Raw genomic sequence first — 144,179 nt, forward strand, 5'->3', positions numbered from 1 at the left:
GGGAAAGGCGGATAACTTACTGCATGTTCAAGAACCAAGAGGGAAAAATAAGACTGGACGACCACGAACAAAGTGCACGGACTGAAAAAGGTGTAAGACAGGGATATAGTCGTTCGCCCCTGCTGTTCAATATAAACATCGAAAAAGCTGTGGCGGACATAATAGAAAGGTTCAAGATAAGGTTAAAATTCAAGATGAAAGGTAGCAATGACGAGATTCGATGATGACATACTATGATCAGTGAAAGTGAAGAACAAGATATGTTGAATGGAATGAACAGTCTAACGAGGACGGAATATGGGTTGAGAATAAATCGAAGAAAAAAGGAAGTAATGAGAAGGAGCAGAAATAGGACCAGCTAGCAACTAATAAGAATTAGGGATCACTAAGAAAACGAAGCTAGAATGCACCTTTGGAGCACAGCACTGTAAGTGAAATACTGACTGGGGAAATCGGGACAGTAGGGAGCCAAAGCATTTAAGATGTGGTGCTTCAGACGAATGTCGAAGTATAGGTGGATTGAAAAGGTAAGGCAATGAGGAGGTTCTGCGGAGAATCGTCAAAGAAAGAAATACTGGACGTCCGGAAGTAAGGACGATTTTGAATTTTGCGCCATTTTGTCGTATGACGGTTGGCAGCCATGGATTTTTCATTATTATCTGCAATCCTCCCCGTTAGTAGCCTGATAGCTTTTGAGTGGTGAGCATTGTTGATTGATTTTTATTTTCGTCATCGAGCAGATGACAACTCAGCAACGTACAAGAGGAATATAATTTATTACAAAAGCAGTGAAAGTCCCACGGCAACAGTTCGTGAATTCCGTGTGACACTCGCACGTAATGCTGTTCAAACCGGATCATCTGTTCGGAAGTTGATCCAGAAGTCTGAGACCAAGAGTTCTGTTTCAAACGTTAAGAAAACAGGACGACCGCGTTCTGCTCGAACACAAGAAAACATTGCTGTCGTGCGCAACGATGTGACCGTAAACCCCAGAAAATCGGTTCGCCGACAAGCTGAACAACTGAATTTATCACCAAACTTGGTGATAAAATCCTTTCAAAAGACGTGAAAATACATGCGTGGAAGATTCAAATAACACAAGAGTTGAAGACTGCACATCAGGAAAAGAGACATCGATTTGCTCAATGGGTCTTGGCTCGCCAAGCGGAAAACGAGAACTTCACAAAAAGAATACTTTTCTCAGATGAGGCGCATTCCGTCTTGGTGTGTACGTCAATAAGCAGAACTGCAGAATTTCGGGTAACGAAAATCCGCTTGTGGCATGGGCTATGGCAGGAGAAGTGATCGGCCGGTACTCTTTTTTAAAAATAATGAGGGAGCTGCCGTCACTATGAAAGGCGACCGTTACCGAAACATACTTTCTGATTGCTTTTCCCCTATTTTTGATGAAAATGATGACCTTTGGTTTCAACAAGACGGTGCGACATGTCACACATCCCGTGAAACGATTGCCCTCTAAATGGAAAGTTTCCTCAGAAAGTTATCTGTTAGCTTGGCAACCAGGAATGGACTGCTAGATCAGGTGGTCTTACGTCTTGTGACTTCTTTTTGTGGGGATTTTAAAACCAAAAGTGTTCGTGAACAAACCACAAACAGTACACCATCTAATGCACGAAATTAAAAGGGTTATTGACGGCATGCCACCGGATCTTTGAGGACATGTCATCGAAAACTTCAGTGAACGCATTGCTCGTTGCCGCGCGTCCTTGGGTGGTCATATAGAGGATATAATTTTTCATGCATAAATGGGGGAAATTACTTAATGTGCTTGTAAAAAACGTTACATTTTCAATAATTGTTTTAATGTTCTACAGCACTTTAATATATGTACCTACTTCCCGAGCACCATCTATATGGAAAATATTGACAAGAAGAAGGGACGGAATGATACGACATCTATTAAGACACCGGGAATTAACTTCCATGGTACTGGAGGGAGCTGTGCAGAGTCCCAGCAAATAATTGAGTGCCTAGGTTGAATTTGATATCCTGATATGAAAAGGTTGGCGCACAGAGAGATTCATGGTGGGCAGCATCAAACAAGTCAGAAGACTATAACTCAGAAAAAGGAGAGAAAGAATGTCACGGATATGATAAACGAGTTGGTGTCGCAATCGTTAAATAGAAGGTGTTCTTCGTTCTGGCGAAATTTTTTCACGGTATTTCAATCACCAGCTTACTCCTGCGAACGAGAAAATATTTTTTTGACTCCCGGCTGCATAGAGAGAATCGATCATCGTTATAAATTTGGAGACGTCATAACTCGCACAGAAAGATTCGCATGGTGTCCCCACGTCCTGTTCGAGAGTGAAACTTTCAATAAATAGTGTGAGAGTAGTTTATGAACCCTCTACCAAGCAATGAAGTGTGAATTTCAGACTAGAAATATAGATCAAAAAGCAGTCCCATGTACCATCTATTGCACTTGCCTGTGAGTTAATTTAACATCTTAAACTGTCGGTGGCCTCTGTACTTTTACTTTGCTCCTTGTCGTTTGTTACTTGGAATTCGAACTTCCTCTTCTTCGCTAATAATTATCAATTTCTGGCCGTGGTCAAGGTTTAAATTTCAGGATATTCTTCATGAATGTTGAACCAACGACGTATGCATATGATACCGTCCAGTGTCTCCATGCCTTCATGTCTTCTATTTCGTTTTTAAAAATTGCCTTTCTTGTAGGTATCAGAAATCAGTTACGGAACAAACTATTTTCTCGTCTTTCATTCCTCCTCTTTACTCCGTTTTCTGTAAAAAATTTGCTATTTCCCACACTTCTTATTAAACTCCAGTTCCCCATTACTGTCAGTTTTCATCCCCTTTCATATATTACTATCATTTATTCATTTTGTCCGCATGTATTCTCTATTTATTCTCATTATATTACGCTGCTGACAAGTAATCCGATACAATGATGCAGTTTCCTACCAAACAGGATAACTCTCCTCCGTAACCAAGGAAGATAACACACTTGTATACAGCGACTTTCGATTCGGAAGCAGTAGATTCGAACACGTGTGGTGGAAAAAATTTTCATCGGTAATATTTCGACTTTTCGGACCGGAGAGGTGGCGTAAAATTTTTGATAGTTGGGCTTTGCGACAATGTTCTGGACAACACTGCCAGCCACGGTGTATCATGGAGGGTATTTGACACGTCAATTTGTGCGATTCAAGATGCGCAGGCAAAGCACGATCACAAGGATCAAGAACGGATCAAGCTTCACTATGGTTCTACGGCCATAGACGCCTTACATGGCGTCTCACAACACGATATCTCTAGATTTGCTTTCTTTGCTTCTCTTCTACGTGCAGCCCTCTGAGACACCCACTATTCACGCCACTGTTCCCAGAATACATTGGATTAACTGATGCGGCAGACAGCATTCATACCAAAATCAGAGAGTGGGCCCTGTTCTATTTGTTCTTCGCTACTGGACTGACTGAGACATCTCTTATTACTTCATTTTTGATGTTATAGACTCCCAATATCCGAATCCAGTCCATTCATCTCTCGGTTTCTTTTTTTATATCGATGTTTCAGGAAAAAATGTCAAAATAACTATCATGATGACGGGAGACAGGAGATGCCGCTGAAGTTTGTTTCTTGCGTATTGCTCTCTTTCTTCAAAAGTGGAAGATAATTTTTCTCGTCACAGCACTATGTACATTGTTGATACCAGTCGTAGTAAGGCAGTGGGAAAGCACTTCCTAAAACCGTTTTACATGGAGAGGGCGTAGGTTCCTGAGTTTGCAACAGCACTGGCCTTAAGCCTCTTTTACACGAGTGACTATCTTGTCTCAGTCTACTATTCGTCGCAAGTGAGTGTGCTGTAGCGCCTCTTGCCGTTTTATCCAGGTAGAGTGAGCCGTCAGTCAGGAATGGTCGTTTTTGTTTACTCTTCGAGGTCAAACTTGCTTGTGTTCTAAGTACCATTTGCTGTGCAGTTTTGCCGCTAGAAACAAATTCAGGTTATGATGGATTGTCCTTCTAACAAAAACTCTAAATATATTTACGGAATTAACCCTAGGATGCATATACAGGGCCTCTGAGGCCCTTGTATGTCTTCATTTTTAAAAAAATAGCTGTAATTTTTTGTTTGATTTCAAACTGCTTTCCAGTACTCTTTCACTGTGACATTTCTCCTATCAAGTCTGAACGAGATACCTTTCTAAGTTTCTTGTATACTTCAATACCTATACCCATACACAGTGAATGCATAAGCAGGGCTTCACAAGCCCTCACACATTTATAAATGTTCCTTAGCACGCAAAGCAAGAGAGTCAATACGTGGAAATGCAGCTAATTTTCAAAGTGTTGTGGCTCAGTGGTTTGAAGAAGATGATTCTTGCGAGGAAGGAAATATTTTTGAAGATGCAAGTAGTGAAGAATCAGCCAATGAACCTGCAGATGTGAATATTGAGGCAGATGACAGTCCTTCCGATAACATTACTTCAACAGGGTCTGAAAATGAAGAACCATCACAATAAGATATAGAATATCACACATACATTAGTCGGAATGGAACGATTTGGAAATTAGATCCTCCTGCAACTTTTCGTACCCCTGTCCATAATATCATAAAAAAGGCACCTGGTCCAGTCCATGGTTTGAAAACCTGTAAACCTAAGGATGCCTGGGACTATTTCATCTCCAAGGAAATACTAGAGGAAATCATCAACTGCACAAATATTGAAGGCAGAAGAGTGGCTGCTTTACGTAGTAAAACGTGGAAAAACGTTTCCTTGCTAAAATGGAGGGTTTTCTTGGTATTTTACTACTTTCTGGTGTTGAGAAGAGTTGGGATGACCCTCTTAGAGAATTATTCTTGGATGAAAAGGCAAATCCTACATATAAGGCCACCATGTCAGTAAATAGATTCGAGGCTATAAGGAGAATGATTAGATTTGCTGACAGGTGTACCCGTGAAGCTCGATCTGCAGATGACAAACTTGTAGCCCTTCGCTATGTATGGGAACTATTTCTTGACAAGTGTAGAAATAGAATGATTCCCAATGATTCGCATCCCAGTTGACGAACAGTAGATACCCTCTCAACCAGCCAAGTAAGGCATAAAAATATTTTGGTTATGTGATGCTACATTTGCATATGCTTTAGACGGAATTGTTTACACGGGAAGGAAGCCCCATGAACCTATTCAGAAAAATCTTGGATTGAATGTGGTGAAAGGTCTTGCTAAAAGCATTGAAATATCATCAAGAAATATTACTGTTGACAACTTCTTTACTAGTGTGCAGCTGGCAGAAGAGATGCTTCAGAAGCAAATTACAGTGGTGGGAACAATCAAACAAAATAAACCAGACTTTCCTAATGAGATGAAACGATCTGCCTCAAGAGCGATTCATTCCTCTTCGTTTGCATTTAGAGGTGACATTACAATGGTGAGTTATGTTCGCAAAAAGAAAAAGTCTGTAGTTCTCATTAGCACAATGCATTACGACAGAAGCATTGATGAAACTCATGCAAAAAAAGAAACCAGGTATAATAAAGTTCTATAACTCTAGGAAGGATGGAGTAGGTCAAATGCACCAGAAAATTCGTTATTACACTTGCAAGAGACAAACAAGAAGATGGCGATTTGCATTATGGATGAATATGATGGACGTCGCAGCAATGAACAGTAAATTTTTATTTTCCTCCCAACATCCGACATACCATAGTGGATGAAGTGACAAAAGGCGTTTGTTCCTAAGAGATTTAGCAGTGGAAATGTTAAGACCACTAACGTAACTTCGTATTCACATCCCTAATCTTCCAAAGAAAATCGTTGATGCCATACAAAGATGTGGTGTTCAAAAAGATGTCATATTGCCGAACCAACTACCCGTTGCACGAAAAAGAAGAAGATGCAATTATTGTCCATATAATAAACACAGCAAAAGTGCTATGAGATGCATTAAGTGTAAAACCAACATTTGTAAGGATCATAGAGGCGTTCTTTGTGCTTCTTGTTTGTCACATGTTGAAAACTAAGAAAAATGCAATTTTATGTGAACAATGAATAATAACTTTTTGTCAAAATATTGCCTATATACATAATATTGTGAATAATGAGTATGTTTTAATTGAAGAAATTGGTTGTAATAAATGTTATAAAATGTAAACTGCAACTTATAAGTGAATTAATAAAATTATTTGTGAATGTTGTATATAAATGAATGTAACTAATTAAAAATTCACTTTTAGAGTTTTTTTTAAATTAATAAAACTTTAATCAGGCCCACCAGATCCTGTTACTGTGTGTTAGGAATCTTTCAATATGACAATAAATTTGACAGAAATAAATTTAACTCTAAAGAATGATTATATGAAAAGAGGAGAATTTTACATTAGGGTGGGGCCTTGGAGGCCCTTCATATGCATTCATGTGTGTTTTCGGCACCCTGCATCCTAGGGTTAAGGAACAAGCAACTGTAATGAAGTTTATTGATGAGACAATGAAATATTGTTAGTTCGTCACACTTCTGAGAACTGAAAGAATAGAAAATATCGTGTCGAAACAATTCAGGACATCAACATATACTTTCTCGAGAAAATATACGGTCCAGCCGCATTAATGTGACCACCGCCATCGTGCAATAACCACTCACAGACGGCAGGTGGCACACTAGCAGTGCAGGGTATATAAGGCGTGTACGGGAACGCGGAAAACAATGCCTTCGTTCATGTAATACGGAAACAGCCATGTATATTATGTCTAAAAGGGCATGATCATTGGCCTTAATTTCCGAAATCGCTTATTTTGTAAACTGTTCATCTGTCTTAGTGATTAAAGTATACGATTCACGCCAAAAAGGCACTATCCAAAACTGGCGCTGAGGCAGCTGTGGTGCACCACGGACCACAGATGACAGCGGTGAAAACCACAGATGACAGCGGTGAACAAAGGCTTCGGAGATTCGTACAGGCGTACTGTTAGAGCAACTGACCGCCCAGATGAACCATGAGGCCACCAACAGTGTCTCCTCAGTGACCGTTAAGAGGACGTCGATGTGTATCGGTCTCTGCAGCAGGTGCCTCATTCGTGCACCCACGCTAACTGCTGTTCATCGGAGAAAAAGACTGGAATTTTCACTCATTGGCGATACGTGGCGTTTTCAGACGAATCACGTTTCGTTCTTTATCGGGGCGTAACGTCTGGAAACAAACACACTGCAACAATCGTTGTAAGGGACCAGGCAGGAGGGGGCAGAGTTAAGATGTGGAGAATGTTTTCGTGGAATTCCCTGGGTGATGTCGTCATTTTGCAGTGTAGTGGTATATGTTGCTATAAAGCATAACAAAACACACCTCACTTTCCTTTTACTAGACTGGTGAAACGTGTGAGCGTGAAAAACGTGACCGGGTGTGTTGGAATTTGTGTGCAAATATGAGAAAGAAAAATTCGGCTGCAATGCAGAAAGCGACGACGGATGTGTAATTTGTACTGGTCAGTGAGGGGTCACTTGTACTTTGCGGTCGTGCGCTGGGGATGCCGTGGACTCGAAAGAAGAAAGAGTCCTGACGACAATGGTCGAGCACTAAAGAAAATTTAATGTTCTTTTATGGACTCTATGCTAGGCTACCTCGAGTTGAGTAGGAACTTATCGTTTTGGTAAAGCACTGAAGCTTCATGTATGAACATGATGTCTGAAAAGCTTTGTTAATTATCAGTTGTTATGAGATAAGAACTTGTTTGAGTAAAGAAGAATTACTGAAGCCGTGTTTTCTGATTTCGTAGTGAGTTGTTTAAATGTAGAAGCTCTCTTAGAACCCTTGCCCCTCTGCAATCGAAAAAGAAATTAGCGGTCAAACAAGTGTCACTGCATACTAGGACCACAACATCAAGAAAAAAAACAAGACGGCGACCCGTAAATTCGGGACAGAAGGTAACTGTTGTTACAGGGAATGAGTAACGACTTAGGATCTCGCAATATATCTATCACTTAAGATCAACGCACAACAAGAAAAACACATCTCGAGTGGGTACAGTGGCTCAACAGAAGTATACATATATCCTTGGGAACCATGTCCATCCCTACATGCAGTTTGTTTCTCCTCGGCACGATGGCATCTACCAGCAGCACACTGGAAATTGTCACATAGCTCTCACTGTGGGTGCGTGGTTCGAAGAGCATCAGGATGCGTTTACCGTATTCCCCTGGCCCCCAAATTTCCCGGATTTAAACTTGATCGAGAATCTGTGGACCCACCTCAGTCGGGCTGTACCCGCCATGGATCCTCAACAGAGAAACCCACCGCATTTGGCCACAGTACTGGAGTCGGCATGGTTCCACGTCACTGTCGGTGTCTTCTAGAACCTCAATAAATCTCTTCCTGCACGTCTCTCAGCGGTCCGCGTGTTTTTCAGTGGACAGTGAATACAGATACAAAACGGGACAAGCAATATTTAGAAATCAGTAAAGCGTGGCTTTTTGTACTGCACCCTTTGTGTCGTTCTTTCTTTCCAAGCTCCTAATATCCTCGAAAAATGTTGCCTTCTATAGATCTGTTTCACTGTGTTTGAATTCCTTATTAAAAACGTGTTCATCAATTTGCGCTCTTATTTGTGCACAGTGTAGACTTTTCTTTGGTCCAGTTATTGTGAAGCCTAAATAGCTGTTTGATTTAGGATATTTCATATTTGTTGTGGGAAAAACCCGAACGAGTATCATCAAGTTCTCATGCAACCTTTGCACTTGTAAGTAGGCTGTTTAGGTTTTTTTAATGGTAACACCACGTAGCGCTCTGTATGAAAATCACTGGCTGTGCTGTGTGCAGTCTGTGGCTGGGTGGCATTGTTGGAATTTGCCATTGTATTGTTGGGCAGTCGGCTGTTAACAGCGTGTAGCGTTGCGCAGTTGGAGGTGAGCCGCCAGCAGTGGTGGATGTGGGGAGAGAAATGGCGGAGTTTTGAAATTTGTAAGACTGGATGTCATGAACTGCTATATATATTATGACTTTTGGACACTATTAAGGTAAATACATTGTTTGTTCTCTATCAAAATCTTTCATTTGTTAACTATGCCTATCAGTAGTTAGTGCCTTCTGTAGTTTGAATCTTTTATTTAGCTGGCAATAGTGGCGCTCGCTGTATTGCAGTAGTTCGAGTAACGAAGATTTTTGTGAGGTAAGTGATTTGTGAAACGTATAGGTTAATGTTAGTCAGGCCCATTCTTTTGTAGGGATTTTTGAAAGTCAGACTGCGTTGCGCTAAAAATATTGTGTGTCAGTTTAAGCACAGTCATGTATAATTTTTGTAAGGGGATGTTTGACACTGTATTACGAAAACGAAGCAAACAATAAAATAAAGATTAAAAAAGCGGAGAAGCACAGAAGCTGTTACATAAACGTGAGTGAACGAGGCGAGGTTTAGTTAAGTTCCAGTATCAGCTGGCGACACCGCTGTCGTCCCTCCGTGTACAGTCATCGTAGGCATAATCAGCTGATCACCGACACCACCACCTCACCGCCAAGTGATTAGCAGGTGATTTAGACGCACAGACGTGACGCGCCCCCACGTCGAGTCGCTGCACTTTGACCAGAAGGTGGCTCGTGCACTGCAGTGTGTCGCAACTGTACGCTCTGGGCTGCTTTGACAGTTAGTTGCTGGCAAGTGACATCCCGTGACTGTTCTTTCAGTAAACACTTGGCTATTATGGTTTCTACGATTCCGCCCCTAACGTCAGCGGTTAGAACAACAGAAGAATTTAGTTTAGCATGAACTGCCTAATTTCCATCTCAAGTAGTCGTTCAACATATAATAAACAAAAAGTAATCCCTAATCACAGTTCACGTAATGCGATTTATATACCGGGTGATCAAAAAGTGAGTATAAATTTGAAAACTGAATAAATCACGGCATAATGTAGATAGAGAGGTACAAATTGTCACACATGCTTGGAATGACATGGGGTTTTATTAGAACCAAAAAAATACAAAAGTTCAAACAATGTCCAACAGATGGCGCTTCATCTGATGAGAATAGCAATAATTAGCATAACAAAGTAAGGTAAAGCAAAAATGATGTTCTTTACAGGAAATACTCAATATATCCACCATCATTCCTCAACAATAGCTGTAGTCGAGGAATAATCGAGGAATAACGTTGTGAACAGCACTGTAAAGCATGTCCGGAGTTATGGTGAGGCATTGGCGTCGGATGTTGTCTTTCGGCATCCCTAGAGATGTCGATCGATCACGATACACTTGCGACTGTAGGTAACCCCAAAGCCAATAATCGCACGGGCTGAGGTCTGGGGACCTGGGAGGCCAAGCGTGACGAAAGTGGCGGCTGAGCACACGATCATCACCAAACTACGCGCGCAAGAGATCTTTCACGCGTCTAGCAATATAGGGTGGTTCTAATAAAACCGCATGTCATTCCAAGCATTTGTGTCTATTTTATCTCTCTATCTACATTATTCCGTGGTTTATTAAGTTTTCAATTTTATACTAACTTTTTGGTCACCCGGTATATAAGATATACCAATTGAGGATATCCATGCGCCGGCCAGAGTGGTCGAGCAGTTCTACGCGCTACAGTCTATAATCGCACGACCGCTTCGGTCGCAGGTTCGACTCCTGCCTCGGGAATGGATGTGTGTGATGTCCTTAGGTTAAAAAAAAATGGTTCAAATGGCTCTGAGCACTATGGGACTTAACTTCTGAGGTCATCAGTCCCCTAGAACTTAGAACTACTTACACGTAACTAAGCTAAGGACATCACACACATCCATGCCCGAGGCAGGATTCGAGCCTGCGACCGTAGCGGTCGCGCGGTTCCAGACTGTAGTGCCTAGAACCGCTCGGCCATAAAGGCCAGCCGTCCTTAGGTTAGTTAGGCTTAAGTAGTTCTAAGTTCTAGGGGACTGATGACCTCAGAAGTTAAGTCCCACAGTGCTCAGAGCCGTTTTTCATACCCATGCGTCGAAATAGGAAAATGTAGTAAATAGTGTCCACAGTGCGGAATTGCATTTAGGTCTATGAGATACGGAACAAATAGCGGTGCGTGGCATGAAATTGTACGAAAATAATCGGAAATGTCGCATTAGATGCCCACAATGTTATCTATCAGTTCTCACCCACGACGCGCTGCAAAAACATCTCAAAAAAAAGAAAAAACATGATGTTTGTTTTGAGTGTTAAGAGAGAGAAAAGCAAAAACAAATAACGAAAAGTAACAACAACTAAATAACAACAAAAATAGCAGGATGATTGGTCACGTGATATCTAATTCCTGTCAGTTAATGTCAAAAGAGTCGCGAGACTCTCCCGCTCACAGCTGCTCCACAGCGGCGTGTCGGCGGCGCGCCGCAGTTCGAAAACGGCGCCACTGCCCCACCACACGGCCAGACAGGTCGGGACACGCTGGAGCAGCAGCGGCCAGCAACAGCCTCACCGCTCACCGGAGCAAACATTGCGGACTGCGTACGATATGATGTGCAGTGGTTTATTATGTATGCTGAGTGCTACGCAAGTGACCTGAGACGGAAACTGAAGCCATGAAGCAGGAGCTGCGAACGAGAAAACCGTCCACTGCATTCCGGGAATTCCGAGCTCCTGACGATAATGCTTTCCTGGTTCTCTTCTCCGTCAACCGAACGGCGATAAGTACGATCAGATTTTCTGCATGTTCTGTTTTGCTTATTAATTTAAGGCCCATGTGCTGCATTTATTAATCTACGGCCCGCATGCTGTAAATAGCAAGTTTCAGTGAGACTACAAAACATACGCGGGCATCCAAGTTAAGACAACACATGTACCTACACTGCAGTGTAATGACTTACATGTAGCTTCATTTAAATGTAATTTCTGTTACTTCATTTTCAAAATTTGTGGTGTTTAAGAGCATAAATAAAGTTGCCTGTTCTTCAGTTTATAATTTGCTCGTTAGTGAAAATATTACAGGGCAGAAAGTGTCACACATATTACTTATACGCCAATGTTAAATGTTACGACCATAATGGCGGATGAGTTACTCTTTGTCCGACCAGTCTGTTACGAATGAGCGTACACGACAGAAGCTTACGCATAGTAAATGCTCCAGAATTGTCTTTCTCACATTATGCAATAACAAAAATACATAATCGTGTATAATGTCTGGGAGACAATCAGCCACGCCCACTAGCACTGACTTGATTTTCATATGTTCGGTTTACGTGTGATGTAGATGATGCGACAAAACGTTTGTATCAGGTAAGCCCACTGATATAACGGCAAATTGTTGCAAAAGTGATGTAAAGCTTTGTTTGTTGTAAATGACGTTAAATTCCCTTCTGCTCTTCGTCAGATTTTGTTTCTATGCTTCTATACAGTCATCACGGCCCTAAACATAAGATTCCATTCATTTGTGTTGTGTACACACGAAGAGCACGAAAGTATACATAATTTTTTGATTAACTGTCTTGATCGCGAAGTTTTTTTGAACAGTCATAATAATGTAAAAATAACACGGCTACATAGTTTTGACTTGTTGCAAGGCAGCATAATAAAAGATCATGAGCATGGCAATAGCCTACTCGGAAACCTCCGAGACTGGTAATTCTGATCAAGAAAAACTTTGTGATCAAGACAATCAAATAAAAATTATGTACATCATATGATCGCTGTCCAAATTGTCAATTTGTGCCGGATGCTATTCAGCACGGAGATAGGTTGTACGAAGTAAGCTAATGTCATTATTTACCATTCTGTGATATAAGTAAACCTTTTCCTACAATTATTTTACAGAATTACTAGTATGTTTGGCCACAAGCTGATGTTCATTTACCAGTGATGCTAACGAAACATACTTATGTTGAAGTAGATACTAATGGTGGAGCATTATGTATCTCACAAACCGTGCCTGACGTTAATTGTAATATTACCCGGTTTAGCTGTGTCTACGAACGTCGACATGTTGCAGATGAATGGCCCTTTGATTCACAAACAATCCTGTATTAGTCCACAGCGGATTTCTGAAATCAAAGTATTCAAATGTTTGATATTGTTTCCAACTTAAACAACTATCATCCAGGTTTTGAAAATCCCGCCGAGCAGGAGGCTTTGTAACATTGTTACTTCTGCCCGCTGTTTATTATTCATTTTTTTAAACTTCGTAGAAAAATATGGTATTTAATGATTATTGGACAAATGATTTGAAACGGTTGTGACTAACACGGAAACGTTTGTTATCGAATTCAGATTTTATTTACAAGATTAAAATAGCAACAAAATCTGTGACATGAATATTACCAAATAGAAAATAAAGGTCAGATTATTCAGAAATAAGTTTGCTATATGAACTTTACTATCTTCGTTTGTCAGTCAATAAGATTTAATTCTTGAGAAATTACTCATTAATTAATCATAAATACAAATGTATGTCAAATACCGACAGCAGGGCGCATAAAATTCATTCTAGCAGAACTGATAATAAGGCAAGGCTAGTAGCTATGATTTACTTAACGATGCTCGTAAGTCTATAGTAAAATGAACATAAATTTTTGATCTCAGTATGAACCTGTTTGGAGGCAGTTTCCATCGTCATAATCACCACCACCACCACCACCTTATTCTTATTTTTCTTCCAGACAGCTCAACAAGAGATGCTGCAGCCGGTATACTGCTGGCATAAAGTTTAATTTTCAAATTTCATATTAAATTTATCCTCGTTTTTGTTGGATGTTTTGTTAATTTTTCGTTTTCCCCCCACTCAAACTGTTTTCCATATGAAAGATGCTTTTCACAAACACAGAAATTCACTCTTTTCCCCTCTGTAGCTTTGTCGTCAACATGACAACGCAAGAAAAAGTTCCTATCGTATGATGATACATTTGCTTTCCTTTGCAAGAACTCATAATCTATTGTGAAATCCAGCCAACCTGGACAGCACTAACGTCAGCTCCAAAATGCAATTCGCCTGTCTTGCTCGCCGCAAATATTTTGATCTTACCAGAAGAGTCGGTACTGTCTTGACTGTGCAGCAAGTCTTTCATAAATACGAATGACGAGCTAAGAGTAGGGGCAGAAGAGGGAGGGGAGAAATTTCTCCACACAAAAGCTAGGACGCAATATGACGGAAACCAGAGGCGAGATTACGGTTTTACCCGCCAGTCCATGGGTCAGTGAGGTGTAGCAAATATTATTTAATAGCTCAGTGTACAGTATTATGCCCTCGCTTTAAATGAAAATGCCACGCTCTTGTAACTGGTATATCTTCCATCATATTTTTATTAAGGAGCTTTATCTTCACGTTTTAAATATAACAATAAAATCATCAAGTCCTTCGCGGGCGTAACTCCACTTCAGACTTTTTTTCCTAACACTACGAAAAATATACGCAGCTGACGTCTGAAAAGAGAGCGGTATTATAATTGAAAAACTTTGACACAATTGGAAAGAAACAAGAGAGAAGTTTAATAAAAAAAGATTTTTGAGGAAAATTTCTATTGGTTTAATAGTCATCTGGATCACAAAAAGATCTGAACTAATAATCGTATTAGTAAATATTCGATAGTAACAAAAATATTGCAAACTTCATTTTATTCACTGTTGGAGTTAGAATTTTTTATTGAATTTTATTGTCCTCTGGTGCACATTCCTCGCAGCAGCACCGTGCTTCATTCACATTATATCTCATGAGTACAACAAATTCATATTAGTAAATACAGAGCCCAAAGCAACCGACAATTATTCGTGTTTGTCTCATCCTGTTACAAGCACACTATTTTTAGAAGTTTTTGGATTTTTTCACGTTAAGTTAGTGACGTTGGATGGAAATCGGTATTTAAATCTGATTAGTCTCTTACACATACTATAGTTACGAGCTAATCTCCATACTCCGCTTGAAAAACACGTAACCTAAATAATCTTCTAATGATTAAAACAATAGTCCAGATCACAATGACATTTGTTTATCATTACCGGTTTCGGCTTGTGTTAAAACCATTGTCAGATTTTTCAACTCCCCCATGGCTGGTGCTGGCGGCTTCTCGGTTCTTCACGTGATACCACGATCGTACACTGTGTTGCCGGCCGCGGTGGTCTCGCGGTTCTAGGCGCGCAGTCAGGAACCGCGCGACTGCTAAGGTCGCAGGTTCGAATCCTGCCTCTGGCATGGATGTGTGTGATGTCCTTAGGTTAGTTAGGTTTAAGTAGTTCTAAGTTCTAGGGGACTGATGACCGCAGATGTTAAGTCCCATAGTGCTCAGAGCCATACACTGTGTTGACAGTGTACGATCGTGGTCTTAAAATACATGATGATGGTTTTAACGTAAGCCGAAACCGGTAATAATAAGCAAATGTTATGCGATCTCGACTGTTGCTTTAATTAATATTAGCACTAGATCGCTGCGCTCCATAGACAATGTCGTCTAAATTTATAGATCTCCTGATGTTGAGTCGCACGAATAACATAGGGATTCTAACGCCAGTCATTTGGGTGCGGAAGCTGAAATAATGCAATCACGTCCTTACTGGCGTTAGGTATCGTTAGAGGTCTGAGCGGATCCGGACGTCCACCGTAATACTACTGACTTCGAGGATAAGAACGGTGGCGAGGCAGATGTATGTGCGGATAATTTGCAGTAATAATTTACATTTCTAGTTTAAAATTAAAGCACAATATTAGTACTGTGATTTACTCAGTTATTATTGGTGTCTCCGTCTTACGCTTAGTGCAGTTATTTAAAGAGAATATTACACCAGACTTGTCTTGCTTTTATTTACAAAGCATCTTCTGTCTTTATTCTGGAAATATGGATTTATATGTTTGTACGTTTTGTTTGCTATAGACTAAGAACAGTATTTCTTTATAAATTTGGCGCGCAGTTTACTGCGGTTTTTCTGCCTCTTGTTCACATGTTCTGCAAATCACTGTTTTTTCCTTCGTTTGTAGCGGATGGCAAGCTCGAAAGAAATTTCGTTGTACATGTTCTGCCTTTTTTTAAAAGCACTTTCTCTTTCACTGCATTGACGTTATTTGAACTTCACCTCACTATAGAAATAGAACTGCTGTTACATGCGTTCCGCACTCGTCACCATAGTACAGTGTGTATATTTATTCATTTGGTTTTTGTGCAGATTGTGAGCGTTGCCAACCTGTGAAAGTTATATGTTATATGGTAGATATTTGCGGTCTAGTGTTTGCATTGTTTAGCTGGCATCAGCCCAATCAATTACTCCCGTCACGTCTTCCATGCGGCGCCCAGTGTCAACAGAAAGCGTCGGTTTGTTTCTTGTCACACGTGTTTCCCTCGCACGTGTTATTTTCGTATCAGAAATTGCGTGTCGGTTCGATTTAGCGCTACCAAATTAGCGAAGTCTTATAGTCGTTATTAACCACGTTAGTAAAACATGAAGAATAAAGAGCAATCCAGCAGCGACTCAGTAGTGCTGCATGAATGGCACAGTCAGCTAGGCCCGGACAGTGCTGTCGCCGAGGGAATACTCGTTGTTCGTGTAGTTTTATTGTCCCATTTGCTACATAATACACAAAATAAAGATCGTACTAGACTAATGTGGGACCACTATATTGAATGGGCACTTAAAATTCCGCTTTAAAAATAATTTTGTTTGTTGCGGAAAGCAAACCGGCGTCGCAAGAAAGACGTGATGAGAACAATTTGTCTGGTCCGACTCCAGCTACACAATGCAAAAACGAAATTGCAAATATCTGCTGAAACACAAGATAAAATGCGCCTGATGGCTCTTAGGGGAGGTACCCTGCGTAATTTATACCCACTCCCCCCCCCCCCCCCTACACACACACACACACACACACACACACACACACACATGAACTTTATATAAATTTCAAATGGTTGCCATGGCGCCTCACTGAAAACCACAACTTTTCGGAACCACATGAAAATGTCCTGATTTAAAGGGTGAGACTAGTAATACGACGCAGTAAAGTTCTCAACAACAACTGCAGTCGTTTTCATTAATTAAATAATACGTAATTATTTTGTATGAGCTTACTCAACTGAATTTTTCGATGGACAACTTATACGAATTACGACAGGTTTCGTCTTTGAAATCGCGCACTCAGTCGCGTCGTATTATATTGCATGTGGCCCTTATAAAACTGTCATCGGGAGTTACTATTTAATTTAAATAGCCTGCTTTACTACAAAAATGTGACCGTGAACATCGAACTACCCAACCTCATACTATAACAAAATTTTCAGTACTCGCGGTAATAAGATCTCACTTTTAGTGCACAAATTAATAACTTGGAATTAGAAGCGAAGAAATCACTGACGATAAGTTGAAGGTTGACGTAGGTATTGCCAAGGATGTAATATAATGTAACGTTGGATCATATAATAATATCAAATCGTAATAAATATGGTATTCAGTCACAAAGTCGTCCATGCTAACTACACCATCAGTAACGCACAAAGCAAAAAATTGTTCTAATGGCTATGAGCACTATGGGACTTAACATCTGAGGTCATCAGTCCCCTAGAACGTAGAACTACTTAAACCTAACTAACCTAAGGACAGCACACACATCCACGCCCGAGGCAGGATTGGAACCTGCGACCGTAGCTGTCGCGCGGTTCCAGACTGAAGCGCCTAGAACCGCTCGGTCACTGCGGCCGGCCAACGCACAAAGCAGTATTGATGTTAACACAAATGATACTGTCTACCTAATAAATCTATTAGTTTACTTCAATGGCTGGAAAGAGCGTTTGTAAAGCAATTGTGTACTTCAGTGATCTACTTATACTAAAAAGCAATATAATTTCAAACTGATGGGTTTTAGAAAAGTCAACAGAAGAAATACTGCTCTACACCGTGTTTAATTTAGAAATTTCACAACATGAACGCAAAGAATCACTGAGAAACTGTATTTTACAAAAGAATGTCGATCTTACGTGAATTGTTGCCGTGGATGTCGTGACTCAGTGTCTCTCCTTCAGTCCTTCTGCTGCAGTGTTACGGTACGTTAGATAATTCATAGTGGTAAATCTATTCTCTGACATCTCCATATACTGTTACTGTATACATATTTTGCCAAATGCTTTTCTTCGAACATCACAGGCTTACACAGCTGTACTCAGAACACACGACGACGACGACAACTACGGCCAGCCACAGACTATTAACGCCTCGCTGTTGCAATAATAAAGTCTCTGCATAACTAGTGCAGTTTTCTTACGAACATAACAAAATACATTACATACATTCCTTTGCTTTTATTACACATTCTACTGCTTCTGTCTTGTTTAACGTTTTAGAAAATGGGTCACAAAAAATAGTGGTTCAAATGGCTCTGAGCACTATGGGACTAAACTGCTGTGGTCATCAGTCCCCTAGAACTTAGAACTAATTAAACATAACTAACCTAAGGACATCACACACATCCATGCCCGAGGTAGGATTCGAACCTGCGACCGAAGGTCACAAATATAACACGCGATCAACATATGACTTTACTTCTAAGTTTTACAGAACATTTGCACTTAAATGACATTCCTAAAATTGAGTTATTAATTGCAGTTAACAAATAAAAGAATGAAATTTATGCTATGCCTTCATGTTTTGAAAGTGTATGTTTTAAATGTAAGTTATTGTATTAACTGTGTCATTATCGCCCATTTAAACGTGTAATTCTGGCTTTTAGAAGACTTCTTCTAAGCAAGACACTATCCGTTTTGGGCTGTAAAATTATCCGTTTGTTTGATGTTACACGCGAACGACGACAGTGAAGTCATAATCAAGCACATATATAGTATTTCTCTACAGCATGATCTGCATCAGATAGGAACAAAAAGATTTGATATTGATGAGGCCAATATTGATGTGTGGTAAAATATGTGGACTGATAGTTAATTTACATCCCACATCTCGTACTGCATCTATCGTAGAGATACTATGTATGTTCTTGATGATAACTTCACATACGAAATCCACCAATAGCAGCAAATAAACAGAAAATTTGACACCCTAATCGCTGGTTCGACACTCTTTTCGGTCATTCTTTTTTTTGTGTACTTATCGTTTTTATGAAAACAGCTTGTGAATTGAGGGGAAACGCAATAGGAACGTGGTATTTGTACGATGTTTTTGATGCCGTGAAAATAATTGTTTTCCTTGTTTTTACGACGCTTATCACTGGCTCGTGTGAGATCACACCTCTTGTATAAAACTAACTAAAGTCCAAATACAGTTTCATCTGATTTTTAATAGTTGCCCCAGCAATTTAATTTGTAATGTAATTTTTTAATTCAGACGGTCTTTATTAATAATCTTTTGTAAACAATCGGCAATTAAGAACTTACATTTACTATGAAAATTGGAATTTGTGTGCAATATGTAACTGGGAATAAGAACACGCGCATTTTCTTAAAAAATAAATATATATGTGTTAATTAGCATGTATTTGACAATTTTTATATTTGAATGACGTAGGCATTCCAACTGAACAAATAAAACATAATACCGAACCGCGGCTTGAACCAAATATTACCAACTTCTTGACCACGTTTGCGTATTTTACGCTTCACAGAAATGCTCGAGAACGTGCATCTTTGTTGAAAAATTTGCGTCGGCTGAGAAGCGGACACGTGCCACCCGCACGGCTGGCAAGCATGCTGCCACAGAACAAGGAGGCCCATAGAAAAAATTTTGTTATTTTAGTGAATTAAACAAACTTGGGAAACTTCGAAGTCGATTTTCTCGAGAATTTTTGAGAGATACATGGAATGAATTTGGAACTTTGATATTTGAGCTCTGATGTTCAAGTACCGCAAACAATAAAAAAATTACAGAAATCCGATGGCCGAGTGTTCCCCTTGATATTGGTGTTTAGTTGCTGTTGCGTGGTACAACCCTACACGGAAATAGGAAAAAAGAGAATAATCACAATATAAATAATGATCACTGTACAAAGGACGCTGTTCAAATTATACAAAATTACTGTCGCTGTTTCTTTGCGTAAGGTGAGAAATCTGCCGTCGTGATGCGTCTGTCACACAGGTGTGGCTTGCGAACGCACAGAAGCCTGCGATCAGAGGCGCAGAATTAGCGGGTGGCTAGGAGATGTAAATGCTGCCGTTTGCTGCGGCATTGTAAAATGACAGTCATTAGTGTGATATGAGCCCGTTAAGTGAAGGAAGCCTGGACGAATAGTAATTCAAAACGAGTTCAGCTGCGAGAAATTTAAGCACATCAAAATGTGAATCACCGAGGCGTTTGAAATGAACGACGCCACGATTTCCTTGACAAATAGTCGGTGTGAGACACAGTTTTTTAATACATCCAGTGTTGTAAAAAAGAGTGTATATTCTTACACACAACTTACCAACTTCCTGTGCAGATTGCAAATCTGGTTCAGTTGTGGCAACAACTAAACAACTACGATTGTCGTCATTACATGTCGTTTTACTCAGTGCAAAGAGTCGCAACCACGTGGACAGTCGTTTCCATCCCGGAAGGCTACCGCCTTTTCTTAGGGCCTGCTGAATAGACAGACTGGAAATCATCTTGATTTCATCCATCCATCTGCTCACTGCTCTTCCCCTCGGTCTCCTGCCCTCGACCTTCCCTTCCATGATTTTTTTCTGTATTTTCTTTATCTCTTCTCACAACATGACCAAATAACTGGAGAATTTTTTTGTCGACACGAGAAAAAAGGTTTCTAGAGAAATAAAGGTTATCAGTAATGAACATATTAGTCTTCTTTCGATTCATTTTGTGCGCAGCATCCTGCGTTAGCGCCAAAGCTGACATGCTTCATATGCTGCTTGTGTCTGGCCTTGAGGGTCCTTGTCTCGTAAGCGTAAAAGAAGAAGAAAACCACGAGTCTTTCAGCAAGCCGGATCTTTGTATTGTTCGTTATCATTCTCTTTTGCCAGATCCTGGTGAGCTGCCTTGTAGTCACTCGCTCTAGTGTTATCCAGCTTCTCACCTCATCTTCACAACTGCCTTTGTCGCAGATAGTTGAGACACGACAGATGAAATAAAGCACGACTTCCAGTACCTTTAATCAACCTGTGAACTTTTTTGCTCCTGTATTAACTATGTGTTTAGATTTGCTGAAACGGATTTCCAATCCATACGGCAGACTCCTCCCCCCATGAACCATGGACCTTGCCGTTGGTGGGGAGGCTTGCGTGCCTCAGCGATACAGATGGCCGTACCGTAGGTGCAACCACAACGGAGGGGTATCTGTTGAGAGGCCAGACAAACGTGTGGTTCCTGAAGAGGGGCAGCAGCCTTTTCAGTAGTTGCAGGGGCAACAGTCTGGATGATTGACTGATCTGGCCTTGCAACATTAACCAAAACGGCCTTGCTGTGTGGGTACTGCGAACGGCTGAAAGCAAGGGGAAACTACAGCCGTAATTTTTCCCGAGGACATGCAGCTTTACTGTAGCATGGAGAGCTGCATCAAACCAGTCTTAGGACTGAAGACAACAACAACAACAACAACAACAACAACAACAACAACAACACGGCAGACTAAGATCATTTATTTTGTTAGTAGATCAGCAACTTCATCTTCGCTCCAGGCATTTGCACGGTTTCGTCGCCAAATAGGCGGTTGTTGCTCCATCAGTTAAAATGTCTTTAGGTCAAAATCAAATTGCTTTTCTAACGACGTGTTCGGCATAAATGTTGTACAGTCGAGGAAGGGAAGGGGATGAGACTCAATCCTGCCTGACGCCTGTAGATACATTGAAACAGTGCCAGTATTTGTCGTCACAGCTGCGAGGTGATGATTGTATAGACTTCTGATCTGTGCCAGGAAGTGTGGAGGGACACCGAACTCTGCAATCACCCGCCACATTTCCTAGACAGCACAGTCAAATGCTTTCCTGTAGTCAAGAAAGCAGATGAAAACAGGAACACAGTACTCTTGCGATATGTTCGTCATTTGCCGTATCTTGAGGATCTGTTCAAAAGTTCCTTTCCCTTCAACAGAACCTGCTTGTTCTCTGAATATGCGAGGCTGAACATACATCCTCAAACTCTGGTTCAAAATGTAAAGCACAATTTTGGTTGCATGAGATATGATAGAAGCAGTTCTGTAGATCTTGATTAACCTTTTCTTGTGCAAGGATATGAAGACAGATTTCTACTAGCCTTCTGGCCACTCCTCAGTTTTCCATACCCTTTTACAAAATGCACGTAACACATCTGTGCCTTACTACCCCATGTTTTCACCGTCTTGCCAGATTTGGTGATTTATAAATCTTCAGATGTTGAATTGCGTTCTCTATTTCGCTACATATTATTGGAGGTTCTAACGTCAGTTACTGAACTGATTGAGTGCCAATGCTGTAGTTAATTCCAGAATACTACCTCTGACAATACTCTTTTTTTTCCTTATTTTTGATAGGATTGTCATTCTCATCATCTGCCACCCACGTACGAGATTTATCTTCGCTAGTGATGTTGAGTTTCTTGAAGAGCTGGGTGTAATTTTGCTGTTATTCTATCTCATCGCAGACACCGTTAATGAACTGTAATCTGTCTCTTATGCAATTCTGTTAAAGTTCTGTGCGAGGTTTCTTATATCTGACGTGATCCTGGGTGGTGTGGAGACTAGTTCTTCCCATACTGCTTCTCTCTTCAAGTAATTGTGCTTTGGACTGCGATATCCATGGACGTTTTGCTCTTTGTGGTCATTCTGATGCCGAAGAGATGAAGAAACAACCTCCTTCAATCGATACCATGCTTATGATGCTGGTGAATCCAAATCAAGATTGATGTCGTAGAGATTTAATCTTACAAGCTCACTAATTTCCCGAAGAGCTTCCTTGTTTGCGAGTTTCAGCTCCCTTTGTGTGCTCTTCTTAGTAGATTTCAGCTTAATCCGCGACTTCGTGGATAAATTGTGATCACGTCCACAGTGCGCTCTAGGAAAGGTCCTACGGTTAGACCAAAGTCTTCCAACGTATTCGCACAGAGATTCTAGCTGTATGGTTGTCTTGGTGATAGTCATGGTGTTCACACTGCAAAAATTTCGGTGGAGGTTTCTTGTTGTCTTCCGCTGTCCACCATATGCAAAACATTTACTAACTCAGCAACCATACACATCAGGTAACTTCCGTATTATACAAATAGTTGGTTCAAGATATTTATTGTAAAACAGCCTTATCATTTCTTAAACAGCAGTTACTAAAGTCGACTTCGATTTAAGAGTGGTGCGTGTTTTAATAAAACGAAACCCACCGGCAGAAGGAGCGTGAAGGTCATGCGAAACTGATAGTTCAGGTTTATCTTTGTCGTAATTCTGACATTGAATTTTATTGTTTAAAACATTTCTTGAAAATATAACATGTTCTATGTAAACAATCAGTGTGATAATACATAACACACACATCTACGAATGACTACTACAACAAACATCGATGTCAAAAAAATGGTTCAAATGGCTCTGAGCACTATGAGACTTAACATCTGTGGTCATCAGTCCCCGAGAACTTAGAACTACTTAAACCTAACTAACTTAAGGACATAACACACATCCATGCCCGAGGCAGGATTCGAACCTGCGACCATAGCAGTTGCGCGGTTCCGACTGAGCGCCTAGAACCGCTAGGCCACCGCAGCCGGCAAACATCGACCTCAGTTGCCTACTGTGTACTTCTCTTGATCTCCTCCTGCAACTTTAACCCCCTCCCCCTTCACTAAATTGACGATTCCCTGATGTCCCAGAATGTGTCCTATCAAACGATCCCTTCTTTTAGTCAAGTCGTGCAACAAATTTCTGGTATCCCCACTTCTTTTCAATGCCTTCTCATTAGTGACGCGATGCACCCATCTAATATTCAGCATTCTTCTGCAGCACCACATTTCAAATGCTTCTATTCTCTTGTTGTCTGAACTACTTATCGTCCATGTTTCACTTCGGGTACAAGACTACACTCAAGACAAACACGTCCACAAAAGACTTCCTGACACTTAAGGCTATATTCGATCTTAACAAATTTCTCTTTTTCAGAAACGTTTTTCTTGCCATTGCCGGTCTACATCTTATATTCTCTCTACTTCGGCCATCATCAGTTATTCTGCTGCCAAATAACAAATCTCATCTGCTACAAGTGTCTCGTTTCCTAGTCTAATTCCCTCAGCATCATCTAATTTAATTCGACTACATTCCATTACCCTTGTTTCGCTTTTGTTTACATTCATTTTATATCCTCCCTTCAAGACATCGTCCATTCCACTCAGCTGCCCTTTCACGCCCTTTGCTGTCTCTGAGAGAATTACAGTGTCATCGGCAAGCCGGATAGTCTTTATTTCTTCTCACTGAGTTTTAATTCCTTCTCCATGTTTTCTTTGGCTTCCTTTGCTGCTTGCTCACGTTGTTTCACCCTGACTCGCTTAATCCTCAATCACTGCTTCCCTTTCATTCCCTTCGACTCCCATACCTGCCGCCTTGTTTCTGTACTGGTCGTCTTTAACTTTTCGATCCCTGTGTTTTATCTCTGTAACCGTTAGAATTTCGAGGAATGTGATTCAGTGAACATAGTCAAAAGTTTTCTGCAAGTCTGCAAAAGCTATAAACGTTGTTTTGCCTTTCCGTAACCTGTCTTCTAAGAGAATTCGTAGCTTCAGTATTGCCTCGCCTGTTCTAATATTTCTCGGGAAGCCAAACTGATGCTTCACGAGATCGCCTTCTACCAGTTTTTCCATTCTTCAGTAAATAATTCGAGTCATTTTGCAACCATTACTTATAAAACTCATAGTTCGTAATATTCACATCTCTCAGAATATACTTTCTTTGGAAATGAACTTATTACGTTCTCTTTGAAGTCCGAGGGTATTTCCTATGTGTTACATATCTTACACAGCATGTGGAATAGTTTAGTGATGGCTGGCTCTCCCAAGAATATCAGTACTTCTGAGGGAATGTCGTCTACTCCTGCGATCTTATTTCAGGTTAGGTCTTTGTGTTCGGTAAAATCCTTCTCTCAATTGCATATCTCCCGTCTCACCTTTATTAACTTTCTCTTCTCTCCCAATAATAGGTTCCTACGGCAGTTTATCTTGTATTGGCTTTCTGCAGGCCCTTCGTACATTATTTCCACGCTTCAGCTTAACGCTCTTTGTGAAGCAGAACCTTATTTTTTCGCCTGTGCTCTTCTCTTTACTACAACGGCCTCTTCGATTTTCCTAAAGGTGTTTGTAATCTTACTCTGGTCGTGTAGCCATTCCTGCTTAGCCATTTTGGACTTTTCTGAGAAACTCCTTATTAGATGTTTGTGCTCCCCTTTGCTTGCGCCATTTTCTGCATTTTATAGTTCCTTCTTTCTTCACTTAAATTCAGTATCTCCTGTGATATCCTAGGATTTCTACTTGACCTTGTCTTTTTATCTTTCTGATGCTCTGCTGCTTTCGTTATTTCGCCCCTCAAAACTATTCATTCGTCTCTTCTGTATTCCTGTCTCCTGTTTTGAGTTACTCGTTGCCTAACGGTTCCTCTGAAACTCAAAACCACCTCTCGTTCTTTCAGTTTATCTAGGTCCCATCTGCTTCATTTCCTATCTTTTGTGCAAATTCTTCAGATTTAATCCACAGATCATCTGCCCCAGGAAATGTGTTATAGTTTAAAATTTGGTTCCGAAATCTCTGTCTTACGATCATATAATTACTCTGTAACCTTCCAATGTCTCCAGGTCTCTTCCACGTATGCAACCATCTTCCGTGATTCTTAATTATGTTATATGCAAGCTACAAATATTCGATAACTTGCATCGTAGACATTTTATTTATTTATGATGATGCAGTTGAACATGGATTAGTTATTTATTTACTTATTTATTTGTGCGTGTGCTGCACAGGACGCGACAGTCGATTGTGTTGTATTGTTTATAAGGGTGTGCAATTCCCCTAGACAAAAGAACATAGCCACAGCCTTGCACGATACATAGTTCTGTCTCATTCCCCCCACTTAGCTTGTTCTGTTGCCATTGTTAGGGAATATATAACGGCAGTCAAAAAGTTTCCGTTCGAAGGTCGTTCAGTCCGGAGTCCGTATGTCGATCGGGCAAAACCGCCATGGACATTGAGACAATTATCCAACCGACGCACCAGGTAGAAGCCATTAGGTAAAACACAATGTGCTGCTGGACGAAGAAGTCCGTAACTGTCTGCTGCACATCAGCGTACGGCAGATTGTTGCACATTCTCGTCAGACAGGAACCGTCGACCCTTCAAAGTCTTTTGAAGCGACCGAAGGCTTGATAATCGCATGGGGAGAGATCAGGACTATAGGGCGGGTGCTGTGTGCCTCCCACTTGAGTTGGGGTAACTTCTGCGCTACGATTCGAGGACGTGCGGTATAATGAAGCAGCAGTACTCTTGGCGCACCATTCCACAATGGTGGTGTTCTACAGACATGCTACCTCATACACATTCTTCATTTTCCGATGGATGTCTAGCGGTGTTTGTACTAGGGCAACCAAAGAAAGTGTAACAGTGCGTTGGTACTATTTGGACACATCTGGTAATAAAGTCGCCATAGTTCACGTTTCTGCATGTACCAAGCAGCTTACATTAGTAAAAGCAAATCTTCCGGTCCAGATTGTATACCAATTAGGTTCCTTTCTGAGTGTGCTGATGCAATAGTTCCATAGTTAACAATCGTGTACAACCGCTCGCTCGACGAAAGTTCCGTGCCCTAAGGTTGGAAAGTTGCACAGGTCACACCAATATTCAAGAAAGGCAATGGGAGTTATTCACTAAATTACAGGCCCATATCATTAACGTCGATATGCAGCTGGATTTTGGAATATGTATTGTGTTCGAACATCATGAATTAACTCGAAGAGAACGGTCTACTGATACATAGTGAACACGAATTTAGAAAACATCGATCTTTTGAAACACAACTAGCCTTTTACTCACACTCAGTGTTGAGTGCTATCGGCAAAGGATTTCAAATTAATTTCGTATTCCTAGATTTCCAGAAGGCTTTTGAACCGTACCTGACTAGTGGCTTGTAAGCAAATTGCGTGCATATGGAATATCGTCTCAGTTTGGAGGCTGGATGCGTGTTTTACTGTCGGAGATGTCACAGTTTGCAGTAATTGACGGAAAGTCGTCGAGTGATTGTTGTCGTTCCCCAAGGCAGTGTTATAGGCCGTCTATTGCTCCTTATCTATAAAAATGATTGAGGAGAATATCTGAGCAGCCGTGTTAGATTGTTTACAGATGATGCTGTCGTTTCTCGCCTAGTAAAGTCATTAGAAGATCAAAACCAACTACAAAACTATTTAGATCAGGTATCTGTAAGGTGCAAAAATTGGTAATTGACCGTAAATAATGAAAAGTGTGAGCACATCAACATGAGTGATGAAAGGAATCCGTTAAACTTGGGTTACAGGATAAATAAATCAAATCTAAAGGCCGTAAATTCACCTAAATACCTAAGACGGACAACTTAAATAGAAAAAAAACTCAAACACACACCGGAAACGTTGTGGAGAAGGCGGTCGAAAGAGGCATTTTGTTGGCAGATCACTTAGAAGATGCAACAGATCTACCAATGAGACTGCCTAAACTAGGCTTGTCCGTCCTCTTTTGGAGTGCTGCTGCGCGGTGTGGGGTGCTTACCGGATAGGGTTAACAGAGTACATCGAGAAAGTTCAAAAAATGGCAGCACTTTTTGTATTATCGAGAAACAGGGGAGATAGTTCTCGGACATGGGACAGGATTTGGGATGGACAACATTAAAACAAAGGCGTTTCTCGGTTGGCGTGGTCCTCTTACAAAATTTCAATCAACAGCTTTCTCCTCTGAGTGCGAAAATATTTTGTTGACCGACCTACATAAAGAGAAACGATCGTCTTAATAAAATAAGGCGTTTCAGTCCGGGAATGCGCTGCTGATACGCTCGCAGGTTCGAATCCTGCCTCGGGCATGGATGTGTTTGATGTCCTTAGGTTAGTTAGGTTTAAGTAGTTCTAAGTCTAGGGGACTGATGACCTCAGATAGTAAGTCCCATAGTGCTCAGAGCCATTTGAACCACATGAACCAACAAAATAAGGGAAATCAGAGCTCGCGCGGAAAAATACAGGTGTTCTTATTTTCTCGCGCGCTGTTCGAGAGTGGAATAACGGAGAATTATTATGAAGGTGGTTCGATTAACCCTCGGGCAGGCACTTAAGTGTGGTTTGGGGAGGCACTAAACCCACACTAATTCCTTGCCTACATGTCGGTGCTTATACAGGGAGAAAATTAACAAAACCGACAAATTGTAGGGACAGTTTCCTGACTGAGAAGGGAGGAAAAAGGATCGCATGAACGTGTCCGGAAATGAACAGTGTATGTGCAACGTCAACAAATCGTCCTGGAACACAGTACAGAGCTGCACTGCATCCACATCACAATAGAAGTTCAAAGTGGTCTCCTCGGAATGCAATGCACGCGTCCGCACGTCACATCATGGATTGCCGCACTTTTTCGCCCGTTCCGGCCTCTCTCCGATAAGCGCCACTGGCGTCGTGAACACGCTATTGAATGGTATGTATATCAGGAACCGGTTCAGCACAAACGCTTTTCCGTAGGAAGTCCAGGTACGTTCCTCCGTCGAGACGTTGTGGAATAATAACCGGTCCAAGTATGTCATCGTCAAGAATCCCTGCCCTGGTGTACGTGCAGTACGCCGCCTCCCTCCACGTTCGTCTGTCTGACAGGACACATGATTTCACGAATGCCCAAAAGTGGTCAAAATGTGTTGTGATGTGCTTTGCGTCTGTGAGGATGCTTTTTTGGTATAGTCGTGCTGCCTCTCGACTGATTCCATTTGCTTGGCGGTACTCAAACGCCGACCGCGGTGACCAAAGATGTTAAGTCCCATAGTGGTCAGAGCCAATGGAACCATTTTTGGTACTCAAACACCATCTCGGCTCGTTCCCGACATGAATACCGGACCATTTGTTACTTACAGTACAATGCGTCAATTTACTCTGCCTCGTGATGACTGGGTGTTGTGTGATGTCCTTAGGTTAGTTAGGTTTAAATAGTTCTAAGTCCTAGGGGACTAATGACCATAGATGTTAAGTCTCATAGTGCTCAGAGCCATTTGAACCAATGGGTCAATTACGCGCCTGGAACACACAGGGAACACACGGCACGTTGTCAAAGGAACTGTCATTCGTTAGCGCCGTCTACTGCGCCAACGACACATTTCCGGACACATGTTCATAGGATCTTTTTTTTTCTCCATTTCCAGTCAGGAATCCGTTCCTGCAATTTGTCGGTTTTATACCCTGTATATCCACATCGGATTCTCGCTACATTCCATATAGGCTGCAGCGATCCTGTCAAATAGAAACTTTTTGGTCGTCCATTGTAAGTACACCTCAGCAACATCCCCAAAAAGTGAGGAGTCTGACTTTTGTCTACAAAATGATTTTATGAACTCCACAATGCTTACATGCGTATCTTAAAGAACAGTCACTGTTGAACCACAGCTGTACGAAATATTTTCGTAATTTATTCGCTCAATGCGAATTCCGTAACATCAGCTGTATTAGGTATATATCTACAGCTGTATTAAGTATAAATTTACTACCCAATAGTGTCATATGAAAATTTGTACCAGACCTGGGCTGGAACCCGGATTCCGACTAAACATCTTCAACTATCCGTGCATTTTCCCTAGACTGACCAGCTGATACCAAGGAATTCGTAGTCGGGTAATACACTGATCAGCCAAAACTTTATGACCACTGCCCAACGTGAGTTTGAATGCCTCCTGGTGGTGTTGCGGGCCTGTGACGCAGAAAAAAAATGCAGACCGAAGAGAGACGAAAATCAGTATAGCGAAGATAGGAGGCCGCAAAAGAGGGAATCCACTGGTATAAGCGGTTTTGACAAAGGACACATTGTTGTGGCGCTACGGCTGGAAACGAGTATATCAGAAACGATGAAGAATGTCACCTATGAGCATATGTCGAAAGTGGTTGAAGAATGGTTAAATAACGAGTAGGCCACATGGTATTGGGCGACCACGTTTCATCACAAAACGTAGAGGTCGGATGATCCTCCACTATGTAAATCTACGATAGGCAGCAATCTGTGACAGATATGAAGACAGAGTACGAGGAAAATCCCAAAAGTAAGGTGTTCCATTTTTTTTTATAAGTACATAGACCTATTTATTTCTACAATGGTCTACATAAAAATGGTTCAAATGGCTCTGAGCACTATGGGACTTAACATCTGAGGTCATCAGTCCCCTAGAACTTACAAATACTTAAACCTAACTAACCTAAGGACATCACACACATCCATGCCCGAGGCAGTATTCGAACCTGCGACCGTAGCAGTCGCGCGGTTCCGGACTGAAGCGCCTAGAACCGCTCGGTCACCGTGGCCGGCTATGGTTTACATCAGTTTACAGCTTAATCATTTAGCTATTTTTCGACATAGTCACCATTTCTGTCGATGCATCTATGTAGACGCAGTGGCAGTTTTTGTATTCCCATGTCATACCAGCTCGCCGCCATGCTGTTCAGAAAGTTATGAACCTCTTCTTTCACCTCGTCGTAGGAGCTGAATCGCTTTCCGGTCAAATGTTCTTTTAACCTAAGGAACAGGTGATAGTCACTGCACCCCAAGTCAGGACTATAGGTTGGGTGGATGATTATGTTCCACTTAAACTGTTGCAGGAGAGAAACGGTTTGCCGAGCGGTGTGTGGGCGAGCGTTGTCATGGAGAATGTGTACGCCCTTGCTCTACATTCCTCTTCTCCTGTTCTGAATTGCCCGTTTGAGTTTTTTCAGAATCTCACTATACCTGTCAGCGTTAATTGTGATCCCAGCGATTCAGCTCTGTCGACGAGATGAAAGAAGAGGTTCATAACTTTCTGGACAGCATGGCGGCGAGCTGGTATGACATGGGCATACAGAAACTGCCACAGCGTCTACAAAGATGCATCGACAGAAATGGTGATTATGTCGAAAAATAGCTGTAAACTGATGTAAACCATTGTAGGAATAAACAGATCTATGTACTTATAAAAAATACGAGACCTTACTTTTGGGAGTACCCTAGTAAAATGCTAGTGCAGCCACAGGTGTTTCGGAGCGCACCGTCGTTGTTGAACATGGAGCTCCACATCACACGATCTCTACGTGTTCCTGTGTTCGCCCAATAACATCGTCAGTTGTGATTGCAGTGGACACAGCATCACTGAGTTTTCACCGTGGATCAATAGAAACTTGTCGCTTGTCGAATAAATCGCTTTTCTTGTTACACTAGGTCGATGGTTGGATCGTTGCACGCCGTCATCCAGGCTAATGGCTGCACGAAACATTCACCGCACCACAGATGCAGAACGGTGAGGGCCGAGTTACGGTATGGGGTGCATTGAGTTGGGCGTCCATGGGATCTGTGACTTTAATCAAAGGCATCAGACACGAGTCGTCTACGTGAACATAATTGCGGACCACCTGCATCGCTTCATGCTTGAAGTCTTCCCCTACGGCGATGACATGTTCCAGCAGGATAACTAAGTTTTAAGGTCAGAATCGTGCTACTGTTGTTTGAGGGACATTATAATGAACTCACATTGATGTCTCGGCCAGCGAATGTGCGTGATCTGCATTCATTGTAACACATATCTGGCGCCAGCTGCATGCCCGTAAACGACCATACCGTAATTTTCAGGAATTGCTTGACCTGTACTTAAACATCTGGCGCCACCTTCATCTGGAATCTTGTCAATGACTTGTAGAATCCGTGTAAAACAGAATCTCTATTGTACTGTGTTTGATAAGTTGAACAACACACTATTAAACAGGCGGTCATAATGTTTTGGCTCATCGGTGTAAATTTCGAAAGTATTTCTTCCCGCTATGGAGCATCAACAGTGTCTGTCCTTTCAGACATGCATGTAAGTATTACAAGCCTGCGCTAGCACACTAGGATAACAATACGGTCTCGCTGTTGCGAGAATCCAAGTAATGTGGCGAGCATGCGATGATGGATTTAGTGGACTATGATACAAGGATGTAGACAGTCTTACATAACATACATACTGTGTAAGTATGGGTCGCACTGGGGAGTGTGGAGTCACAGCCGTATTGGTTAAGGTGACAACTCACAATAAGCGGGAAATCCGAGTTTGATTCCCAGTCCGGCACAAATTTTCATTTCTCAGTATTGGGTGGTAGAATTATACTTAAAACAGTTGATTTCAAGGAACAACTTTTGGTGCCATAACTTAGCTGGCTCTGTTTATTCATGTTTACATATGCCATGACACAACTATGACCACACTTTCGACGCATTTCATGACACTCGACACGTAATTTATCCAGCTATGTCTAATTCAGCCTTTTTTTCTTAATTTGTGAAGGCTACTGTAAATTTACATGTTTATCTGTGGCAGTCAAGTACTGTATGCACGACTAGACTTTGATTTCCTCCATACCGAAATACATTCCTATTATTTGCTAATGAAAACTATATGAGTTCGTATGTTCCAAGTATTTTGAATGTTGAATACTTTACACAGGTTTTCTTTGTTTACTGTACGCTAGAGAAAAAATTCTGATGTTCAGTTGGAGGGTTTTAGAACGTCATAGGAAAGGTCATTTTAATTGTTGGTCTTATTTTTAAACTATCGTCATTTAACACAGTACCAACAGTTCAACTTTGCGTAGCATCAGCTCATCTAGGTACGTAATACGGAAATTGCAAATTGTTCTGTACTCTCATACTTATCTTGACAAGACAGATGTCTACAGCATTGAGTATTAATATGCATGTAATAATTGGTTTCATCTGGCTTTTAAAACTTACATCAAAAACTAGATCTGTCCTTTCACGCTTTTGACTCAACCTCATATTGTCATCCCTGGCTGGTAATTGAGCACCTGACAATGAGAATGTTTAATGTAAACGAAACTTTCTGGCTGCATAAATTATCCTTTCAGCTCAGTTAAGTGTTTTACCTCTGTTCGCTCATAAAACTAACGAAGTCGAAAAGATGATGAAGTCTTAAAGCCGAAGCAATAAAATGGCCCTTGCTTCCCGCTGTAGCCTCATCGTAAAGCTGTCGCTGGGGTAATTTACGAAAGCAAAACAGGCGATTCATTTGCTAGAGCAAATGTTCGACACAGGCTTTCAGGATTCTCTTCTTGTGTGGTTTGTGTATCGAGATAACATTTCTACAAATTCCTTTCGAGCTACAGTGGAATTTTGTTGAACGTGCCGTGTTCCCAGAGTTAGGTACCACAGTTGCTTAGAGCTGTTATCGTAGTCTCTGTCGTCAGAGCACGAGAAACAAGCCGTGCTTCGCTACCATTAGCGGTTGTTATGGGCCAGGGGCGCAATAGTGTCTGACAGAGGAATGGATGCTTTTAGCGTAATTGAAAAGCAAAACCAGTTGAGACAGCACATTAAATTACGTCGCACGTTTCTTGCGATATTCCTTTGACGTATATGTTGGGTTGCAGAGTACCCTCTTACAGCAAATACCGCATCTTAAATAAAGCACAGGTGAAGAAAGCTTTCAAAAACCGTAAAATATCCATTATGAAAGTACAAAACTGCGTGTGATAAATGGTTATTAATGGTGTAAACGTATGATGTATATGCTCTGAAAATGCATATCACGAAAATATTATTGCCAACAGTGACGGGATGTAACACAACTACTTATTTCGTAATTATACTTATTCGTTTTCACAAAAGCACACGAAAATGTTAACTCTCTAAGCGCTACTGAAGAATCTGTCAACATCCAATGTTTCGAGTAACATCTACGTTTGGTATGCAGGTGACACAGCATTGTATATTCAATTGAAAATTCCGATGAAGCCAAAGAGTAACTGTTTAATCGAGTCTTCCAGCCAAAAGCTCCAAATATTTTTGTTTTCCTTTCTTCTTCTTCTTCTCTTTTTGTCTCTATTTTACACAGAATGTTTGAGTCCCGCCAGTCAGTGTCACAGGTTGCACATAAAATCGTAACTACAAATCGTCTATTTCTCGTTGATTCAAATAACGAGCCTATCCAGCAATTTTCACAGTTCGGAGTATGCGTCATGCAATATTCAGACCCGCCTCTAAAATGTGAAACACAATTGAAAGATTACATTTCAGCTGATTCAGCAGATCTTCTTCATGGTCGTGGAATCAGCCAAATGAGTCATTCGTATAGTAAATGATTTCTTAGAAGTTTCAACAACTTGTACCCTCCCTGGAGGCTCACAACTCTTTTGCAGCACATGCATGTCGAGCATGGGGTCCAAGCTATTACAGTACTTCTTCCTATCCTTAAGCACGGTAGCCAGTCCTTTTAGGGACATCGGGACTTCACGCACCGCCATTCAATCCAGGCGGCCATTGCTCTGGCAATGTGGCGCCCGTGGAGAGAGCAGCGGTTCAGAGTAGGCGTCACCGTGGTCAATATCTGGCGTCATGAAACAACCAAAGTTACCGGCCGTAGCTAGGAGCCTCCACGAGTCTCTTCAGACTTCAGTTCAGTGGAGATCGTTACGGCCCTAGAAACTTTTCCTCCTTGGCCAAGTCGTGGGAAAGCAAGCGGCTTGCAGAAACTCATTCCCTTCAGTTACTGATTTGAACAGTGGTACGTAAGGGTCTTTGCTCTCTTCTAAGCCGATGTTCCTTGTGAAGAATTCAGGAAAAGTATTTAGAGAACTCTCTTCCCGTGGTAAATTACGAAGTGGTCTTATCTTATTAAAACGGAATGTTGCCTTGCGCGTTTCTCAATTGCAAACAAAACCTGATGTCCCTCTTACTGTAACACCTTAAAGAGTCATAACAGGGAACAGGGTATAATTTTCCACCGGGGATTATTAATACTGCTGACGTATGAAGAGAACGAATCGAACACTTCGAGAAGCACGAGATCCATTCTCCACGTCACGTGGGTCGAGGCTCACTACACTAGAAGTTGGACATTGGCGCGTTTGTTCTAGCTACTGAGGATTGTTCCGTTCCAGAAAAGGTCAAAGTCACGGTTCACTACTGCGATGTAAAACCGTAAGTTTCACTCTCCAATACGGTGCTTTAAACGCTAGCTCTTCCGGGTTGTCTCTTTACAATGTGCATAAGACCCGATTTGTTGAGACTGTGGTCGGCCACTTCACGAAAACTCACCATGTGCGATACTCATCTGCCTGTGTCAATAGCGGAACCCCAAAGTGTACTACGCTAAGTAAGGAACGAAAAATCCAGGAGCTGGAAATCTCAGATTGCTCTTCGTATTTTGAATCTCGTATAAAAATACGATCATTTAATGATATCGATCTTTGTCACTGCTGTGACCAGGTCGTCAGCAATATCTGGCGTATTTACTCCCTCGATGTCGGATAGAAACTTAGACTATGGCGGTGAGAGGCCCTCATATCTCGTGGTTCCTATAGCAAGAAATGCGGGAACCTTGAATCCCCACATCCGGCCGGAGAAGCAGCTACCTTCCGGTAACCCTCTCGCCGGAAGTCGACTTATTTGCAGTATTGAACGTATACAAAGAAGAGAAGCACGAATGGTCAGAGGTTTGTTTGACCCATGGGAGCGTGTAACGAAGATACTGAAGAACGTCAACTGGCAGTGCTTAAAAATAGAGGCAAACTACTCGTACCTTGAGAAAACCTACTTACAAATTTTAAGATCTAGCTTTCAGTGATGTCTCGTAGAAAATACTACATCCCCGCTTGTATAGGTCCCTCAAGGACTGCGAGAACAAGATCAGACTAATTACAGCTCGCACGGAGGCGTGCTCCATACGTGAAAGCAACGGCAGGAAGCCTTCATTACAGTTGCCATGCACTCACAGTGGTTTGCAGAGTACGGATGAAGACGTAGATCACAAATTTCATACTGAGCTGGAAATTGAACGATTTAAAAAATAAAATAGTTTTTATTTATTTTGTCAGCCAGTCATACACTGTTGTGATGAACAAAATTCAGCTTTTTTCCAATATGCTGCACTTATTTTCATATTCAGAACACTGGGTAGTATTACATTTATGCTTAACGAATATAATCTTGCTATACAGCAACCCGTTAGTGAAATGGTCATTATAAATTGGACAGTTTGACTTCTCCACTTCAACAGCACACTATTGTAGTTTCGCATTTTAATGTCTTTCCGATCCAAAATTCATACATCTTGTCCATTTTTCCATGGGAGGACTTGAATTTTCGCTATAGGCTCCTGTTGGTAGGATCCAAATGAACGGTTTTATTTTCCAAATTGCAGTTTGTCTTTGCCCTTCCACGGCATTTAGATTCGTGTTCTGTCCTACTGCTTCCACTTACCAGTTACCACGAGGAACCTTCATTTCTTAAAGTTATTTTTTTTAATTACGCGCAAGTTGTTTTTCCTCTGTTTCTCTGTGCCTATATACGATTATCTTAATCGAATCTACCTTCGTTGTACAAACTGACAGTCCGAAGGCTTTACAACATACACTTAATATTTCAGGTTCCAGAACATATGCCATTCCAGAGCGTTACATTCCCGATTTCAAAACTTTACGAACGTTGTGAAAATTTCCACAACAATTAGAAACATTCCTACAGTTTATGCAACATTCAGGAACATTTACGAACATTAGTAAAACATCTGGAAGATTCGAAAGCATTCCTGAAATTTGCTGAGCATTCCTGAGCAGAATCAGATCTGCTGAGGAGTGACAGATATATCTGCAACTTCAACCACTTCTCATTTCCGCTGTTTCTACGACACACAAACACACCACAGTCAGACTATCTTGCACACGACGGGAGATGCAGGGCTACACGCTCACACAGCCAGCCACAGCCTCAGAAGGGCAGGTGGCGGTGGGTACTCGACGAGAGAAACTACAGCAAAATGCAAGGAAACCTGGAGAGCGAGATCCCCAAAGTCTTTGAGAACCTCGTCCAGTCGATCTATCTCGAAAAAGCTGCATACACGTAATTAGCGACAAGTAAAGCAAAATGGTATAGTGCTCCATCTTACTGGAAAGCAAAGGAGTCACTAATCGTATCTTGTAGGAATTGAGGCTACGGAAAGGCAACATGTCGAGGTTTGTGCCTCCAGTAATTCTTTTCTCTGCAAACATACAGGGTCCATAAGAAGGGTGGCTCTGGCCATCCCTGAACATACATCCGCCTTGGGGAGTCTCGTTGCCACGCTTGGACTGCGTGTGGCTGATCGTTTACCCAGATTCTGCAACTGTGTGTACTCACATGCCCCACGTGTGTAATGTTGATACATACTGAACAATATATGTGGCACGAGATAATCATTTTCTCCACCCTGTCACAGACCATAACATATAGCCTGTAGGGCTGCACAGTACTCAGTTTCAAGTTTCTTCAACAGTTGAACGCTGTATGCTCGCTTCTAAAACGTGTATCGTAGGGTTTTCCAAATTGGGATTGTGTAATTCCTAGCTCCCTATTCAGTCTCTTGTTCGATGTAGAGGGGCCTCTAAGAATACCGCCTTTTCTTCGGCTTTGGACGACCTACAAGAACGGGCCTAACCAGCATTACCTGTACGTTTTAGTTTGTTAAGCAAGTTCTTGATTGCCAACGTCGTGGGACTTTTCAAATTTACGGGTGAAATCCTCTCCCAGCTGCTCGTATGTCACTCCATGCAAATGGACACTGACAATAGCGGTTCGTACTCCAGTTGTGAGGATTCTGTCATAACCTGAAACAAAACGTAGAGAATTCCTGTTAACACCGAGTGTTTTACCTAACTCAAGCTAATCATTAGTCAGCTCATTGGATAGTAACTGCTCAGATGGTGTTACTAGAAGAAAAATAGTTAAGGACTGCTAATGTTTAAGGGTAACTCAAAAGTCTGAAGAAAGCGAAAAATATGTTGACATTACATCAGAGGAGTGAAATGAAACTAAAAGAAAGGAAGTTTGTGGTGTAGCATCCCGTCGACGACGAGATCATAATGGCAGAGCGAGGGATAGGGCTGGAAATCTGCTGTGACATTAAGAAAGGGACCATCCCGGCATTTGCCTTCACCGAATCAGAGAAACTACAGAAAGGATACATCTGGATGAGCGGAAATGAGGAATTAAACCGCGGTCCTCCGGAAAGCGAGTGCAGAGTTTCAGCCTCTGGTCCACCTCTTTCGATGAAACGGAAACCAGACGCAGTTTTAATCAGGCTACTCCACGGTAACAATGCCGTCAGTGTATAATGTTGGCACTGTTCGAAACGAGGTGTGTTAGAGCCTTCGGATGCCCAGTGCCAGGGTTATAAGCGCTTGGAACGTAGAAGCGTGTGACTTAATGAGTTCATGAATAGAGAAACAGATAAATTATCCGTATCGTGGATAAAAAAACCAACGCGGACCACCGTTATACAAATTCAGATGCTATTATCGTAAGTTGATTATTAAAAATTAGAACGAGAATAAGCTGATAAAGCTATGAAACATCGGAAACAAGTTGAAATTTGACTGTATGCGACGTGATTTGGAAAGTGGAATAGGAGAGGTAATATAGCTTTGGTAGTGAATATGGAGAAAGAAAACGGACAAGGGGGAAAAGAATTATGGAGCTCCTCAGGAGTTCCATCAGGTTTCAATTAACAACTTTTTCTAAAATCAAACGATAGGAAAGCATACTTGAAAAATGCTTGGCGGGTAAGTGGAGTACCGTACATCAAAGATAGATAAATATTTAGAAACTAATCATTGCACTGCTAATCATACCCAATTTTGTATAGGGTTTCACATCATAACCTACTATTGATAAATAGTTGGCTTAAACTGAAGAGAATACAGAAAGTAATACACATTAATGTAAGACGACGAATTCAATAGTGTTACAAAGTAAAAATTCTCTGAGGGAGCGATAACAGGACAACGCATTATAGTAGTTCTGTGTAAGTAAAGTCAAGTAAATGATGATACGGGAAAGTCCGATGGCAAAAGTTGTGTATGACTCACTAAGTACTTCACCAAGAAATATAAAAATGCAGTGACTGTCTCGAAAATTTTTCTTTTCGCAATTAAATAAAATCGGAATAAATATGAGAAATTACATTATAAGACTAAATGTCTTGGTGACACAATATATTGTTAAAACTGATTACTGGTTCCGGCTTTGCAGACATTACGATGATGGGTACAAAGCTGAAGAGGGTAATGAATGTTGACAAAATACTGTGTGACCAAGACATACACTTTCATAATCCAATCAGATACGAAGATCACCAGTTATCTGAGGAGGTAGAAACGGACCCATATCACGATATATGAGAAACAGTAAATGAAACTGAAAACTTTTTGTGCTATCGTCAGTAGGCTACTTTAATTCCTTCCTGCAAAGTTGTTATTACATATTAACGTTAGGGAAAACATTTGGATCAAAATATTTACACTTGTGAATGAAGTGATTGTTGTCAAACATTATGCATGATTTGTTTACAGTTCATTACTACAATATGTCTGAAGTTCTGGTTTTATATTTTATTTGGAAAAAGGGAGGATGTCTGCATTAGTTTACATGCCTTACATGAAGCCATTGAATGTTTAAGTTGGTAGCTGTGAGTCTGCTACACAATCTACAACTTGTGACATGTAAATGTTTTGTACCAAATGTTTTCTCTATACGGTAATGTGTAATAAGAATTTTACAAAATTGAAATAAAGTAAGCCACTAAAGACAGCACAAAAAGTGCTGGAACATGTTTGGATAAAACAAAACTCCAAGGGTGTCTTGCATAAGGCGGAATTCCACGTCCTGTTTTCTTAGCAAGCACGGAAATAAGATGTGCAACAACACAAGATGATTAACTCTTGGTATGTCTACTGACTCCGGCAACCCTGTCGCTAAGCCTTACAATGCGCGTGACCTGATTGGTTCGTCCTTAGCCGAGACTGAATGGCCTCTAGGCGGAAGGCGAATGGAAATACTGGCGACACGACTTTCCTTTAACTTCTTAGCTGACCACTGATGACAGTACCTTTCTTCGCTAGAAGGCAGATACTGAAAACCAGGTGGAAAATATTTTTGCATGGAGGTGTGGCGGAGGGAAACATGGGGATTATCGGTTCAGTCATCAAAAACATTCTTTTGCTTGGAACGAAGATGTGTTGCATCAACGTATAAATTTTAAAAGCATGAGGGCTTCCTGAAAGGTAATGCCGCTGAATTTTTTATGTGAAAACTTTTAAAGCTTTTTTTAAAAAAATACCTTATTAACATTCTACACGTTTATTCTTCAAGTCTATGTATCTGAAGCTTTCTGCCACTAGAGTATTCCGAATTTTAGTGTGTAACATGGCGCTGTGTAACGCAGCTACGTCGGTGCGTAGCATGACAGTCCAGACCACACACGAGCGCTGCAATATCTGCAGCAGTCCGACGCCTTGGGTTGTCTGTCAACGACCATCCCCCATACCGTCCCGATTTGGCCCCACCCGTCCTTCATTTGTTTCGAATACTGAAGCAACACCTTCGAGGAGAAATGTGTTCGTCGCCAGGGAAATTAATAGAGAGACATGAAGACTAAAGATGTAGAATGTTAACAACGTTTATTTTATTTAAAAAGGTTTCAGAGTTTCACATAAAAAATTCGGAGGCATTACTTTTCAGCCCGCCCTCGTATTCTACAACGGAGTTCAAACATTTTTGTTGAGCAAGGTTGAGAGGGACTGGAAGGACCAGTCCTGGCTTAAGATTTGCCGTAGGAAATTGTTGCGAAGGCAAGGAAACTTTCATCACAGACTTAAATGAAGTCAAAAGCTTGTTAACAAAGAAAAGGTGATGGAAGCAAAGATGAAAGTATCCATCTAGTCGCAGAGGGAAATATCGGCAGCGACACGAAAGATGAAGTACAGAAGACCGAAATACTCAGTTCGGCCTTCAAAAAATTGTTTAGTGCGGAGGATCATAATAGATTCCTTCTTCCAATCATCACACGAACGTGTAAATGATAGATATTCGCGGAATAGAAACTTAACCAAAATCGCTCAACAGGTCAAAGGCGACTGGAGCTGATGAGATACCCGTACGGTTCTACATACACTACTGACCATTAAAAGTACTACACCAAGAAGAAATGCAGATGATAAACGGGTATTCATTGGACAAATGTATTATACTAGAACTGACATGCGATTACATTTGCACGCAATTTGGGTGCATAGATACTGAGAAATCAGTACCCAGAACAACCACCTCTGGCCGTAATAACGGTCTTGACACGCCTGGGCGTTGAGTCAAACAGAGCTTGGATGGCGTGTGCAGGTACAGCTGCCCATGCAGCTTCAACACGATACCACAGTTCATCAAGAGTAGTGACAGGTGTATTGTGACGAGCCAGTTACTCGGCCACCATTGAAAAAAATGGTTCAAATGGCTCTGAGCACTATGGGACTCAACTGCTGAGGTCATCAGTCCCCTAGAACTTAGAACTACTTGAACCTAACTAACCTAAGGACCTCACACACATCCATGGCCGAGGCAGGATTCGAACCTGCGACCGTAGCGGTTGCGCGGTTCCAGACTGTAGCGCCTACAACCGCTCGGCCACACCGGCCGGCGCCACCATTGACCAGATGTTTTCAATTGGTGAGAGATGTGCTGGCCAGGGCAGCAGTCGAACATTTTCTGTATGTACGATTTCGCAGGGATCGAATGAGGGGTAGAGCCACGGGTCGTAACACATCTGAAATGTAACGTCCACTGTCCAAAGCGCCGTCAATGCGAACAAGAGGTGACCGAGACGTGTAACCAATGGCACTCCATACCATCACGCCCGGTGATACGCCAGTACGGCGATGACGAATACACGCTTCCAATGTAAGTTCATCGCGATGTCGCCAAACACGGATGCGACCATCATGATGCTTCAAACAAAATCTGGATTCATCCGTCGTTGAGCACACCATCGCAGGCACTCCTGTCTGTGATGCAGCGTCAAGCGTAACCGCAGCCATGGTCACCGCGCTGATAGTCCATGCTGCTGCAAACGTCGTCGAACTGTTAGTTCAGATGATTGTTGTCTTGCAAACGTCCCCATCTGTTGACTCAGCGATCGAGACGTGGCTGCACGATCCGTTACAGCCATGCGGAAAAGATGCCTGTCATCTCGACTGCTAGTGATACGAGGCCGTTGGGATCCAGCACAGCGTTCCGTATTACCCTCCTGAATCCACCGATTCCATATTCTGCTAATAGTCATTGGATCTCGACCAACGCGAGCAGCAGCGTCGCGATACGATAAACCGCAATCGCGATAGGCTACAGTCCGACCTTTATCAAAGTCGGAAACGTGATGGAACGCATTTCTCCTCCTTACACGAGGCATCACAGCAACGCTTCACCAGGCAACGCCGGTCGACTGCTGTTTGTGTATGAGAAATCGGTTGGAAACTTTCCTCATGTCAGCACGTTGTAGGTGTCGCCATCGGCGCCAACCTTGTGTGAATGCTCTGAAAAGCTAATCATTTGCATATCACAGCATCCTCTTCCCGTCGGTTAAATTTCGCTTCTGTAGCACGTCATCTTTGTGGTGTACCAATTTTAATGGCCAGTGGTGTAGAAAGTACGAAAGTCCTTGCCAAAATTGAAACAACATTTCATAATTATGCGCTTCTGCCGCTAACGTCAATCTATTGTTTGATTATGGAAGTTTCGTATTGTGAGATATTTTAACAAAATATCCACTGTAGGAATCAACACGAATCCCGTAAACAGAGACCTAGAGTAACTCAGCTAAATTGCTGGTCATCAGATCCATCCGTTCGATAGACATCTGCATTGTCGCTTGAAGTGCACGGTAGGAGCTTGCATGATGTCGAACCAGCTCTGTGGCTGGATTCATGATAGTAAGATGTCGTTCGCAATGGGGTTGAATCGTCAAATATAAAAGGAACTTCAGGGGAAATCACAAAAGAGTACCATGAGACAGATTCTCATCACGAAATACACTCCTGGAAATGGAAAAAAGAACACATTGACACCGGTGTGTCAGACCCACCATACTTGCTCCGGACACTGCGAGAGGGCTGCACAAGCAATGATCACACGCACGGCACAGCGGACACACCAGGAACCGCGGTGTTGGCCGTCGAATGGCGCTAGCTGCGCAGCATTTGTGCACCGCCGCCGTCAGTGTCAGCCAGTTTGCCGTGGCATACGGAGCTCCATCGCAGTCTTTAACACTGGTAGCATGCCGCGACAGCGTGGACGTGAACCGTATGTGCAGTTGACGGACTTTGAGCGAGGGCGTATAGTGGGCATGCGGGAGGCCGGGTGGACGTACCGCCGAATTGCTCAACACGTGGGGCGTGAGGTCTCCACAGTACATCGATGTTGTCGCCAGTGGTCGGCGGAAGGTGCACGTGCCCATCGACCTGGGACCGGACCGCAGCGACGCACGGATGCACGCCAAGACCGTAGGATCCTACGCAGTGCCGTAGGGGACCGCACCGCCACTTCCCAGCAAATTAGGGACACTGTTGCTCCTGGGGTATCGACGAGGACCATTCGCAACCGTCTCCATGAAGCTGGGCTACGGTCCCGCACACCGTTAGGCCGTCTTCCGCTCACGCCCCAACATCGTGCAGCCCGCCTCCAGTGGTGTCGCGACAGGCGTGAATGGAGGGACGAATGGAGACGTGTCGTATTCAGCGATGAGAGTCGCTTCTGCCTTGGTGCCAATGATGGTCGTATGCGTGATTGGCGCCGTGCAGGTGAGCGCCACAATCAGGACTGCATACGACCGAGGCACACAGGGCCAACACCCGGCATCATGGTGTGGGGAGCGATCTCCTACACTGGCCGTACACCTCTGGTGATCGTCGAGGGGACACTGAAAAGTGCACGGTACATCCAAACCGTCATCGAACCCATCGTTCTATCATTCCTAGACCGGCAAGGGTGCTTGCTGTTCCAACAGGACAATGCACGTCCGCATGTATCCCGTGCCACCCAACGTGCTCTAGAAGGTGTAAGTCAACTACCCTGGCCAGCAAGATCTCCGGATCTGTCCCCCATTGAGCATGTTTGGGACTGAATGAAGCGTCGCTCACGCGGTCTGCACGTCCAACACGAACGCTGGTCCAACTGAGGCGCCAGGTGGAAATGGCATGGCAAGCCGTTCCACAGGACTACATCCAGCATCTCTACGATCGTCTCCACGGGAGAATAGCAGCCTGCATTGCTGCGAAAGGTGGATATACACTGTACTAGTGCCGACATTGTGCATGCTCTGTTGCCTGTGTCTATGTGCCTGTGGTTCTGTCAGTGTGATCATGTGATGTATCTGACCCCAGGAATGTGTCAATAAAGTTTCCCCTTCCTGGGACAATGAATTCACGGTGTTCTTATTTCAATTTCCAGGAGTGTATTTAAACGACGGATCGCCGGAAGTTCCGTGAGACGTCGCTTTTGGAATTAGGGAAACTGTAGCACCTGAGATCTGTAACGAAGTGAAGGCAGATCAGGACTTGGACTGGCCGGTAAGAGAAGTTTTAAGTGTAAAGCATTGTGCATAAATAGGCGGAAAGACTCCTTACTGTTTGATTACATTAGTAGTGATAAACAAATGAAAACAGTAAGAAATGTAAACTATCTGAGTGTGCGTCGAAAGCGGAAAGCGACTTTTAGTGGAACGACCACATGTACAAAAGTTAAAGCAAATGCAGATGAAACCTTAAGATTTATTGGAAGTGTAACTTATCCAGATTTGTCGGACTTTTGAATACCAGTAAACGCGCGATGCTGTAAAGAATCGAGCTCCCATGTGTAGAACAGCTTCTAACTTCTCATTGCTTTACAAGTGAGTTAATGTGTTAAATATTTTACGTTAAGAATGAGAGAAGAAGTGTAGAAAAGGTTTGAAATTATTTTTAATATTTGTTGGAACTCGTGAAGTGCTCTCGATACCAAACACTGAACGAGTGTAATCTGGATAGTTTTCGTTCAGTTTCAAGCAAAAGCTAATTTTTCATGCATGTCAGTGTTTATATATCTCCTAAACTAAGTGTCGTACGATAGTAAAATTTTGCTGGTACGCTCTGTCGTATATGTGAACAGGATCTTCAAAATGTGTTGCGGATACAGATCGCAGTAAAGGGTGAATTAAAAGGTCATCGTCGATGTGGCAGTTCTACTGCGTGGAATGGCGAAAATGTATTGAGCGATAAACTTTTTCCTTTCGTCATTTTGTGGGAAATGTCAGCGAAAAAAGTTTCGAAAGGTCTGAAATTATGTGTAAAGCTTATGGGAATTCGCTAGGCTCCCTCATTCTCAAATATTAAAAATGTAGTCTGGATACTTGCGCGCTGTGAGCTGCACTGCCTCAAGGCATACACACAGTTCCTAGTCGTAAGGCTGCTCTTACTGTGTTAAACCTTGACATAATGTTATATCTCTTAGTGAATAGATTATGACAGCATTTTTAATATTTTAATTCCTCCAGTAATTATATTAAATACGAACCGTGTTACCCGTTTATTAATATAGCTCGCTCATTAGTCTGGGATCCTTACGTCCTTAAAAGAGGGTACAGAAATCCAAATATGGGCTTTTGGTTTAATTTCGAAATCTCAAACTCAAATGGCAGAAACTGAGAGAGGGCACTTCGAAAATGTAGAAGATTACTATCAAAATTCCGAGAGCACACGACAAAGAAATGTCCGCACTCCTTTCATAACATAAGGTGTAAGAAGAGATCGTTCCCGCGCGATATAGTTCAAGGTTCTCTCTATAACCATTCAACGAGTCTCTTCTGGTTTTTCGAGGTGCTGAGTAGCATTGTGCATTGTGAAAGCGATGTTTAGTTGCCACTGACACCTAGAGCAAACTCCCAATAGCTTGACGGTATGGAACGGATGTTTTTGAACTGAGTCCCAGGTCAGAGTACTTTTGTCCATGATCAGCTGGTATTGCCACAGCATTGGAATTCCACTCCAACGCAGTCCTTACATATGCCTCTTGATTTAAGAAGATAGAACCATCTTAAAACTGCTGTATTAGCAAACCAAGACAATGAATAGCGCGCCTCATAGCACTCATCAGATTTCTGCTTCAAGTCATTCAGCAACATACTGAAGGCTTGTCTGAGTTCCAGTGCAACTAGATCATCATCGATGTGAATGGATAGTTTCGCCAAGGGTCCGCTCTTGTCGTTTACAAAATCACAGGAATCTGCATCTGTTGATATCAGTTTGAATTTGTTTGGTACACAGGTGAATTGTTGACTATGTAGTTTAGATGCATGTTTGAGTCCATATGTATTTTTCTTCATCTTGCATACCCTTTAGTGCCATTTCAAAGCTCTCCATTTGTTTGACATACATCTCGGTGTCGATTTCACTGTATAAAAACGCAGTTCTAATATCAAACTGTATCACGTCTGGAGTCAAATCTCACCACCGGACTGAAAGTTCCAGTAGAGTCCATGTTATGCTTCTGTCGAAATCCTCTAGCAAGAAGTCGAGCTTTAAATTTGTCCATAGTTCCCTCTGTTTTCCTTCACTTTGGAGGCCATTTGTTAAGTATTTCTTGGTTTTTTGAGTGCTCAGTCTTCGTCTAAGACTCATTAAGTGCGTGCATTTCTTCTTGCATGGCATGTTTCCAACTTTCCACATTGTCACAAGCCACTGCATCTTGCTATTGAGATAAGTTCATAAAACTATGTCACATACGTAGAATTTGCATTAAGATTTCCATATCTAGTAGGCTGTTTGACTTTTGCCCTGTCCATTAGGATTCTTCCTATTGATTCACGGATTCTGTGCCACCTTCGTTGACATTCTATTTCATAAAGTTTGATTTCAGAGTTTGGTTGTTCTTCAGGCTATTTAATTACATTTGCTTCTGCTTGAGACTTTGAGTTCCTGGAGTAGGCTGTTGATCCTCAGTGGTTTCAGATTTTAGGAATGGTTCATCTTTTTTCTGGACAGTTTTCGCAATGTTAATTGAATTAACTTGCATAGGGCCATAAATTCACTGTGAACCAAGTCACCCGTCTTTCTTGACTTTGCATCACTTTTTTGGGAGGGCAACTTAGGAATTTTGCCCTCAGTGAAATCCTCACATAAGCTTTTATCTTCTTCCTTCAACTGAAATTGTGTGTTTAAAAATCTTTATAATGGGCGAAACTGAATTTCTCTGTCTATCAGTCTTTATTACATGGGAGAAAGCTTTGGTGTGTGAGGCTTTTGTGCCAGATATTAAGATTTACCTTAGCAGCTACATTTGCCTGAATAATGTCATTTTCACGCAGTGAAATCTTAAATGTCATCCTACACAACTTTTCTTCACAAACTCTCACTTCAACAAAACATTTTCTTCCTTGGACAGTCTGTATGTTGTCTTGTTAAATATAAATGTTATTCCCTTGTCAAGAGCTGCTCCAAGGGAATAAACTCAACTGGATTCCTGGCACATATAAGGCATTTGACAGATGTTTCTCACTCCATAGTTCTCCATCAAAGGCTAAAATATTTGTCACCTTTTCCTTATGAAGAAGCGAAGCTACTATTAGCAATACAGATCGGAACTGTAATTTGTAAGCCATTAGATTCGATTACACATATGACCAGTAGCACTACAGTCTAAAAACAATGCATTTTTGTCTGCATGCTTGCCTGTTACTGAGGAAAAAAATTTTCTTATCTTGCCCAATGTCCAGGTTTATTAAATTTGAAGCACTTACCTGGTTTCTCAAATTTCTATCTTCAAGATAACGATTTTTAAGCGTATGTTTTTCCATTGTTTACCTGCCACAAACGACTCTCCCTTCGTATCTCCTTGAAGATTTAGGTGATTTTCTTCCAGCGACAATCCTGAGGTAAAATTATTTTCTCCTGATCAGGATGTGTTGTTTGCTACACATTCAAATAAATGATTGTAGCTATTGGTAACATCATCTACAGCTCTGTAATCACTGTAGACTTCGAAATAGTTTCACCTTGATTCTTCAAGCTATGTACCAGGTTCTCCAGCTGTGAAAACTGTGTATCCATGTCGCTGGAAACATCGTTTTCTTAAATTGTTCCTTTACTGCTCTGGAGTAAATGTATGCTTACACTGTTTTTCTGTTCGTAAACAGAAAACAGCTTGGTCCACATGGCAGCTGAACATTCGTAAATTACAATGTGTAGAAGTGGCTTCTCTTCAACTGACGCTCCGGTAATTTTCTGAGCCACATGTCCATCTTTCCCCAAGCTGTGCAATCCTTTTCGTATCCCTGCTGTGCTGCATTGTTCATGACATCATTACGAAAGGGTTTAGTTATTTGGCCTGTGACAGTATGCCAAGCACTTTAGGTTATATGCACTTGAAAACTCCAAGCTGACCAGTTCTTGATGACTTTGAGATTCATAATTCTTCTAATGTAGGTTTCCACCTTTTTAAGCTTACGTTTTCACTTGTACACGGCGGAAATAATATCAAAACAAACACGTTTTTGATATTGCACTCGATATTCCTTTTTATTTACGTCAAATGAAACTCATCACTCAGTGATTATTGGGCCCATAACCTGATAAAGAAGTCACAGTAAAACAGCATTGTTTCTCACAATAGGATCAACGACAGTTTTATTTATTAAATGACTACGAAAACGTAATACATAACGCACGTAACTTCCCCCACACATTTCAAGAGAAAGATGGTCTTTTGCCCCTGTAGTTCACGCGTAAATCCCAGATGGCCGCACTGTATAAGCAACTAGGAAGTGCGCGAAATGACAAGGGTGAAAGCATAGAAGTGTTTACGACTGTCGGAGAAACATAATATTGTAACTCACAACATATATGTCACTCAATTCTATACACCCAGAAAGGTACTTTCGAAAATAAAACTTTCTCCAAATACTGCGGAATATCTCAGGATTACTACATCATCAGGGAGAAAGTCGATGCGTTACGGTACGTAACATATTTCGTGCTGATGTATGTGCCCTTGAAAACGCCAGTCAACGGCGCCATCCAAGTTAAAAGCTCCCGCGGTACAGAGAACAGTGCCAAGCAGAGTCACAGGCGGAGCCATCTGCCGTCAGGTCCGCGCATTGGTGTGACCTGAGCGCTATCTCGCTCCAGTACGGGAAATCTTGAGAACTGTGTACGCTCCGTTTTACAAATGTCTGGACTTTCCCATGTTCTACCTCCATCTGTGATACCTCGAACCGTGTGTACTATGGACAGCGTTTTTGCACGTGCGGCTAAGATAATAACAGATACAGCACATCTTCGCTATATTTGTAATGAACTGAGAACCACTTTCAATAAAACTGTCGTGTCATACATATCAAACAGATGTCTCTTGTGTCTATGGTAAAAAAAGCTGAGAGAATAACCGGAATCAGGAGTTATCATTTGACCGAAAGGATTATAGAAACTGGTAAGAAGCTGACAAATTTTCCGTCAGAGTTGGCGTTTGTACTGGTAAGAAATCACGAAATTTCAACAGGGTATTCACGCAGACTGAAGAAAAGGACACAATCTCGTAACCTATTTGGTATATGTATCACATAGTGTCAGCGTTATTGCTGGAGAATTGCAGTCATAGCTACGGTGAATAACTTAAAATATATCGTATTAGTAGATTGTAAACTACAAGAAAATTTACTCAAAAAAAGCATCAATTTTGTTGTTGCCATTTTTAAGCAAACGTCTGCGCAAATTTATTGTCCGGAACAGACGCTTCAGAAAGGAGGTACCCGACATTCACGTTCTTTTGGCGTTATCAGTTACAGTGAAAACGTACCGTATTGTTACGAGTGCATTTGAGACATTTTTTTGTGTTCAGGCTCGTGAATGTGGTGAAAAAGGCTCCGATATGTAATAAAAGGGAAGAAAAAAGATGATTAAATAATTATTCCGCATGTAAAAATTTCTACCTTTTCTCCATTACTTTCTATGAGTTCGATTAATATATTTTTGATATTTCGACAGCGATGGTTGTATATTTTATATTTTTTCTCAGAGGCGCTCTACAACTCCTTTGGTGTGTTACCTTATATCAAAATCACCCCATCAAATCATTTAAAGGATACAAGCAATATCAAGCGTTACCTTGACGGCTGCATCAGTTTATGTGAACCAGATGCAAATGTCACATGTTAAGTAAAAATTAATAATTCAGAATATGAAAAATATTCGGAAATAGAAACTGCTGCCCTTCTGACGTTTTTGATGCTGTTTATGGGGCTTAATGTGTCCAATGCGCCTGCTAGAAAATTTTTCAGGTCTTGTCGTACCATGGTCGAAATCATTTGGTTTGGAACGTCTGGTAAAGCGTAACCAATATGGCTCAAAGAACTGACTCGCCAGCCGAGATGGAATGGTGCTGGAATTGCACGTTTCTGCCGTTCAAGGTGACCTTAATTTGCAAGCGCTGGCTAAATCTGTTTAAGGTAGCTGAGACACCAACTACACTTCTTGTGTTGCTCCACCATTAGTGAAGATTCGGTACAAATCGTTGTGCCTTTGAAACAAGGTCCTGACGAATATGTTACAAAAATACAAATGTTCACACTGTATTTGTAAACACTGGTGCAGCTGTTTCCATCAAATATGTAAACCGCTCGCAACATTTCCTGATTCGCCTTTGTATATTCGTACAGCAGAAACGACTCCACTGATGTCATCTTCCACGGTGTCGTCACTACTCACAGTATTGTCGCCCTTTGCATAGGATCCACTTGCGGTACAACATTTTTAGCTCCAGCACTATAATTTCATAGCTTCCTTTTTTTAAAAACAAAGACTTCCCCGTTTCTTGAGTAGTTTTCTTGTAGAAAAGTATATTCTTTTCGAAAGTACAATGCTTGACTCGCATCGCAGAATTAAGCTTGGTCTATGGACTCGTAAAATTTCCTTGACCGAATATTCCTTAAACTGTCAAACAGGGCTAGTCATAACTGCAAAATGTGTAGGCAGTTTTTGTTGTCAAGAACAGGAACGTCTAATTACTGAAAATAATGGTGGAAAAGTTTATTTAGTCGTATTATTTTTTAGTGTCGCCAAATGCACATTGAAACTTCCGTGGTATGCAGCTGTAATACAGGAAGTATGGACCGTGAAGATTGAGACTGACTTTTGGAAAAAATCAAAGTACACTGTTCTCAGTGAAAGGCCATTAAAATATCCTAGAGAGAGGGTGTGAGTGAGGGGCTTATGGGCGCTCGACGTAGAGGTCATCAGCTTGTGAGTGAGAGAGAGGGAGAGGGAGAGGTAGATTACGTAATGTTCACTTAAAGTTCGAACCCTAAGGCTTGCTATGAAATACCAACATGTAACTGTTAGATTGCGTGTGTGGCAGTGGGCTTTTGCTACCGGAAATATAGCCTTCGTAATGAATATAGTGGCCACAACGGATTGGAGAATTTTAACGTCTCGGTCAAATACACGAATTTTATCCGTACAATTATGTTGCTCTTCATCAGGATAACAAACAACTGCGTGGAAACAATATCGAATAATATGCTGTCCATTTGCAGAGAGTAGGGAAACGTATAAACGAGCTCCTTGTTGCTGTTTATCTGGTAAATAATACATACATCAAAAAAAGTTTTGCATCACCTCGGTTCCGAGAGTTCCGGAACCTGTACAGAAAATTGGAATAGAGATAACCATAAATATCATTTTCGCCCTTTTTACTGCTCATGAAAACCACACATTGCATGTTGTACCACCATACAGCGAGACCTACAGAGGTGGTGGTCCAGATTGCTATACACGTCGTCCATAAACAGCCCTTTTCTATTTATCCCAGACATATTCGATAGGGTTCATTTCTAGAGAACATACTGGCCACTCTAGTCGAGCGATGTCGTTATCTTGAAGGAAGTCATTCACAAGATGTGCACGATGGGGGCGCGAATTGTCGTTCATGAAGACGAATGCTTTGCCAGTATGTTGCCGATATGGTTGCACTATCGGTCGGAGGATGGCATTCACGTATCGTATAGCTGTTACGGCGCCTTCCACGACCACCAACGGCGTACGTCGGCCGCACATAATGCCACCTCAAAACAGCACGGAACCTCCACCTTGGCTGCACTCGCTGGACAGTGTGTCTAAGGCGTTCAGCTTGACCGGGTGGCCTACAAACACGTCTCCAACAATTGACTGGTTGAAGGCATATGCGACACTCATCGGTGAAGAGAACGTTATGCCAATCCTGAGCGGTCCATTCGGCATGTTGTTGGGGCCATCTGTACCGCGCAGCATGGTGTCGGGGTTGCGAAAATGGACCTCACCATGGACGTGGAGAGTGAAGTTGCTCATCATGCAGCCTACTGCGCGCAGTTTGAGTCGTAAAACGACGTACCGTGGCTGCACGAAAAGCATTATTCAACATATGGCGTTGCTGTCAGGCTTCCTCCGAGCCATAATTCGTATGTAGCGGTCATCCACTGCAGTCGTAGCCCTTGGGCGGCGAGAGGGAGGCATATCATCGACAGTTCCTGTCTCTGTGTATCTCTTCCATGTCCGAACAATATCGCTTGTCGAGAGCCCTTCCTGCCAGAAAGTAACACTGCGGCCGCGATCCAACCGCAGTATTGACCGTCTAGGCATGGCTGAACTGCACACAACACGAGGCGTGTACCTCCTTCCTGGTGGAATGACTGGAACTGATCGGCTGTCGGACCCCCTCCGTCTAATAGGCGCTGCTCATACATGGTTGTTTATATCTTTGGGCGAGTTTAGTGACATCTCTGAACAGTCAAGGGGCCTGTGTCTGTGATCCAATACGCACAGTCAACGTCTGTCTTCAGGAGTTCTGGGAACTGGGGTGATGCACAACTTTTTTTGATGTGTGTAATAAGATGGATTGACACGATAAATCTTCAATGAAGCAGCAACAGATGAAGAATGGCTGCTGGTATTAGTAAAATAATTCCTTCTTAATTGTCTATTTCCTGTAAAACAGGAGGTATGGACCGTGAAGATTGAGACTGACTTAGAGAAAAAATCAAAAACGTCCACTCGGCTGATGGGATAATTGCAAACTGCACTACCGCTTAGTAGGCGTGACGGTAGCTTATGTCCGGAAAATTATTTAAGGAACTGACTGGAAACAAGTTGCTATGATGGAACAGTTTTTAGTTTACTGATGTTCTAATTGTGTAGACAACGTATTACTGTTGTGTGGCCTCTGGCGGGCAAAATTACTCGTGGAGTTTATATTTTCTCTGTCTTTCATTCACTTATTTGAAGTTTCGCTGCTATAGAGATCAAGTACGCGTAACGGAAGTATCCCGTATCGCAGGACCTAGCGGTATTGTGTAGTAGGCACTGGACTCGAATACGGACGAGTCGTGCTTCAAATTTCCGTCGGTGATACGGGTTTAGATTTTCTACGATTTCCGTAACTCACCTAAGATGAGTGCTAAGACCGCTCCATTGTGTAAACCACGGCATTGTACAATCCCGGCCCACTAGTAGATCATGCTTTGTCTCGAATGACCTCGTCTTCTATTGCGCTTTAATGCCTAATACAGAGGTTGGATCAAAATATGGAATCATCGCGAGAAATGAGTGCTTGAACATAAAGGTAGATGCTAGCCAGCCTGCAGGTTATGCTGTCGTCTTTGACTACGAGTGACACCTGTGCAGTGCCCTGAATATGTTGCAAGTTCGGTTAGTGGTCAGAACAGAACTCTATGCAGTTTTGAGTGCGTTACGTCGGAGATAGGTGAATTCGAACGTGGGTGTACCTGTAACCAAGGGAGACGAAGTGTTTGCTGTTTCAAGAGGAACAGTGTTGAAGATTCATACTGCCCAGTGAAAACGAAAAAAAACATCATCCGGTTAGTCACAACGCGGACCAAAGCGTGTGCTGAGTGGTCGTGACAGAGGTCATGGAAGAAGACTCTAGCGAATCATAAGAGAACGACGGATGCAAAAGTCACTGCAGTACTGAATGTCTCACTCGCGAACTCTTTCGGCATCAAAACAACATGAAGGGAGCCCCATTCGCAAGGAATTGCGAAGTTTAAAAGAGTTGCAAATCATGCTCTGGAGAAGTACGCGCCGAGTAAGTGGATTAAGGACGGAGAAGACCCACGTTTGTCTAACAAAAATTTTCGAAAAATACTGAGGAAACAAAGGCTGTGGCACTCTCGGTGCAAAAGAGAACTCGCTAATGACGACAGGCAATAGTTAATAGAAATTCGTGCGACTATGAAAAGATCAATGCGCGAAACTTACACCACCATACCTTAGCATTAGATCTTGGCGAGAGGCCGAGAAAATTCTTGTTCTAAGTAAAATCGTTAAGTAAGTCTAGTCACTTGTTGACCAGTCAGGTGTGGCAGTTGAAGATAGCAAAATGAAAGCCAAAGTTTTAAATTTCGCATTTAATAAATCGTTCGCCTTGGAGAGTCGTACAAACATACCGCACTGACTAGGGTTGCCATACGTCGCGGATTTCACGGACTGTCCGCGATTTTATGCTCGAAGACAGGTGTCCTCGACGAAGAGGAAAATGTCTGCGGAAAAAGTCTGCAAAAAAAGTGGCTAGTAAGTAAAAAAAATATTTTGCACAAGTTTTGCCACTGGCCACCGATCAAGTGTATGATAATTCCTGCAAACTTGACGATAGCCGCTGAAACCTGTGCTGATATTCCGTGTCACTTCAGAATCTCTCGGTTATTTTCAGAACAGACGTGGAAGCAGTGCAATAATCGATTCTTTGCGATTGTTTCAGTTTTCCGCTGTTGGTTTACAACATCTCTGCTGTCAGTGTCTGATAATCTTTGCCCGTGTAAAGTTAACATTCAGCTGTGCGAAGTGTACATCTGGTGTTATTATTGCACAGAACTGGAAATTTAAAATGTCGAAACGAAAAGTACATTTTCGAGAAAAAAATATATTGATGCATTTCCAAGTATTAAACGTGGAAGAAACGAACATGAGGCTATTTGCAAAGTTTGTGGGTAAGTACAATGCATTGTAGGTACGTAACAGTAAACAATTCCTATCATTTGTAGAAAGCATACAAATGAGTATTATAATTGATCAGATTCCTCAACTGTACGTGTTTGAAAACCAAGTCTTTCGCAATTTTATTTCCTGGCGATAGTTATCAGTAATTGAAAAAAATATTTTCACCGTGCCATCAGGTTTAGTTTTCAGGTTGACCCTAGAATTAAGAGCTGTCATAAACGTGTGTTTTGAGGCGTAAAAATTTAGTAGTTGTGGCACTTCGAAACATAGCGCATTAGGTTGTTCACGTTTACGCAATATCGTACATAAACTAAAATGTTAATTCGCGTGTTTTTAGTTAAATGCCAACTAATCCTAAATTATTTCATTACAGTTGCTACATTTCAATCACCATGGAGGGAAACGAGCTCTCAATGACCATATAAAAAGCAAGATCACACAAGAGCTGAGAATTCTGCTTCAACTTCCAAACAGTTGACCAGTTTTTTTTTAGTGTTAATCAGACAGAATCTAAAAACGTGTGCTGCAGCAGAAGCAACATTCGCATTTCATGCTGTGAAACACCACCATTCATACAATTCTTCGTCTTGTACATAAAAAATCATTAGTGACATTTTTAGTGATTCAAAGGTAGCAGTTAAGTTTTTAAGTGCAAAAACTAAAACTGATGCAATTGTTAACAATGTTATTGCACCTTTCATAAAAGATAATTTTAAAAATATTCTATCAAAAGTTAACTATGCTGGCATCAGTACAGATGCTAGTACAAGCATGTCCCTCCCGGTTGGCCGTGCGGTCTACGCACGGCTTTACGGGCGGGAATGAACGCCTGGTCTCCGGCACGAATCCGCCCGGCGAATTTGTGTCGAGGTCCGGTGAACCGGCCAGTCTGTGGATGGTTTTTAGCGGTTTTCTATCTGCCTCGGCGAATGCGGGCTGGTTCCCCTTATTCCGCCTCAGTTACACTATGTCGGCGATTACTGCGCAAGCAAGTTCTCCACGTACGCGTACACCACCATTACTCTACCAAGCAAACATAGGGGTTACACTCGTCTCGTGGGGGTCCACCGGGGGCCGAACCGCACAATAACCCTGGGTTCGGTGTTGGGCGGCGGTGGGGTGAAGTGGACTGCGGTAGTCTTCGTTGGGTTGCGGACCACTGCGGCTGCGGCGGGGACGGAGCCTCTCCGTCGTTTCTAGGTCCCCGGTTAACATACAACATAAAATACATACATACAATCAAAAGCATGTAAAATGTTTCCTGTTCTAGTCCAATATTTTGACATTGCACAAGGTGTTCAAAGTACTTTATTACATTTGAATGAGTGTGACAATGAAACCTCCAGTACAGTGTTGAGTGTGTGTATAAAATTATTTTAGAATTCAGCCTTAGTGACATGTGCTTTTGGTGGGGATAATACAAATACTAACTTGGGAGGTGTTGAAAGAAAAGGGGAAACAATGTATTCAAGAAACTTGAAAACAAACTAAACAGGTCCATAGTAGGGTTAGGTTGCCCAGTTCATGTACTGCATAATGCTATTCAAAGTGGAACCGACTTACTTTCACAAGATGTGCAAAGTATAATTATTAAGGTCTATAACCACTTTTTAATTTGTACTGTTCGTGTAGCAGTGTTAAGGGATTTTTGTGATTTCCTCCATATGAATCAGAAAGATTTACTTAGGCATGTGAAAACTAGATGGATGAGCTTATTTCCTGCAATTGAAAGATTCATATACATGTTTCAAGGTCTTAAATCATAATTCTTGTCTCTCGGTAAGTGTCCAAGTCTTCTCAAGTCTTTTTTTCTGATGCTTGTGGGGAGAAATATTGGCACTTTGTGCTTGCTCAGATGAGTCCATTTCAAAAGGCTATCACCAACACTGAGAAAGAGGACATCTCTGTGAATGAGGTTAGGTTGGAACATAAAAACTTCATGCATCTTTTAGAGAAAAGAAATAAATGTAAATTCATGACTACGAAAGCAAAAGACTATAAGCAGTGAAAATTTCAAGAAGATATCATGACATTTTATCAGACAGTTACAGATTATCTGATAAAATGGAGCAAGCCTTTATCCAAACTTGAACATTTTGTGTCGACACTGTTGAAAGCTTTACCCGATTGGGAAAAAGTTGAATGTACACTGAAGTGGATGCAAGAAAACATAACTTGCAAAGTGGATGAGAATTTGCTATTTGACCAGATAGTGAAACTGAAATGTTTTCTTACACACGAAGATAACCAGAATGTGGAGATAATGCCTCATAAAAAGGGCGTTTAATTTTTTGAGGGCTGTTTTCCTAAAGAGCAGTATTCAGAACTTGCTATTGTGCAGTACTATTTCTCCATTCAAGGGCATAATGCCAATGTGGAGAGAGTGTTTTCCGTAGTGAATGCACAGTGAACAAAATAAAGAAACAGATTAGCTTTAACATCAGTCAGTGCAATGCTCCAAATCCAATATAACATGAAAAACACAAATTGCACAGATTTGCATTGACTGATTTAGAATCTGAGCGAGTTTCTTTCTTCTGTCCAGGGCTCAGAAAAATATGACTGGTTTAAAGCATAAAGTGAAAGATATATATCAGTTGTAGCAGCATCATTGTGTACATGTTAATAATTTGTGCTCAGTGCTTTAATCAAACAGTTATTTAATGTCAATTGCAATTAATTTTTTTCATCATTGACCACTCCTTTATAGACACCATTAATGCTTGGATTAATTTTCCATGTTAATTACAACTTCTTTGCTGAAAGAATTACTGTTTGAATTATGGTAATTGTATACATGGAGGAACCTTGTATCCACTAAAAGGTTTCAGATACACTATATAATGGTAAGACAGAGATTTAGGAACCAGACTTTAAATTGTAAGACATTTCCAGGGCAGATGTGGACTCTGACCACAATCTTTTGTCGACTCCGGCCACAATATTTTGGTTATGAACTGTAGATTAAAACTGAAGAAACTGCAAAAAGGTGGAAATTTAAGGAGATGGGACCTGGATAAACTGACTAAACCAGAGGTTGTACAGAGTTTCAGGGAGAGCATAAGGGAACAATTGACAGGAATGGGGGAAAGAAATACAGTAGAAGAAGAATGGGTAGCTCTGAGGGATGAAGTAGTGTAGGCAGCAGAGGACTAAGTAGGTAAAAAGACGAGGGCTAATAGATATTCTTGGATAAGAGAAGAGATACTTAATTTAATTGATGAAAGGAGAAACGACAAAAATGCAGTAAGTGAAACAGGCAAAAAGGAATACAAACGTCTCAAAAATGATATCGACAGGAAGTGCAAAATGGCTAAGCAGGGGTGGCTAGAGGATAAATGTAAGGATGTAGAGACTTACCTCATGAGGGAAAAGATAGATACTGTCTACAGGAAAATTAAAGAGACCCTTGTAGAAAAGAGAACCACATGCGGCATATAAAGAGCTCAGATGGCAACCCATTTCTAAGCAAAGAAGGGAAGCAGAAAGGTGAAGGGTCTATACAGGGGCGATGTTATTGAGAACAATATTATGGAAATGGAAGAGGATGTAGATGAAGATGAAATGGGAGATATGATACTGCATGTAGAGTTTGACAGGGCACTGAAAGACCTAAGTCGAAACAAGGCCCCGGGAGTAGAAAACATTCCATTAGAACTACTGACAGCCTTGGGAGAGCCAGTCCTGACAAAACTCTACCGTCTGGTGAGCAAGATGTATGAAACAGGCGAAATTCCCTCAGAATTCAAGAAGAATATAATAATTACAATCCCAAAGAAAGCAGGTGTTGACAGATGTGAAAATTACCGAACTATCAGTTTAATAATTCACAGCTGCAAAATACTAACGCGAATTCTTTACAGACGAATGGAAAAACTGGTAGAAGCCGACATTGGGGAAGATCAGTTTGGATTCCGTAGAAATGTTGGAACACGTGAGGCAACAGTCTGGATGATTGACTGATCTGGCCTTGTAACAATAACCAAAACGGCCTTGCTGTGCTGGTACTGCGAACGGCTGAAAGCAAGGGGAAACTACAGCCGTAATTTTTCCCGAGGGCATGCAGCTTTACTGTATGGTTAAATGATGATGGCGTCCTCTTGGGTAAAATATTCCGGAGGTAAAATAGTCCCCCATTCGGATCTCCGGACAGGCACTACTCAAGAGGACGTCGTTATCAGGAGAAAGAAAACTGGCGTTCTACGGATTGGAGCGTGGAATGTCAGATCCCTTAATGGGGCAGGTGTGTTAGAAAATTTAAAAAGGGAAATGGATAGGTTAAACTTAGATATAGTGGGAATTAGTGAAGTTCGGTGGCAGGAGGAACAAGACTTCTGGTCAGATGAATACAGGGTTATAAATACAAAATCAAATAGGGCTAATGCAGGAGTAGGTTTAATAATGAATAAATGCGGGTAAGCAACTACAAACAACGTAGTGAACGCATTATTGTGGCCAAGATAGAGACGAAGCCCACGCCTGCTACAGTAGTACAAGTTTATATGCCAACTAGCTCTGCAGATGATGAACAAATTGATAAAATGTATGATGAGATAAAAGAAATTATTCAGATTGTGAAGGGAGACGAAAATTTAATAGTCATGGGTGTCTGGAATCCGAGTGTAGGAAAAGGGAGAGAAGGATACATAGTAGGTGAATATGGAATGGGGCTAAGAAATGATAGAGGAAGCCGTCTGGTAGAATTTTGCACAGAGCATAACTTAATCATAGCTAACACTTGGTTCAAGAATCATAAAAGAAGGTTGTATACATGGAAGAATCCCGGAGACACTAAAAGTTATCAGATAGATTATATAATGGTAAGACAGAGATTTAGGAACCAGGTCATAAATTGTAAGACATTTACAGGGGCAGATGTGGACTCTGACCACAATCTATTGGTTATGAACTTCAGATTAAAATTGAAGAAACTGCAAAAAAGGTGGGAATTTAAGGAGATGGGATGTGGATAAACTGACTAACCCAAAGGTTGTACAGTGTTTCAGGGAGAGGATAAGGGAACAATTGACAAGAATGAGGGAAAGAAATACTGTAGAAGAAGAATGGATAGCTCTGAGAGATGAGAGGTGAAGTAGTGAAGGCAGCAGAGGATCAAGTAGGTAAAAAGACGAGGGCTAGTAGAAATCCTTGGGTAACATAAGAAATATTGAGTTTAATTGATGAAAGGAGAAAATATAAAAATGCAGTAAATGAAGCAGGCAAAAAGAAATGCAAACGTCTCAAAAATGAGGTAGACAGGAAGTGCAAAATGGCTAAGCAGGGATGGCTACAGGACGAATATAAGGATGTAGAGGTTTATCTCACTAGGGGTAAGATAGATACTGCCTACAGGAAAATTAAAGAGACCTTTGTAGAAAAGAGAACGACTTGTATGAATATCAAGAGCTCAGATGGAAACCCAGTTCTAACCAAAGAAGGGAAAGGAGAACGATGGAAGCAGTATATAGAGGATCTATACAAGGGGGATTTACTTGAGGCCAATATTATAGAACTGGAAGTGAATGTAGATGAAGATGAAATGGGAGATACGATACTGCGTGAAGAGTTTAACAGAGCCCTGAAAGACCTGAGCCGAAACAAGGCCCTAGGAGTAGACAACATTCCATTAGAACTACTGACGGCCTTGGTAGAGAAAGTCCTGACAAAACTCTACCGTCTGGTGAGCAAGATGTTTGACACAGGTGAAATACCCTCAGACGTCAAGAAGAATATAATAATTCCAATCCCAAAGAAAGCAGGTGTTGACAGATGTGAAAATTACCGAACTATCAGTTTAATAAGTCACAGCTGCAAAATACTAACGCGAATTCTTTACAGACGAATGGAAAAACTGGTAGAAGCCGACATCGGGGAAGATCAGTTTGGATTCCGTAGAAATATTGGAACACGTGAGGCAATACTGACCTTTTGACTTATCTTAGAAGAAAGATTGAGGAAAGGCAAACCTAAGTTTCTAGCATTTGTAGACTTAGAGAAAGTTTTTGACAATGTTGACTGGAATACTCTCTTCCAAATTCTAAAGGTGGCAGGGGTAAAATACAGGGAGCGAAAGCCTATTTACAATTTGTACAGAAACCAGATGGCAGTTGTAAGAGTCGAGGGGCTTGAAAGGGAAGCAGTGGTTGGGAAGGGAGTGAGACGGGGTTGTAGCCTCTCCCCGATGTTATTCAATCTGTATATTGAGCAAGCAGTGAACGAAACAAAAGAAAAATTCGGAGTAGGTATTAAAATCGATGGAGAAGAAATAAAACTGTTGAGGTTCGCCGATGACATCGTAATTCTGTGAGAGACAGCAAAGGACTTGGAAGAGTAGTTGAATGGAATGGATAGTGTCTTGAAAGGAGGATATAAGAGGAACATCAACAAAAGCAAAACGAGGATATTGGAATGTAGTCGAATTAAGTCGGGTGATGCTCAGGGAATTAGATTAGGAAATGGGACACTTAAAGTAGTAAAGGATTGGTCGAAGTAGAGACGATATAAAATGTAGACTGGAAATGCCAAGGAAAGCGTTTCTGAAGAAGAGAAATTTGTTAACATCGAGTATAGATTTAAGTGTCAGGAAGTCGTTTCTGAAAGTATTTGTATGGAGTGTAGCCATGTATGGGAGTGAAACATGGAAGATAACTAGTTCGGACAGGAGGAGAATAGAAGCTTTCGAAATGTGGTGCTACAGAAGAATGCTGAAGATTAGATGGGTAGATCACATAACTAATGAGGAGGTATTTAATAGAATTAGGGAAAGAGGAGTTTGTGGCACAACGTGACGAGAAAAAGAGACCGGTTGGTAGGACATGTTCTGAGGCATCAAGGGATCACAAATTTAGCATTGGAGGGCAGCGTGGAGGGTAAAAATAGTAGATGGAGACCAAGAGATGAATACACTAAGAAGGATGTAGGTTACAGTAGGTACTGGGAGATGAAGAAACTTGCACATGATAACATAGCATGGAGAGCTGCATCAAACCAATCTCAGGACTGAAGACCACAACAACAACAACAAGGGTCGCTGATACGAAATTTAAAGAAAAGAAAATAGGAGCAGCTGTATAAACACCAAGAGCCGATTCAGATGGCAAGCCTATACGAAGTAAAGAATGGAACACTGAAATGTGGTAGGAATATAGAGAAGCGCTATATAAAGGAAAGAAACATAGATACGAGGTAGAGGCTGATCCCGGCAGAGGTTCGAGTCCTCCCTCGGGCATGGGTGTGTGTGTTTGTCCTTAGGATGATTTAGGTTAAGTAGTGTGTAAGCTTAGGGACTGATGACCTTAGCAGTTAAGTCGCATAAGATTTCACACACATTTGATCATTTTTGATAAGAGGTAGATGATGATAACTGGGAGATATGATACTGCAAGAACTATTTGAGTGAGCACTGAAAGACCTGAGTCGAAACAACTCATCTGGAGTAGACGACAACCCTTAAGAATTATTATGATCTTTCCACCTGGTATGCAAGGTATAAGACAGGTAAAATACCCTCTGACTTTAAGATCGGTTCATAGGATTGCTGTTGCATCAAGGCATTATCAGTATGAAAATGCAGGGCTGGCTGAGAGATTGTAAAAATTGTAGCGGGAGACCAAATCTTGATAACAGTACACAAAGTAGATGTATGTTACAATAGTTACATAAGGATGATAAAGCTTGCATAGTGTATAATACCATGGAAAGCTGCACCAACCAGTCTTTGGACTGAAGACAGTAACAGCAACAGCACCATCAACAAGAACAGCAGCAACAGCAACATATTTTATCTCACAGAGTCGTTAGACATATTTAAAAGACGTGTAGTTTATTGAACAGAATGTGTCACGAATCAGAAGCAGGAAATTCAGAAGTTTCAGTTCATATACTGAACTACGTAAGGGATTACTGATATTTAAACGAGAAACATACCATCCTTTTGCAAGGCCGAGATCCATCTACTGCAAATTGACAATGTGTCGATGAACCTAACGGAGCCTTGATGCTTCATACTCGAATAATCCGCTGTGTTATTCAGGATTCCGACCTGTTTGGAAAGCCTGTAAACCGGGAATTTTCAGGCAAATGGAATTTGCTCGAGAAGTTAAAAAAACCTGAGAATTCTGAAAGATTCAAGAAATTCTGAGAGACTCAGGGAGGAGTTGAACTGTTCGTTTAAGGAAATAAACGTATTTAATAACTTCGTCACAAATTATTCTTAGAGATTCAGCTTTTGAAACAATATTGTAGGCAGTCACCTAGGGTAATGTGGAAGAGCATGGAATCATTGTTTTGCTCGTTATCCGACTGTTTATCCTGAAATTTTCGTTATTTCCCGTGGGTGTCAAGCTACAGGTCAGTTACCCACTTCTGGACAGTATTTCAAAACAGTCGCAACTGACCTGAAATTCCGGTAGTCTAGAAATAAAAATTAATTTTAACCTGTAATAACGATGTCATCATTAGTTTCGTGTATATTTTGTTTTTTGTCCCAGCTGAACGTGAAATATTCGTCATTAAGTCACGTGGTGGCTCAAAAAATTACGTTCCCAGCCATGAAAAGCAATAAAGTTAAACTTGCTGTTACATACAACAAAAATTGCTACAGAAAAAAATAGAATTTCAACCTTGGGCAACATGAACATCTTGGAGAAATCATTTGATGTTATGAAGCCGCCGTTATTCGGTAAATGACATTTTGGAAGAGCTGACCTAATGCCGCTAAATAATTAGTACTTCTTCTCTAATTTGAAGTTGTCTCATTAACCCGCACAAGTTCGTGGGATAAGTATTCATAAGATGATATGTAGATGACTATAAAGTATCGTAACATCACTAGTAACAAGTGACTTGCGTGCCAATAATAATGTCGTCTTTTGTTGTGCAAGAAACTAAATAATTCAGAAAAGCAACAAAAGTACTGTAATTTAGAAACGAGAAAAATAGGTTCTATACCGGGGTGCTGTGTCAACAAAACTAGCTCCACTCTTGATATACCTTTAACAAGTGATTAGTTATTATTTTTGAAGTAGATCAACTTATAGAATACATTAACGCTGCTTGTTGGACTTATTGTTATGCTCATAAATCCGTACTCGCTATAATTTTAGATATGACGAAGAGTATCCGGGAGAGGGGAGGAGAAGAGTGTTTTTACTAATGACGTATGCAGAGAAAGGGAAGAGGAAACACAGGAAACTGAAGATAAGAATAAAGGATGTGAGGGCCGCAGTGAAACACCGATAAGCGTCCCTTTCTTATTCCATCGAGAGACTCACAAAGCAACGATATCCTTAAATTTCTGAGGAAGTTCCCACACGGAAGACCCAGCTGAAAAATAAAAGCGGCTACTTAAATTCTGAATATTTTTAAAGAACGAAAATTAAGAAATTAAGAAGTAAACCGTAGTAAGATGAAAAGGAAGATGGGCGAGGAGGAAAAGGAAACAACTGAAGCTAGGCAAAGAGAAACACGGGAAGATGGAGATTAGTAGCAGTAATTTTGTAAAAATCCGGATTCGAGTCCCGTTCTGGTACAAATTTTCATTTGTTCCCAGTAAACTGTAAAGCTGTGGTAGTATCTTATTGGCAGTTTGGGAATACATTTCATGATGCATACTTATTGTGATACTTTAAGGTCCATGGAAGTGGCAACGTCAGTGGGATTTTTCTGTTATATTTCCTTTTATTTATATTGTATGTGTCTTCTGGCCGCAAAACGGAATGAGCCACGGGTTTATATTAATATACCAAGCCATCATTGCTGTATTTGCCATTCCTGCGCTGTGGCTTCTTTTAATTTGCTGCCAAACATGTTTTGTTGTTCCAGAATGAGATTTTCACTCTGCAGCGGAGTGTGCGCTGATATGAAACTTCCTGGCAGATTAAAACTGTGTGCCCGACCGAGACTCGAACTCGGGACCATTGCCTTTCGCGGGCAAGTGCTCTACCAACTTTTTTTTTATTTTTTTATTTTATTTTATTTTTTTAATACCTTTCGCGCTCTACCATTTTTTTTAAATAAGAAAATTTATAAAAACCTCTTGTGCATGAAAATAAGAGACGACGTTCTTCATAAAATAACACAATACCCTTTGAAAATGGAAAACATAAGAGGTAGCTATATTTCCGCGAAGGCCTTCTATTTTTATTCTTTTTTTTTGTTAACATAAAGGAGTATACAGTCTCACCATCAGCAGCAAACTCTTTTTTTTTAGTCTTTTTTGTTTTTGTTTTGGGGGAGCACAGAAGAAAGAAAAACAAATAGGCTGCAGATAGAGAGCTATGTGTGAAAGGGATAAACATGTATAAGGAGAAAAAAACTTAGAAGAGGAGGAGAAAAGAGAAGTGAAATAAAATAGGAATACTTTCCGCGCCATGCTCCAGTTTGGCGCGCCATCAGAACAAAATGCATTCTATCATTGACCATTGAAGGGGAACGTGGGATCGTCCAGTCTTGGCTGGCAATGTTCGTTGAGATTCCAGCTTTGAGGCGGGTTGGTGAAAATACTCTGTAAATAGTTCGCGAAAGTGGCCCGATAGTGTCGATGTCGGCGAAGGGTGTGGTGACGAACTTGGAGGCGTGTCCAGAAGTCCGCCGGATCGCCGATGTCGTCCCGGAAGAGGTAGTTGACAGCCATGCCACTGATCCATGTGACGGCGTGCCACTTAGCCGGTGGAAAGTAGGTCGTGTCAGGATATATCATCATAGTAGGAGAAACATGATGTGGTGGTTCTCGGAGGTAGAAAGCCACAATCTTCTGTACGAGGGTCCAGACAGCTGCTGCTGGCCCACACTCAAAACGATGTAAATCTGTATCTTCGACATTGCATTTGAGGCACAGGGGTGAGTCCACCAGTGCGATACGAATCAGTTTCTGTCTTGTAGTATACTTGCCGTTGACGAGAAGGTACCACATAGAGGTGGTGTCAGTGGTGTGATATGGTTGGTGGATCGTTTTCCAAACTGTAGACCATGAAACCTGAGGTTGACGTGTTTCGGCGGGGCTGCGTGGTGGAGACTTTCGGAGAAGGCGGTAGATGTCGCGGGTGGTCGTCTTCCTGGTCCTGGGGAGCTCGGTGCATATGTAGCTGTACTCTAAAAAGAAACGGCCGATATGTGACATCGGAGGTGGGATGTGCGCCAAAGACGTCGGTGGGCGTCTCGAAACAGGTGCGAGCTCGGTGGTCAACATTCCAGTAAAACTAGCATTTTGGCTTTTCCATAACCGGAGCATAGTATTGGTGTAAAGTGCCGTAGTCCTGGCTCTCACATTTACCAGGTCGAGGCCACCATCCCGCTTCGGTAAGGTGAGAGCTTCATACTGGACTTTGAATATGTGTCCAGAACAAATGAAATAGCCGAAAGCCGCCTGTAATCTGGCCGCCATTGTCGCAGTGATGGGCAGAATCTGCGCTATATGGGGTATCCGGGTTGCCAGATGGTTATTGACGAAGGTGACTCTCTGCCACATATTCAGCGGGCGTAGAATGTGATTTTGTATGTTGGCCCGGATGCGTTGCAGCAGCGCCCGATAATTGATCGCCGAGGTGCGGCGAATGTCTCGCGTGTACACCAACCCGAGACAGCGAAGAGTGTCCACCAGTTGAAATGGGACGACGCTGTCTGCGGGAAGGCCGCGGCCGATCTTCATGGCGCATGATTTTGCCACGTTCATAGCGCTCCCTGCCCCTTCACTGTAACGAGTAATCCACTGCATCGCAGCTTGTACGTCGGCCGCTGAACGTACGACGAGGTCGTCCGCGTAAGCTCGGCAGCGGAACATATGATCCCGGAGTGGAATACCTGTCAAACGTCGCCGTAATCCGCAAATGAGTGGTTCCATCGCAATGGCATAAAGCACCGTCGACAAGGGGCAACCCTGCCGTACTGAGCGTTCAATCCGTATAGGTTCTGTAAGTCTGCCGTTGACGAGAAGTCTGGACGTTGCTCCACGAAGGAGCCGCATAACCACTTGCGTGAACGTCGGGGGAATTGCCATTCGGTTCATCACTGCGTTCAGGAATGCATGATTGACGCGGTCAAACGCTTGTTTGAAGTCGATGGAGATTAAAGCGCCTGGCAGCCTCGAGTGTGTTGCCACAGCAATCACATCTCGATATTCACTGAGGGCTGTCTGTATATTACGATCGCCGCCTAAAGATGTTTGTTCGTGGGAAACAATGTCTCGTAAGACATGTTTGAGTCGCACTGCTAGAAGGCGTGTGAAAATCTTGAAGTCGGAATTGAGTAACGTGATCGGCCGATAACTGTCGAGTCGTTTTCCTCCTGCGGGTTTCGGGACTGGTACAAGTAAGCCTTCCATGAACATTGGTGGCGGGTTCGCCGCGCCGGACAAAAGTTCCCAGTACATGTCCCTCCATCGTGACATCATCAAATCTTGGAAGGTTCTGTAAAATTCGAGAGGTAAACCATCCGGGCCGTGAGATCGATTCAGAGACCCTTTAGCCACAGCGCCTTGGACGTCGTCGTTGGTCACTTCAGAAGTCAGGAGGGTTGCAGCTGCTGCGTTTAGAGTACCAAGTGTCTCCTGGGTAACCTCAGCAATGGCTTCTGCACCGGCAGGTACCTATTGATATAAAAGTCTATAGTGCGTTGTGAATGCATCCGCAATGGTAGCTTGCGAAGTCAGCCGGCGTCCATCAGGTAAGTCTAAAGTTGTCATTAAAGCCTGTCGGCGTCGACGAACATTTTGAATAATATGATGCATAGAAGGTTCTTCACCGTTAATCCTATCTTGGCTGCGTGCTCGTACAATAGCTCCCTCTAGACGACATCTGGTCAAGGTTAAAATCTTCGCCTTAATGCGTTGAGCTTCTTTTAGACGATCCGGGGATGGAGGTTGATCCATGAGTTCACGTAGAGTGCTATAGTAGAAATCAGTTGTATGGTGATTCCACCTGGCTTTGGCTCTGCCAAAGTGTGTCAATGTGCGTCGGATGGCCGGTTTGGCGCACAGCAACCACCACAGCAGTGTGGTCTCGTAACGCGTAATTCGTTGAACACAGGTGTGCCACGTGTCGGTGACCTGTTGTCGACATTCAGGGTCCCGCAGTAGTGCTACATTGAGTTTCCAAGGTCCTGCACTGCGCCATATAGATTGTCGACGTAGGTTCATGGTACAGATGTAGGTGTCATGATCCGAGAAGGCAGACGACCAACGTTCCGCGTCGAGGAGAACTGATTTCAGAGCGTTAGAGATGTATATTCTGTCAAGTCGGCTGGCGGAGTGGCTCGTAATGTGTGTATACCCCGGGCGGTGGCCAAGTGTCGAGGAGACGAAGGCGGCGGACGAGGAAGCGAAGTTCCGGACATGTGGTGAAATGGGGGAATTGGTCTGTGCGCTCGAGAACGCAGTTGAAATCTCCACCTACGATGAGATGATCATATCGGCCGAAGAATAAAGGTGTGATATCTTCTGCGTAGAACTGGGAGCGATCCCTCCGTTTATCAGTGCCCGATGGGGCGTACAGATTAATGATTTTGAGTCCGTCAACTGTGATGGCCACCCATCGCGCTGTTGGGAGGTATGCGACATCGGAAACTGCAATCCCTTCTCGGAGGAGGATGGCTGCGCCTGTGTGTTCCATAGCTGCAGGGGCGGCGTACGTCTCATATCCATAACACCCAGCCCAAGTTGCTGTCCTCAGTTCTTGTAACAGGGCGATGTCGATGTCCGCTGCTCTTAGCGTGTCACGGAGCAGTTGAAGTTTAGCGTGGGAGCCGATATTATTAGTATTGATAGTAGCTATTCGGTACGCCTGATGGGAGATTCGTGCTGCCGATAGGGTAGTAGCTGGTGAAGATTGTTGTGGTGGATGCTGGAAGTCCATAAAAGTCGCAGTAGTCGTCGTAGAAACTTCCCCCATTTTAGTGTTGGTCTAACGGAGGAACAGATCTCATTTCCGCACCAGATGGAGGTGGGAAATCCGTGTCATCCGCCCATGAAAAATGTCCGACAGGTTTGACATCGGCGAGAGGTGGCAGCGCCGGCCGATTCGGCTCAGTTGCGACGGTGACAACAGGCGTGCTATGTTCCATGGCTTCAGGGCGCGGGGCTTGCGCACGCTCTCTGTTGGACGGTTCACCGTCTTTTGGATGACGCGTCTCCGTGGCAGAGGAGAAAGTGTTATCGTGTTCTCCGTCAGAGTGATGTGCCATCTCTTCGTCCTGCGGAGGGGGCTCAATGGTTGATTCTGATGTCTTGCGGCGTTTTTTTCGTCGTTTGGGCGACTTCTGCTTTCGGCAATGAGTTTCGGTGTCTGAGGAAGGAAGAGATTCACGTCGTTCGGGTTCAAAAGCCGCGGGTGCTATGATGCGGTCGTCATTCCCCAGAACACTCTCACTGACATCCTTATGATCTTCTAGCGTGGGTGTGTCCGGCTGTTGGACATGTTCACGAGCGGCATCGTCGGTGTCAAGGTGCTGGGACGCCTCCGAGTGTATCGGACCAGAGAGACGCTCATGAACGGCGTCTTGTGTGGGCTGGGCGTGCAGTGTCGCCGCATAGGTGACTGGAAGGGTGGTCGTGGTTCTGTCGGTGTTCGTATCGTCGGGCCTTAGTTGTGTGATGCGGCGTTGCAGGCATTCATTACGGACGTGGCCTTCTTTGCCACAACCGGAACATGTTCGAGGTTGTCCGTCGTAAATGACCACCGCGCGGCAGCCGCCGATAGAAATGTACGATGGAACGTGCCGTTTGAGATCGATTCGGGCTTGTCTCACACCATTAAGCACCGGATACGTCGTAAACTGTGCCCATGTCTCGGCTACGTGGCTCTGGACTTTTCCGAACGAGCTTAGCGCCGCGATGACTTCATCTTCATTTACCTCGAAAGGCAGTTCGAATACACGGATCGTCCGAAGGCCAAGTCCTGCATGGTCGACATCCACAGGCCCGACGTTTCCGTCGGAGTGCCGAAATTTTAGTCCATGTCGCGTCCTTTGAATAATCTCATTGCAGGCAGCGTCAGAAGTCATCTTAACATAAACGACGCTGCTAATGATCGATAGGTGTATGCCGATGAGTTCGTCACGGGGGATCTTCACGTCTTCGCGTAGGAAGCGTTCGACGGCCAGTGCTTTGGGTCGTGCGTATTCATTTGAGAAGGTGAACATAAGAGTGTTCTTCCTGTAAGGGTTGGCCATTAGAGCGTGGTCGACTGAGAATCGCTGTGACGACGATGTAAACAAAACACTCCGCGGGCGCAGCGGCGTGGACGGCCGAGCGCGGTGCGCGCTGCTGCCCTGCCGAACGCAGACTGTACCAACTGAGCTACCGAAGCACGTCTCACGCGCGGTACTCACAGCTTTAGTTCTGCCAGTACCTCGTCTCCTACCTTCCAAACTTTACAGAAGCTCTCCTGCGAACCTTGCAGAACTAGCACTCCTGAAAGAAAGGATATTGCGGAGAGATGGCTTAGAGACACAGTTTTAATCTGCCAGGAAGTTTCATATCAGCGCACACTCCGCTGCAGAGTGAAAATCTCATTCTGGAAACATCCCCCAGGCTGTGGCTAAGCCATGTCTCCGCAATATCCTTTCTTTCAGGAATTCTTTTGAATCTGCGTAGTGTAGTCATCTCTTGGTCTCCCTCTACGATTTTTACCCTCCACGCTGCCCTCCAATACTAATCCCTTGATGCCTCAGGACATGTCCTACCAACCGATCCCTTCTTCTGGTCAAGTTGTGCCACAAACTTCTCTTCTCCCCAATCCTATTCAATACTTCCTCATTAGTTATGTGATCTACCCATTTAATCTTTAGCATTCTTCTGTAGCACCACATTTCGAAAGCTTCTATTCTCTTCTTGTCCAAACTATTTATCGTCCATGTTTCACTTCCATACATGGCTACACTCCATACAAATACTTTCAGAAATGTCTTCCTGACACTTAAATCTATACTCGATGTTAACAAATCGATAAATAAACTCAGTGCCCTCTATGACAAACATGCACCTGTGCGCACAGTCCGTGTAAGAAAATCTACTGCTCCATGGCTGACAGCTGAATTACGTCAAATGATGACTAATAGGGATGCTGCCCACAGGCGTTTCAAGGCAGATCCGAAACCCGAGCGTTTCGAAGAATATAGAAAGCTACGGAACAGAGTGAAACAATGCATTCGCAATGCCAAAATCAGGCACGCTCGCTCCCTTGTACGCAGCGATCCGACACCCACGACTCTATGGAAGAATCTCCGTAGCTTGGGGGTCGGAAAGGCAAAATCGGAAACTACTTTTCATGTGTCAGCTAACGAATTAAATGAATTCTTCTCTGCACCTCTGAATACCAGCACGGCTGATAATTACCGTCCACAGGAATCCCCAAACAGGATAACTAACAACGATACCTTCCATCTAAAACATGTAACAACAAATACGGCAAGAAAAGCAATAATGAGAATCTCTTCTGATGCAATAGGCAACGACAGTATCGGTATAACCATGATTAAGAATGTTGCCGATATCTTAGTACCTGTCTTAACTGACATATTTAATTTTTCCCTCGTGAACGGAATATACCCCACTGCATGGAAAAGAAGCACAATTCGACCCATCCCTAAGATCGAAAACCCGCAACTGCCTAGTGATTACCGAGCAATTAGCATACTGCCTGCTGTTTCCAAAGCACTTGAATATATTGTTCATGACCAAATCACTGAACACTTGCATGAATTCAGTCTATATGACAAAATTCAATCCGGTTTCCGTAAACATCACAGCACAAACACTGCTCTAATTAAAGTAACTGATGACCTGAAATATGCCATCGATAATCGAAAGGCAACAGTATTGACGCTATTGGACTTCAGCAAAGCTTTTGACACTGTTAACTTTGACATATTACTCAGAAAAATGCAATAGCTTAATTTCTCTGATAGTGCAGTGAGATGGTTTGAAAGCTACTTAAAAGACAGACAGCAATGTGTTGTCTGCGCAAATGAAAAATCTTCCTGGAAACATGTTTCTTCGGGAGTGCCACAAGGATCAGTCTTAGGACCACTTTTGTTTACTTTATATGTCAACGATATTTCGTCGGTTTTGTCCTCCTGTAAACATTATTTCTATGCCGACGACCTCCAGCTCTACCTAAGCGTCAGACCTGAAGACGTAAACACTGCAATCGCTCTGATGAATGATGATCTGTCTTCAATAGTGACATGGGCGAAAAACCTGGGGCTTAAATTAAATGCAAAAAAGACGCAAGTAATCTTAATAGCCCATCAGAAATTAATAAGTTCAGATTTCCGCGAACGGCTACCTCCTATTCTGCTCGAAGGTACTCCAATACCATACCAGAAAACAGTGAAGAACTTGGGTGTAACTTTGGACGAGCATCTCAACTAGGCGGAGAATACAGTCGCAGTGTGCCGAAAGACGTCTGCTTGTCTCTATGCTCTCAAAACGTTTCGGAACATATTCCCACAGGACTTGAAACGCCAGCTCGTGCAAGCACTCGTTCTACCGAACGTCCACTATTGTGATGTGATTCAATAAGGCATGAGTAGTGAAAACAAAAGACGGCTAGAGCTAACCATGAATGCCTGTGTGCGTTACACCTGCAACATTCGCCGATATGATCATGTTAGTGCTTCATACTCCGAGCTAGGGTGGCTGCGGCCGGACAAACTGCGTGACTACCACACTCTATGTCTACTTCACCGACTCCTCGTCGCGCAAGCACCCCAGTACCTAGCTTCAGAGATTACAAACCTGTCATGCCATCATAATCGAAACACGAGGTCACTCTTATCTGGTATCCTAACTGTGCCCACGCACAAAACAAAAACTTTTACAAACTCCTTCTCAGTTGCCGCTGACCGCCTCTGGAACAAACTGCCCCTTACCTTGAGGAAAATTCAATCTCCTGTTGCTTTTAAGAAGAAGTTGAAGCATTTCCTACTATCATCCGCATAAAATTCTCCACAAAATTAATGTGCAAGGCCAATCCTCTCATCTGTCAAATAGCAAAGCTAGCGTCTCCTATCTTGCTCCTGAGATGCCTTCCTCTTCATCTATCTCTATTAGTCACGCAGTCTTCTTTTCCTTTATACTTTCCTTAATTATGTTTCATCATGTCTCTCTATTCTTCTCCTCCCTTCACCATGAGTCTCCCTCATACTCCCTGCTGCCAGCACTCCTATCTAAAATCTTTCTCTTCAATAATGTATTTTTCGAGGTGTACCTTTCTAATTGTTTATCTCACTTTTTGTACTAGATGTAGTTTAAAATGCCTACTAAAACATATGACTGTAAAATAAGTAGAATGCCTGGTTAGATGTAAGAGAGGGCCTGATGGCCCTAATCTTGCCAGGTTAAATAAATAAATAAAAAAACAAATCGAGTTAGGGGAAATAAAAGTTCTATGGCGTTTTAATTCTCTCAGAGACAGTAAAGGACTTTAAAGGCCAGTTTAACGGCATGGGTGTTGTTTTGAAAAGAGGTTACAGATGAACAAAAGTAAAATCAAAGGTAATGTAGCGTAGTCGAATTAAGTCAGGCGACGCTGAAGGCATTAAATTAGGCAATGAGGATAAAAGTAGTGGATAAGGTTTGCCCTTGGGGTAGTAAAATAACTGACAACGGCAGAAGTAGAGAAGGTATGAAAATAAGACTGGTAACAGCAAGAAAAGGGTTTCTGGAAAATAGAAATTTGCTAACTTCCAATATAAATTTAGGTGTTAGTAAGTCTTTTTTAATGCTATTTGTATGGAGTGTAGCCTAGTCCGCAAGTGAAATGTGAGCTATAAGCACTTCAGAGAAGAAGAATATTTAAAATGTGGTGCTCTAGAAAAATGTTGGAAGTTTGATGGGTACATAAACTAACTAATGAGGAGGTACTGAATCGAAATGGGGAAAAAGGAAATTTATGCACAGCTTGTGTAAAATAAGATATACCGCCGTTCCACCATCTCACTCACTCCCCCATGGGTGACGTAGTAATACACATCCCTAGCGTAAAGAAAAAAATGACTCTGAGCACTATGGGACTTAACAATGACGTCATCAGTCCCCTAGAACTTAGAACTACTTAAGCCTAACTAACCTAAGGACATCACACACATCCATGCCCGAGGCAGGATTTGAACCTGCGACCGTAGCGGTCACGCGGTTCCAGACTGTAGCGTGAAGAAACAACTGATAGAGTTGAAAACAAATAAGTCACCGGACCCGGATGGAATCCCAATCGTTTTTTCGAAGAGACCTCTACGGCATTGGCCCCTTAACTAGCTTGCATTTATCGCGAATCTCCCGCCCAGCGCAAAGTCCCAAGCGACTCGAAAAAAGCGCATGTGACTGTCTCCTGTATATAAAAGGGGGAACAGAACGGACCCGCAAAATTGCAGACCAGTATCCCTAACATCGGTTTTCTGCAGAATTCTAGAACATATTCTCAGTTCGAATATAATCAGTTTCCTTGAGACCGAGAAGGCTATGTCCACGAATCAGCAGGGCCATAGGAAGTATCGCCCGTGCGAAATTCAGCTTGCCTTTTTCTCACATGATATACTGCGAACTATGGATGAAGAGCTACAGTCAAACTCCATATTGCTAGCATTCCGGAAACGTTTGACACGGTGCTCCGTTGCAGGCTGTTAAGAAGGTAAGCGCATATGGAATAGGTTTTCAGATATGTGAGTAGGTCGAAGACTTCTTAAGTTATAGAACCCAATATGTTGTCCTCGACGGGGAGTATTCATCAGAGACAAGGGTATGGTCAGGAGCACCCCAGGAAAGTGTGTTAGAACCGCTATATTCTCTATATACATAAGTGATTTGACGAACAGGGTGGGGAGCAGGCTATCGTTGTTTGCCGATGATGCTGCAGCGTACGGTAAGGAGTCGATGTTGAGTGACTGTAGGAGGACACAAGGTGACTAAAACAAAATTTCTATTTGGTGTGGTGAATGGCAGCTAGCTCTAAATATAGAAAAATGTAAATTAATGCGGATCAGTCGGAAAAAAACCCATGTGGATACAGCGTTAGTAGTGTCCTACCAGGAAGTTTCATATCAGCGCACACTCCGCTGCAGAGTGAAAATCTCACACTGTCTGACTATTTAGATTTAGGTTTTCATTCATTTCCCTGAGACCTTTAATGTGGAATCCGGGATGGTTCCTTTGCAAGGGCACGCCCAATGCCTCTCCCAATGTGAACTTGTGCGCCGACAAGTCTCCTCCTCAAACGCCCTCTCACCTCCATTTGATAGTGAAATTACTTTTACACTCTTAGAGGTGACAAACTTGCTTTTAACTTTTTAGGAGTTATTTGCACTTCTGTATACTGCGCCTTAGATTCCTTGAATTTCCTACTGTTTTCATTTCTAAGCGATATCTTCCTGTATTCCTTTCTTTTCTAGTATTCTAATTTTTTTAATTGCAATCTATCGTCTCAATCGTCGTTATAATGATTATTGGTTTCGTTCAAATTTCGGACATGTTCAGATCATTTTAGTTGCAGAGCAACCCACCAATTTTTAAGCTGTGCACAGCCTCTATAAGCGTCAGTCTTTTCCTCGACATTTCTGTATTTCATTCTTTCGTCGATCTCTCGAAATATTTACTTTGTCACAATTTCTTCAGTCATCTTTATTGTACCTACATTAGTCTGTCTAACGTTTGCTATTATCAATTTTAGAGACTGCCATTCCTCCTCAGACGAACTACGTACTTTACTGTTCATACTGTCGTATCTACAGCTTCAGAGAACTTCGAACGCATATCTTCATTTTTCAGTGCGTCAGAATCGCACTTATTTTAGCGCTGATTCTTCCTGACGATCCTCTATAACTTCAATCTACTCATAACTCTTGCAAAATTAATATCTGAGCGTATCTGTTGCTGTGTTTGTCTTAATCTAATATCGGTTAACGTAGTGACACTGGATGCTTTAGTTCAGCAGAATACGCGGGAATTAGTCCTTTCGTAGTGACACATCGACATCCTGATTACTCATAGTAATGTTACGCTGCTTCAGCGTTGCATGAGCATTCGCCCGATTTCAGTATGCTGCCAAATATGCGTTATTCCTTCCTGCCTCCCTTTAAAATCTCGATGCCCCCATCACTCAAAACAAATAAGCACTGAGTCCGCATTCATTGTTATTTCTGGTCGATACATGATGTCATATGGTGCCAACTTGCGACAATGACTAAATGTAGGAATGCCTTTGAGCAAATCCACCCGAACATGAATATTTCGTTCTTTGTTTGCTTCAGACTACTGATAGCTGTAAATTCTTTCGTCTCTGTTAAGTCTTCTAATGGCGGGTGCTGTATCGGCAGAATTTATTTAGTCAGTTTGAAACTGCTGTAAGATAGAAAAAAGTGTATGAATTTGCATAACATTTTCATTTTATACAGTGGACAGATCCGAAATTATATCAACAGGTTCGGACGTTAACTTATCCCTTCACGCTGTAAACCAAGTGCCGTTCTGACTAGCAAGATTCGTCATTTCACTGTCGTGGATACGTTTTAGAAGCTGGGGCAGATGTATGACAGAATTTTCTTTTAAAGAGAGCCGTCACTGCATTCCACCGAGAAAAATTATGCTGTTTGGTTCACGTTTGGCATTACAGCAAACTTATTTTAAACAAACGTACAAATTCTCCACCATAAATAAATATCACCCTCAACTTAAAAAGAATTTCTCTTAAATCATATGTTACACAAAGGCACCAAGTTATTCTACGTATTACTTAAATTTTAAGCTACTTACCTTTCATATATAAATTTAGATTTAAATTACTTTGATAATTAACGTTATAAATATATTAGTTACTAATATGGTTGTAAAAAGTGAAGAACCCCATAAAGAGTATTTTTGTGACTCGAGGAACATTGTTTGCCACTGAATTCTCCGGTAACCATAGCCATAAACAACCAGGTTTAACGTTCCTCGAACATCAACGTCATTAAGCTTGCAGTTCAGACGGAAGAGACAGAAAACTAAACGGTCCTGTTGAAGGAACATTCTGTCACTGAAGTCATTTGAAGAACAGGCGGAAAACGTACAATCAGCTTGGTAGAACCGAGATTTGAACACCCCCATACCGTAACACCACCTCAGAAATATTACTAAATACTTTTTACGAAAACTATTTTGAACAATTATTTCAGTCAAATTAAAGGAACATAAAATAATGACAGAAAAGAATAGTAAGGCATCGTGGAAATGCCTCGACAAGATGATGTTCGAAGGCCATTATCTAGCATTAGCCAAATGTGTGGCAATGTGTAAAATGATAGTTCATACCAGTCTGAAAAAGGGTCTTGTTGTCTGAGCTAGAGAACCATATAGTTGGCTCATTTTGTAACATCTTATTACCTAATACGTATTATTGGGTAGGCAAGTATCACTTTGACACAGTCACTGCAACTATATGTACTTAGATCCACATCGATTTACGAGGCGAAACATACACTACTGGCCATTAAAATTGCTACACCAAGAAGAAATGCAGACGTTAAACGGGTATTCGCTGGACAAATATATTACACTAGAACTGACATGTTATTACATTTTCACGCAATTTGGGTGCATACATCCTGAGAAATCAGTACCCAAAACAACCACCTCTGCCCGTAATGACGGCCTTGATACGCCTAGGCACTGAGTCAAACAGAGCTCGGATGGCGTGTACAGGTACAGCTGTCCATGCAGCTTCAGCACTATACCACACTTCATCAAGAGTAGTGACTGGCGTATTGTGACGAGCCAGTTGCTCGGCCACCTCTGACCAGACGTTTTCAATTGGTGAGAGATCTGGAGAATGTGCTAGCCAGGGCAGCAGTCGAACATTTTCTGTATCCAGAAAGGCCCGTACAGGACCTGCAACATGCGGTCGTGCATTATCCTGCTGAAATGTGGGGTTTCGCAAGGATCGAATGAAGGGTAGAGCCACGACTCGTAACACATCTGAAATGTAACGTCCACTGTTCAAATTGCCGTCAATGTGAACAAGAGGTGACCGAGACGTGTAACCAATGGCACCCCATACCATCACGCCGGGTAATACGAATACACGCTTCCAATGTGCGTTCCCCGCGATGTCGCCACAGATGCGATCATCATGATGCTGTAAACAGAACCTGGATTCATTCGAAAAAATGACGTTTTGCCATTCGTGCACCCAGGTTCGTCGTTGAGCACACCATCGCAGGCGCTCCTGTCTGTGGTGCAGCGTCAAGGGTAACCGCAGCCATGGTTTCTGAGCTGATGGTCCATGCTGCTGCAAACGTCGTCGAACTGTTCGTGCAGATGGTTGTTGTTTTGCAAACGTCTCCATCTGTTGACTCAGGGATCGAGACGTGGCTGCACGATCCGTTACAGCCATGCGGATAAGATGCCTGTCATCTCGACTGCTAGTGATACGAGGCCGTAGGGATCCAGCACGGCGTTCCGTATCCCCCCCCCCTGAACACACCGATTGCATATTCTGCTAACAGTCATTGTATCTCGACCAACGCGAGCAGCAATGTCGCGATACGATAAACCACAATCGCGAGAGGGTACAATCCGACCTTTATCAATGTCGGAAACGTGATTGTACGCATTTCTCCTCCTTACACGAGACATCACAACAACGTTTCACCAGGCAACGCCGGTCAACTGCTGTTTGTATATGAGAAATCGGTTGGAAACTTTCCACTGTCAGTACGTTGTAGGTGTAGGTTAAATTTCGCGTCTGTAGCACGTCATCTTCGTGGTGTAGCAATTTTAGTGGCCAGTAGTGTTCTTGCAGTACTCTGCAGTAACCAACGGTAGCGCCACATGCGCAAGTATGCAGAACTCTGAACAGGCTTCTTAACTTCCAGCGCTCTATATTGTAACAACTACTACCCCAGCATCGTGTGCAATCCCGATGGTGTAGTAAGGGCCCACTTTGACGCAAATTAATTACGCCTTGTTGTTTTTGGAGATTTCCAATACAACAACGTTACATTTACTGTGTATGAAGCCCCTTCAAACGGAGGGAAGAAAGTTTTTAATTAAACGTCAGTCTGATTGCAAAGTCATTATAGGTGGGACACAAACTCGGACAGGAGAAGAAAGTGGACAGTGTCCTTTTAAAGGGTCCCATCCCAGCAATTGGATTACGCGATTTAAAGAAACCACGGCAAATCTAATTCTGAACGATTTGACAGGGTTTTGAATCCTAATCCTCGAGAAAGCGAGTCCAATTTAACCATGGCACCACCTCCCAAAGTGAGGCAAGATTCGATACTGATTAAATGACTCCGAATTTCCAGGGTAACACTCTGTGCGCCAAGATTTAGTTGTAGTTGCGATTTCATCGCCTCGCAACTTGCGTGAGGGCATGCACACTGTGAAGAAACACATCAACGAGATGCTGCTTCCACTTAAATGGCATTTTCTAGTGTCAGTCCTGCAGCTGGTCTACAGTACAACAGCACTGCTGCTTATATAAGCTGCATCACACTGCGTCTAGCAGATGTAGTGTGGCTGTTCCCTTACCTGTTATATCACTCAGTTTGTCGAGTTCTGAACGCTAGTGCGTTGCAATGTGGTAACAACCACCTGCACAATTCCTGAAGTATCTTCTAGAATGCATGTAGGAAAGTCGGCGGAGTGTTTTTATGGATGCTGGTGGGAACCTGTTTGGCGGAAAACAGCTTCTTTTTGCATAGTGAGTGGAGTGGCCGTGACCGACATCGATCTTTGTTTCCCCACTTTTAAATTACCTGTATTTTATAACGCAGTACCGAAATATCTTATAGCTGTTTTGATCCTCATTGCTTTGTTATGTTTCTTCGGTTTTTTAATTGCAAATACTACACATGTAAGAAATATAAATAGATTTTCAGTACTCTGAAACTGCAGTTCCATAATACACAGAAACAATCACCAGCTTCAGCCTCATTTTTAACACTCAAATATTCATTTTTACGGGAAACTTTTTAATAAATTGGTGTTCCATTAAAGAGTAAGAGAAGTGTTATGTAAAGCAACAGTTCACACTTTGGATATGACGATTTGTTTCAATTTGTCACAAGCTTTATCTACAGTTCTTAGCTATGGGAATTCCTTCGATGTATCAATACTTTCCCAAATAAAATATTTGCCGAAATAAATATTTTTGCAGGGCGTCCCATTCCTTTTTTGAGACATATTTTATTATTAGGCCATAAGGAGTGACACAGCATAGTGCTATACAGAGGCAAGAGGTGTTACACTAATCACTTACAGTCCTCCGGTATGGCATGGCTTGCCAGAAGCGTGAAGATATTTACGACAGGTTAATCGACGCGTTTATCATTCATTTCCACTAAATTACGATATGATAGTATTGTTGTGATATGGTATTTAAATTTGTTACGGCATTCTTCAGTTCTTGAGGTGCTCAAGAATTGAGTTAGTGTATTCCAAGTGAAATGCTGTAAGTTATTTGCTCCATTCAATGCAAGTATGCGTGTTGCTCATGTGAAATGTTGATTGCCCGATATTCTCTTCACATACTCTTAAATAGAAATACTACTGTCTACAATTATTCAGAAATTTATATATAACAGATTTCTAGTTGCACAAGTTTCGAGTTGAAAATAAATCGAATGCAGGAATGTTTGTGACTGTATAATTCTCCACAGAAATACAACTACAGAATTTTTCACAAATAAATGGCAAATCGATCGATCATTCAGTACAACGTCATGGTTCATTAAATACATTTTGAAACATGTGAAACATTTACATCACATGCACACGTGTGCTCTTCCTCTACTTCTTCGTCTTCTTCCTCCTCTTCTTGATAGACTTCCTCATTCTACCCTGAGGTTGTCACTCCATCTTTTCCTTGGACGGCCAATATTTCTTTTACCAGCTTGTAATTTATTTCTTCCGTTCATCCCTCCTGTCTACGTGGTCGTTCCATTCATGTTTTCTCTTATGCGCTCACTCATTAATGGAGTCCACTTTACATCCTTTTCTATTATTTCCAGTACTCGCTCTATCTCGTAGTGTCTTCCCTGTAATATTTCGCAAAATTTTCATTTCTGTGGTTTCTAAAAGTCTTTATGCTTTCGATGTTTCCAGTCTTGTTTCAGCTGTGTATCTCATAATTGGTCTCATTATTGTTTTTTATTATTCTTGCCCTTGCATCTTTTCTTATATGGTCGTTTTTCCAAATAGTATCATTTAAACACACAGCCACTTTGTCTGCTTTTACTACGTGTTCTCTAAGTTCCTTTTAGACATTTCCATCGCTGGACAGTTCAGTACCAAGATATTTAAATGTCGTTACTTGTTCAATATTTTTTCCACACACCTCTTACACAGATCTAATCATACCTTTGGCTTTTTGAGTGAATATGACCATGTTTAGGTTTTTGGCTGTCACATTAAATATATGTAAAAGTTTCTACAGGTTGTCTTCACGGTTTTCCGGAAGAACGGTATCATCAACATAACTAATGATTTTTATTTATTCGTCCCCCATTCTATCACCACTAAGAGTCGTCTTCTCCAATACCGCTATTAACTCCAGAATGAAATTTTCACTCTGCAGCGCAGTGTGCGCTGATGTGAAACTTCCTGCCAAATTAAAACTGTGTGCCAGACCGAGACTCGAACTTGGGACCTTTGCCTTTCGCAGGCAAGTGCTCTGCTACACAGCTAGTTAACCTCAAACCAGTTTTCACCTGGATGTAGTTCTGATTTGATCCATTATAAATGGTTTTTTAAAGCCTGCTACTGTGAAAACAATAGGTTTGTTTATAAATAAATCTTCTGCTACCAGTCACGATTTTGTGTATTTACTTTTCGCACGGCAAATGATTCCCATTTTCAAGTGCGTTTTTGTGTGTATTATGCCATTTCTATTGATGTCAATGTGTGAGAGTCTGCTTCATTTCGTTGACTTTTACTGCAATATATAAGAAGCACGTGAATTTTTAGTTGGTTATCGATTCTTTTGGTGTAGCTAGTGGCGAAATGTAAAACAATTTGTACTTACAGTTTTCTAATGATCCATTTGTGCAGAGTCTCTCACACACTAAACCTCACACGCAACTTCTTGTACACTTTAAATATCGAAAATATCTTTCATAAACAAAGAAGCTACAAATTTGTTCTTACAAGTAGCTGACAGAGACTACATTATACGTCTTCCACAGATTATGATATGCTTTTGTACAGAGGTTATTTATCTTAACAATTTGGCTCATAATTTACTTATATTGATTTTACAATTGTGCTTATTTCTATGTGTTACTATTTTTATTGAAGTATGCTATCGAAACAGCTGAAGAAATTCACTGTCTCACTTTCCACTTTTTCGTTTAATATTATCTTCATATTTTCTGTAATGTGATGTGGATGTATTTCCAGTTCTTCTAGCAAATCCATTTAAAATGGGTTTGGTAGAAGAACTGGGGATGTATTCATCTAAAACATACTGTTCCTCTGCATGGGTTGTAATGATTTTTATTTCAACTGCTATTACTTTTGTTACGAGTTTCAGGAGTGAAGTCATTAGATTTATCCCTCTGTAGTTGGATGGGTCTTTCTGATCTCTAATACTAGTTCTTCATACATTTGAAATTTTATTACCAGCTACACAATTGTTAACCAACTTGGTTAGTTGTTCAATTAGTGGATATCCTCCACGCTTCAGTAATTCATTAGGGATCTTAACTTTCCCTGGAGACTTCCTATTTGTAACAGAATTCAGTTATTTCTATCTCTACATGTGAAACAGTTCACTTGTATAGTAATTTCTGTTCTCTCTTCGTTTTCTGACGAGTGCTCACACGACTATTTTGTCAGCTCGTGTGTGACAAACACGGGTCCTTGAGCCTTTGCAATACTATCTCCCTTTGTGTGTCCCCTGTCTGTCTGGTTCCTCTTCCCAGGGAACCACCCAATCACAGCCAGAGCGACGGACCTGGCGAGCCGGAATTCCCAAACTGGGGGCTGTTCAGCGCCACCGTCCCCTGTTGCCATAAACTCCGGGCGTGCTTCAGCGACCACCGTCGTGCGTAGCTGAGGGACGTTGTGTCTCTCGAGGAACGGGAGATCCACAAGGTTAATTGAAAGGACATTAACAATAAGGTCGGGTGGAATACCACCCAGTGAAAAACGTTTGTATTTTTAAGCATATTTAAATGTACCATATTTGATATAAATAAATCAAATGATTGTTGATATACTTCGGGAAAAGGAACATTAAAAAATAAACATTTTATTGAAATAGGTTACACGTGACTATATGCCCAAAAATCTTGTCTTACGCGTACTATTTTACCAGTATCCAATCACAGACAGCTAGGTACTTTCATCACTATAGTCACTATGGTACAAGGTATACAGTTTATTATAAAATAATTCAAAAATAACGAAAACAAAGTAAGTATTATTATTACTTTGCTAAACGCCGAGGCAATTGGAATACCCCGCATTCTTTTGTCACCACACAAACGTCTATAGCATTCTGTACAAAAGGAGTAACCTCTTCTACCATTATTACACTTATTTTCATTGAAAACGTCACATCGATGAGGTTTTCTTAGGCAGTGACGCATATTCCGGTTCACCCTCTTCAGTGCCGAGATATCTCTTGACAGAAAGTTGAAGTTCTGTTCGTAGATGAGAATTATAAGCTCACTCCTTCGTAAGTGGTTCCGTTAAATCAACGAAACGTCTTAAAGAATCGGTCACGTTTTCTTCTGTAGAAGCGTTGTGTGTGGGTGCGATTTACTTTTGAAAGTACAAATTGCGTTCTCACCAGCAGCAAGCAGAACTCCGTATAAATATCGGAGTGGCCATCTTCCAGTCTTGGGTGTGGTGCTCTTATCGTGACACAGTTGCTCGAAAAGCATTTTGTCGTATTGTAGAATTCGATTTGTTGACGCTTCTGTTCCAGGTGAATCATGAATGGGTGATAAAATAATATTTTAGTATTTCTTTGGTGTAAAAGAAATGAGCTTTCAGTCAGCGTTGTACAGAAATAGGAAGTGCGTACCTGGAGCTGAACATTCCCTGTGGTATTTACAATGAATTTCTGCGTAACGTGCCGACCAGTGTCAGTTTCATTTTAGTCAATACGTTGACCAGTTCGCGTAATGTAAACCAGTTGTCTGATGTGATATTTCTGTTTGTGTTGCTTAACATATCTCGTCGGCATGGAAAGGCTTACTGGTTCTTTATTCTTTATTTTCTTCCCAGCGTTAGCAATTCCATTCAAAAAATTAAGTACTTTTGCGTCACACACTCGTATGCGGACAATTTTCAAGACATATTTTCCAGTTGGTTTATCTTTTTTTGCGTAAATACTTTGAAAGAACAAAGCTAAGTAACGTTTCATCCACAGTGAAGTATTCAATGGAGTATAATGCCCTTTACACTGAGTGGTAAAAATAGTCCACAACTCTCGTAAGGCCGCAAAATTATTGTTTTGTTTCCTTTCATCTCGTGTTTTCTTGTCGTCGAATCTAAGGGCACGGATAAGAAATTCAAAACGGTTCTTCAATATTGTAAACTGGAGAATCGGAGGTCCGTGAATTTTTGAAAACATTTCCCCGATGATCAAATGGGAATTCATGTATCCGCTCCCTTAAAGCAACCCACAACGCACTTTGATCTCAGGTTTCTCTCTAGGTGTGGTATGCAGCTGGACGGAATTGAGTAGCCTGTCTGTTCATTCGGTTTCCTGATTTGTGTAATTCACCAACATATCAATCATTTCTTCATTTACAAACAACGAAAATAGTTTTCCTTTATCCGTTATGTCTTCAGCGATACCCGCAAGCTAGGGAAGGTGTGATACTATATTTTTGTAGGCGTTTTCGCAAATTTAGACTTTAAAAGGCGTGTTTCTCCATATTGATTCTACATCTTCCCAGAGAGTAAAATATCTAGTTCTTTCCTTGTTGTCTTTGGGTAGCTGCCGTTCTTCTTAAAGAAATCCCACCTCGATTCGAATTCATCGTCGATGGTCTCATCATCAGATAATACGCCGTCCCATGTCTCTGGGCAAGATTCATCAAAATTTCCTTCATCGCCATTATGAGAATCTATCCCCATTTGCCTCTGCAACTCCTCTGAAGCCTCTTCTGGGGTTGTGAACCCAGCTCTCTGGGCCATTGTGGTATAACCTAAAATAGAGTGAAAAATTAACGATATTAACAAGCTTGGGCAGAAACCCACCTGAGCTACTGTCACGTGCATAACAGTGTTGGGTGGAATCTCACCCGAGGATCGTATGTGGAGTAGCAGTACGTACCACAGAGAGCAGACACCCCTCCAATACCCTGGGCGTGACGGGCTGGGCTGCGTTAGACTGGGGATTACGCCTAGGCTACACAGCACACGCGCGCTGATACCGTGGCCACATACTGAGCTTTGGTACCATCGTCGGCACTAATGTTGGTACGACTCAGTTGCTTGTCGGTATTTCGACCAAAGATCGATGGACGTTGGGCCAATATCGATATGCTCCACACATTGGCGCCAACATTGTTGACTGTCTTCGTCAACTCGGTTTTTTTTTTTTTTTTTTTTTTTTTTTTTTTTTTTTTTTTTTGTTCGTTTGTCCTCCGTCGGTAACTGAGTTTGTTCGCTCGTTCTTCGCTGTAATTATTTCAGTATTTCTTTCGGCATGTCTCTGTGTGAAAAATGGAGCACTCCTCAAGTTCTGGAGTTACTGGAACTGTATCAACAACAAATTCATTTGTGGTATTAAATGTCAAGGAATCATAAAGCACAAATGACAATGCTGATACATGGGAACACACACACAGACAAAAAAAATTAGCATGAATTGCTTCTTAACGACGTCAAAAGAATAAAGATTCCTTAATGTCGTCGTGTGATCTTTACCAAAAGAAGACGAAACAACCCATTAGTTCAGAGGCATCAGTGTTTGAAGTTCACAAAAGCACATGGCTCGCATATGAACTAATGGACAGTTTTCTCGGCACAGGCTATAGCAAGAGAGATACCGACGAAATAAACGCAGAGGTAAATGTATTGAAACAAAGCTTTTTTTATTTGATCTTTTATTTATGAAGTAAGCACTTGTACATGTTTTTGTACTGCAGATCTGGCCGAATAAATGCAACCTGCAAATTCTTCATGTTTTTCTCTCACATTTTCCGTTGGCTGTCTTGTATGAGTTAGTGTAGTAGTGAAGTTCGATTTTCCTGTAACATACGTTGTATTGCATCTTCAGGCATGTAAATATTATGAGAAAGTTCTGCTTTCTTTTAAAAAGTTGCGTAATATTACATGTGTAAGTGTCACCAGTTTTGCTTTTCCTAGTTACAACAACATTAGTTTCTGAAAAACTCTGGAAGCATTTGTCATTATATCAAATGTACATTCAATTACAACTCTGGCACGTGTTAACTGCTTGTGGTTATCATGGAAGATTATTTGCGAGATAACACACTTAATATTGAATACACATTTATTGATCACTCGTACATATAACAAAGAATGGCTGTTACACAAGAACAAACTAGTCCAAATAAGTAAGGTGTCAAGGATAGTGCACCCTGCGCCAGAGATGCCTCAAAGCACAGCGGAGAAAAGGCTCACGAGATGAATTCGTAATCTTGGTGCCAATGCGGCGGTTGTAGGTACCAGCCAGCGCAGGAAGTGGGAGTGCAGAGTCGGCAGTGCTGCAGCCTAGTGGTTCCAACGGCTGCACGTGAGAGGTGGCGTCGGGCAGAGGTGAGTTCACCGGAGGCAGGACAGCTGCATCGGAAGGAAGGTCGTCGTTGAAGGACCACGCCAGTTTAAGTGTATTAATTGAGACTGTCTGGGGCCATCCACGGAGATGGACGATGAACGTGTTGGTACCGCAACGTAGCACACGGTGAGGGCCCAATTAGGGCAGCTGAAGTGGTGCACGCTTAGTGTTGTCCCACAGCAGAACAAAGCCGCATGTAGCTAGGTCTTCGTGGATAAACACAAGGGGGGTAGTGTGGGCTGGGGCAGGTGGGTGTGGAGGACCATGATGTGTGTGCAAACATGCCCGACCAGGGTCGGGAGTTCCTCGGATGCGGCGGAAGGTGAATCCTCGACGAATTCGGTGGGGAGAAGAAGAGGCTTGCCATACTGAACCTCAGTGAGCGAGACGTTAGGATCTTTATGAGCCGAGCGAATACCCAGCAGGACCCTTAGGAGAGCCTCCAACCACAGGCCTCCATAGCACATTAGGGCGTCGTTGAGTGTGCAGTGACACAGCACGATGAGGCCATTCACATGTAGGTGGTAAGCTGTGGGATGAAACTTGGTGACGCCGCAGAGTTTGCAGAGTCGTGAGAAGAGGGTGGTCTCAAATTGGCGTCCCTGATTGGTGGTGAGCGTTGGGGGCAGATGAAGGAAGGGGCGATGGTCTCAGACCTGATGTCAGTAAGGAGGACTGCCTTGATCCAGCAGGTCACACAGTCAATGACCGATAAGATATATCTGTGGCCCTTGGGTGGATGAGGGGGACCAACGACGTCGATATGGCCGTGCCAAAAACGGCCCTTCGGGATGTCAGACTTGTTCAAAGGAGGTTGGACGTGCCTGCCGACCTTGCTGCACCGGCACGGAAAGCACACATTGCTCCAAGTGTGACAGTTGTGCTTTACATCAGGCAAGACAAAGCACTCTATAAACAACTGCATCGTGGCTTGTGTCCCAGGGTGAGCTAAGCCATGCAAGGCAGTAAAGACACTATGACAAAGGGTGGCGGGGACCAGAGGGCGAAGTGTGCGTGTAGAAGTGCACAAAAGACAGGGACTGCCGAACCTGGTAGTATATGGGGCTGAACAGTGAGCGATGAGCCGCTGTCTGATCTTAGCCGCTGTATATCGTCGTCGTCGGCGTGTAGTCGGGCCAGCTCCTCCAGATTCAGTGCTGTGGTTAGCATTCAGATGCAGGAAGGGCAGTCTGCCACAATGTAATCCGCACGACGGATATAGCATGCGTTGGAAGAGTTTTGACAGATGTAGTCTGTATGGCAGAAACGCCTGGGTGGAAGGTCTTTAGCTGGATTACGAACAGCGTCCACGAGAGGCTTTTGATCTGTATAGATCGTGAAGAGTCGCCCCTTGAGGTCAAAAAAATGGTTCTAATGGCTCTGAGCACTACGGGACTTAACATTTGAGGTCAACAGTCCCCTAATTTAAAACTACTTAAACCTAACTAACCTAAGGACATCACACACAGCCATGCCCGATGTAGGATTCAAACCTGCGACCGTAGCCTCACTGCAGTGCTGTAGATAGGCGATGTGTGGTACCCCGTGCATGTGACAATTTGGCGGAGGAAGAGGCGATGCGAGTGCATAACTCACCATTCTGGGTGCGGAGTTCGTCGATCTGGGAGCGCAAATATGATAGATCAGAGTGTTGTGTGGTTATGCACTCGACCAGGAAAGCACATGTAGAAAGCATAGCCAAGGAGGCAGAGAACGAAGTGGTGCTGAACTCGGAGGTGCACGGAACTGTAGAGCCGGATTCGTGGCAGAGCATGATGGCCTACAGGTCTGGTGAAAGCTCGCAATGGTAGTCCAACCCTATCACAGGTTCACCAAAGTCGGCAGTGTGGAAGGTCCAAGGGAAGGTGTGAACCAGTGAAAGGTGAAATGACATCTTGATGGAGCTGTGGACCGCAATTGGAGAACAGTTGCTGGCGATCAAGGCGAGGGTAGAGGGCGATAGCACGTCGATAGCATGTTTGGCCGGAATGATGCTAACATTGGCGCCAGTGTTGACAAGAAAGCATATGCCGGTCTAGATATCTGTGGCATGCAGTAATTGCAATGCTGAAGGGGACTGTGCAGCATCGTACGATAGGCACCGTGAAGGTACATAGCACCTAAATGTGCCCGCTAGTCTCGTTTAGGTAGGCGCAGGGCATGTGGCAGTTGTGGGTGGCGTCCAGTGTGAAACCAGCACAGCAGGTAGGCCAGTTGGCAGGCTAGTGCGGTGCAGCTGGTAGCCTATTGGGCCGCTGCTCGGGTGAGGTCGGTAGCTGTTGGGAGCTCGCTGGCATGTCATCCTGTAGGTCACTGGGTGGCATCTCCTGATGAGCAGCTATGGTGTCAAATCGAGCGTGCCGGCCTCTGCCAACAGGGCGTGGAACCAGAGGTGCAAGTGTGCCAACTGAGTAGGATGGTAGATATGTCGTTCGTGACAGGTGGTGTCGGTGACGAATGATGGTGTAAGCCTGATCGGTCATGCATAATAGAACCGCGAGAGGGTCAGCGGCACGAGACAGTGGATGAAGCTGCAGATCCAAAGGCATTTTCCCCGCCCACAGTGTCCAAAGAATGGCGTCAGGCAGAGCGTAGTCGTCGATTAATGTACATAGGTACAGCCAAAGTTGCGAAGGGGTGCGGTCATCAAGATGCTCCTCGTGGATACTTTGATGGATAACCTCTGCCAGAGACGGAAAGGAGCTAGGTAAGCAGTGATTTGGCTGTAGAATATTTGTGAGAGGCGGGCAGTGAGAGGAGCAAGTTGCTGATGAGGTCCGTATGTGTGTAGAGATGGCTCATCAAGCAGACAAAACAGGCGCTGTCGTCGGAAATGCCGTGGGTATCCAGGTGGTGCCCCACTAAGGTGAACCAAGTTTTTGGGTTGTCTTTCTGCAATGCATATAGCTTAGGGAACACATGTTGAGTCAGCACCAGCAGGCAGAGATTGGTGTGGGCAGAGCAGTGCACCTCCAATGCCAAAAGTGTAGTAGCACTGAACGGTACATCACCTGAGCACCCGACATCTGGGTGGGGCAGTGGCTACATGCAGCACATTATATGGAGGGGGCAGAGGAGGCGGTGGGCTTGTAAGCTGGCAAGGTGTGTCCAATTGGCAAAACCAGACGAAGAATACAGTGCAGTTGTAAAGTCCGGTGCCATTGCAACAGTGGGCGGGAAGTGGTCATGGCGGCGCCACAGGGCGGTGGACGCTGTAATTGGAATGGGCAGAACGGCTGGCACCATTACAAAGGCGAGCAGAAGGCGGCTGTGGTGCAACCACGGTGCGATGCTCGCAGAAACTGGTACAGTCAAGGCGACCAGCGTCTTCGAAATGGTGTGCAGTGGGGGAGGGAGTGCTGTGGCACTATGTAAATGAGAATGTCCTACCCCATGAATAGAAATGTTCGATTCACAGTCCTGTAAATTTGCTTATGCTTCAAGCCATCCCGAAGGCAACGATGTACATGAAGGATAAACCACAATGTCTTTAACTGGCACGTTCTCCATGTTGTGATTAGGTGTCAGACACTGTCCATGTTGTGGCTGTTGTGCTGCCACACTAGGCGGCAGCCATATTGAACTGGGTAAAGTTAGGTGGCCGTCAACGTGGCCGGGCGTAAATAACTGTTCACTTTTAACCAAGTTCGAAGGAGGTACACTTGTCCACACAAGGTCGCAATCGGCAGAGTTGATGGTGCCCGTTACACTTGCACCCAAAATCACATGTAGATTCATTGTGGCATAAACAATGCGGTCTGGCACGCGATGCGAGTGAATGACGAAAACAAGCATAAATAACGCTGCATGAGACGTCGACATTGTCGGGGTCACCACTGTGGTTATCACGGAAGATTGAGAGATAACAAACTTAGTATTGAATAAACATTTATTGGTCACTCGTACATATAACAAAGAATGGCTGTTACACATATGCGTTCTGAAAGTTAACATAACAACAAACTAGTCCAAAGAAGGTGCCAAAAATAGGGCACTTTGCGCCAGAGATGCTGATTGAATAGTCTCTGTTGACTACCAGTTGGTGATATTCCTGGATAGGGCTTCATAATTTTGTCTAATAATGTAAATGCAGCATCTGACACAAAAAAATAATGGACTGGCAGATTTTGGGAAACATAATTTAGTCGGGGAACTGCATCAGTGTGACTGGAACTACCTTTATACTTAATTGATAGGAGTCTGTGTTTTGTAATATTTTTGCCAACCAAAGCCCCAACAATCTGGGAATTGCCAAGTGTTTTCGAATTTTGTACTACAAGAAGCCATCCTTCACTGCCTGCAGGCACCTGAAACAGAAAAATACAGAAAAAGATTAGTACTTTCACTATAATAGTATAGAATGATTTTGGTACACATTAATTATGGGATATAGTTTCCATTTACTAACATTGTATGTTACTTTCAGACTTTGCCAATGAAAATTAGAGTGACAGTGAGAAGACTGGATCTGTTGAAGATGGGTCTATTGCAACATCAGCCAAATACAAATGTTAGGGACTGCCAGAAATTGACCAAGCAAAGAGGCAGATGGATCAAGCAGTCTCCATTTCAAATCCTAATCGGAAGGAAAGTAACCAGAGCCTGATGATGTGGACTTGTATTTCCAACTGCTGGCAAGAAACGAAAATAAACAAATAAAATTGAAAATTAAAAAAAAATGATGATGAAGAAGAGAGAGAGAGAGAGAGAGAGAGAGAGAGAGAGAGAGAGAGAGAGAGAGAGAGAGAGAGAGAGAGGAAATAATTCAAACAATAGACAATTTTTTGTACAAAAAACAATGAAAACACATTATATAACACTCCATCAAAGTTTATCTGCTACCCAATATTTACAGTACATGCAGCAGCCAAATAGCAAAGGATATACAAAGAAACAAGTTACACCATTGCCGACATACTTAATACAAAGGGCATTTTTACTGTCCAAAAGTTGTGACTGATTCTTATTCTGTATTTTTAAAATTTTATTTTGTAATAAAGTGTCCCTTATATCGTTATCAAATATTATTCCACATACTTACTGTCTATATTTTCAACTTTCCTTTAACTGTGTGGTTGAATTTTATGGTGTTACAAATGCTGGCTTTGCAAACTTTGGGCACTATCAGTAATGTCACTTGAATGGATTTCTATTGAGAAAAGGTAGCCTTTTCAAACTTATTGGTGCTTTTGGTTACTGAATATAATTTTAAAAATGAGTTTTATCTTAACGTAGTCATTCAAGGCCTCACACACTGCTTTGAAATATTCAGGCACTAATAGCGATATAGTTTGAATGGATATTTTAAAAAGGAAATGTTGGCTTTTGAAACTGTTCCTGTAACAAAAGATCAAAGCGTCACTGCCAAACGAACTTTAGCATGTTTAGCTTCCCTCTGGCAAGTACCTTATTTTTATTTTGGTTTCAATCATTTGAAGAAGCAGTTAAAAATAAGTTTTTGGTATATGACAACTATTATCAAATTATCCTCAGGATTCGAACACCAAGTTGCCTAATAATTGACATTCGTCATACCAGCAAGATCAATTACAAATAAAATCAAATTGGTGAAATACTAATAACGGTAATTGATTACTCATATAGTTATTAAGACTTACTTATTTCGGAAAGTATGAAGTGATATAACTCACCGTCTTCTTTTACGTGTTTTCCTTTTTTGTTTTGCAATGGTAAAACATAATTATTCATGGTCAAAACAGCAAATACACTAGCTGTTATCTGTGCACCATCTAGTTTACATGATTATATACAAATTCAACTGAATGATGGCTTCAATGTGTTGGCATTGTCACATAGATGTTGGCCAATGTGGGCGCTAATGTGTAGACATAGGGTAAGGCAAACAGGGTGGGCAGATGTTTTTCCACCCTACCTTCTGGGCAGAGGGTTTAGTTTCCTGGACCACAAGAATGGTGGCAAACATTTTGAAAGACTATTCAACCTTATTGTGCTACATGCTGATGTGGTGGATTTCTACTGAAACAAAAAGAGTCGTCGTTGTGGGGCACCTGCCGCATTCCAGTTATATGACAGGCATTTCTGTACCTGGAAGGATCTTCATTTCCCTAGCACCTCGCCTGAACAACATGGTTCGTACCAATGGAACTCAAACTCCCGATTGAACGAGTGGACGGTGAGAAAGCATTAAGGCGCAAATGAAAGAGAACTTGGGTCTACTATACTCATCAGAAAACAAATCGTAAGAATATTGGTAGGAGTTAAGGATTTTCAGGAGGATATTGGGACCTTGAAGAACAGGTAATGATCAGTATAGAAGACTGGCAAATCAATAACTGTGTACATAGGTAGACAGAATCCGTCAGGGAAAGAAGGAACATTTTCTTTGAACACGTTTCTGAGACTGGCCTAGTGGAGGTTAACACATTACGCCATACAGTTCCTTGTGAACAGGAGAACCAAAGTATACTGAATCCATGATGCACAAAAAGATCTGGTAGGCGGGGGAATACAAAAAACAGAGATCTGCAACAGCATAACTCTCAAATAAAAAACCAGGCTTTTACATGTTTCCAGGATAGAATTAGACCCACAGCATAATCAAATAGAGAAGTGTGAGAATAACATAGTATGGGACAAGGATAAAGATCACAAGAAACGAAACTGCATGGAATTCATGGTATTCAGGTGGCCAAAAGAAAACTAAGAAAAAGAAGAAAATGTGGTAACAGAACACAACCTTGCCAAAATTCAATAACATTTGTTGCTTGATAGCAGGGATCCTTTGAAAAGGTCTCCCCTCTAAACATTCTCAAATGTGTAGATGCAATTACTGGGTACATGAATGGATTCAAACGACTTTCAAACATCTATACACATCACACTAAGTGTGTAATGTTTTAGCGTCCAAAAACTTACCTGAGTAAACTATAGCAAATGAAATGCGTAACAGCCTTAATTTCAACAGTAAATGCAGTGCTTATACAATCTTTAGTATGTTTGATCCAGACTTCCATACTAATACTATTAAATGCGAGACTAACTGCTGGACCGATTTCCATTTAAATTTGGTATGCAGATATCATGAACTCTGATGTGTCATAGGCTACTTTAGTGAAAGAAAAAAAAACTGTTGGCCCCTAAGAGTGTGAAGGAGGGGATGGAACATTTCTTTTTTACATCAGTGAATATAAACTATGATAAAAATTGTTACCCCCCTCCCCCCAGGGGCTCATGTTCTTTCGTGAGTTCAGGTATGGCATACATGGGGGCCCAAGTTACTCTAGCCCATTCTTCCTTCCCTGGCTGCATCTCCTTCACTGTGTCCGTCCTTCCCCATCCTCACCCCTTCCCCACTGTCCCCTCCTCCACCCTCTCAGTGTTCTGAATTATATAGACCTGGCCATCCACTTCGTTCCCTGTATTCCTTGCTGTTTTGTTCCTCTTGCCTATTCCGTTTCATCCTTTTCGGCTTTTTCGTCCCCCCTTGGGGTTTGGCCTACACTTCTAGACTTATTGTTTTAGTGTGAGCCATTTGGTGAAGAACTCCCTGCCTAGAGTCTATGGTGTAGATTCCTCTACCTCCTTCATTCCCCTCTTCCTTCCCTGCCATAGCCCCCTCCACCCAACTACATCACTAGGACGTGTAACCAGTCTGTATGGTGGGGCTGTTAGGTACCCATCTGGCTGAGCCCCCTGATGACACAGATATTATAATAATTCTAATTTTAATAATTAACAGCCTCAGTTGCACTGTTTGCCTAGAATTTACCTAGGCTTCAGTAGGGATAACCCAATCGACTTCAGAATAACAGTAACTACCGTCTATCCACAGTGGACATCGTGAAACGGTAGTTACTGTTATTCTGAAGGAGGTTGGGTTATCCCGACTGAAACCTAGGTAAATTCTAGGCAAACAGTGTAACTGAGGTTGTTAATTATTAAAATTAAAATTAATATTTACACAATTGGTGACAAGGCCGCGAAATGTTGAAGACACAGATATAACACTGCTGATATCTGAACTGTTGCCTCCCCATGTATGTCTAAGAGTGGCCCTTGCTGTGGCTGGGTGGCGCTCATGGGGAGAGCCCCTGACTGGAGTGGGTGATGTCAGGGTTGATGCTTTGTGCATGAAGCGCATCAAGCTGCAAAACTCTGGCTTTTCTCAAATGACCATCTCTCAGAGTGGTAAATATTCACTGACTGCCTTTTCATATGACCCCACAACCTTCCCTTATCTGGCTACACCCTGGGAGGAAGGCCACACTCGCCATCTTGGGATGAAACACTTTCCCTGCTATCTAGTCTGTACTAGGATGCACAAGAACATATTCACTGCCATAACTTTTTCTGGAGAATATTGAGGACAAATTTGGGGAAGTGGAGTCCCTCTATAAGATGTGGTCAGGCTCCCTGTTGATCAAAGCTTCTTGTGCCGCCCAATCTACAGCTCTTGTGATCGTCTTGGTGACGTCCCAGTGTCTATTATCCCTCACCAGCGACTGAATATGGTCCAGGAAGCGATCTTTCATTGGGGCCTCATCAGGAAAACTGATGAGGCGCTCTGGGCTAATCTGGAGCAATGTATAATTAACTTTGTTCGACATGTGCAGAAGGGTAATACAGACTGATACAGGCGCCTTTGTTCTGGCTTTTGAAGCAGATACCCTCCCAGATAATGTCAAGGTCATGTTTTACCAATGAGACATGAACCCATATGTCCCACCACTGATGAGGAACTTTCGTTGGTTGTGTGTTGGGCATACATCTTCCTGCTGTTTGGTAACTGTGGACATCAATTCCATGAGGGAAGCAACTGTGTTCCGCCACCTGTGTGTGTAAATTCTCGTGACCGCCACTTTCCATGCTTGCCAGTTTTCCCAGCTTACAAGAGAGCTGAGGCTTGCCAAAAATATGACAGACTGTATCCAGTGTCACTTTCTTGAATTTTGCCTCTGTTACATCCTTTCCCCATCCTCCCTCTTCCTTACCCCAGACCTGTTTGCCTCTCCCCTCTCCTGTGGTTTCCACATCCTCCCCTCTGGGTGCCATTTCCCCTCCCTGGTCGAAGAAGTGCCCCCTTCTTTGCCACCCATTGGTGAAGGCCCCCCCCCCCCCCCCAGGTCCCTCCCCCTGCTGTCTTTCAGGCTAGAAGCCTACTACCAGAACTCAGCCATCCCTGGGACACACTTTATGTGTGTCCTAAGGTCGCTCGCTCTCTTTCGGTCCTGGATCTTGCAGAAGCGTGCTCTCCCTCTGTGCCCTACTCTTCACGTCGTCCAGAAGAGAAGAAGAAGTCCCAGGACAAGGTCCCCTGGTTCCCCCAGACATGTCATCTCCTCCCTCACAACCCGAGTCTGACATCTTATTTATGTATCTCACACTATCCTCGTCAATGACGGCAGCTGACTGAGTGACATTACCTCCTTTCAGGTTCTTTCTGTCTACCCTGGACCTTCCGCACATGCTAATCCAGTGGAATTGCAATGAATATTATCGTCACCTACTGGAAATACAACACCTTGTTTTCTCTTATTCTGCATTCTGTCTTTCTCTTCAAGAAACTCACTTCGGTTATGACCACTCTCCAACATTTCGATGTTATTGGGCGTTCTGTCAGAACTGTGCCGGCTATGGGATAGCATATGGAGGGGTCTGCCCTTTGGTTTTCATTGATGTCATTATTGACTGGATCCCTCATCATACAAACCTGGAAGCAATAGCAGTATGAGTGCAAATGAGCCCAGCAATCACCATTTGCAAATGTCTACCTCTCTCCAGGTAGGCCACTTCCTTATGTTGAACTGCCTAGCTTAATACATCAACTCCTGCTCCTCAGGGACTTCAATTATCGTCACCCTCTTTGGGGAGTGCCACTTCGACACGTAGGGGTCTTCTAATTGACCAACTTATTTCAGACTTTGATTTGGTCTCCTCAATGACAGTGCACTTACCCACTTCAATTCTGCTCATGGCACCTTTTCTGCTATCTATCTCACAGTCTCCTCCCCTACTTTCGTCGCGTCTCTATTTTGTTCACCCCATGATGATCTTTGTGACAGTGACCACTTTTTGGAGATTCTATTGTTACCCTACCGCTACCAGGCAGACAGCTTTCTGTGGAGCCAAATGGAATGTTCTGCTGTGCACTTCAACACCTCTCTCTCTCTCTCTCTCGGATTCCATTGACATGGTCGTGCAAGACGTCTCTGACACTATCTTTCATACCACTAGCACTGCCATCCCCCTATCCACAGGTCCCACTCACCATCGACCAGTACTTGGGTGGACCAAGGACGTCACAGTCGCTATCCAGGATTGCTGACAGATGCTGCAGTGATTTAAACGACACTCTTCACAGATCAACCTCATCGCTTTTAATCATCTGTGCACTGAGACCTGCTACCTTATTAAGCAGAGTAAAAAGGAATACTGGGTGCGCTATGTTTCCTCACTGAGGATGTATGCCTTTTAGTCCAAGATCCATAGCCTTCCAGGCCATCAGCGACAGTCAGCTGTCCAGTATCTTATCCTATGAGATGCTCTGTATAATGAACCATCGGTTGTTACAGAACACCTTATGGCTCACTTCATGACAGCATCTGCGTCTTCTTCCTATCCTGTTACTTTTCTCTGGCAGAAACAATGAGTTGAAAAAAAAAACCTTTGTTTCAACCCTTGCCAATCTGAAGCCAGTAATGAACCCTTCACTAATGATCCCTTCACTGAATGGGAATTCGTGCAGGCTCTTACCTATTCACATGACAAGGCCCCATGTACAGATTCCATCCACAACCAGAGGACCCAACACTTGGACATTACCCAGAGGCAATATTTACTCAGGGTCTGGAACCACATTTGACTCACAAGTGCATTCCCCTTGGCTCTGAGCACTAGAGGCTCTGAGCACTATGGGACTCAACTGCTGTGGTCATTAGTCCCCTAGAACTTAGAACTACTTAAACCTAACTAACCGAAGGACATCACACACATCCACGCCCGAGCCAGGATTCGAACCTGCGACCGTAGCAGTCGCACGGTTCCGGACTGCGCGCCTAGAACCGCGAGACCACCGCGGCCGGCCCATTCCCCTTGCAGTGGCGAGACAGCATTGTACCTCCCATTCTTAAGCTCAGGAAGAACCCAATGCCTCTCAACAGCTACCGACCAATTAGCCTGACCAACACATTTTGTAAATTGCTCAAGAGGATGGTTAGTTTCCGATTATGTTTGGTACTTGAATCTCGAGGCCTGTTGACATATCAGTGTGGGTTCCAGGGAGAACTATCTACAACTAATCATTTACTCATATCGGAAACAGCAACCCAACAGTCTTCTATTAACTGTCAACACCTTCTACCAGTCTTCTTTGACCTATAACGAGGCTTGGCGCCATCACGTTTTAGTTACCCTACATGACTGGGGCTTTCATGGCCCCCTTACAATAAGTATCTACAGGTTTTTATCCCACCAGCTCTTCTGGGTCCGAGTTGGCACCTCACTCACCACTCCTCAGACTCAGGAGAATGGTTCCCACAGGGTACTGCATTGAGTGTCACACTCTTCTTCATAACCATCAATGGGCTTGTTCCTGTGTTGCACATCTGGTTACCTCAATGTGGTATGTTGACAATTTTTGCACCTGCTGCAGCTCCCATTCAGTAGCATCTGCTGATCACCAGCTCTGAGGCGCCATCCAATGGGTCTTTGCATGGGGGCTTTACCGTATGTTCCAATTTTCTTCCTCCAAAACTCAGGTTATGCATTTTTTTCCATAGACTTGCAGTACACCTCAATCCAGAACTTTATTTAGACTACCAGCACCTAGATGTTGTAGTGCAGTTCTGTTTCTTGGGCCTTATTTTTGATAAAAGGCTACCTCATATTCGTCACCTTTATAATACATGCATGCATAAGCTTAATGCTCTCTGCCTCATGGTCCACACATCTTGGGGTGCAGGCCTTGCTACTCTTCTCCATTTTTATCATGCTCTGGTTTTGTCCAGACTATATCATGGTTGTCAGATTTGTGGCTCAGCGGCTCCTTCCACTCTGAAACTACTTGACCCTGTTCATCATCATGGGGTGTGTCCAGCTATTGGTGCCTTTCGCACTGGTCCCTTTGACAGCATCCTCGCAGAAGTGAGGATTCCCACTCTACAAATACGAAGGATCCAACTCTTGGTTTCCTACACAATCATCAGTCGATGATACCCTGACCATTCCATGTACACCACTCTCTTTGCAAACGATAGATGTCTCCCTCCTGATGCCCATCCTCATGTGATATTACCAGTTGGAATGCATCCTATTTCCCTCTGTCAACATCCCCATCACCAGTCACTGGAAAGTGCCCCAGATATATTCTCCTCCCCCCCCCCCTCCTTTGCATGGTACCGTGACCAAGGATTAGTACTGACCTATTCCAGGGTCCTTATATCACTGTCACCCCCATGATATACCGGCATGTTGTGCGTTCCAAGAATGGGGAGTACCAGGGTGCTACCATCTTCTACATTGGTGGTTCTAAAGTGACGGATAGACAGGATATGCTTTTACATCTCCTAATGGAATGGAACACCATTTGAGAGGTGGCAGAAGCCCCCTCTCATATTTCTATCTTACTCTGAGTATTTCGATTTTCCTCTCCAATTGAATGCGGTGAAAAGTTGGTATTCGTTCTCATGCGGACTTCCCACACAACGTCTCTCGTCACCCAGGTGGTCCGGTGACAGGCCGGCTCTGCTGATCTTGAAAGGGTTAAGCTGACGGATGTGAGGGAGTCGAGTGAATGCTTTCCAGACGCCGACATTGGCATAATAGCGGGGGAGACACGCCCGCGAGGGCCTGAAGGAGCGGCTGGGCTAGAGGTTCCGTTACTTCGCAGAAACTTAGCAAAAACACTTTCTGGCGGGCTACCAAAAAAAAAAAAATGGTTCAAATAGCTCTGAGCACTATGGGACTTAACTTCTCAGGTCATCAGTCCCCTAGAACTTAGAACTACTTAAACCTAACTAACCTAAGGACATCACACACATCCATGCCCGAGGCAGGATTCGAACCTGCGACCGTAGCAGTCGCACGGTTCCGGACTGCACGCCTAGAACCGCGAGACCACCGCGGCCGGCCGCGGGCTACCTGCGAGACGTGGGAATTACTTGTTTACCCAGGCAGTCTTGACGGGCAAATTCCTGCGTTTTCTGCAAAATCGTAACTGTGATTGGCTTGCTCAGGGCATAGCTCCGTGACGTAGCAAAATCACTGCAGACACTGGCGCCAAGAATCTCCATTGGTGGAATGGTAGTGCTTCGGCAATAGAGTGGAATTTTCCGCCGGTTTTCGAGTTGCTGATTGGAACGCTTAATCACGGCCACTGTCGTGGTGGCGGGAATGTTCTGTGTTCGGTTTGTATGGGTGCTCTTGTGGGAGTCGGCTCTCGCCTTTCAGTCGGAGTAGGTTACAAGACTGAGCTCTCGTTGCTCTGGACAGCCTGCCTTCCGTTGTCTGTCTAATATACTTTTACTTGATTTTAACTGTTTAACGAAGTTGCTGAAGTTTCGACTTCAATATAACTTTCCGAGTACAGTTGGCAATTGAGCATTTTGCGTACAGGCGGCCTATGTTGTCTGTCTTGGGCAGTTTTGGCTAAAGTTGACTGTATCGGAGTTACTGTGTGACTTCGCTGGTTAAAATCAATAACTGTACCATCAGTGATTGTGTGGTGAGCCTTCTTCGTCACCCTCAGAGGCGCATTTATATTGATAGGAAGTCTTTAGTCTGGAACAACCAGACCAGGACAATTTGTTTCGGGCTATACTCGCGACATTATCATCACCACGACGGGACGTCGAAGCAACTAGCCATCGCTTCTGGTACGCCAGATCGTGTCGTTGCAGTTAAGAAGTCAGCTTGGTAATGTATGACCGCAGCACCGGCAGACTAGGAAATTTGCACTGTGATAATCAGAGCTCTGCAGAGCGCGCCTGTTCGTCTTTTCTAACTTTGTCCTGTCTTGGGTGTTCATTGTATGAGTTATCACTACCGTAGCAGCAATTAATGTTGAGTTGGCTGGGTGTTTCTCTTAAGATTTGAGTTGCAAGGGATTGGCTCCACATACCACTTCGTCATAAATGTCACAATCTAGTTTATGGACAACTTCACCTTCACAGCATTTGAGTTTCCAATTTGATCCAATTTGTTGTATTGTAAATGTTTCATGTATATTGTTTATGATTTTGAGTTTAGTCATAATAAATCAAATTGTTATTTTGGACAGAACTTTCATTCTGTTAATCGGTAGAGCAACCCTTTCATTTCTCACTATGTTACTGAAACTTTCCTTTATTTAATTAATGTCTATCAAATTAAATTATTGCGTGTGCCAAACTCTTTTCTACTGCACTTGCAGGGTCGCGTTTCTTCTTAATCCATGTGCAACAGCAAAAGTAGGAGTTAGAAAAGGGGGAGCTTAGAGCATCATTTCCATATGAAGATTCGAGAAGAAGTTAGTGTTAAATACACTGCTAGCCCTGGCACCTCGCACATTTACTGCCAGTGTGTTCACAGCAGAACTGCTGGTCATTAACAGCGTCCTCCATTTTCTCTCTCAGGCTGCCATCCACAGTGTTTTAGTATGTACTGGCTCAGCAACTATTTGGCAGGCTATAGACTGATGCTACTCTCGTCACCCTGACCTCCTCTCTGCCCGTGGCTATGCCGCCTTTTCAATGGTCTTTCTCTGGGTCCGAAGTCATGTGGTTATCCCAGGGAATTAACTAGCTGACCATTTGGCTAGGGAGGCACATATTCTCCCCCCTCCCCTCCAATTCCCTTTGATGATGTGGATTCATATCAGATCTCTTTTTGGCCAAAAGTGGAATGACATCTGGTGCACTACTGCTGTCAGTAATAAATTCCACACAATCAAGGAGATTACTGCAGTTTTCCTTCTGCGCCTCTGAGAAGGCGTCCACTGCCTCATGCTGGCTATGCATCGGTCGTACACGGCTCATCCATTGTTTTCTTGTGCATAACAAGCCACTCCCACAATATGGTTGTGGAGCCAGGCTGACAGAATCCTTTTTATGGGTGGAACATCCCTTTCTTTTTGTTCTTCTCAATAAGTATGGTCTTTCAAATTCCTTGTCTTTAATGTTAGTGGACAATTCACTGATGGCTGAGCTGGTCCTCAGTTTCCTTCATGAAACTTTTTTTTTTATTTTCAGTTATAAGATATTGCTTTCCTCCTGGAGCAGGTGCAGGATGGTTGTGGTTGGGGCCTTTTCCCATGTTTTCTGGGTCAGGGACCCACGATCTCTCCCCTGTGCAAATTCCGCTCTTTTATTTCTCTGTTTTGCCAGTTTTTAGATTTGAACTATCCTATTATGCCATCTGCTATGTGCGTTTTTATCTTACTCATTTTACAGTTTGATTTCTCTGACTGGATCCACCCAGTTTACACAGGTACCTCTACCTTTTTAACTGGGATACTGATGACCTGCCTTTAGTCCCAAAACACCCTCAATCAATCAATCAATTAATCAATCAAAAATTATTACATATGTTGCATAATTTACATGTTGTTTGATGTACAGCTATTTCAGCAGCACAATGCATTGGGCAACTGCTTTAGTGCACATATGACATCTTACTTATGCACCATCATTCATGGCAAGAAAACTAATGACACGTGAGCACAGCTGTGGGTAATCTAGGACAAAATGCAGCACTAATTTAACATTCTACTCGCCCCATTACCAGAGTACATCACAGTTCAGTTTGAAACGTCCCCTTAGAAAAATTATAAATTACTGTGCTGCTAAACCTCTTCCGTTATTTGATCTGAGCAAAACTCAACGTACTCAAACAGTTTTCTCTTTACTCTATTCATCACTAAACTGACACACAATATTTTTAGCGCAACGCAATCTGACTCTCAATAATCCCTACAAGAGTGGCCCTGACTAACAAAAACCTATACCTTTAACGAATCACTTACCTCAAAAAATCTTCGGTACTCGAACTACTGCAATACAGTGAGCGCCAATACTGCCAGTTAAATAAAAGATTCTAACTACTGAAGGCACTAACTAATTGTAGGCATAGTTAGCAAATGAAAGATTTTGATAGAGAACAAACAACGTATTTACCTTAATAATGTTCAAAATATATCAATTCATGACATCCATATTTACAAATTTCCTTTTTCTGACGGACACACGTCCAGATCGTTCGCACTCCAAACTCTGCCATCTCTCTCCCTACATCCACCACTTCTGGCGACTCACCACCAACTGCGCAACACTACAAACTGTTCCCATCCAACTGTGCTACACAACACAAGCAAATATTCCAACAATGAGTCCAACCAGCCACAGACTGCACACGGAACAGTCAGCGATTTTCATACAGACCGCTACGTGGCGTTACCAACATAAACAGCCTACTTACAAGTTAATCCGCTCCAAAAACTATGATATGTCTCAAATGGCAAAAGTATGCACATGCAGCTCTTGGCCCCTCCAGCAGGAGGTTTGAGTCCTCCTTCAGGCATGGGTGTGTGTGTGTTGTTCATAGCATAAGTTACATTAAGTTAATTTAAGTAGTGTGTAATTGCACATCTCCACTGAAGTATGTAAACAGAAGAAAGTAGTCATCCTATGTGAAACTGAGATTGCTGCTTCCACAGCAAGGAAATAAAAATTAAGGAACAAAGGTGAGGATAAGACACTCATCAATGGGATACAGCCTCCAGCATTCACCATGCCCTGTGCAACAGATTTTAGAAAATAAAAAGCAATGCCTAAACACAAACTCAGACATCATTGTCGAACTTAAATAGGTGTACTTGTATTTATCTGCAGTTGTAGAGTCAATATATTTTCTCTGAACACTCAGATATTCTGAAGCCAAACAAAAAAAAAATGGTGTCAAGAACTAAATTTTCTGTACCATTGTCCAGAGAAACACCATTACATTCGAAAAAACAAAATAGCCAAGTAAAAATGGATCAAAGCCAAAGAATCTTTCTCCTCTCTTTCTGTTAGTTGAATGCTAGTAATCCCTGATGTTCTAAACTCCTCGCTTTAGGTTTGAGCAGTAACAGTCACTCTCTTCACATTAAGCCCTCTAGAAATAATGCCAAAAGCAAAGGCAATGTTGACACACAGGTGTCTGCAAAGTAGGGCAAGAGGAGGCATTTGCCCCAACAGTGAGTCTACAAAAACAGCTCTTAGCACTATGGGACTTAACATCTGAAGTCATCAGTCCCCTAGAACTTAGAACTACTTAAACCTAACTAACCTAAGGACATCACACACATCCGTGCCCGAGACAGGATTCGAACCTACGACCATAGCAGTTGCGCGGTTCCGGACTGAAGCGCCTAAAACCGCTTGGTCACCGCGGCTGGCCAGTGAGTCTACATACAGGCTCCTAATTCATTACAAAATTCTCACCCATTCCTAGATGTGATTGTCTGCAATTCTGTTCCATGAGATTTTAGCATTGACGACGATTCCACATTCTTCCACTCAAATACTTACCCAAACAACCTAAAAATGTAGCTTTCAAAAACCATTTTGTTGAACTTTAATGGTAGTCAATATCGAAGTACAAAAGGAAATATATCTATTAACGTGGTCTGGAATAAAGTTTTGTTAGCAAAGTTTTATAGATAGTATGAAAGCAATGAAGTGTCTCTCAAAGCTTATTTTTTGTTTCCCCACTTTTCAGAGTTTTAATCAAGAGTGTTGACATTCAATGGGATTTTGTATGTCTCTGTTTTTCATCTATTACAGATGTTTAATTTCCAGTGAATCACAAAATTAGTGATGTGTGAATAGCAATCTCTTTAGTGAGCACCTAATAGGAAAGCACTTATGAGAAGAGAAAATATGCACTGTTCGACACCTCCTATAATTCAATGGAATGGGAGCGAATTCGGATCTTGTGCAGTCTAAAAAAATAACTCCCAGTACAGGAAACACCTATATACGTCTGCATGAGATTTATAATGCTTCTGAGATAGTAACTTGTAATTGTCTCCACGGGTTAGATGACTAACACCATCACCACCACCACCACCACCACAGCTTTCAGGAAGTAGCTGCCATCATTGACATGTCACTCAAAACTGTGATACACACATTTCAGCTGAGCCACTTGCTTGTTCTTGGCCAATGACCTGCCCTCACTGATACAGCAGAGTTGGAAGTAGAGACTGATTGTGACTCAAGCCAGAAGTTCCCTATCTGATTTCATTTCTCAGAAAGAAGAGACTTCAATTGGAAGCCACCATAATGGGTGCTGAGCAAAGCTAAATGGATGTTGTACAAGCAATTAGTTGGGTTTGAACATGTTGCATTTGTTCAGGACTAGGTAGAAGATATTAAACATATCCCCTATGCCTCTGAAGCACCCATTTCAAATATCTCAGAACACCAAATGAATGACGAATGCAAAACTGTAATCAAGGAAAGGTGGAGGCACTGTCTAGGTTCAAGACCACGCCATCAGGAGAATGAGGAGAACCAGCCCACATTTGCTGAGATAGATGGAAAACTGTCACTTTATGGGTGGCACAGTCAAAACCATACCTAACAGAGAAAGGTCATAGACAGTATAAGAGATTTTGCTTAGGATGAGCAGTAGTGGGATGTGGTGTTATGAAGGGCAAGAAGGTGATCCATGTACATATGTATGTATGTATGGTCCTTGAGGCGATGGAGAAGTTTCGTCCCGCCATAAACCTCAGTTGTTCACAATCCCACAACAAGCCACAGCAGTCCACTCACCCCACCATCGCCTCACGCCGAACCCAGTGTTATTGTGCATTTTGACCACCAGTGCCCGCCCCCCCCCCCGCCCCCCCCCCCCCCCGGGAACATGTCATACCAGAAAAGTGCAGCCCCAAATGTTTGCGTGGTAGAATAATTATGGTGTACGCGTAAATGGAAATAGTGTTTGCGCAGCATTCGCTGACACAGTATGACTGAGGAGAATGAGGCGAACCAGCCCACATTTGCTGAGATAGATGGAAAACTGCCTTAAAAACAATCCACAGGCTGGCCAGAACACCAGACCTCGACACTGATCCGCCAGGCAGATTCGTGCCGGGGATTGGCATGCCTTTCCACTCGGGAAGCAACGCATTAGACTACGCAGCTAACCGGGCAGGCTAAGGTGATCCATGTTAATAGCCATATTCCTGTTAATGGTGCATGTCTTTATTCTTGCTGTGATAGATACATACATACATATCAGAATTTTATACTGTATGTTCTGGCTCAGGGGTGTTGTAACCTGTTTCTTATCTCATTGTCACTGATGATGACTTCTGGAGTCAGGTTACTCACTTGGCTGACATATTCAAGATCACTCCCACTCTATCTCCTTTCCCCCCTAGGGAACCACCTTGAACTGGTCGAGGTTGTGTATGGAAACCCATCCACATCTTATGAAACTGTGTGAAAATGGAATCATGACATTAAGTTGAGAACTTAGCAGGAAATGCCTATCTATCTCTCTCAGCTAATGAGAGCACAATAAAATGGCGGGAAACTCAATTCACCAGCAGGAATCCAGCTGTCCTCTCTATTCACTCTATTATGAATTGAACAACCGAGCTCCCCCCCCCCCCCCCACCCACATTTCAGGCCTGGGCTATATAGTGAGAGGATGATGAAGTGCTAGCAGCATCAGCAGCAGGGGCCAGTCAGAGCCCCAACACACTGTTATATTTGAAAGTAAATACATAATCATAATGATAATAATAATAGTAATAATAATAATAATAATAATAATAATAATTATTATTATTATTATTATTATTATTATTATTATTATTATTATTATGGTGCATGAACTTCACTCTGAAACAATGCTGAAACATTTAGCAGCATATCGTATAGTCAATACCATTCATCGGCAGATAATATCATTTAAGCATCACAGGATTGTGGATTTTCAAGTGTGACCACTGTACAGAGCTCCCAGGCAGATATTATACCAACACTGACATGTTTACAGCTTCTTTTGTTTAAAATATAGCAAAGGTTAAATAACATAATTACCACATCATGTGGCTTCTTCACCTCACCTGGTGCTATGCACCTGAACATGTTAGCCCTTTGCTCACTCTCTCATGTCTGGGAGAGCTATTCATCAATCACTATTTATATGTATTTCTTGCAGCAGTGTGTACAATTTAAAAAAGCAGAGTAAAGACAAATACACTGGCCTCTATGCCAGTTCATTATCTGAATGAACAAGGTAACGATCATTTGTGGACTGACTGTGAACATTGTTAACTGGGACTGTGAGCATATAATGCAATTCAGATGTTACCTCAATATTTAGGGAAAACAGTGACTGTATAACTTTGGTGTATTCAACAAGACGTTCTAGACGTTCTAGATATTTCTGAATATGTTGCTATAGATCAGCTGGAGGATCAAGGATTCCAAGAGGATTGCAAGCGACTCACTACTGCCTATTCCATGTTCATGTGGCTGAAATCACAAAATATTTGTAAAGTCCTACTGGAATTGTAGAAAGCTTACTGAAAGATGTAACAGTAGACTATTAATTGCTTTCAACACAGCTAATACCTGTTATGTGACATTTCAGAAAGGTTTAAGTTACTACTTCAAGTGTTCAAAACTGATGTGCTTCTCTCTGTGTATGAGCCCTGTTACAAACACTACAATGTGAATGTTTCATGCCAGATTGATAGGTTTACATGCATTAGACTGCACTGTGTTGGTTGTAAAATTGAATATATGTATATATACACATGTCTATGTATGTTGGTTTGGTCACATTAATGTGATCACTGCCTATGTTCGGCATAAATGTAGGAAAACCACTCACAAATGGCACGTGGTAGCACTAGTAAAGGAGGGCTATAAGGCGTGTATGTTGGGGGTATTTGGAAAACAATACAGTCATTGCCCCAACCTGCAAATGGAATGTGTTACCTCACGTCCTAAAGGACATGATCATTGGCTTTCGGGGCAAGGTTGGTAGCATTCAAAAATGGCCAAGATTGTAAACTGTTTGCATGCCACCATGGTTAATGTACACAGCATGACAAAATGGTTCTGTCCAAAACCAGTGCTTAGTAACTGTCACGACCATGGGCAATAGATGACACGAGCGAAAGATGATTGTGGACAGGTGAAGAGGCAGGCAACAGTTGACCAGGTGGCTGCCAGATGAACCAAAGAGCTACCAACAATGTCTCCTCATCCAGAATGACTGATCAATGAACAATGGTGTGTATTAGTCTTTGCAGCAGGTACCTGATTCATGAAACTCTTCTGACTGCTGTTGATCGACGACGAAGGCTGGAATCTACATACCAATACCGCAACTGAACATCAACTGAGTCTTGACAGATAGTCTTCCCAGATGGCCATTGCCATGTACAACGTGAAGTGTTTGAAAGCAAACACCTTGCAACAACCATCAGAAGGTTGCAGGCCAGAGTCGAATAGGCAAAGTCGATGAAGACAAGTGTACGTCTGCCATTGTGAAGCATGTCCACTAGTACATGCAGTTCACTTTTCCTCAGCATGATGGCATCTATCAACAGGACAGTGCACCATGTCACACAGCTTACAGTGTAGATGTGAGGTTCAAAGAGCAATAGAATGAGTTTACTGTTCTCCCCTGGCAACCAGACTCCCCACTTTTAAACCGAATCAAGAATCTGTGAAACCACTTTGATTAGTTGTTCACGCGCTGTATCGTCAACCAGGAAACCTAATGCAGTTGGCCTTGACTCTGGAGCCTGCATGGCTCCACATTCCTGTCAGTACCCTCCAGAACCTCACTGAGTGATTTCCTGCATGTTCCCCACTACTCTGGTTATTCAGACTTTTGACCAGTAGTCACTTTAATGTGACTGGACAGTGTATGCGTAGAGGCAGATGTTTACCAAGTCTGTGAGGTATATCTCTTATTGCAAGGAAAGGTAGTTACACCTCACTCACTACATCTGTTACTGTGGTCGAGTATGGGCTACTAAGTATTAGGAGCCCTATAAGCTGATAGCCTGTGGCTATCTTAATGAGTGTCCATATCAAAATTCATTCAGTAGTGTTGGATGGTGGTGGCAGCATCCCGTGTGACAGAGGCAGCAGCAGTGGAGGTTCAAATGGCTCTACGCACTATGGGACTTAACATCTGAGGTCATCACTCCCCTAGACTTTGAACTACTTAAACCTAACTAACCTAAGGACATCACAGACATCCATGCCCGAGGCAGATTCGAACCTGTGACCGTCGCAGCCGCGTGGTTCTGGACTGAAGTACCTAGAACCTCTCGACCACAATGGCCGGCTAGCAGTGGAGGTAGTAGCAGTTGTGCATGAGTCCTGTGACCCTTGTTGTGTAGCTATACTCATATATCTTTTAATAGTTTGTGGGTAGAACATGTGAGGGTGGAGGTCTGGGACTGAAACAACTCATTAACAGAAATACCATGCTTTATTCATTATTTATGTGCATTGCATAGTGGCAAAAAACTGGAAAATAGCTGCCATCTGTAGGCCTAAAGCTCAGCCTGCATTCACACCAATAGGCAACATCACCCAAGTACGAATTCTTTCTAAGAACTCATCCCCTACAGTATATACAGATTCTACAGTTATACACTACATCTACATCTACATTTATACTCCGCAAACCACCCAACGGTGTGTGGCGGAGGGCACTTTACGTGCCACTGTTATTACCTCCCTTTTCTGTTCCAGTCCCGTATGGTTCGCGGGAAGAACGACTGTCTGAAAGCCGCTTCGCGGGAAGAACGACTGTCTGAAAGCCTCCGTGCGCGCTCGAATCTCTCTAATTTTACATTCGTGATCTCCTCGGAAGATATAAGTAGGGGGAAGCAATACATTCGATACCTCATCCAGAAACGCACCCTCTCGAAACCTGGCGAGCAAGCTACACCGCGATGCAGAGCGCCTCTCTTGCACAGTCTGCCACTTGAGTTTGCTAAACATCTCCGTAACGCTATCATGGTTACCAAATAACCCATTGACGAAACGCGCCGCTCTTCTTTGGATCTTCTCTATCTCCTCCGTCAACCCGATCTGGTACGGATCCCACACTGATGAGCAATACTCAAGTATAGGTCGAACGAGTGTTTTGTAAGCCACCTCCTTTGTTAATGGACTACATTTTCTAAGGACTCTCCCTATGAATCTCAACCTGGTACCCGCCTTACCAACAATTAATTTTATATGATCATTCCACTTCAAATCGTTCCGCACGCTTACTCCCAGATATTTTACAGAAGTTACCGCTACCAGTGTTTGTTCCGTTATCATATAATCATGCAATAAAGGATCCTTCTTTCTATGTATTCGCAATACATTACATTTGTCAATGTTAAGGGTCAGTTGCCACTCCCTGCACCAAGTGCCTATCCGCTGCAGATCTTCGTGCATTTCGCTACAATTTTCTAATGCTGCAACTTCTCTGTATACTACAGCATCATCCGCGAAAAGCCGCATGGAACTTCCGACACTATCTACTAGGTCATTTATATATATTATGAAAAGCAATGGTCCCATAACACTCCCCTGTGGCATGCCAGAGGTTACTCTCAAGTCTGTAGACGTTTCTCCATTGATAACAACATGCTGTGTTCTGTTTGCTAAAAACTCTTCAATCCAGCCACACAGCTGGTCTGATATTCCGTAGGTTCTTACTTTGTTTATCAGGCGACCGTGCGGAACTGTATCGAACTTCTTCCGGAAGTCAAGGAAAATTGCATCTACCTGGGAGCCTGTATCTAATATTTTGTGGGTCTCATGAACAAATAAAGCGAGTTGGGTCTCACACGATCGCTGTTTCCGGAATCCATGTTGATTCCTACAGAGTAGATTCTGGATTTCCAAAAACGACATGATACTCGAGCAAAAAACATGTTCTAAAATTCTACAACAGATCGACGTCAGAGATAAAGGTCTATAGTTTTGCGCATCTGCTCGACGACCCTTCTTGAAGACTGGGACTACCTGTGCTTTTTTCCAATCATTTGGAACCTTCCGTTCATCTAGAGACTTGCGGTACACGGGTGTAAGAAGGGGAGCAAATTCTTTCGCGTACTCTGTGTAGAAACGAATTGGTATCCCGTCAGGTCCAGTGAACTTTCCTCTGTTGAGTGATTCCAGTTGCTTTTCTATTCCTTGGACACTTATTTCGATGTCAGCCATTTTTTTCGTTCGTGCGAGGATTTAGAGAAGGAACTGCAGTGCGGTCTTCTCTGTGAAACAGCTTTGGAAAAAGGTGTTTAGTATTTCAGCTTTACGCGTTTCATCCTCTGTTTCAATGCCATCATCATCCCGGAGTGTCTGGATATGCTGTTTCGAGCCACTTACTGATTTAACGTAAGACCAGAACTTCCTAGGATTTTCTGTCAAGTCGGTACATAGAATTTTCCTTTCGAATTCACTGAACTCTTCACGCTTACGCTAACTTTGACATCGTTTAGGTTCTGTTTGTCTGAGAGGCTTTGGCTGCGTTATAACTTGCACTGAAGCTCTCTTTGCTTTCGCAGTAGTTTCCTAACTTTGTTATTGAACCACGGTGGATTTTTCCCGTCCCTCACAGTTTTACTCGGCACGTACCTGTCTAAAACGCATTTTGCAATTACCTTAAACTTTCTCCATAAACACTCAACATTGTCAGTGTCGGAACAGAAATTTTCGTTTTGATCTGTTAGGTAGTCTGAAATCTGCCTTCTATTACTCTTGCTAAACAGATAAACCTTCCTCCTTTTTTTTATATTCGTATTAACTTCCATATTCAGGGATGCTGCAACGACCTTATGATCACTGATTCCCTGTTCTGCACTTACAGAGTCGAAAAGTTCGGATCTGTTTGTTATCAGTAGGTCCAAGATGTTATCTCCACGAGTCGATTCTCTGTTTAATTGCTCGAGGTAATTTTCGGATAGTGCACTCAGTATAATGTCACTCGATGCCTGTCCCTACCACCCGTCCGAAACATCTGAGTGTCCCAGTCTATATCTGGTAAATTGAAATCTCCACCTAAGACTATAATATGCTGAGAAAATTTATGTGCAATGTATTCCAAATTTTTTCTCAGTTTTTCTGACACTAATGCTGCTGAGTCGGGAGGTCGGTAAAAGGAGCCAATTATTAACCTAGCTTGGTTGTTGAGTGTAACCTCCACCCATAATATTTCACAGGAACTATCCAGTTCAACTTCACTACAGGATAAACTACTACTAACAGCGACAAACACGCCACCACCGGTTGCATGCAATCTATCCTTTCCAGACACCGTCTGTGCCCTTGTAAAAATTTCGGCTGTATTTATCTCTGGCTTCAGCCCGCTTTCTGTACCTTTAACGATTTCAGCTTCGGTGCTTTCTATCAGCGCTTGAAGTTCCGGTACTTAACCAATGCACCTTCGACAGTTTACAATTACAATACCGATTGCTGCTTGGTCCCCACATGTCCTGACTTTTCCCCGCGTCCTTTGAGGCTGTTGCCCTTTCTGTACTTGCCCGAGGCCGTCTAACCTAAAAAACCGCCCAGTCCACGCCACACAACCCCTGCTACTCGTGTAGCCGCTTGCTGCGTGTAGTGGACTCCTGACCTATCCAGGGGAACCCGAAACCCCACCACCCTATGTTGCAAGTCGAGAAATCTGCAGCCCACAGGTCGCAGAACAGTCTCAGCCTCTGATTCAGACCTTCCACTCGGCTCTGTACCAAAGGTCCGCAGTCGATCCTGTCGACGATGCTGCAGATGGTGAGCTCTGCTTTCATCCCGCTAGCGAGACTGGCAGTCTTCACCAAATCAGATAGCCGCTGGAAGCCAGAGATTTCCTCCGATCCATAGCGACACACATCATTGGTGCCGACATGAGCGACCACCTGTAAATGGGTGCACCCTGTACCCTTCATGGCAACCGGAAGGACCCTTTCCACATCTGGAACGACTCCCCCCGGTATGCACACGGAGTTCACATTGGTTTTCTTCCCCTCTCTAGCTGCCATATCCCTAAGGAGCCCCGTTACGCGCCTGACGTTGGAGCTCCCAACTACCAGTAAGCCCAACCTCTGCGACTGCACGGATCTTGCAGACTGAGGGGCAACCTCTGGAACAGGACAAGCAGACATCTCTGGCCGAACGTCAGTATCAGCCGGAGACAGAGACTGAAAGCGGTTCGTCAGACAAACTGGAGAGGCCTTCCGTTCAGCCCTCCGGAATGTCTTTCTCCCCCTGCCACACCTCAAGACGACCTCCCACTCTACCACAGATGAGGGATCAGCCTCAATGCGGGCAGAATCCCGGGCAGCCACAGTCGTAGTCCGATCGGGGGATGCGTGGGACGAGCTGGCCGTCCCCGAAAATCCCCCATCCGGACCCCCACATTGATGCCCATTGGCAACAGCTTCAAGCTGTGTGACCGAATCCAACACTGCCTGAAGCTGGGAGCGAAGGGATGTCAACTCAGCCTGCATCCGAGCACAGCAGTTGCAGTCCCTATCCATGCTAAAAACTGTTGTGCAAAAAACATCTGAATTAATCTACAGAGAGCACAAACAAATCGACACAAAATTTAAACGGTTATTAAAATACAAGATTGGCTAGTAAATGCAGTAATGCTGCTACTTGCGCACTGCTGACAGTGCTTGGCGGCGGAAGGAGACTACGCGATTTTATACTATTCAGGTACTAAATCGCGATGCTACAACTCTCAAATGCTATAATACGCCCGAAATTTATGAACTACACAATGCAAGTACCAAAAACACGCAAAGAAATAAAGAATTAAACTATGTAACAAACGGCACAAGGGATACACATTGATTTATACGCTGCACTAATGGGTTCATTGTAACACTATTTTTGTTGAAATAGTCTAGAATCTCATGGTAAGGCGTTGCCAGTGGAACAATCCTTCTGTAGCAGCTGATATTGCAAAGCACATATCATTTAATTTCACAATAACTAAGTGTTTTAAGTATATATTTGGGCCCATGAAGTTAATTTTAACGTGATCTCACTATACATATCAATTATAGTGACTAATAACATTTTAATGTAAATCAGCATTGTTGCTGTTGTGCTCTTCAGTCCTGAGACCGGTTTGATGCAGCTCTCCTTGCTACTCTATCCTGTGCAAGCTTCTTCATCCCAGTACGTACTGCAGCCTTGCAGCCTACATCCTTTTGAATCTGCTTAGTGTATTCATCTCTTGGTCTCCCTCTACGATTTTTACCCTCCACACTGCCCTCCAATACTAAATTGGTGATCCCTTGATGCCTCAGAACATATCCTACCAACCGATCCCTTCTTCTGGTCAAGTTGTGCCACAAACTTCTCTTCTCCCCAATCCTATTCAATACTTCCTCATTAGCTATGTGATGTACCCATCTAATCTTCAGCATTCTTCTGTAGCACCACATTTCGAAAGCTTCTATTCTCTTCTTGTCCAAACTATTTATCGTCCATGTTTCACTTCCATACATGGCTACACTCCATACAAATACTTTCAGAAATGACTTCCTGACGCTTAAATCTAGACTCGATGTTAACAAATTTCTCTTCTTCAGAAACGCTTTCCTTGCCATTGCCAGTCTACATTATATATCCTCTCTACTTCGACAATCATCAGTTATTTTACTCCTCAAATAGCAAAACTCCTTTACTACTTTAAGTGTCTCATTTCCTAATCTAATTCCCTCAGCATCACCCGAGTTAACTCGACTACTTTCCATTATCCTCGTTTTGCTTTTGTTGATGTTCATATTATATCCTTCCTTCAGGACACTGTCCATTCTGTTCAACTGCTCTTCCAAGTCCTTTGCTGTCTCTGACAGAATTACAATGTCATTGGCGAACCTTAAACCAGCGTATGGGAAGGATCATATTCGTCTGTCGTCTAATTTTTTATGCTGCTTGTGTATTTCCACTTTTACCATTCATACTGAACTTTGGAATCAACTCACGGTTTGTTTTCAACTTCAGTAACCACAGAAAAGTCATTATCGAAATCCAGACCTACACATACTCCTTTAGATCCACAGACAGTAATGTTGTGTGTACTGATGAAAAGAAGTGCTCTTGTTGGAGAACTTGTTTGTGGTTCTGCGAATTGTTGCTGGTGTGCTGGTACAGGATAGTTGAATGAACCCGGCTGCTGTGGCAGTCGTACAGTATAATTGGACAACAACAAGTCCAACAAATCAGTAAGTCCACCTATGATCAGCTGTTATAGCAGCACTGCAGTGTTATGTGGGCTTCCTCATCCAACAGTTCCGTTAGCACCAGTTCAGGGATGAGGATATCAAATTAAATACCTTTCAGCTGTTAGTTTCCACCATTATTTTATTTGGCAACCAGTTTCAGCGTTTTACTACGCCATCTTCAAGCCCCTGACCAATGTGTAGGAAGAATCTATCTCGGTGGTGTTCAAAACAGGAGCCGACAATACTGGTATTAGTATATATCTAACGCTTAGGGGATCGATGTAGCAAGTAGATATCTACTAATACTTGTATTATTGGCCCCTGTTTTCAACACAGCCAAAGTATATTCTTCCTACACCTTGGCCAGGGGCCTGAAGAAGGCGTTGTAAAACGCTGAAACTGGTTGCCAAATAAAATAAGAGTGAAAACTATCAGCTGACAGGTATTTAATTTGACATCATCATCCCTGAACTGTTGTTAATGGAACTGTGCACATTAGTCATTCACCCGATACACAGGCTCTAGGCAGAAGTGTCATAAGACTCACCCCCATTTGATCAAAATTTTTTTTTAAATTTTAGAATTATACACATTATGGATCCTGGCTTCAAATTTTAAATCTTCAATAAATTCTCGTTCTTATAAACTAAAATTACAAATTTCTTACTTGACTTGGCAGTCAATAAATGACCTAGCCTATTCTTTGAATTTCTTTATGAAAAGTAATTTCTTACTTGACAAAATTGATGCAAATTTTCAAAACAAATTTCCAACATTTTAATAAATTTTTTCAACTTTTTAAATTCATGTTTCATCAAAGTCTTTAGAAGTTAACTACTGGTTCACTTTTTTATTTAAAGGCACTGCGATTTGTGTCCTTCTATGTAATAATGGTATTTTTTCCTACGAGCAAATCACTATTGCCTTTTTTTCACGTATATTTCCCTAGATTTTGATTATGGCACCTTTGCATTGTAGCATCGACAACATTCCTCCATTCTCCACATATCTGTCCTTCCAGGATTTATATGCAACGTTGTCCCTGAAACGATACTTCAGTCTAAAGCCTAGTTTACACGGCGACACTAGGTTGCAGGCAACTGCGCTACCTGCCACTGCGCATGCGCGCCGTGCGTTTGTGCAGCTCATTGTTGAAATTAAACACTTTCGGAGTGTTCCAACATTGACGACACTAGTTGCATGAGGTTTGAGGTTGTGTGTGTTCGTAGAGTGCAGACAAACTGAAATATGAAGTGGGGAACGGGGAATAATGTTCGCTTTTTGGATATTTATGCTTTGCGTAGGTGTTTGAGGGATTTCAGCTATACTGATTACAAAAATAAGCAACATGCTGCTGCTAATGAGATCGCCATGTACGATCGTAACATAAATGGTATCTGAGCTGCAGGGCAAAATTTATTTAGTTAGGAGCACGTATACAACTGAATGAAGAAAAATACAAGAATTGTAATTGTAGCTGTGGCACTGCTCTCGTCTACAAGACTAAAATCCCATCGTTCGAGTTGGCCAACTCTTTGTTAAGGAATATTGTTGACAGGAGGAAAGGCTATGCAAATTTAAGAGGCTGCATTCTTTATTCAATATTCATTTGTTTTTAAACGTCGCTGCAGTGCTCCCCTTTCTCATATGTTTGAATTTTGAAATATTGTCACTGTACAAATCTATCTTCAAGAGAATAGTCTGCAAACCATTCTCTTCTTAATGCGGCCTGTTTCAAAAATTATTCTTGTTAATGTTAATAATTATTACTGTTAATGTTAATAATTATTTTGTTAACGAAAAGGCGTCATCACCAACTAAAATCGTATCTTATAGCATGCCGAGTGTTCTCGATTGTACTGCAATGATATGTAATTTCAGTTCTGGCGACAGTGCTTCATTTATTACGGTATCTTTATTCCTTATCGAATAACAAACTCTATTTAGTAGAAACGTGAACAGTTCTGGTGACATTCTATGATAATAAAAAAAAGAACTTCTTGGATCTTCCGTTATAAATTATTTCAGCAAGGATGCTGAGCAATTGAGCTGACGTCTTTTCTTCATCCAGTCGCGAATCGAAACATGTTTTTTTTTTTTATGCAGCGATTCCACGCAACGAGTTTTAACTCCATCACAACTCGTGCTATGTGCAGGTGCCAAAATTTCCATTTCGGACACGACTCAGGGACCCACAAAACGACGAAACGGAAGTGTATACTGGTGTTGCCGTGTCTACAGTCATATATGAAACCACTTGCATACTACTCATTCTACGCTATGAGTGGCCCAACCCAATCTCGTCGTGTAAACTATGCTTAAGACTACTTTCTTTACCTATAGCCTAACATACAATCATTTATTATTACAAGAAATTATTTACAAATTTTGTGTTTCGTTTAACTTGACTTCAAATTATAGTAAAATAACAGAGTGTTGTTTCTTTTTTACTTTAATCAGCAAGATCAAATCTACTAGAAAATTTTTTCAAGAATTTATTTCCTTTAGAAGACTTAATGAGTTTTAAAAAAAATAGGCTAATTTTATCGAAAGAAAAACTTAAACTTCTTCTTTACTTTAACTCAAACTAAGAACATTTAATTGTGAAAAACACATTTCACACAAAGCAATTATTTATAAACATTTACCACTTTTATGCAGTGTCTCTTTGCATTACTTCTTCGTCATTCTTTTTACCACTATTGAACAGAAATCAAATTCCCACATTCATTCATATTCCTTTGATAACAAATGTTCTACAGCTGTATCCAGCTATATTTTTCGTCATATTTTTTTAAAGTTCGTTTCACTATGTGACCACCATATATCTCTTTTCATCATTGCAACATGCCTTTTCCTGACCATTACACTTCAGTGTTCATTTTCAAAATCTCCTTTATTAACTGTCCTTGTCACATCTGGCTGCCTTCATTTCCCTACATTTCACTCAGCCTCTAATATATTTTTACATATTCCAACAGGATATTCCTTCTTTTCTGCACCTTTTTTTTTACTTCATCATCTTCCTACCTTAATTATTTTCCTACATCAACATACTTCTGTCACCACTTCACTCCATTACAGTTTGACCCCCATTTCACTCACCATAAAACTTAATTCTTCATAAGACACCATAACGCCCTCTGAGGCGTCTCAAACACTTTATCTTCATTGATGGAGAAAAAAATTAGAGATGATAGATTCAACTCAAAATTGACAGTGCGAAATGAAAATGAAATAGCATTGTCAACAACTCGAGCACCTGGTGTTCGTCAAACACCGAGCATTGCATAGCTTGCAACGCCCTCTGAGGCCTTCAAGCTTAGCTCACATCTAACTCTGGCACCTCTTTTACTTTTTGTTCTATTTTTTTCTTATACCACCTTCATTTCCTCAGGGTCCTCCCTCACATCACCCCCATACTCATTGTACCCCTCTAAATCTTGCATCCTTCTATAATACCTAATTGTTATCCTGGCTACTCCTTCTTTGGTCAAATTATTTTTTCGAAAAAATGGTACAACCACATCTTTCCCATTGATTTCAAAAATTACTATATTTTCATTTAAATTTAACCTCCCTTTGTACTGGTTAAAGAAATTTACATCAATTAGCAGTTTTATACATATTTTATGGATTATAAGGAAGTTATGGGCTACTTGTACACTATTTATTTTTACTGGCAACAGAACTTCGTGTTTAACGGGTTTTTGAACTTTTCCTGTAGCTACAATTATCTGCACCCCCATCATTGATATTATTACAAGTTCATATCTATTTTGCAACGATTCTAACCAACTTTTACTCACAGCTCATAAATCACTGCCACTGTCCGCTAAACACTGTTCTTTTTCGTTACACACTTGCAAACTAATTACTGACTGACTCAACACTTTCCTTTCATGCTAGTGTCAGGACCCTCCTCCAACAAATCTTTCACAACCTCCCTTCTATCGAAACCTTCTGTGTTTCCAGAAATTCACAGATTTTAGCAGAATTACCCCGATCACTTTTCTTCCCTATACTAATTATTCTGTCCACTAATGACAGTTAAAAATTTTTTCCGGTCTTTCGCCATTCTTCCTTTCATTTCTCTCTTCCTTTTTTCGCAATTAATTGACTGACCCCGATTTTTGTCACCATTTTCCAGACTCTCCTTTGTAGCCTCACAAATGTCATTTATAGAGGCTAGTATTTCTTCTACACTGACATCACTAATCTCCCATAACTCTGCAGCTTCTGCACTTTCTCCTCCCCCAGAACACCAACTTTAACTTGGTTGCTAAGGACTTTCTGGCAGTCGGGTTCTGTCACATTTTCCGCTAGTGAATCGCCCATTTCGTCTGCAATACAGTGCTTATTTTGTTTATGTCTGTCCAAAAAATCCCCTAAACCTCCGTTAAATGTATAGATTTTTAAGTAGTTCGTTTTGTCTGTTGCTACTATCTTCTCGTGGTCCTCACTTATAATTCCTGTCTGGTTAGAGCTAACACGTACGAAAGGTTTTGTTGATGATGATGATGAGTCCCATACTCCGTTTACCGAGCGTAGGGGAGCGACGCGGGAGACCCGCGCCGCCATACTAGGCAAGGTCCTAGTGGAGGTGGTTTGCCATTGCCTTCCTCCGACCGTAATGGTTTTGTTAGCGGGTTCAAATTACTACTTCCCATCTTTCACAGACTACATTTAGTTTAACAGATTCTGGGATTCTGTGCCATTTCTTACACTTACCTCTCTTTGCTGTCGCCCTAGCTCAATATAATCCTCTCGCTCCGTAGAATACGATCGATAGTTGTGCATTTCGCCTATCATTTGCTGGGATGGCGTCACCTCCCGGCACCTCTGCTCCTGCTACTTCCACAGTACACGTCAGTTCTGATAATGTCTACATTCTGTCACAGTCTGCATTATTTGGTGGTCTGACATTACGATTTACATGCTCCTCCTCATGCAACAAGTTCTCAACTCTCTCCAAACAGCTAATGAATTTATGAACGAAATCCCTTGCGTGGAATGTCAGATCCCATAATCGGGCAGGTAGGTTAGAAAATTTAAAAAGGGAAATGGATAGGTTAAAGTTAGATATAGTGGGAATTAGTGACATTCGGTGGCAGGAGGAACAAGACTTTTGGTCAGGTGAATACAGGGTTATAAATACAAAAGCAAATAGGGGTAATGCAGAAGTAGGTTTAATAATGAATATAAAATAGAAGTGAACTACTACAAACAGCATAGTGAACGCGTTATTGTGGCCAAGATAGATACGAAGCCCACGGCTACTACAGTAGTACAAGTTTATATGCCAACTAGCTCTGCAGGTGACGAAGAAATTGATGACATGTATGATGAGATAAATGAAATTATTCAGGTAGCGAAGGGAGAGAAAAATTTAATAGTCATGGGTGACTGGAATTCGTCAGTAGGAAAAGGGAGAGAAGAAAACATAGTAGGTGAATATGGATTGGGGCTAAGAAATGAAAGAGGAAACCGCCTGGTAGAATTTTGCACAGAGCATAACTTAATCATAGGTAACACTTGGTTCAAGAATCACAAAAGAAGGTTGTACACATGGAAGAATCCCGGAGACACTAAAAGTTATCAGATAGATTATATAATGGTAAGACAGAGATTTAGGAACCACGTTTTAAATTGTAAGACATTTCCAGGGGCAGATGTGGACTCTGACCACAATCTATTGGTTATGACCTGTAGATTAAAACTGAAGAAACTGCAAAAAGGTGGGAATTTAAGGACATGGGATCTGGATAAGCTGAAAGAACCAGAGGTTGTACAGAGTTTCAAGGAGAGCATAAGGGAACAATTGACAGGAATGGGGGAAAGAAACACAGTAGAAGAAGAATGGGTAGCTCTGAGGGATGAAGTAGTGAAGGCAGCAGAGGATGAAGTAGGTAAAAAGACGAGGGCTGCTAGAAATCCTTGGGTAACAGAAGAAATATTGAATTTAATTGATAAAAGGAGAAAATATAAAAATGCAGTAAATGAAGCGGGCAAAAAGGAATACAAACGTCTCAAAAATGACATCGACAGGAAGTGCAAAATGGCTAAGCAGGGATGGCTAGAGGACAAATGTAAGGATGTAGAGGCTCATCTCACTAGGGGTAAGGTAGATACTGCCTACAGGAAAATTAAAGAGACTTTTGGAGACAAGAGGGCCACTTGTATGAATATTAAGAGCTCAGATGGAAACCCAGTTCTAACCAAAGAAGGGAAAGCAGAAAGGTGGAAGGAGTATATAGAGGGTCTATACAAAGGCGATGTACTTAAGGACAATATTATGGAAATGGAAGAGGATGTAGATGAAGATGAAATGGGAGATACGATACTGCGTGAAGAGTTTTACAGAGCACTGAAAGACCTGAGTCGAAACAAGGCCCCCGGAGTAGACAACATTCCATTAGAACTACTGACGGCCTTGGGAGAGCCACTCATAACTAAACTCTACCAGCTGGTGAGCAAGATGTACGAGAAAGGTGAAATACCCTCAGACTTCAAGAAGAATATAATAATTATAATCCCAAAGAAAGCAGGTGCTGGCAAAAGTGAAAATTACCGAACTATCAGTTTAATAAGTCACAGTTGCAAAATATTAATGCGAATTCTTTACAGAGGAATGGAAAAACTGGTAGATGCGGACTTCGGGGAGGATCAGTTTGGATTCCGTAGAAATGTTGGAACACGTGAGGCAATACTGACCTTACGACTTATTTTAGAAAAAAAGATTAAGAAAATGCAAATCTACGTTTCTAGCATTTGTAGACTTAGAGAAACCTTTTGACAATGTTGACTGGAATACTCTCTTTCAAATTCTGAAGGTGGCAGGGGTAAAATACAGGGAGTGAAAGGCTATTTACAATTTGTACAGAAACCAGATGGCAGTTATAAGAGTCGAGGGGCATGAAAGGGAAGCAGTGGTTGGGAAAGGAGTGAGACAGGGTTGTAGCCTCTCTCCGATGTTATTCAATCTGTATATTGAGCAAGCAGTAAAGGAAACAAAAGAAAAATTCGGAGTAGGAATTAAAATTCATGGAGAAGAAGTAAAAACCTTGAGGTTCGCCGATGACATTGTAATTCTGTCAGAGACGGCAAAGCTCTTGGAAGAGCAGTTGAACGGAATGGACAGTGTCTTGAAAGGAGGATATAAGATGAGCATCAACAAAAGCATAACGAGGATAACGGAATGTAATCAAATTAAATCGGGTGATGCTGAGGGAATTAGATTAGGAAATGAGACACTTAAAGTAGTAAAGGAGTTTTGCTATTTGGGGAGCAAAATAACTGATGATGGTCGAAGTAGAGAGGATATAAAATGTAGACGGGCAATGGCAACGAAAGCGTTTCTGAAGAAGAGAAATTTGTTAACATCGAATATAGATTTATGTATCAGGAAGTCGTTTCTGCCCCCCTGTGGGTTCGTGGGTAAGAATAGGCCCACGGTATTCCTGCCTGTCGTAAGAGGCGACTAAAAGGAGTCTCAAACGTTTTGGCCTTGTGAGATGGTCCCCTAACGGGTTTGATCTCCATCCTTCTAAATTTTCCGAAGAGCGAGCCGATTGGGGAAGGGCGCCTTACAAGGAGCGATGTGTCCATCATGCATTACCATCTCTAGCCAGGATTGTCGTCATCGCTTAGCAGTCCCGCTCACCTACCATCTCTTGGGCGTGGATTTGTTCTTGGGTGCAGTTTATTGCAGTCTGCTATGCTGTGTCGCTTTATGCGCCAATGACGATATTGGACTACATCACCTGAAATCCAGCACGGTAGCCAGTCCGTTGTGGTGGGGCCGCCATGTACCCTGTTGGTTGTAGCCCCCTGACTACACAGGGATCGCTCTGCTGATGCCAGCGCCGTTAACTCCCCACGTATGCCAAGGAGTAGATACCTATCTCCTTGGGGCATTGGGACTCCCGGCAATGGCCATCCTGCCAGGTGGTCGTTGCTGAGGCTGGGTGGCGCCCGTGGGGAGGGCCCTTGGTCGGAGTAGGTGGCATCAGGGCGGATGACCCGCAATGAAGCGTGGTACATCATCTCTTGCTGGCGGCCAGCCGCCAGCAGTCTCTAAGCGTTCCAGGGCTCAATACAACGCAACTACATATGACCCCAAATCGTTCCCCTTCCTGGCTACACCATGGGAGGGAAGAAAGACTAAGGATGCCAGCGAATCATACTCGCCCCGCTACCTGGTGTGTACGAGAGCTGATGGTGAATCCTTTACATCCATGAAGTCTCAGTTCTTCGTCGAGCACTTAGAGGACAAGTTCGGGGAGGTGGAGGGCTTGTCCAAAATGCGCTCGGGCTCGGTTTTGATCAAATCGGCGTCCTCCGCCCAGTCCCGCCGGTTACTCGATTGTAACAAGCTGGGGGATGATCCGGTTACAATCACGCCCCATAAGAGTCTTAATATGGTCCAGGGCATAATATTCCATTGGGACCTTCTATTGCAGTCCGATGACGAGCTTCGCGCCAATTTAGAGCGGCGAGGTGTTCACTTCGTCCGGCGCGTACATCATGGTCCAAGGGATAAGCAGGTTGCCACCGGTGCCTTCATCTTGGCCTTCGAGGGTGATACTTTACCTGAGAAGGTCAAGGTGATGGTCTATCGTTGTGACGTCAAGCCATTTATCCCTCCCCCGATGCGGTGCTTTAAGTGCTGGAAGTTCGGGCATATGTCTTCCCGCTGTACTTCCAGCCTCACATGTCGAGATTGTGGACGCCCATCACATCCCAATACTCCATGTGCTCCGCCTCCCATCTGTGTAAACTGCGGAGAGCACCACTCGCCTTGCTCGCCGGACTGCAGGATCTTCCAGAAAGAGCGCAAAATCATGGAGTATAAGACCCTGGACCGCCTGACATACACTGAGGCCAGGCAGAAGTTCGAACGCCTCCATCCTGTTCGAATGACTGCCTCTTACGCCGCGGCTACTACTGTTATGGCCCCATTAGCTCTCCCTCAGACTGCCACCTCTCAGAGCCGGAATGCTACACCTGCCCCCTTGATGGTGGGGGGCACTTCACTCCCTGCTGCTCCTGCACTACCTGCCTCAGGAGCAGCAACCCCCCAACCATCGGGGACATCAGTCCCCACTTCTAAGCTGGGGAAGCCTCAAACTTCCCCAGCTCGAATAGCACGGAAAGGGTCCCTTGGGTCCCTTCCTTTCCAGGTTTCCGCCTCTGGGAAGGGTGACGTCAGCCAATGGAAGAAAAGCAGACCAGCAGCTGGTCGCAGGGCTTCCCGCTCCTCCTCCGTCCCGGAGACTGACTCGCTGGAGCCCTCCCAGCCAATGAAACCCAAGGACCAGAGAGACAAGACGAAAAAGAAGACCTCTAAGGCCAAGGAACACGCGGTGGCATCCACCCCACTGCTCCCTACAGGCTCTGCGTCCGTGGATAAGGTGGAGATCCGGGCGTCCGCTGAGGACCTGGATCTCGCCGGACCCTCAGACACCATGGAAGCAGATTGTACTGGTCCTCCGTCGGTGGCAGCAGGTGACCAAGTGGCGTGATCTGCCTCCTCGGCCCCTTCACGCCTTTTTCGGACATGGACAAAGCGATACTCCAGTGGAACTGCAGCGCTTTTTTCCACCACCTTGCTGAGCTTCGCCAACTCATCAGCAGTCACCCTTTCCTCTGCATTGCCCTACAGGAAACTTGGTTTCCGGCAATGCGGACCCCTGCCCTACGTGGGTATCGGGGTTATTGCAAGAACCGGGCAGCTTATGAGAGGGTATCTGGTGGAGTCTGCGTCTACATCCTTAACTCTGTCTACAGCGAATGTGTACCTCTTCACACACCTTTAGAGGCTGTCGCTGTAAGGATGTGGACGCCTCAGCCTATTACTGTCTGCAGTTTGTATCTTCCGCCAGATGGTGATGTCTCGCGTCATGTGTTGGCTGCATTGATAGCACAACTGCCTCCTCCTTTTGTGTTACTGGGCGACCTTAACGCCCATAACCCCCTGTGGGGTAGCGCCGCGATTACTGGCCGGGGTAGAGATGTCGAGACTCTTCTCTCGCAGCTTGACCTCTGCCTCTTAAACACGGGAGAGCCGACACATTTCAGCGTAGTCCATGGCACATTTTCGGCCATCGACCTTTCTATCTGCAGCCCCGGACTTTCACCATCCATCCACTGGAGTGTCCATGACGACTTATGTGGTAGTGACCATTTCCCCATCTTTCTGTCACTACCACAGCGTCACTCTTCTGAACGCCCCTCCAGATGGGCTCTGAATAAGGCTGATTGGGGCTTGTTCTCCTCTCTCGCCACTATCGCACCTCCTTCCCATGACACCATTGATGCGGTGGTTCAGTCGGTCACCACCGGCATCGTTTCTGCGGCGGCATCTGCGATTCCCTGTTCATCCGGGTCCCCTCGGCGGAGGACTGTGCCTTGGTGGGCGCCCGAGATCGCAGAGGCGATTAGAGATCGCCGGCGGGCTCTTCAACGCCATAAGCGGCACCCGTCCTTGGAGAACCTCATCGTTTTTAAACAGCTCCGTGCCCGTGCCCGACGCCTTATTCGCCAACGGAAGCAGGAGTGCTGGGAACGGTATGTTTCCACCATTGGCGTCCGTACCTCTGCATCGCAGGTTTGGGCTAAGATTAGGCGCCTCCATGGCTATCGGCCGCCTGTCTCTGTCCCTGGGCTTTCGCTGAATGGAGTGGTGTGTCCTGACTCCGACACGATTGCGGACCGGTTAGCAGCGCATTTTGCTCAGTGTTCCGCATCTACGAATTACCCACTGGCCTTCCGCTCCCTGAAAGAGCGGTTGGAAAGTTGGAAGCTTTCCTTTCACACGCGCCACGCGGAGTCGTACAATGCTCCTTTCAGCGACTGGGAATTCCAGAGTGCACTATCTGCTTGCCCTGATACGCCTCCTGGGCTAGACCGCATCCACAGCCAGATGCTGAAACACCTCTCTGTGAATTGCCAGCGACACCTCCTAGATGTTTTCAACCGCATCTGGATTGAGGGTGTGTTCCCGTCTCAATGGCGAGAAAGCATCGTCCTCCCCGTGTTGAAACCTGGCAAGAACCCGCTGGAGGTGGACACCTACCGCCCCATAAGCCTCACCAACGTTCTTTGCAAGTTGCTAGAACGTATGGTGAGCCGGAGGTTGAGTTGGCTCCTCGAGTCTCGAGGCCTTCTGGCTCCGTCTCAGGGTGGGTTCCGTAAAGGCCGCTCTGCCGTCGATAATCTGGTCTCCCTAGAGTCTGCCGTCCGTACAGCCTTTGCACGCCGCCAACATCTGGTTGCCGTCTTCTTCGACATGCGGAAGGCGTACGATACGACTTGGCGATATCACATCCTGGCCACACTTCATGGGTGGGGTCTTAGGGGCCCGCTCCCGATTTTTATTCAGAATTTTCTGTCGTCTCGTTCCTTCCGCGTGCAAGTTGCTGCGTCCTATAGTTCCTCCCGGGTCCAGGAGAACGGGGTCCCACAGGGGTCTGTCCTCAGTGTCTCCCTGTTTTTAATTGCGATCAATGGGCTCGCTGAGGCGGTGGGATCGTCCGTCGCAGCTTCGTTGTATGCAGACGACTTCTGCCTCTACTACAGCTCCGCTGGCATTGCAGTTGCTGAGCGCCAGCTGCAGGGCGCTATCCGCAAGGCGCAGTCGTGGGCTGTAGCGCACGGCTTCCAGTTTTCGGCCGCTAAGACCTGCGTTATGCATTTCTGCCGGCGTCGCACGGTTCACCCTGAGCCACGCCTTTACCTTGACGGTGAACCTCTTGCTGTGGTAGAGACGCATCGGTTCTTGGGACTGGTATTTGATGCCCGGTTGACTTGGCTGCCTCATAGTAGGCAGCTTAAACAAACATGCTGGCGGCATTTAAACGCTCTCCGTTGCCTTAGCCACACCGGATGGGGTGCCGATCGGTCCACCCTTCTCCGGCTGTATCAAGCGCTGATCCAGTCCCGCCTTGATTATGGGTGTGTGGCTTATGGTTCGGCATCACCATCAGCATTGCAATTGCTGGATCCCATCCATCACTGCGGGATCCGACTCGCCACAGGAGCATTTCGGACAAGCCCTGTTGACAGCTTACTTGTGGAGGCTGGTGTTCCTCCATTGCGGACCCGGCGCGACCGACTTCTGGCCGCTTATGCTGCCCACGTTTGTAGCTTGCCAGGGCATCCCAACTACCGTCTCCTGTTCCCGCACTCGATCGTCCATCTTCCAGACAGGCGGCCCTGGTCAGGGTGTACGATCGCGGTTCGCATCCGGGCTCTACTGTGTGGAATTGAGTTTTTTCCTCTCCCGCCTGTTTTCCGGGCCAATCTCCGTCTGCCCCCTTGGTGTGTTTGCCGACCATGCATTCGGCTGGATTTGGCACAGGATCCGAAAGACTCGGTCCCTCCTCCGGCCCTCCGCCGCCGCTTTGTTTCTCTCCTTGCCGAGTTTCCCGGATCTGCCGTGGCCTATACCGACGGTTCGATGGTCTCTGGTCGCACTGGTTACGCTCTTACTCTAGAGGATCATTGCGAGCAACGGTCGCTGGCACCCGGGAACAGTGTATACACTGCCGAGTTGGTTGCCATCTATCGCGCCCTAGAGTATATCCGCTCCCGCTCAGGTGAGTCCTTTGTCATCTGTAGTGACTCCCTGAGTGGTTTACGAGCTCTTGACCAGTGCTTTCCTCGTTCCCGTCTGGTGATGGCCATCCACGAGTCGCTCCATGCTCTTGCCCGTTGTGGCCGCTCCGAGGTCTTTGTTTGGACCCCAGGTCATGTCGGCATCCCGGGCAATGAGCGGGTTGACACGCTGGCTAAACAGGCAGTGAGTTCACCGGCTCTGGAACTCGGCCTTATGGAGTGTGATCTCCTGTCGCTTTTGCGCCAGAAAGTGCTTGGTGCCTGGGGTGACGAGTGGCGCACCCTGCCCACGCCCAACAAACTTCGGGCGCTGAAGGAGACGACCGGTGTGTGGCGCTCCTCCATGCGGGCCTCTCGGAAGGACTCTGTCGTCCTCTGCCGGCTGCGCGTTGGCCACACGTGGCTGACGCACGGCCATTTGTTGCGCCGGGAGGACCCACCGCTATGTCGCTGCGGGGCAGCTCTGACGGTGGTCCACATTTTGGTGGACTGCCCGCTTTTAACAGGACTCAGGCAGACGTTTGCGCTGCCTGATACCCTCCCTGAGCTTTTATGTGATGACGTTGCTATGGCGGACCTCGTGTTGAGTTTTATTCGGGCAGGGGGTTTTTATCGTATGATTTGAGTGTTTGTCCTTTTCTTTCCTGTATTGACTTGGGCCTTTGGCCTGTGGTTTTAAACTGTAGGTTTTAATGTCATTTGGTGGTTGGCTTTTCCTTATTTTCATGGTCGGCCAACCACCTTCACACTCGGTGTGATTTTAGTTCCGTTTGTCTGGTCTTTGTCTGTCTTTCTTGTATTGTGTCGTCCCTTGTCTCAGTTCTCCGTTTTTTAACGACTGACAGTTTTTATTTCGTGTGATTTTATCGTGGAACAAGGGACCGATGACCTTAGCAGTCTGGTCCCTTCAATCCCACACCCAACCCAACCCAAGTCGTTTCTGAAAGTATTTGTTTGGAGTGTAGCCATGTATGGAAGTGAAACATGGACGATAACTAGTTCGGACAAGAAGAGAATAGAAGCTTTCGAAATGTGGTGCTACAGAAGAATGCTGAAGATTAGATGGGTAGATCACGTAACTAATGAGGAGGTATTAAATAGGATTGGGGAGAAGAGAAGTTTGTGGCACAACTTGACTAGAAGAAGGGATCGGTTGGTAGGACATGTTTTGAGGCATCAAGGGATCACAAATTTAGCATTGGAGGGCAGCGTGGAGGGTAAAAATCGTAGAGGGAGACCAAGAGATCAATACACTAAACAGATTCAGAAGGATGTAGGTTGCAGTAGGTACTGGGAGATGAAGAAGCTTGCACAGGATAGAGTAGCATGGAGAGCTGCATCAAACCAGTCTCAGGACTGAAGACAACAACAACAACAACAACAACAACAACAACAACATCATCCCTTGGAGCTGCAATAATTTTGTTTCACCAGTTCACGGGCAGCTTACCCTCCAGGCCCATAACAATTTGTTCTGGCTCAGCTTTATTGTTTAAATATGACAAATTTGTCGTTCACTTTGATGCTAACTTTTTTATGCTTTCCTTTCTGGGATTAAACCTTTCCCCAGCCCAGAAGCTATTTAGCAACTCAGTTTGTTTTTCTTTGCCCCAATATTCTTTAAAAAAACGCCTCTTTAAATTTACCTATAGTGTCGTACTGTTCAGTATCGATAACCCCCACGTTCTAGCCTCCCCCAAGAATTTAGACTTAATAAACGCTATTTTTTGTCAGTCTGGTCACAAACTAGGTAGAACATCATAAAGTTATTCCAAAATTATTTTGGATGTGCATTTCCTGTTGGAGTAAAACTTAAAAACTGCCTGTCAGTGACATACGATATTTCAGACTGTTCTGCTACACCCACCACTGTTAGTTCCATGTCGTAGGTTAGTTTTAACTTGGAATAATCTACTGCTATGATCCTACAACTTATTTTCAACCTCTTCTACCTGGTTAGTTAGCTGAAGAACATTTTCTTCAGACAAACCCACTCAGTCAGACACACTTTTTACTTCATTCATACATTTTATATACTCAGAACTGATTTTACTGTCTAACAATAAGTGATCATTTACGCATATAGACTCTGCTGTCGCTAATTTGACCTCTACATGTGCACAATTTCTGTTATCAAATCTACTCTTTGTTTGTTTCCAATAGAAGCTGTTTTCAAGGCATCTGTTAATTCACCTTTTACAGTTTCAATGAATTGCTGGCAATTATTCTCAACTTGAGAAATATTGCCATTCGCTTTACCTTCTAACGGTCTTCAAATGATTTACCACATTCCTTTTAAAACAGCAGTACGCTTTTCGAATTTCATGAAGTTTTCTATTTTTCTGACCAATTGTTTGAGCCAAATTAGTGTGTTGTTTGTTTTTATCTTTTATAGAACCTATTAACGCTGCTTCATCAATCTGGGATTCTTACAGATTAGAACTGGAACAAAATACAGAAAAGATTCAACGAAGAACGGATCGTTTCGTCAGGGGATTGTTTAGTCAGTGTGAGAGCGTTAGTTGCTCAACTAACTCCACTGGCAGACGTTACAAGAGAGGTGTTGTGCATCATAGAGAAATTTTGACAGAGCGCTTTCCGGGAAGAGTCGGACAGCATATTACTTCCTCCCACATTCATCTCGCGAAATGACTACGACGAGGAAATTCGAGAAATTACAGTGAATACAGAGACTTACCGACAATATTCTTCCTACTCGCCAGTCGCGAGTGAAACAGGGAAAAAGGGGGGGGGGGGGGGGGTTGTAGACAGTGATACCAGAAGTACTCTCCACTGAACACCGTTAGTGGGCTTGCAGAGTATAATTTAGATGTAGATGTCTGAGCAAAATAAACACTCTCCGGGTATGTCTGCAACTCGCGTCGCCAGTGATTCATAAGATGCTTTGTGGAGGGCCCATACAACTTTGTGAAACAGCCCGAAATTGATTCTTGTGACGTAACGGGTAGATAGAGAGCGGAATCACCTGCTCTCCCTTCAGCTTGCAGACGTTTGAAGGAGTGAACTGCGTGAATGCAGCCGGCCCGTTGTGGACGAGCGGTTCTAGGCGCTGCAGACCGGAACCGCGCTGCTGCTACGGTCGCAGGTTCGAATCCTGCCTCATTCATGGATGTGTGTGATGTCTTTAGGTTAGTTAGGTTTAAGTATTTGTAAGTCTAGGGGACTGATGACCTCAGATGTTAAGTCCCATAGTGCTTAGAGCCATTTGAACCTTTTTTTTCTGCATGAATGCAATCAGACTATTTAACATCTGGCGCGCTTCTGTCCTACACATTTCACCCCCTCCACGCTGTTACACCCCCACAACACAGTTTATACTCTAATGTGGTTTTCGAGTTATTCGAGAATAACACAAAAAACTAACCCTTTTTTTTAACCGCGATTTTGTATATATTAATTTCGACATGTATCTCTGGTCCTAAGTGAATCGCAATTATAAAAGTCGTAGTTCTCTCGTTCGTCCGTTTCTCCATTACTGTACACAACAAACTCAAGACAACAAACAACTACAACACTTGAAGCTATAGGTACTTCTTGATCACGATATTATTGCACTTGGCCTCGCAAGCCTGTCACTGGAAACGTGCTATGATGTTAAAGTAAACAAGCGCAGTAATGACTAAGGTAACAAACCGCTGTGTGAATGATATCAACACAATTGAGTATACAGGGTGTTACCAAAAGGTACGGCCAAACTTTCAGGAAACATTCCTCACACACAAATAAAGAAAATATGTTATGGGGACACGTGTCCGGAAACGCTTAATTTTCATGTTAGAGCTCATTTTAGTTTCGTCAGTATGTACTATACTTCCTCTATTCACCGCCAGTTGGCCCAATTGAAGGAAGGTAATGTTGACTTCGGTTCTTGTGTTGACATGCGACTCATTGCTCTACAGTACTAACATCAAGCACATCAGTACGTAGTATCAACAGGTTAGTGTTCATCACGAACGTGGTTTTGCAGTCAGTGTAATGTTTACAAATGCGGAGTTGACAGATGCCCATTTGATGTATGGATTACCACGGCCCAAAAACCGTGGCGCGGTACGTTTGTATCGAGACAGATTTCCACAACGAAGGTGTCACGACTGGAAGACGTTCGAAGCAATTGATCGGCATTTTAGGGAGCACGGAACATTCCAGCCTATGACTCGCCACTGGGGAAGACGAGGACACCTGCAATGGACGAGGCAATTCTTCGTGCAGTTAACGATAACCCTAATGTCAGCGTCAGAGAAGTTGCTGCTGTACAAGGTAACGTTGACCACGTCACTGTATGGAGAGCGCTACGGGAGAACCAGTTGGCTCTGAGCACTATGGGACTCAACTGCTGTGGTCATCAGTCCCCTAGAACTTAGAACTACTTAAACCTAACTAACCTAAGGACATCACACACATCCATGCCCGAGGCAGGATTCGAACCTGCGACCGTAGCAGCCGCACGGTTCCGGACTGCGCGCCTAGAACCGCGAGACCACCGCGGCCGGCAGAACCAGTTGTTTCCGTACCATGTATAGCTTGTGCAGGCACTATCAGCAGCTGATTGGCCTCAACGGGTACACTTCTGCAAATGGTTCATCCAACAATGTGTCAATCCTCATTTCAGTGCAAATATTCTCTTTACGGATGAGGCTTCATTCCAACGTGATCAAATTGTACATTTTCACAATCAACATGTGTGGGCAGACGAGAATCCGCACGCAATTGTGCAATCACGTCATCAACACAGATTTTCTGTGAACGTTTGGGCAGGCATTATTGGTGATGTCTTGATTGGGCTCCATGTTCTTCCACCTACGCTCAATGGAGCACGTTATCATGATTTCATACGGGATACTCTACCTGTGCTGCTAGAACACGTGCCTTTACAAGTACGACACAACATGTGGTGGTTCATGCACGATGGAGCTCCTGCACATTTCAGTCGAAGTGTTCTTACGCTTCTCAACAATAGATTCGGTGACCGATGGATTGGTAGAGGCGGCCCAATTCTATGGCCTCCACGCTCTCCTGGCCTCAACCCTCTTGACTTTCATTTATGGGGCATTTGAAAGCTGTTGTCTACGCAACCCCGGTACCAAATGTAGAAACTCTTCGTGCTCGTATTGTGGACGGCTGTGATACAATACGCCATTCTCCAGGGCTGCATCAGCGCATCAGGGATTCCATGCGACGGAGGGTGGATGCATGCATCCTCGCTAACCGAGGACATTTTTAACATTTCCTGTAACAAGGTGTTTGAAGTCAAGCTGGTACGTTCTGTTGCTGTGTGTTTCCATTCCATGATTAATGTGATTTGAAGAGAAGTAATAAAATGAGCTCTAACACGGAAAGTAAGCGTTTGCGGACACATGTCCACATAACATATTTTCTTTCTTTGTGTGTGAGGAATGTTTCCTGAAAGTTTGGCCGTACCTATTTGTAACACCCTGTATACTATCAATTGTCCATCGTGTCCTCATGAAATATCACGAGAAGTCGACCGAAGCGCCCTCGCTCCCATGTGCAACAATATTGCGGTCGACTAGTGCGCTCCCAAAGTTCCGAACAAAAGCGAGGCGATGTAATTCTCTCTCGGCAGTGCTCTCGGTGAGAGAAGTAGTAAACAAAGGTGTGAGCGAGAGGAAAGCATTTACTGACAAGGACAGAGATAGATATTGCTGTGCAATGCGAAATGTTCTCCACCCCGTACAGGCAACCCTCGGCAATACGTTGTCGCCGGCCGCTGTGGTCTAGCGGTTCTAGGCGCTCAGTCCGGAACCGCGGGGCTGCTACGGTTACAGGTTCGAATCCTGCCTCGGGTATGGATGTGTGAGATGTCCTTAGGTTTAAGTAGTTCTAAGGTCTAGGGGACTGATGACCACAGATGTTAAGTCCCATAGTGTTCAGAGCCATTTGAACCATTTGAATACGTTGCCACCTACCTACAACGATCTGTAACATCACCTATATTTCCGAGCCATACCGCAAAATTGCCGTCAATTAAAGCCACATTGGAGCAATGTTGACGCCAACGTTATTGCCGTCAATATTGTCGTAAAATAATCAGTAAAGACAGCTCGGTCCGAAACAAGAATAACCAAATAGCATTTCACGACGGTCGGGTCGGGTCACGTGAAGTCGCTCGCTTGCTACCGCAAAAACTATACTGGATTTCATCGTACTCTTTCTTTCTGTATTATAAAATTTATCTAACGAGAGTAAAAAGGCAATGGGGCATGGAATATTTATCACAAACGTCATTCTAGATACGATTTGTTACACTTAAGTCTTTCAACGACAAATCAGCAGAAATCTTATGATAAACTATATTAAGACCAAGATCCGTCGAATGCGATATCGCCTGCAATTGATCTCTCGCCTTGATAACCCACACACGAGCGGTTTGCCAACCACTGTGTCGAGATGTTCTGCTATGGAAGACGAATTGTGTTTAGCAGCAGTTGAAGCTGATTTCCGTATCCCCAGGAATACTTGTGAAAATAATTTTGAAATATATGAGAATTACAATTTATTAAACTTGTTATGAAACACGTTTCTTGAGAACTGTAAGTTACATTTTTCACTGACGCCGAATATAATTCTTTTTACTTTAATTAATCGCCAGTTCCTTTTTATTTATTACTCTTGTAATTTAACTGCAAGTGGTTACACAATTTGCTCACCATGTCTATAGGGATCGAGTCAATAGCAGCACTATTGATCACTGTAGCTCTTGACATAAATTGTATGAAGAAGAGTTACTTTATCTGAAACATCAATGGATTTGAGTATAATTGTTGTATAATAGATTGTCCCTGAACAGTTAAATCAAAATTATCTCTCAGCATTACAGTGGGTACGTATGTCATCCTGTTTAGAAGTAAAAAACTTTAATAATGCGTATAACTATTGCGTAAATAACTCAAAATTGTAAGAGGGAGCCTATTGTATCGCGACTATAAACTTCGCGTCAATTCTAATTCAAGCTTCAAAATGATAATCACTGTATTTTGTATTATTTCTTATTATACATGGCAACTCTGGCTTCCGCTTCACTTCTGAGGGTGTTTCGTAGCCCCTGACTAACCTAACGTAAATTTGTTATTCAACGTGGACAAAGCGAAACGAAACAAAACTGCACAATCGTGCCTAATAAATAAATGGACCGCCGCCATGTTGCGACACCCCTCTGCTAACCAACCTGGCAGCCATATTTAGTGCACGAATCGCATATGATCCATCAGATTGCCTGAGATTTCCAGGCGACGAGCGATCAGCGACCGACAGCTGTGATTTGCCCACACACGTGCAACTACGAAGCGATCCGTTGACCTTGCGACGGATCGCTGCGATCCATCGCCCGTGTGTGGGACACTTTAAGGCCTCCGTAAATAAGAAGAAGAAAGCAAGACCCTTAGCCAGGGAGTTGTTTAAAATGAGAGAGAGAGAGAAACATACAAATGAAAAACTGTTAATGGTAATGTTATACTTAAAATTGATGATTACATCAACTTTCCGTGGATGGACAATGAAAGGTTTAATAACTTGATTGAAGTTATTTCGCCCTCACAATGAAAAAGAAGATGCATGTATGCGAAAAGCTATTCCCTTCTTCTTGGTCCTCTAATGACAGTTCATTAAAGAAAAAAACAGAAAAAATACACAACGTGGGAACATGTAGCCCGCATCGTCCGTAGAAGAACCAGAGAACTTCGATTTCTTTTATTTCATTGCACGCCTTCTTTTATGTCATAGGAATAATATTTTGTTCATAACCTCTTCCTGCTACGGTCGCAGGTTCGAATCCTGCCTCGGGCATGGATATGTGTGATGTCCTTAGGTTAGTTAGGTTTAAGTAGTTCTAAGTTCTAGGGGACTGATGACCTCAGAAGTTAAGTCCCATAGTGCTCAGAGCCATTTTTTGAACCTCTTCCTGCTTAATATACGGCTGGGAAAGGTGTGAGACCTGTACCATTTTTCGTAAATGTCAGCGCTGGTTTTTTTTTTTCCTTTCTCCTTGACCATAGTTTCCAAAGTTGTATAAACTCGCTACAAAGTGCGATAAATTGAAATAAAACAATTTTTCACTACATATGCGGCGAAACATCAACACAAACAACGTCCGTCTTCTTGTCAAACTTTCCGTCAGCCAAAATTTCTCGCAAACACGTGAAACATGACCTATGCTTGAGAAACACATCAAACATCACCGCACGGGGTAAAATATTTGACAATGTTTGATCGTTTACGGGGGTCTTTAGCGAAGCAAAAAGGAGTAGGGAGAGAGAGAGAGAGAGAGAGAGAGAGAGAGAGAGAGAGAGAGGCGCGGGTGAGGGAGAGAGGGGTGGTGTAGGGAGGAGAGGGGGAGTGGAATGGAATCTCATTGTGGCGTCCACTGACAGGTGTTCTAAGCTGCAGGTCAGCGGGACACTGGGCCAAACAAGACGTCTGCGGGCGGGATTTACGACGGCATGCAGAACAACACGCGCGGGACAATGGCAGCAACGGGCCGGGCTAGACGAGTGCGAGCTACGCTGCCTGCAGCTGCAGGCTCCGCGCTGCAGAGTAGGCCCTATTGTCCTCAAGGCCTGGCGACGCCCAAGGCCGCGGTCGCTCATTACCAGGCTCGCTAGCTTTCTCGCCTCGAATCGCCTCGCCTCGCCTCGCCTCGTCTCAGCCGACAAGCCGGTCGTTTAACCTGCGCCTCGCGTGCCACCTCGTGCACATCGAGCATGTGAGGCAAACGCGCTGTCGCGGATTCACACTCATCGTTAAAGGGCGCGCTCCTTTTGGCAGGCGCCTCGTTGTGTACACAGATATTCTATCAGAACTTGATAGTATTTCAATCTGTTGCAAAGACTGACAACTTGCTTTAAATACTCAAATGCACTTCACAAAAAGAAGTGTCGTGGTATTTTATGACTACAACAAAGTAACACGAATGGAAACAGTCAGCACATACAAATACCTCATTATAACAGTTTCTAAGGCTACGAAATGGACTGATCGCATAGACTCAGTCGCATGTAAAGCCGGTGTCAAATCTCGGTTCATTGGTAGTATACTGTGAAAATGCAATCAGCCTACAAAGGAGTAGTACTAACGGAAGATGTTGGACGTATGCAAAGAACGGCAGCCGAATCACCACAGAGTCGTTTGATCAATGGCAGAGTGCGAACGTGTTCAGATGTCGGCGAGTCGTGTAACTGACGCTGAACCTGGGGAACAGCCCGATATTCACTTAGCGGGATGTGGAAAACCGCCTAAAAACCACATCCAAACTGGCCGACACACCGGCCCTCGTCGTTAATCCGCCGACCGGGTCGATCCGGGGCCGGCGCGCCTACCGGGTCCAGGAAGCAACGCGTTAGCGCTCTCGGCTATCCTGGCGGGTCGCTTTCAGACAGGCAACTATCCCGCTTCAAAGTAGTGAGTTATGTATGTCGGAATATACTGTAGTCCTATACGCATTGCTGCCGTAGCAACCACAAAGGTACACAGTCCAGTCATACTAATGTAATCACATGTGAGCTCTCGTCATCTGAAAAGGCTACCTATCGTCACTTAGAGGACGTCTAGTTACAGTATTGCCGTGCAAATTCCAGCCATTGTCGTCGATGAAGAGCAGTCAGCATGGTGGATGGACCAGGACCTGCTGCGGAGGCCTATACACGGCAACATTCGCTAAACGATCGTTTAGGAGACACTGTCGGTTGCTCAAAAGTTGCACGTCTATTCGCCAGTACACTTATCCGCAGCCGTCGTTCACCCCTGTCCTCTACAGCTCGCGGTGCCCACAGTTGCCTTGGCGCTGTTTTTGGATAGCGCTATTTCGCCATCCACGATACACTTTTACCATGGCGGCACGCGTACAGTTTTATAAACTTAGTCATTTCGGAAAACCTTTACACCCATGGTCCGAAAGCCAATGATCGTGCTCTTTTGGACGTCCGATAATCTCTTTGTTTCCGCATTACGAGAACGACTGCACTTTTTTCTGCGTCACTCCGACACGCTTTACATACACTCCGCTGCCAGCGCTGCCGCCTGCCAGCTGTGAGTGGTTATTGCGAGTTGATGTCGAACACAGGCAGTGGTCACGTTAACGTAGCAGGACCGTGTATTACAGTAATTGAAGTTCGTGCAGAGGCGTTAAAACAGTCAGTATACCAATGCTCCATAATTGAATGCAACAGAGAGAAGCCTTACATTCTGCCACGCGTTTCTGTGTTTTGCAGACTATAACTGTAGATGTGTACATGCCACTAGAGAGCATCTACCCACTAAATGATAGGTATTTCCGACGGCCCATCAAATAAGGACAATTCTTTCTCTTTCATACAGCCCTCCCTTGCACATATGTGGCAGGGGAATGAAATCACAATAAAATTTTAAAAAAAATCGCGTTCATAGTCGAGTGCCAAATGCAAAGAAAGACAGAATTTAAAACTACAGCAGTAACATCGAAAGTGTACCTGAACACCAGAGGAGGGCCTATTCCTGATGCTACACTTGTCCCTGCCTCTGACCTGAGATTCATCCCTTAAAAAAAAAACTTTCGAATGGCTCTGAGCACTATGGGACTTAACATCTATGGTTATCAGTCCCCTAGAACTTAGAACTACTTAAACCTAAATAACCTAAGGACATCACACTACACCCAGTCATCACGAGGCAGAGAAAATCCCTGACCCCGCCGGGAATCGAACCCCGGAACCCCATCGCGGGAATCGAGAACGCTACCGCACGACCACGCGCTGCGGACTTCGTCTCTTCCAGCCAGTGTTTGTCAAAGCTGAACTAAAGACGAAATGATATGAAACTTCACACAAGAACCTTCACCATCGCATGGCTATGTAATCTTCTCACGTCACTAGAAAGGCGGATGGTGGGACGATGTTCTGTGGCGAGAGGCAGAGTACAGCGCGACGCTGCGGCCAGTAGCGTCATTCTGTCGCTCTTCGGGGTGCACGTAGAACATTTAGTGCTCATTTATACACACAAGTATGGAGAGGGTGCTTAGCGATGGCACTGGTCGTTAGTGGTAGCATACAACACACAGTTGTAGAAGAGCTTCGTTATTTGGATTGCACAATAACCGACGATCACCGAAGTAGAAAGAATATAGTATGCAGACTCGCACTATCAAGAAAAGTATTTCAGAAAAAATAGCCATGTCTGAGGGAGAAATGTGGACTATAAACAACTCAGACTGTAAGAAAATAAAAGTTTTTGAAATGTGCTAAAAAACGCTGAGGATTAGATGGGTACATCTGTAACGAGTGAGGAAGTGTTGAGGAGAAAAGAAAGAAAGGCGTCAAGAAAATGTCAAGTTGATAATGGAGGAAAGTGAGGAAGTGAAGGACAGGGAGATAAAAATTATAAACCGAGGCCAAGGCGTAAACACGGTAAGTAGGTTCAAATGGATGTAGGTTGCAGTAATTATGCGGAGAGCTCATCAAACCAGTCTTTGGACTGAAGACCTCAATAACACCTCGACAGTCTGTGTTTTCCGAGCCCATATACGAGGGTCATTCACTAATTAAAGAGACAAATAGGTCTGGGGAAAAAACTGTTACTAGGGCAAGTTTGGTTCTTTCATGGATTTAAGTTGGCATCACTGGAATGAGCCCTGATCCGCTGATGTATCAACATTGTTTTGTTTATAACCTCAAAAATACATTTAAAGATGGTGAGTCTGCTTGAGACGTCCACATTAGTAGAACAACGTTCTGTTATTCGTTTTTTTTACTTGCTGAAGGCTAGAAAGCAGTGAATATATACTATAAAATGCCTGAAGTTTATGGTGAAGGTTGTATGAATCTTGAAAATTTTTACAAGTGCGTAGAGCTGTTCAAAAATGGTCGCCACTGAGAGACTGACGAACACCGTTCTGGCCGACCAGTCGCGGTTTCAACTCCCTCACTTGAAAGTCGAATTGATGACATTATTCGTGCCAACAGCCGTGCGACTTTGGAAATGATAGTTGATAACGTTCAAGTTGGTACTGGTAGAGTCCATGACAAGTTGAAGTACCGTAAAAAATGTGCAAGATGAATCGCACAGGAGTTGACGCGGCTACACAAGGAAACAAAGTTGAGAGTGTGCACAGAGCTAAAGGAACGTTATGAAAGAAAAGGTCAGCACTTCCTCAACAAAAGTTTAATTTGTGATGAAACTTGTGTTCACCTTTATGAGTAAGAATCAAAAAGACAAAGCATGGGGTGGAAGCACACCAACTCACCTGTCAAGAAAAAATTCAAAGGCCAAGCATCAGCAGGAAATGTCATGTTCACCCTGTTTTGGGATGCTGAAGCTCCAGTTTTTTTTGTGATTATCTCGAAGAGCAGCGTACAACAAACAGCCACCACTATTGGGATTTGCTTTTAAGCAAAGTGAACCCAGCTATGAGAGAGAGACGTCGTGGATCTCAGAGGAGAGGTATGATTCTCTAGCAAGACAAAGCACGTCCGCATATTGCTCAGCTAGCTCGTGAAACCATCGACAAAATGGGCTGGGAAGGACTGCCTCACCCCCCTGACAGTCCTGATTTAGCACCTAGTGGTTTACATATTTTTGGAGCACTGAAGGAGGCATTACGTGGGAAGAGGGATACAGGACAACGAGGACGTGAAAAAGTTTGCGGGAAATTGGTTCAAACATCAACATAAAGACTTCTTTGCAGCCCCAACAAAAAAGCTTACAGCCCGTTGGAGCAGGTGCATGAATGTTCCAGGGAAATACGTTGAAAAGTAGAAAAAGTATTGTTTCGTAAAAATAAATGCTTTTTTCTCCAGACCAATTTGCCTCTTTAATTACTGAATGACCCTCGCATTTCTCTAGGGCGATTCGGAAGTAGTAGAAGCAGTTGGTTCAAACATCAAGAAGTAGTAGAAGTAGTTGGTTCAAACATCAACATACAGACTTCTTTGCAGCCGCAATAAAAAAGCTTACAGCCCGTTGGAGCAGGTGCATGAATGTTCCAGGGAAATACGTTGAAAAGTAGAAAAAGTATTGTTTCGTAAAAATAAATGCTTTTTTCTCCAGACCAATTTGCCTCTTTAATTATTGAATGACCCTCGCATTTCTCTAGGGCGATTCGGAAGTAGTAGAAGTAGTTGGTTCAAACATCAAGAAGTAGTAGAAGTAGTTGGTTCAAACATCAACATACAGACTTCTTTGCAACCGCAATAAAAAAGCTTACAGCCCGTTGGAGCAGGTGCATGAATGTTCCAGGGAAATACGTTGAAAAGTAGAAAAAGTATTGTTTTGTAAAAATAAATGCTTTTTTCTAGAGACCAATTTGCCTCTTTAATTATTGAATGACCCTCGCATTTCTCTAGGGCGATTCGGAAGTAGTAGCCCCGTATGGAGCTTGCCCTAGGGTTTGGCAGTTACGACGGGAAGCGATGGGTGGACGTGAGGCATGGGACAGTGACAGAGAGTACACACTGACCAAGTCGCGTAGTATTAACCATCCCTCCGTACACAGAGCTCAAAACACTTACTTGCGTGCAGTAATAATGTCGGCTCTTCCTGGTAGGAGCCTTTACCTCTGACAGGAAGTTACGTTTGAGTACGCGTGCACGGGGAGAGGCGTTACAAGCAACGCAGCATCACTTGTTCCTCTCAGCAAAGTAGCTGCAGACCTGCACGGATGAGAAGAATGCAATACGTAAGTCTTTTATCCGTGTCAGCAGTTATTAAAGTATTGCAAACCTCTTTAAACCGCCCGGTACGCTGCAGCTCTGAGTGTACTGTAACCTTGCTCCTACAGTGTATTTTCGTCTACTGAAATCAGACCTCGTAATATTCATGCCGTACACTGAGAAGACAGGTGCCGATCGTGACCACATTTTAATACAACATAGTGTGCCATATTCTTGAAACATTTCTGAAGTTACAACTTTGTGTAGTGATTGGTGAAACGGATTTTGTGAAATTTTCTGCAGAATATTTCATCAACGTTGGACAGTCAGTTGAAGTAATGTTCCAAATCGTCATCACATCTTGCATATCGTTAAATATTAGTTATCAAATAAACGTTATCTTCATCAGAGTAGGGATGTTAAATCACTCAAACGTGCTACAGTTCTCAAAGTTACAAACGTTGCGTTGTGAACTGGTAAATGTATTTAAGAGATACTTTGAGAGATTCACTGATTTTGTACGGAAAATTGTTTTCTGTTGTACAGATACACCAACAGGAGTCAGACCTTGAAACGAAGATTGCAATGGATGAAGTGACGTAGAATAACCTTCATGTATGTTTGTGATAGCTTTCTGTAATTACGTAACGACCACTGTTAACGCAAAAGAAACAAGTTTGAGTCAGACGTAAGGCAGCTGTTTGTAAGAACAAAAACATAATGTACGAGTTATTGGATGATCGCCATGTCGCCACCTTCACCTGTCGCAGCTGTGGTATCCACGACAATGTGCATTTAAGCCACTATAGTGGTGCCCAGACCCGAAAGGTTAGTAATGACGACTTAAACAATGAGTATATCAAGATCTACTGCTTGTATTGCAAAAGTGGACGCAAACCGTTATGTTGACACTGTCCATTAACTTTTAACCACAACGTAGTTGTTGTGGATATCCGCAGATATATGCGCAGATATTTGCGTCGGAGTAGAGTTATATCCGCAGAGTCAATATATCCGAGAATATCAGCATCCGCGCATACACCTACGACTGATGGATCCCCGTAGACTGGAAAAAGGCCATGTGGGGTGGGGAATAACGTTTCAGCCTGTACGTAAAAAATGTTCAGTATTATTTCCGCAAGTAAGCCTTCTGGGAGCGCTATATGGAAATTAGCGTAAAAGTTGAAGTCAGACTTCTGGTGTTAATAGGATTTCTAATTACGAAAAATGTGTGGTTCGTTTGAAATGAAAGATAGAGCTATTGCGAAATCAGATTTAATTTTTTTTGTCATTCCACATTACTAGCAAACGTTTTCTAAAGTGACGATTCAGCTTTATACTGGTCTAAATTATGGTATGGTGGCGAGAAAACGTTGACGGGGAATAATAGTAGTGGACCGCACGGATGTGGACGACGTCGAGTCTACTTTGTACCGTCTGGAACAAGGCGCGCCATGTCGGATACGCTACCCACGTATTGTGTGTTACTATTGTGAAATGTTGTGGTTGGTGTTATCAGATACCGATGTTTTTTCCACGCTCAGAAATTTGTCCAGTCCATCTCACATCTAAATACTGTTGACACTGCTCGTGCGACTGTGTAATGACATGAAACCGATGACGCGTAATTCTCTACGCAGTAAGCTTAGTTCCGCTGTGAAATTTGTCAGAGGACACATAGAGATATGGGGTCTAGTTTTCATGGGTTAGCTGGGCTCGTAATAGGGACACGAATACAAGTGTGGTTCACGGAAAATGCACGCTGATCCTCCTCACGCGGCTTCCACTGCACATGCACCACACGGGTAAACCTGCAGCTGATGTTTACACGCTTCCTCCAAGGTCACGCACCGTATAATACATAGAGTTCGACGAAACGCCGCGGAAGTTGCAGCGCGCTGCGCTCGCAGGTCGTAGCAGATAAAGCCCTCCTCTTTCTCCGCTCTTCGCTACGACTTTGAGTGCAGCATACGATGTCCAGTTCTCATTGCTAATTATTGAAACACTGATTCAGTGGTTTCCAGAGCTCGTACCTGCACGGATGTGTCAAGAAAAATTACAATATTTCTGTGGTACAAGCAATTAGAAAGTAAATAAATTGTATCAGTTTGAATCCTGTACTTGAAACTCATAACACCAGTAAATAGAAGAAACAGAAACGTTGTGAATTTGCGTATGGAGCGACAAAAAAAAAGTTGATGTGTTCCGTGTGCTCCCTACTCCTACGTATCCTATTCTCATACTGACTGCTCCAAATATTCGGGGTGGCAGCTGAAATATTGCAACGTATTACTCGAATACCAAATTCTCTAAACCTGTTTAATAAAAAAATCTGTTTAATAAAAAACTAAGTATTCAAGTGTGTTAATGTGGTCTTTTTTTATAAATGCAAACGCTTTTCTCGTGCTGCAATATGCAAAAAGAAAAAAAGCGTTTGATGTATAAAACGAAGAAGAAAATTTGCTTAATTCAACTGTAAAACTGAAAACCTGTGTAACATGGAGAGCAAACAGCAATATCACCTTGTACAAAAACTCTCTAATAGGATGGTGCAGTTCTAGAAAACATTAATTATTAGATAGCACAGAAATGACATCAGTTAGGCTCCAGTGATACAAACGCGACTAACAAAGCATCGTACAATGACATTAGCGTGTTTTTGCAGTTGCGTGTCTTCTCCTCAACAGTGTTTACACCACAAAGCTAGTAAGCCACTCCACACCTTTACTGCTCGCCTCCAGCTATCTGCAAATGTAAAGATACACATTGCTCGTCCCTGAAGATGGTCCCCGTGGCGGAATGGGTCGAATAAAACAGCCTAGTAGCTATCGACTCTCAGTCATCGAGTTGATAGTCTCGGAGCTCTAACGATCTATCAAGGATCAAATAATAATTAGTGCCCATTTAGGCAAGGCTATTATAACAGATCATAAAATCAGTAGGTAAATTCGGAGTTTGGACTGTGATCCGAATGCAAATCTAAATTCAGATCGGGTGTGGTGGCAGATTACAGCGATTTACCGAGACTTGGTGTAAAACTTTAGTTATTTATGGTTTCTCTCGTGTACATGGTGTTAAAAAA

At 43.0% G+C, this 144,179-nt stretch overlaps 1 long non-coding RNA gene across 1 annotated transcript; it reads left to right on the plus strand.

The window, feature by feature from the left end:
* Positions 1-11,416: 11,416 nt before the first annotated feature.
* Positions 11,417-91,327, plus strand: LOC126273061 (uncharacterized). Its single transcript, XR_007549301.1, has 2 exons — positions 11,417-11,631; positions 91,029-91,327. It is a non-coding gene; the product is annotated as an uncharacterized LOC126273061 (long non-coding RNA).
* Positions 91,328-144,179: the final 52,852 nt, after the last annotated feature.

The sequence above is a fragment of the Schistocerca gregaria genome, chromosome 1 (assembly GCF_023897955.1).
Source record: "Schistocerca gregaria isolate iqSchGreg1 chromosome 1, iqSchGreg1.2, whole genome shotgun sequence".
In the NCBI taxonomy this organism is placed as follows: domain Eukaryota; kingdom Metazoa; phylum Arthropoda; class Insecta; order Orthoptera; family Acrididae; genus Schistocerca; species Schistocerca gregaria.